This window comes from Protomyctophum bolini, assembly GCF_963924005.1.
Source record: "Protomyctophum bolini genome assembly, chromosome: 10".
NCBI lineage: Eukaryota > Metazoa > Chordata > Actinopteri > Myctophiformes > Myctophidae > Protomyctophum > Protomyctophum bolini.
In genome coordinates, this window is record NC_137871.1 from 28,226,251 (window position 1) to 28,370,429 (window position 144,179).

Consider the following 144,179-nt stretch of genomic DNA (forward strand, 5'->3'; position numbering starts at 1 on the left):
AAAAGGTCCAGCAGACAATCTTCATACACCAAGTACTTCACTGTGTGCTGTGGCTGTGTTGGCTCTCTGTTGACAAATACAAATACTTATTACAAAGTGTATAGTATACTTTTCTAGAATAATGAAGGCACTGGAGCAATAAAGCCTTTAATATTTACAATGTGATGGCAAATAACGTGACAACTTTTCTATGTCAATACATCTTCATCAGGTCAGGATGTATTGACATCGAAGTGTCACATTATTTGCAGAGTTTGTTCCAGTGCCTTCCTTCTACACATACCAGTCCCACTCCTGAGATGCACCGGACTAGCCAGAATTTGGCTTGAGGCGGGGTGGAACCCCTTTGTTCTTGTATAATCTCTCATATTGCTATCGAAATGGCTTTCTCTTGTTAGCATAACTGCATGAAATCAAATAATGAGGAATATATTATCATACATATGTACTATGTTTTACCGTTCATTGATGTCGTCATCTAATTTAGACGTGCTGGGATGGTAGGTGGGGTCCTCTTCTGAACCGAGGGATGGGACCTCAGACTCCTGAGAAGACAGCAGCTCTAAGAGAGGTTGCTTTGCTGCCGGGCTCTGAGCTGGCACTAAAGCTTTCCTCTTTAGCGATGTGCCTAGAGGCAACTGAAACAGAGTGCCCACACCAACAGTCTTAGTGGCCACCGTAGCTTGAGAACCTGGAACATATAAGAATAAGAGTGTTATATACAGTTTAGATGCCTCCAAATACACCCACCACAAAAGTAGCGTCTCTCTGTACCAAGGAGGAGGGACTGTGATGGCTCGCAAAATGTACACAGAGCAATGAAGCAGCTAGCTCAGTTATTGCTGGACTGAGCTTTCTCAGTCACCTTCTGAGGAGGCGTCACATCGTCCAAAAAGAACATTGTGTAAACACCAGTGTTGTGTTTTAAACTGTGGGTCATACAGATTATGTTTGATAACTCCAACTTCACCCCCTCTCAGTCTCTCAAAAGATCAACAACCTCAACAGGGCAAAGTAACTCTGAAAAATTAATTTATTGTTGCAAAGCCAATGTTGGTCAAGGAATGGAATAGTTAGATCGATAGAGATATATATATATATATTTATACATGTCATGGCATGCCATGTATAAATATATTGTAACCCCACAATGAATAATTACTGTCTCTAAGCCAATAAGAAGTGGTAATCAACTAAGTCTGACATAATATTTAGTTTAGTGGATTTTACTAAGCTTTAGTACATTGTGTCCAATGACCGAATAATAGATTATAGGATATTGTGACAGCAGTAATTAGATTAGATTACATTTATTGTCACTGCACATAGTATACAAATACTTTGACAATGAATATCAGTATGCAGCATAATGTACTGTCTGTGTCGAATAACTAATGAATAGGTTCTGTTATATTTTATTCAATAAGTGACAGGAGTGTTGTCCTTAAAAAATTATATTGTTCATCAATAGAATCTGTCAGACAATTACAAACTACCATAATAACTTGACCAACCTTCACTCTTGCTGCTAATGAGGGTTCTTCTGGCAAGTTGCGTTGCAACTGTTCTTCTCCCCACAGAGCGGTCAGTCTGAACCCCAATTTCTCGGGTAGTGACTTTGTCACGCTGACTCTGTGTCTCTCTTGTGGATGGAAGGGCCTGCTTTGTTAACAGATATATTACAGTATAAATTACTTGTTCAGACATAGCCTACTTCTGCTCATGAAAACAATAGTGCAGGCTATGACTTGATCAATAACACCCTTGTAAATCTGTATGTAGAAAATATAATAATGTGAATGTCCACTTGTAATGGCCTATATAACTGTAGCATCAGTCTTGAGACCGCCCCTTATGCCCCTGTACACTTATACACAATACACAATACATGAAATGCACATGGTGTTTTGTGACAGTCAGTGAAGATGCATTGCATTTGCACATGTTCTATTGTGTTCTGTTTATCATCACCAGAAAAATGTTTTGGAGACTTTGACAAATTATTTCATTTCATTTCAACACAACACAGGCATAACTTTATCAAAGAGCAGAGCGTGACATTTCCAAATTACTCATATCCAGGAAACACTGCAACCAGACTTCTACTACCATCACTTTCCGGTACAGTGCAATACTTTCTGTATTTGGTCGATGGTCAAATCATGGACTAAGTATGCACTATGTTACAGTGGATGATACGATACACACTACAAACGCTACGTAACATTGACCATTTTGTTGTTTAGCAGAAAATAGAGCCCAAACTACTACACATAAAAAATAAAAAAGTATAATTATAATAACAAGTACTGCTGGAAACTTACATGGGAAGCAACAGGCCTGTTGACGACGGAAGATAGTGATACAGGTGGGGGAAGAGGAGTTGGAGGGAGTCCGGCCCCAGCGGCGACATATATGTTCGGCTCGGCACCACTAATCAACATCAGTGGGTTGTCTGTAAAACCGAGCTGTCTCCGTTGCCAGTTGGAGAAACATTCGGCGGTGAAATGTTGGCTGCATAGGTAGGCAGTGGAGGTGGTGAATTGCACACCTCTCCCGCCGTGGCGCATCACAAACGCCATCCACCTCTGTCTCATTTCCTCTTTTTTGGGGAACGCAAATAAACAAATGGAACCCCCTTGGCGAGCATGGCAGGCAGGTAAAACGCATTTTCGCCAAGGAGCCATGATAACGAGAAAAAAAGGCCAAAAGCTAGACCAACAAACTGGAAAAAGTGCTGTGGTGGTGGTAGAGGGAGCGTGGGGAGTCTGGACGACAACAACAACAAACAGCAGCAGCACAGCAAGCTAAGCTAGTAGCTAGTATAGGCTCTGGTAGGGTAGTAGCTAGCTAGCCAGGTTGGGGGCGGAGTTTCGTCAGTGGGCTCATTACATATTTAAATATCACCGTGATACGTCACGCGGTGATATGACAATCTCGACCCCCCCGCAGATATGATCAAAAAACGCGAAATGGTCTTATTCCACAGTGCTGTAAAATAAAGTTCCAATTTTTTTTCCAGGGTTTCATAGATGACCGTGTTACATGTGTAATATGTCTATAAGAAAATAGCATAATTTGCTTTACAGCCACTTTAAGTGTTGCAAATTGTGGCTAAATGACTCTTAATCATGAAGGAATTTCCAAACTGATTCCACTATATTTCAAAGGCCCAATTAATTCCGAAATGATTTAAAAAAAAAGAATCAGACCCGTCTGAAGTGAGTGGTACGGTACTGTACTGTACTGTACTGTAAAAGCCATCCTCCCGTTAAACTTTCCGACAAACTCCGGTAAACTCCCGAATTGTACCATCACACCTGTATATTACCATATATTAACTGTATATGCCTGCTAAATACAGTGCCCATAATTGCACGTTAACTCCTCTTTTCATGCAGTGTGACTCAGGGGGGTGTGTTGGCCGCAATTTGCAACTCAAATTGCAATTTGCAACGATTAATCAAATTTTTTTAAATAATGTGATGAATCTAGAGTTGCAATACCCTCCATTGACTCCCCACTCATACAAATTGCTTTTGTGATCTGCTTGTATTAAACGACGTTGAACTCAACATCATTGCAGCTGTAGGTTTTTATTAACAGGTCGTGCTGTAGCCCTGGTCCAGGGCTTACAGCGAGTCTCTCTCTGACACCCTGTGGAAGTCCCTTCCGCAGCCCTCTGGTGATATTCTCACTCCCGTGCGCGGGTTTTCAAATCCCAGCAAATAAACAAAACGACGTAACTACTCACAGAAACAAAGCCTGCTAGACCTTGGTAAAAGTCTATTCTCGTAGCTGGGAAGCGTCTCAGGTCCCCAGTTTCTCTCTAAAATCATGTAAAATGCACTATTTTAATCATTAAATAAAATGAATCCAACCAGATCGGCGCAGGCAAAACCCGGAAATGCCATAGTAGAAGAAATGACTCTGCCCGGTGAATTCAGGGTAGATTGCGTTATTAAAATGTGCATTTTAGAGAGAAACTGGGGACCTGAGACGCTTCCCAGCTACGAGAATAGACTTTTACCAAGGTCTAGCAGGCTTTGTTTCGGTGAGTAGTTATGTGGTTTTGTTAATTTTCTGGGATTTGTAGTCCTCAGTTCTATGTGGTTAATGTATGTTTTGTAATAAATAATAAATAATCTGCAAAGTAACTAGTAACTAATGTTTTCAAATAAATGTAGTGGAGGTAAAAGTATAATATTTGGATCCGAGATGTAGTGGTTAGTACTAGTAGAAGTAAAAGATATTGGGGGAAAAACTCAAGTGCAACTACCTCAAAATTTTAAGGAATGACCGGAAGTACTCAAATTCCCTCGAAAACTGTTTTTAACATTGTAGTAACCTTGCAAAAACATTGTAACGCTAATGACATTGTAACACTGTAATAACATGATTGTAACATTGTAACAACACACTCACCGGTCTGCCGGGTCCACAGGCCGGGGAGAGGCAGGGAGCCAAATCTGTACCTCTCCCCCCCCGCTGTTCTGAGGAGGGTTCCAAGAGCAGCAGGCATCATTCTCCTGTAAAAACAAACAGAAAAAGTAAATATATTATAAAAAGATCAGACCCGTCTGAAGTGAGTGGTACTGTACTGTACTGTACTGTACTGTACTGTACTGTACTGTACTGTACTGTACTGTACTGTACTGTACTGTACTGTACTGTACTGTACTGTACTGTGCAAGCACTCCTCCCTTGCCTGTGTGTCTGTGTATTAGGCTGTGCAACAGTGACACTTTGTGGTGAACAAACGCTATAACACTATTTTCGTGCTCGGACACAGGGACCCAGGAACACAGCCGTCTATAAAATCACACCCGTGTGAAGTGAGGGGCGCTCATCATCATCATCATCATTGTACATCATCAAGACTGGTGGTCCCTTAGTTGATCAAAATAACAATTCTTCTACATTCTCTAATTGTGTGGACTTTAAGTGATGCAGATATTTAACAATAATTTAACTCTTGAGAGCGTAAAATGATATTGGTATCATTTTACGCTCTCAAGAGTTAAAGATCTAATAAGGGTACATTTGGTTACCAACTCATTTAGCTGGGGACCCCCTCAAGGACCACTGGTGGTCCCCGGAACACTGGTTGAGACCTACAGTTTTAGATCATTACTACAAAACAACAACCACATTAAGCCATATATACACTTCGGCCATTTGAAAATTGCTGATCTACAAGCATGCGATGCGACACATTGTGAGTTTGTAGATCTGCCATTTTTCAAAAATATTTGTATACAATTTATACATTTGATAACTTGTGTGAAATGGGACATTCTGCATAGTAATTGCGACCGTAGATTACTATGAAAACCTGCAAAACCCGTGGCTCCATCATGCCTTGTGACACAAGTAGTGAGGACAGAGCGATACGGAGGCTGCCATGACACTCCATATATAGGCATTGCATTGAGACTGGATTACCCAGAAGCCCTGAGAATTAAGCCATTTTAGACCAGAGGACGATTCTACGAATGCCTTCTAAATCCTGACAGTTTTATGAAAAACCTATGTTTCTATGTCAGTGGTGTTCAACCTTTTTCACGTCAAGGACCCCCAGAATTATCTGTATTTGGCCGTGGACGCCCATCAGAAAATATGTTGTTCCAGGGACCAGGGACCAGCAAAGATTTGAGTTAAAAACGTTCGCCCGGAAAGAATATATATTCCAAATGTGCGCCACATTTTCAAGATCTTTCAAAAACAGCAGATCTACAAACTCGTAGCACGGCACCAAGTGCCGTGCTATGTGCTTGTAGATCTGCTATTTTTCAATATTTAGCTAAAGAATAACCTAATGCTTAATAACGAGTGCTTCCAAACTAACACTAAAAAAAAAAGAATCGGACACGTCTGAAGTGAGTCTGGCCTGTGTGTGTCTGTGTGTTAGGCTGTGCAACAGTGACACTTTTCTGTGCTCGGACACAGCCAGGGACACAGGGACAGACAGACCCAGGGAACCAGGGACACAGCTACACACAACTGTCTATAGGAGTGGTTGCGCCACTCAAAAATATCACAGCACAGTTTTTCTTGACAGAAAGTAGCTCATAACATGTTTACGGTGGATTTTTGGGAAACAAAAGCTTTTCAGATTGAAAGAGGATAATTCAAGCTTGCCCTACTACAGCTGCAATGTTGGTGAGTTTAACGTCGTTCAATACAAGCAGATCGTAAATGCAATTTGGACCAATGGGATGTCAATGGAGGGCATTGCAACTCTACAGTCATCGCATGGTATTGTTAAGTGTTGCAAATTGTGGCTAAATGACTCTTAATCATGAAGGAATTTCCAAACTGATTCCACTATATTTCAAAGGCCCAATTAATTCCGAAATGATTTTTTTAAAAAAGAATCAGACCCGTCTGAAGTGAGTGGTACGGTACTGTACTGTACTGTACTGTAAAAGCCATCCTCCCGTTAAACTTTCCGACAAACTCCGGTAAACTCCCGAATTGTACCATCACACCTGTATATTACCATATATTAACTGTATATGCCTGCTAAATACAGTGCCCATAATTGCACGTTAACTCCTCTTTTCATGCAGTGTGACTCAGGGGGGTGTGTTGGCCGCAATTTGCAACTCAAATTGCAATTTGCAACGATTAATCACATTTTTTTAAATAATGTGATGAATCTAGAGTTGCAATACCCTCCATTGACTCCCCACTCATACAAATTGCTTTTGTGATCTGCTTGTATTAAACGACGTTGAACTCAACATCATTGCAGCTGTAGGTTTTTATTAACAGGTCGTGCTGTAGCCCTGGTCCAGGGCTTACAGCGAGTCTCTCTCTGACACCCTGTGGAAGTCCCTTCCGCAGCCCTCTGGTGATATTCTCACTCCCGTGCGCGGGTTTTCAAATCCCAGCAAATAAACAAAGCGTCTCAGGTCCCCAGTTTCTCTCTAAAATCATGTAAAATGCACTATTTTAATCATTAAATAAAATGAATCCAACCAGATCGGCGCAGGCAAAACCCGGAAATGCCATAGTAGAAGAAATGACTCTGCCCGGTGAATTCAGGGTAGATTGCGTTATTAAAATGTGCATTTTAGAGAGAAACTGGGGACCTGAGACGCTTCCCAGCTACGAGAATAGACTTTTACCAAGGTCTAGCAGGCTTTGTTTCGGTGAGTAGTTATGTCGTTTTGTTAATTTTCTGGGATTTGAAAACCTGCGCACGGGAGTGAGAATATCACCAGAGGGCTGCGGAAGGGACTTCCACAGGGCGTCAGAGAGAGACTCGCTGTAAGCCCTGGACCAGGGCTAGTCGTGCTGCTGCCTCCTGTATTATGTGCAAATGCGAAACAGGTGGTATGCAGGGCCGTTCACTGACTTCAACGAGTGCTTCCCAACACCAACACTTAAAAAAAGAATCACCTGCAGAGAATGTCTTGACAGAAAGTAGCTCATAACATGTTCTACGTCGTTTAATACAAGCAGGTTATTGCAACTCTTGATTCATCCCATTATTTAAAATTGCGCGTGTGTTCGTGCCCGTGTGTGGGCGCACGCATGCGCACGTGCGTGCGTCTCCAATCCAAATGTTGCACATTAAGCTATATCAACTGTGGACCCAGGGGGGGCGATTTGTATGAAATGTATACAAATAGCAGATCTACAAGCTCACAACATAGCCAAACAGCCACACACACACACACACAACCAAACACACACAGCCCCACACACACAGCGCCACACACGCACACTAAAGTAACTAATGCAAACTAATGCATGTCAAACTGGGGGGTCCTTGAAATTAGACGGGTTGAGAATCACTATAGAGAGCCGTCAAAATATTCATATGGGGGTCCCTGGCATATCTTTTCAATTGGGGGTCCGCTGGCTAATTAGTGTCAATTTGGGGGTCCTTGGTATGAAAAAGTTTGGGAACCACTGATCTAATTAACTATTTGCGGCTACATCAAAGTGAAATTACACGCAATTCCATCAACTCCTTTAATGGTAGGCCTAAGTAGCTAATTAGCTAAGCCAGTCCACCATGCAGTGGTCCTTGAGGGTGGTTACTTCCAGGTGGTCCCCATGCAGCTATGGCGTTTAACCAAATGGACCCTTATTAGGGGGGACAGCACACTGCAGCTATGACATCTTTTTCACTGAAACAGTGTTTTTGTACATATGACAACTTTTTTTCTATATTTTTTTCTTTAAACTATTTCATGTCAAGGACCCCAAAAATGATATGTAATAGGCCTCCAAACCCAATGTGAAAATATGTTGTTCCAGGGACCCCCCAGAAGCAATTATTTGATTGAAAAATGTAATATATATTCCAAAATTGTGCCACGATTTTTCAAAAATAGCAGACCTACAAGCTCGTAGCGTGGCACCGCGCTATGAGCTTGTAGATCTGCTATTTGTCAATAGCTAAAAGTATAACATAATGCTTTAAACACCAAAAGGGGTTCCCACCCAGAATGGGTTAATCCAATGAATCGATTTAAATTATCGATTATTAATCGATTTAAATTATCTATAATTTATAAAATAATCAATTAGTCCCTATTTTGGTTATGTAATTATCGACAAAAAACTTTAAACTTTGTTAATATAAATGTAAAATAACACTTATGGGGTTACCGGTAATCGATTCATGCATTTAATAAAGTATATATATACGAGTAAGACGCGCAAACGCGGGAAGCGAACGCAGCTCGTACATATTTGGGCTTTGGACGTATAGCTGCTTTGGGGACTCCTTATATGGTGCCCCTTTTTTGCCCATATATGGAGCTGAGTGGACCTGGCCCCTTTTGTGCCCATATATGGAGCTGAGTGGACCTGGCCCCTTTTGTGCCCATATATGGAGCTGAGTGATTGCTGATGCAACACACTCCATATTTGGATAGCGGGACAGACACACAGACAGACAGACACACACACAGACAGACAGACATGATCTGCTAGGTCTCATAGTAAGTGCCCACTGGGTTCGCAATAAACAAAATGCTTCAAATTATTATTATTATTTTTTTTTTTACTTACATTTTTATCCCACGATTTTGTAACCCAGTTTTCTTTTTCACCCAGTGCCAATTATCTAATGTAATCCTGGGCGCTATACTTCCTCTGCCAACCTGGGGGGGGCAGCGGACTGACCTCATGCCTCCTTCTATGCATGAGGAGTCCAAGCTGCTTCTTTTCACCGGACTTAGCGCGTGGAAGGGACACGTTATTCCGACCAGTTCCTGTCCCCTCCATCAGGCGCCCCGGCTGGCCAGGGGGAGGTAGTTTTAGAGACCAGGATTACGGCATGTTTTTGTGAGGGTATCTACCCTAGGGGACACGGGGAGAACATGCAAACTCCACACAGAAAGGCCCTATCGCCAACCCCCGCCTCGGGTATGGGCAATAATTATTATTTTTTTAACAATCAATATAGTAATCGCTAAGATAATAATTGATAGTTGCAACCACCATTACTGAATTGAAGGCTTCCTTTACCTTTCCTCTTTGAATCATATCCAACAGCCTTCCTGGAGTCCCGCACAACACGTTGCATCCCCTGCAGATGTCTCTGATTTGGTGTCCAGTTGCGATTCCACCATACACCACAACAGGACGCACACATGTCCTACACAGGTCAGATGAGAAAAATGTGTTCATTAATATACTACTATGGCATCATTGGTGTTTTAAGCCCACCACACACCGGCTGCGTCCGCCGCGCGGCGCCGCAAGAAGCAAGCTATAGGCTTCAACTGATTTCAATACAGGACTTATTTATGTTGCAATTGTGAATTGAAGTGGCGCAGGTGGGACATCAGAAGCATTTGTCAGTCTGTCTCGAGTCGGTGGTGCAATACACCATGAATAATGTAAGACACTTCAGGACTGTCTTTTTTCCACAGTCAATTTTGACATGTTGGGATTCTACAAGCTTGTTGTGGAATTTTCCAGATAGAGCTGACTTTAACAAACTTTATACCAATATTTACTAACATTACCAGAGAACTTAAGTTGGATTTTTAATAAAAGTATACCTTGACGGAAGCCACCTCTGCCTCCTCTTCCTCCACCTCCAAACCCTGGGAAGAAAAAAAATAATACAATCAGTTCAATAGCAAATAATTTATGGACAATCCAGTGGCCCAGTTCATCTAGTTTAATCCACCTCTCTCCTTAGTTACCTTCTGTAGATCCTCCATCATCTCCATCACTTCGACCTCCTCTGCTGCCTCCTGTCAAGTACAAATATTACCGTCATAAGCTGTAAGAACCCGATACATATTATTTTACTGTGTATACTTAACTTCTTCCTTGCTTTATATTTCCTTTCAATTTTCAATGTCTATTTTTGGTTGTGGCTCTTTTGGAGCGGGACGTTTGAGAGGTGGGAGGGGTGACATAAGAACCACTGATTTCAAGGGCAAAGGTTTAGCTATATTTAAGCTATCAATGTGTTGTGAAAATGTCACCGACACATGTACAGTATGGTAGGGCTTCATGAGACTTGAAAATAGAATTCCAGAATAATGTAATCTTGATTCATTCATACATTACAAGGGTATAAGGGTTTAATGGTTTGAGTAAAACTACCGGTACAATTAGTTAATGTTACTGTATGGTGAAAGCAGAGCTGTTTTGACAGGCTTGCACATTAGATTTATGTTTACTTGATTAATTCTGAAATACACCTTTCTCTTTTGCATTCATGCGTGCATGAAGAGTTTTCTGCCTTTGGCAGTATCAAGTGTAGATGGATAGTAAAGAGGGAGAGAGATGGGGAGACACACGCAGCAAAGGTCGTCATGAACGGGACTCGAACACATGACGCCCTGGCAGGCCAGAGCCCATGTAGCATGAGCCTGGGCCACTTGGCCAGCGGGCATCCCTTGGCAACTGTCTTTACTTATCATGCGCAGTAATATCGATAGTATACCACAGATTTGTATGCAGCCCAAATGTGTTCTTACCCGAGTCGCTCCTAAATCCTCCTCCTCGTCCTCCTCTGCCTCTTCCTCTTCCTCCACAACCTGTATAAAACACAGGCAACCTTTTTAACCTGTTTATTGTTGTGCTTAAGTTATTAACTATGTGTTATTTGACATATCTGCAGTGTGAAACTTTAGTTAACGAAGCCTAACAGAACTGTAATTTTTATTCATGCGCAAGCGTCCAACGCAATTAACTTGCCCCTTGAGACAGTAGTTCAATGGTTTTGAAATGTGGGAACCCCCCCCCCCCCATCTTGCATTTACCATAAAGTCAGAGCAAAGTGTAAGACATTCAACTACCAAAGCAATTGAGCCGATTCAGACATCATGCAATTATTATCAGGCCCAGTACCAGTGGTGGAGAACAAATTTAAGGAATCACATTTCCCATAACATATACCTCTGTCATTGTCATGTCATCCCCCTCCTCCTTTCCAGGAGCTCCCTAAAATACACATACATACATCACAGTCACCCTTATGAACATAATTCAACTGATAACAATATTGTCTGTTGAGCCCAGTTACATACATAAAGGTACACCATCAAGTCACAGAGTCACTGGTAGCAATGTTCTTTTTTATGACTACTTTAAACAGTATATGGCAATATACTGTAAATGAGTGCTATAGCAAAGGGTTCATTTTCAGTCATAGTTAAAAGAACAGATTTTGCTGTGTAGCTATGCATAAACCCACCACTGCTTGAAGCCTAGCTGGGGACTGCACCACCGGTGCTGGTTCCCTGTAAACATGGACACAGATTAAACCAAGAAAGCGTTGGGCTATGGCTTGTTTCCATTGTGGACGTCCTGTGTCATTTTATCGAAATACTATGCAAAAAAGTTGGACGCAGTCACCCTCGAAGCATGTATTTATTGAACATAACCCAAACTAAAGACTTTTTTTTTACTAGGGTAAAAGAAAATGTCGTGTAAAAGTCGTCACACGTGGTGCGTTGTCTCATTCAATCAGCCTCAATGATTACCCTACCGGGGCGGCCTCGACGGTCTACCTAACATGTTCGTCGAAACCACGTTGGTTAGCTCCTCTCGGGACCCTCGCCCTCGGTTATACCTTTTCTGTATTTTGGACGGCGTTACCGAGAGCCCCGAAAGGGGCTACCAGTCCACGTTGGTTTGTGTTTAATATTTAGGCCTAAATCCATCCACATCGTATCATGACGACGGGTTCCGACTTTTAAACTTTGAACGTGCCGTGGTCATGGAACCTCTAAACATCGAAGTGTGCTCCTCCCCTCGCCTTACACATTATTATAATTAACATTGTGTTCTCACTCATGTATACATTCAGGTTTATTTTTTATTAAAAGTCGTGTTGCAGGCCGCAGGCGGCCGACATTCTGCGGCCTGTCTATCATGACATCAAACAACTTTTACATTCACGTCCAAACAGTCAAACTCCGCACTAAAACCCTGCTGTTTTGTATCTACAGTAAGTATTTCGACACCAAGTCACGCATATTATAACACATACATTGACATAAATAAATTGTGCTCTTCGTCTTTTCGCCGACCTTACCTCTTCAAAGTTGAGAAGAAAAAGAAGGATGATTAATGAGCCACGATTGCACGTGTGCGTAGCATAGACTGTACTGCGTACCGAGCAGAAGCGATGATTGACAGGCTGATTGACCTGTGACAGGTAGCACAGAGCCTTTAGACCCGCCCTGCCACGCCCCTAAAATCGCGGCGATAATACTCCCATACCCCGGCCGGTGGGTAGCACCCTGATTGGTTAGAACCATAGAGTTAGAACGTCGCCAGGCAACGGGTGGTCACTTGTTTCGTTTTGTTTGTGAAGGGGGCGGGTGGAGGTTGGGGGTTTGAGGAGTTCGCTACCGACGCCAGGGTAGCGAATGGAGTTATTGGAGTAATGTATAGGTGTAGGTAGGTGTACCAATGCACCATCGTGTTTCTGAACTTTCATCTGTTCTGAAGAATGCACTGGAGCTTCTAGATTATCTTGCTAGGATGAGGATAATGATGATGACACACACGCACGCACGCACGCACACACACACACACACACACACACACACACACACACACACACACACACACACACACTGCCCTGGGCTCTAGCAGCTGAGCTGAACCAAAGTAAGTGCAGATGGTGGTTTTGATTATTCAGAGGAAGATGCCTAATTTAAATGATGTAGTGTTGGGTGGAAAGTTTGTTTCATAGACTGAAATCACTGTGGTTATGGTTAAACATCGGTATCTGTTCAGTGTTTCCCATTGGAAATAATCTAAAATAAAGTTGGAATATTCTTTAGCAGCACTTTACTCCCCCTAGTGTCACAATAGTAGAAGGCATTGTGACCAGCTTGGAGGAGGATGGATGTGTGAAACTGGAGTCATTAAAGTGAGGGGAGGAAAGTTGTAGCATGAGAAATAAATAATGCTCTCATTACATCGCCAAAATACTAGTGTAAAATATAATATAAACCTTCCTTTCAAAATGTAATCTGTTTTTGTGGTAGCTGAAGCAAATGTGAGTGGAAATGGGAAAGGGGTTTGATTGATTGTAGTACTCACTCCAAGAAAGTTTGTTTCATCAACAGTTACGTAGTTTGCATCAAAATCCTAAAGAATGACTCTGATTCTTTTTTCTTTACCTTTACCAGGTTGTCGCCCAAACCGGTGACTCTTATTGGACACTCAAGTCTGAGTCCTGGAACACAAAACCTTGAGCCTTACCAAAGTGGAGCCATCCTGGACCTGTACCATGCTTTCACAGCCATGTCCCCCTCATCTATTCTGAACTCAAGTACCTGGTGTACTGAGAAGTTCTCCTTGAGAGATAAGTCAGACAACAACCTCAATCTTTCAACCCCTGTCAAACGCATGTTTGACAGTTGAGAATCTGATTCCTCTGAAACATTTCCACACTTTAGCCAGCATGGGGTGCTTTGCAAAAGTCTAAAAGCCATGTACAGTATACATTTTATGATATATATATATACATGTAAACATGTAAAATGACGATGAAGACCTCCTATGAGACACAGACTGAGTAGAAAATAATTTAATCATGATTATTAGTGAGAACCAATTGTATGAAGATAGGTTGAAATGTGGTGAAGTGGTCCTTTAAACATTGATGCATAATGACAAATCTCAGAATTTCAACTGCAGTCAATGAACTATAGCTTTCTTGGTCCCATTATAGACAAATAAATAAATAATGCACTTCCGGAAGATTTGTCTGGCCGTCGCCCACTGTTAAAACGTACTGTATGGGTTACAGGGAGGCCTTAACAACTTGATCCAAGTCCCCCAGGGCTCTGTACTACGTGTGCCGCCTTTTTCCCTCTACATATCTTCGCCGAAAACAGCAGATCTTCTTAGAGCGGCTATCTTCAACAGATGTTCGCTAAGATGCAAGGGTCCATATGGTTAATAATATATCCAAATTTAGTTACTGTCTTCATGAGATACAATAAATATATGGAATCACGAATGCATGTCATGTTAGCAAGTTTGGCTGGTGATGCTGAAATCATTACCGAAGAAATTGTAGTATGAGGATCAAAACCTACTGATTAGGGCATCTCATTTACTGTAGACCCTTATAATGTGACATCATAGATCACCACTATAATGTTCCTACCCCCAAAACATGCACGCACGCACACACACACACACACACACACACACACACACACACACACACACACACACACACACACACACACAGAGAGAGAGAGAGAGAGAGAGATGGAGACTTAAAAAGTTTAATTCAAAAAATGATCCACACAAACATGATGTTTTTGCAGAGGTTGACAAACATCTTTGGTCTATGCTTCTCTAGTGTGTTCAGGTACAGCCAAACATAGATGCATTCATCATGTTCATCATTATAAACCTAAAAAACACCACAAGAATAACTACATTTCTGGGGAAATAAGTCTGTATAATTCATCTAAAATCATGCACATTAAAGCAGTAAAAATCCAACATTAATCTGAACAATTAGACTGTGTGCGTAAAGACATTCAGTTTGTTTCTGTGCACTGGCCTCAATAGGGAGGGACAGTCTCTCTCCATGTATTATGTATTATACTCCACCAAACCCCTAGAGTATTAGGAGTAGGACTGCTTCCATCTTCTGTCAATGTTGGGACTGTCAGGCGGCCCCTTTTCCACCCGGCTAGTCCATGAGCCAGAGCTCCAAAATCGTAACATTAATTATGAATTGAGTGAGCATAACCGTACCTATATTCAATTGTTTATATGGTTAATATAACTAAATTAATATGGTACCGGCTGGACCGGTGGGAAAGGGGGCCTCAGTGAGTGGGACTACTACAGCAGTCAAAGTGGGGTCCGGGTACCCCCAGGGGTCTTTGAAGTGGTTCCAGGGGGTCCCCAGCTAAATGCGTAGTCCGGCTATTCGGAAATAGCCGATCTACAAGCTCACAGCTGTAAGCTTTTTTTAAGAGCACAAACCTTCTCTTATGGGTTTCCTCTACGCACAGAATGTATTCAGATGCGGGTTTGTGAAAATGTTCGAGAAACAATGCTGCTCTACCAAACCCATACACCCCCAGTATTAGAAGAGAATCCATCTTCTGAGAATATTTTCAAACTTGAGGGGGTCCAGTAGTGCTTAGTACAGACCACAGCACAGTGTGGGTGGGGTGGGGGGGTTGGGGGGGGGTCTAACTCTGGGAGTAATACTCCAGGACGAGCTGCAGGTGTCCAAGGCGATCTTTGAGGGAGTTGAGGGACAGGATGGTGGTCTGGTAGGCCGGGTCCAGCTGGAGGACAGAGAGAAGCCACCAGCACCAAGCTGGGCCATTGGACGATGCCTGTGGGTTAGGGTTTTGATTGATTCATTTATTAAAAGTTTTGCAGAATTTCAAGTACAACTCAATACAACAACTGATTAGAGTTAGAGTAGGCATGTCACTCACATATCTTGTCACGCCCCGCTCCTCTGCCTTTGACCATTTTGTGTTTAGTTCATGTTCTGTAATGCCTTGAATGTAATGCCTTGAAGGAAGCGCTTGTCATGTGCGTTGCCTTTGAACACTTATGACAGTCCTTACTAGGTTTTGGACTTATTCTGAATGTTCTGTATTTTGCCTTGCAGTGTTTGGTTTTGGTTTACTGTTTACTCTGTTGTGTTTTTGGTTGTCTTATTTTGTAGTATTGTTCTGTGCTTTCCTGCCTCCTCGTGTTGGTGTTTCCTGTTCTGTCTTACCTACCTGATTCTTTTATCCTAGTCACCTGTGTTCTGTTTGCCTGTTAGCCTATCCTGTGTTTGATTGTATTTTGAGTTCACCTGTGTCCTGTTACCCCTGTCTATTTAAGCCCTTTGTTTGCAGTGTGTCCTTGTTGGTCCGTAGACCTATGTCGAGTGAGTTTTGTGTCTGATGTTGCCTATGTTTTGCCTTTTGGAATACCCCTGATTCTTTGTCAAATAAACACCTAGAAGATAATCTACTCTGCATCTGGTTGCCTGCTTTTGAGTCCTACTCCGTAACTCATTCCTGACATATCTATCTAAATGCTAAACTAATCATTTTAGTAGTGGGGATAAAAAGACAAGACAGAAAAGTGAAGACGGATATTGTGATTGGCCGCTGTGATTGGCTGGAAGCAGTGTTTTTGGCAGCAAAATTTAGATTAGAGTTTTAGTCATTTGAATTGTTTTCATATAGTTTTAGTCACATTTTAGTCACCTGGAATGTTTTAGTGTTAGTCTAGTTTTAGTCGACTAAATGTCATGCAATGTTAGTCGACTAAATCTACAGTTGATTTAATCGTCTAAAATTTTGGCTGATCTACAAGCTCACAACGTGTCATGCTGCGACCAAGTGTAAAATGACTTATACTGGATCTCTTTTCCACTAGTCCCTTCCTAAACATTTTGTCTAGTTTTTATTTCGTGACAAAATTGTCGATATATTTAGTCTTAGTTTTAGTCTTCATAGGTTCTTTTCATTTAGTTTCCATTTAGTTTCCGTCAGTGGAAAAAAAGGTAGTCGACGAAATCAACACTGGCTGGAAGATGTGGCATTGTCTTTGTGTGTCATAAAGTGAGGACGCCACTGCGTCAGTATAAGACGGGTCGAAACCTCCAAACGGGTATGATTCCCAAAATGGGTATGGACTAGTTAGTGTATATATAGCCACAGATCCGACCAATATGCCCATACGTATACAGTATGTGCATATAATGGAACCGGACCAACTTCAAACTCGGCCTGTGCAGCGGGCAGGATTCGAGGGAGCGTGGTGCTCCCTACAGACAGACAGACAGAAACAGACATCTCCATATATGGATAAAAAAGCGACACACACAGTACAACAGCTGATTATTTACAATATGTCTGATTGGCTCCCGAGCATCTACATCTACCGTTTTACTGAGGTTAGGATTCTGGTTTAAGGACTTCAGTGTTTTGTAAATTTGTACCATACAATGGTATAAGACAAGTACAGAACAAGAATGTTTGCTTTCGCCATCTTTGTTGAAGGTAGTTTTAGGGTTAGGCATAGTTTTACTGAGGTTAGGTTTGGGCATTGTTGCAAAAACGAGAAGTGTCAATCACAGGCACAGCTACTACTGGCCAATCACAGCAGGGCTTTCATTGAACTGCGGTGGGATCCATAGTGTCCTGTGGTGTCTTAAAAATACCAAAAATATGTACAATGACGTTGTCCCTAAAAGCAAATGCAATACGTTTCATATAAAATCTACAGTATATGCCCCAAAAAGTCTAGTGTTCTGGTGCTGACCTGTATATTCTCCTGGCTGTCGGGCATGGCCCCATACTGCCTGTTGATGTGCTCACGGATGGGGTTGCTGAGGTGCTGGTACCACTCCTGAGCCTGCTGGTACACACTGTCATGGAGACGTTGCAGCAGCTCCAATTCTGCACCGTCAGCCTGGAGACGAGAGGGAGACATTATAACTGACATTATAACTGAGACCAGATTCTACAAAATGTCTTCCAAATCCTGACGGTCTTCTGAAAAATCAGCGGTGCACTGGTGCTCGAACTTTGTCATGTCAAGGACCCACAGAATTATCTGTATTTGGCCGGTGACTCCCATCTGAAAATATGTTGTTCCAGGGACAAGAAATGTAGTTATTCTTGTGGTGTTTTTTAGGTTTATAATGATGAAACTAAATGCATCTGTTTGGCTGTACCTGTACACACTGTAGAAGCACATAGACCAAAGATGTTTGTCAACCTCTGCAACAACATCATGTTGGACCATGCCACAGCACTGGATCAGCTAGTGGCCAAATAATGGTCCTACCGTCCTACCTGACCACAGACAGCAGCTGTGGAGGAGAAACTGCGTTGCTGAATACAAATGGGATTGAATTTTGCTACTGGGTGGTTTACCAGGCTGCTAGGTTTGGATGGAATTGGTGTACCATGAAACCTGAAACTATATATTTTCTGTTTATAAGAGCTGGAGACACAGGGAGACCCCTGTTACAGAACACTCTATAGCGATGATTACGAGCACAAAATTGACACAACATTTGAGTACCTATTCCACCACTGATATACATAGCATGTTAAAATAACTGTAAACTAAAACATTTTGTTTAATAATGGATTGCATTTTATAGCGCTTTTCTATGCACTATACGTGGTTACTCAAAGCGCTTTAAAGTGGTCCATTCATTCATACATTGGGAGGTGAAGCAGCGAACAGTCAAACGCCAGCGTCCCCACATTCACACACCATGGGGCAACCATTGGAGGCAATGTGGGTTCAGTGTCTTGCCCAAAGACACTTCCGGGATTTGAACCGCCGACCCACGGGTCATTGGACGACCTGCTCTACCTCCTGTTTGTGTTACATCATGCTGACCTTGTGGTCTTCCAGGTACTCTATGTCGGCAGTGTGGTAGCCATCTCTGTGTCCTCTCTTCAACACCCTGAAGCGACTACACCCCACCGTGTCCACGTAGGACCTCCCATCGGCCAGCAGCTCCAGGCTGAGGATCTCCAGCAGGCAGCCATAGTCTGCAAATCTGAACAACACAGAACAGAATAAATAATGGTTAAGTAAATAAATACCTAATTAACAAGTAAAAGTACCTAATTACAGCGTGACACACACACACACACACACACACTCACAGACAGACAGACAAGCTAGGCCGGCTTCTATAGTAATTGTGTGTGTGTGTGTGTGTGTGTGTGTGTGTGTGTGTGTGTGTGTGTGTGTGTGTGTGTGTGTGCGTGCGTGCGTGCGTGCGTGCGTGCGTGCGTGCGTGCGTGCGTGCGTGCGTGCGTGCGTGCGTGCGTGCGTGCGTGCGTGCGTGCGTGCGTGCGTGAGTGCGTGCGTGCGTGCGTGCGTGCGTGTGACTGAGTGTGTGTCCATCTCTCTCCTCGTTTCCTGTCAACAACATCTATCAATGAAGGCAAAAAGCCCCAAAAATATATTTGAAAGAAAAAAAGATATAATATGTGGCGAAGGAGAGTGTCCCTGCTCAGTAGATGTTACTGCGTCTCTCGTCAGGCTGAGAGAAAACAGCAAGAACTGAGGTCAGTGATCTAGTAACCTAGCAACGATAGATAAAGCATCTTCAGCACAAGTACCAGCCAGACATAATGATCTCCCCAGACCCAGAGATCGAGATGAAGGAGATGGAACCACAGCTGCTAATGATGCTAGCTCTCTGTCTCTCTTGCTCTACTGGGCTCACACTACATCTTGATGACATCATCAGGATGTCATTCACAATCCTAGTAAAATGTTGAAAATATTGGCACGAAAACAGGCATTTTTAGAATCGCCCTCAGGTCTTAACGGGTTACGGTATGTTCTGCAGTGGTAAAAGTCATCCAATTTGGTGACATGGTGGCCCTCATTCTACACATGAGGACAGAACATTGCTACTGGTGCTCGTGGTAGCCATGCATCTCTACGGAACAGGATCTGAAGGTCCGGAGTGCCTTGTGGTATGGGATGAGGAGAATGTGGACATCTGAGATGGGAGATGACCTCAAGAGGTGCGGCTGTTTGTGGCTCAGTACTACTGTTCAGGGCTGACATGTGAACGCTCACAGTACAGCAAGAAAATGCCCTGGATTGTTATTGACCTTATGCAGACCATGGCCATCTTGCAGTGGCAGAGTGGCAGCCCATACATCCAAACAGAAAAGTCCTATCTGATTGTATTAAACTACGTCAAACTCACCAACATTGCAGCTGTACGAAAAGCTTGAATTATCCTCTTTCTATCCGCAAAGAATCCACCATAGACATGTTATGAGCTACTTTCTGTCAAGAAAGTCAGTGTCAGAGTTTGGAAGCGATCACTTTCAGCAAAGCAACGTCCTGCTGCCTCTTGCATTATGTGTAAATTCAAAACGGGTGGGTCCGTTGAGTGATATCCAACGAGCACTGCAATGTGGGTGAGTTTGACGTTGTTTAATACAATCAGATAGGACTTTTCTGTTTGGATGTATGGGCTGTCAATGGCAAATTGCGGCTAGTTGACACCCTGCCATTAACTTTATTGGCAAGATGGCCGCGGTCTGCATACGGTCAATAGATATATAGACAGTATGGGTCTGGCTCTAATCGACAGTGTCGTACCCTTTGCCAAGCTCATAACTGCACATGCCAAACTTCTTGGTACCCGTCTCCATACAGCGGCGCATCATGAGCCGGTACCGGGGCTCAAAGACGTGCAGTGGGCAGGACACCCCAGGGTAGGCCATCGTGCAGACGAAGATAGGGATGTCCTTGGTAAGACTGCCAAGAGAGACAAAACAACACTAGGGGTCAATATACAGTGTTTCTTATCATGTATTATGTTTGTTTTTTTGTTTGTTTTTTGCTCCCGATCCGATTTAGATCATTTGATTTTGAGTATCTGCCGATACCGATTTTTACAGATCCAATATTTATATTTATATAGAACACTTATGCCATATCACAATAGTACAATATCCAAAATCACAGACAATATCCAGTCTAATATCATGATATGGATATAATATCGATACTAGAGTTGTCCCAATCACTTTTTCTTTGCTCCCGATCCGATTCCGATCATTTGAAAATGTTGCGATACGTGCCGATTTCCAATCACGTGACCGGATCAGGACAACCCTAGTTATCATCATCGTGTTTTTAAGAGTCATTGGAAGAACGTGTTTACATTCTGTATCGCTGATGTCAGCATTCAGACATCAACGATGATCAGTGATTCAGTAGCAGTTGCCATGGATGTGTGTTTTCAGAATACACTTGGTTTAGGATGTTGCTATGCATGCTGCTGTGTGACAGTGTTGATTTTGGCAGCACATTTGGATTTTAGTTTTAGTCATATATAGTCCCTTGAATAGTTTTCATTTACTGTAGTTTCAGTCACATTTTAGTCACCTGGAATGTCTTAGTTTTACTAAAATGTATTTTGGCGGGCCCACAGTTGTGAACTTGTAGATCGGCAATTTTCAGCATACAACCAAGTGTAAAATGACTAGTCCCTTCCTTTAGTCTAGTTACTTGCGCAAGCAGAGTGCGCAAGTACTAGTTTCGCCCGGGACTCGTATGCACCGTCCCAGCCGTCCCGCCAATTTTGATGCGTTTGCACCGTCCCAGCAATACGTAATGACTACCGGTAATTGTGCCTGATACGGCAGTGGTGCCAGATTACATACATGTATACATAGGAGCATTACCTTTAATCCTCCCAACACTAAAACATATCGTCATTACGTCACCATCGCAAACCAATTACACTCTGGCATTGGGTCCTTTAATCCACATCTTTATTACGTAAATATTGAGAGCTAGTTATACATACATATACTATGTGTATATGTATATGTATAAAACCAATGGTTTTCGATGGTGGTGACGTAATGACGATACAGCCGTATCAGGCACAGTTAGTCATTACGTCATTTGCTGGGACGGTGCATAGCATACACATCAAAATTGGCGGGACGGCTGGGACGGTGCATACAGCGCAAAGTAACAAGCAACAAGCAAGTATGCACTCGACAGAGTGCAGTTCTAGTTTTTATTTGTTGTCAATATATTTAGTCTTAGTTTTAGTCATCATGGCTTACTTTTCATTTAGTTTCCATTTAGTCTTCGTCAGTGAAAAAAGCTAGCCATAATATTAGTCCACAAAATCAACACTGCTGTGTGAATGTGTTGATGTTTGACTGCTAGGTGCTTACTCAGATAGCTCAGCCATCTCAGCCTCATGGATGTGTTTCCTCTCTGCCAGCTGGGAGGGGAAGAGTTGCATCATCATGTCCTGGAGCGCCACTGTCGGGTTGTACTTTCTGTTCTTCAGGAACTGAAGACAACGAGGGGAAAGAAATACAAAAACATCATAATAATAATAATAATAATTATTATTATAATAATAATAATAATAATTATTATTATTATTATTATTATTATAATACATTTTACATAATACATAATACATGTTACATCGTCACACACCCTAACATAATATAAGGTCTATACTTCCGGCCTGGATGCTGGCGTGAATTATATCACAGTTTGTTATCAATCAATTCTGGCGTAGTTTGGGTTAAAAACTGTCGATCAAATGACGATCAAATGACCAAAAGTTTTTATGAAAGTGAAATATCGCTTTAAATAAGATCCATGTCAGACTGAGTCCAGTGTGCTTCTCAAGTTAAGACCTTCAATCAGCACAACTCGCCACACCTGCACATTGCTTTACAACACAGATGTGACATAGCTCTCTTTTGAAGAGCATGCAGAAAATGCACTATTTTCGGGACTGTCCCACGACGCACCAGACAGGCACGCACGCACGCACGCACGCACACACGCACGCACGCACGCACGCACGCACGCACAGAAAAGGCTCTTATTGACGTTATTATCTAACCAATATTAAATAACAACATAGTTAGGATGGTGGGTGGTAACATGCAGGGGGATTTCAACTACAACTATCATCATCATCATCATCATCATCATGCGTTGCTGCATGATGATAGCAACTATTCAACACCACAAAATTATGCTAATAACTGGAGATTTTCATTGTGTTAATAAATCAATTACCTCTTGTAGGGGCTGTTTGCAGAGGGGACAGCGAAGGTTGTGGTCCAGGCTCCTTTCGATGCAGTTTTTACAGAAGGTGTGGCCACAGGGAGTGGTAACGGGCTCATAGAACAACCTTCAGAAAGAAGCAGAGGCAATGGATCATTAGTTCTGCTACAAGTTCCATTTATTTGTGATGTAGCATCAGACAGACAGGATGCGTTTTGCAGGGGGACTGCCCATAAGTCTGACCTCCCGTTAGTCTTACCTAATATGTCAGACTAGGGTTAGCAACCTACATGGCCGGTTAAGACTGAGGTTAGGGTTAGCGACCCACGTGGTCGTGGACCCACGTTGTATTGTTTGCTGTATGTTGTTGGACCGCCTCGAAAACGAGATGATACATCTCAAGGGGATATCCTTTTCTCAATAAAGGTTCATATATCATGCAAATTATGCTCAATAAATATATATTCTAAATTCATTCTAAGAGTTGTCTGACTGAACTCTCTTTATACTGACCTGATGCACAGAGGACACTCAAAGTCGGAGCCGGTGAGAACAGCCAGGGAGCTCCCTCTGTGCTGACCTGGAGATGAGGAGAGCAAACCCTTTAACCAATGGTGGAAAAAGTACTCAAATGTTGAGTGTGTGCGTGTGTTAGAGTTCTCTGCCCGAACCCAACCCGACATTTTGAGGCCCGCTGAGAACTCCTGTGTGTGTGTGTGTGTGTGTGTGTGTGTGTGTGTGTACCCCTCTCGTGTATGTCCACCTTCCTCATCATCAGCTCTTCATCTTCCTCAGCAGTGGGGAGGAAAGACACAGCTTGGCAGAGGCTGAGGCAACACTCTGTGCTTGAGGCCTGCTTCACCCTGGAGCCCTGAAGACAGAACATGACTGAAATAAATGCCCCCAAAAAACAGGAAACACACCAAAACAAGAAATGCTTCCAAAGACAGCATGCCATTTGTGATGAATTGTCACTTGTGTGATATAGGACGTACTACAAATACAGTTATTATTTTTCAACAGGTTAAGTGCTAAAGATGGTTAAACGACTGTTCTGTCTCTGTTCTGGGGGGAGAGGGGGCAGAGCAAGGTTTTGACAGAACAGCTCTGCTCCATGGGTCGAAGGAGGGCAGAGCAGAGCCATCAAGCAAGGCGGTGGTGTAATGGTGATTTTTTTGCCATTTGAATTCGGAAAATAGGGGGTAAACCTATACCACTCAGCACTGGGTACTTGGTAAGTCTTGTGACCCGAGGTTAGGTGCGTCTTCTCTTGAATCTACTCACACACATGCACTATTCCGTTCGGTTTACCTGTGCGTGCACGTCACAATGCTTTTGGTACCATGACGTGGTACTGCCTTCTATGAGCATGATCAAACCACTGGTCAAAACCACGTGACTCCCATGAAAATGAATTGCGAGCTGTCCTCTCTCCCCCCCAGAATAGAGACGGAACACGCGTTCTGTTCTGTCTCTGTTTTGAATGTGTGAGGGAGGCCCTCTACCTCTCGGACACCGTCGCCTTCTCTCTCCTCCGCCGGTGGTGGCGCGCTATTGGCCTCCGTGTGCGCTGAACGCTGGTAGCCGCTGAGGCTGGTGATGGCACTGTGGGCCTCTGGGTGCGCTGGACCCTGGGAGCCGCTGAGGCTGGTGATGGCACTGTGGGCCTCTGGGTGCCCTGGACCCTGGGAGCCACTGAGGCTGGTGATGGCGCTGTGGGCCTCTGGGTGCGCTGGACCCTGGGAGCCGCTGAGGCTGGTGATGGGGCACGGCTCTTTCAGATAGTCAGTCACCACGTGCAGGATACGCGGCACTTCCTCGGGCACAGCCATGCCCTCCGTCTCCAGGATCTGCCATGCAATAAATTATATGTTTTCAATATACGTTCATTTTTGACCCCTCTATCACATGGAACTATGTTTTTTTTGTGTCCATACGCCCAAAAAGGGTTCCATGTGATAGAGGGGTCAAAGTTGAACGAAGGTTGAGCTAATATTTTAGAAATAGGTCAACAATACAAATGACGTTAGTTTTGTGGATTCATTTACTTTTACTGCGTGGCCCCAGTGCCCCCCACAAAATGATCGGAACTACTTAATATTGACCAGTACATTTTGATGCCAAATTGCCAATACTTTTGTACTTTTACTCAATTACATTTTGAATTTACTTTTCTCACCACTGTTTATTACTAGAGTTGCTCTATCCTCGGATAACCCTACATTATGGACTTTATCTGTCACTAGTACTATGCTGACGGAAAATAGAGATAAGGGGTTGTGCAAAATGCATTCATTGCCAGGTCTTCTACAATAGGCTACTAACATAATCCCAGATGACATTTGCAGCCAAATTCACCACTAAAGAGACTGACCAAATCCAAGTTCAGAATGAATCATGCACTGTAGTAAATAGTAATCAAATAGAATATGCAGAATATGTCAGCACCACTGCCCTAAACATTTAATGTTGTTGTTAGTAGGAATGAACACAGATGCGCCCGGGAAGCAGTGGACTAAGAAAGGTGAGGGTGCCAAGCCAAGTTCCTGTTTCTACACAAAAAAGCCCATACCGAATGGGTTCCTATATAGACCATGTAGTGCTTATTTTACCTTATTTTTTAATATGTGCTCTGTTTTCAGTTTATTGATCAATGTACACTCACACTGTATCTGTTCCTATCAAATAATTAACCTTAATACTACTACTACTACTACTACTTATAATAATAATAACAAGTAAGACACGCAAACGCGGGAAGCGAACGCAGCTCGTAAATTGCAATAACAACAATTAGACTAAATTGTGTGTGTGGTGTGTGTGTGTGTGTGTGTGTGTGTGTGTGTGTGTGTGTGTGTGTGTGTGTGTGTGTGTGTGTGTGTGTGTGTGTGTGTGTGTGTGTGTGTGCATGTGTGTGTGTGTGTGTGTGATACAGCCTCTGGTGGCGGGCCGGTGGTGTTACAGCGTGACACACAGACACACAGGCCAGCTTCTATAGTTAGTGCTCAATGCATTCGCACTCACTGCATTCGCAATAATATACATTTCTAATAGAAACTGCAAACACAGTATACTATTGTATATCTGGTAGCATATTTTAGTTTCTATGACAATGTATGTGAAATGAGCTTTTGTAGAAGGGTTTTGGTGAGGTGTAGAGTGTGGGGCGGGCCTCAAACCTTTTTAATCTGGCTCTTGGCAGGAACAAAGTCGGCCTGGAGTTTGAGACAGCGGTGGAAGTGGATGAGAGCCTCTGTCTGTCTGCCTATCTCCAGCAGGACATTCCCTTTACGAAACAAGCCCTGCACAGTGACAGAGAAGAGTTATTATGGCTTTGTTGTGAATCCTATTAGTTTTTTTTTTCTTTTTTTATACGATACAGAAGTGTTTCCCAAAGAGTCAAGATGCATTTTCATGGGTTGCTAGTAAATATATATATATAATTTTATTATTAAAAATATATATACTGAAAATGGGAGATCTACTGTGAGCTTATAGATTGTACTCGTTTTTAAATAGGGCTTAAGTGATACATTTTTTAAGTATTTTTTAAGTTTGGGTATCGCAGATTCGCAGCCCATTTCTCTTTTGGGTCTGGAACTGAAAAGGTTTGGGAACCCCTGATCTATAGGACTGACATTCACTAAAACAGCCAGGACAACGCTCCACGCGTCCCAGACTCTTCTGACTCCCTTCTGGCTCCAAAACTATGGAATGAACTTTCAATTGCAATCAGAACTATAGATTCACTCCCAATCCTCTGCCATAGTCTGAAAACCCACGTCTTCAGACTCCATCTTAGCCCGTCGCACTTGCCGTAGCACTTGTACTAGCCTCGCCGACAGGCGTATGCAAAGGCTAGACTTATGTAATTTAGATAGCTAATTTAGATGTTACGTAGACATAGCACTCTATAGTGTATACTCATAGCTTTACTGTACAGATCTTCTACTGTGAGACAGATATAGGTTCTTAGCTTCCTTATGATTCTTTATGACTTTTTTAATGTATTTGATGTGTTGTTTTTGCTTACTGTAAATCGCTCTAGATTAAGCGTCTGCTAAATGCCTAAATTGTAAATTGACTGTCTACACTGTTATTTATTTGCAAGTGATCAGATCAGATTTGCATATTCAGACATTGTCAACCTATCTGAACAGCTTGCTGTGATAAAGACGTAACAACACAGGAGTGAGTAATGCTTAATTTATACTCTTGTCGCCCAACGGTGTTACTTTCCAACAATAGCAGATCTACATGCTCAGAATGCACTGTGTGCGACGCTGTGTGAGCTTGTAGATCTGCTCAATAGGCTACACATCATTATGATCATACGATCAAACTTGATCAAATCAATCAGATTCAAGTCTAGATAGGGCTGCCAGTTGCATAATACGATTACCTGTTGACAGCATGGCAATTCAAAGAGAAGACTTCTAGAACGACAACCTTGAACAATGCACATTGACTGTTTAAGTTGACTAAAAGTAAATCAGTCATAAAACGTTGATGAACATATGGCACTAAACATTACATAATTATGGTCTTCTGCAGTAATGGCAGCCAACCACCCACAGACACGGAACGATTCACTTAGCTAAGTTAGCTTATAAGTAGCTCTTTGCATAACTTCCTGAATGACATAACTTGACATAAATTACATAACGTGACATACATAGGAGGAAAGAAGTATACGTCCTATTTCTGTGGTTGTGTCACAGTTACAAAACTGGAAAATGCAACAGCTAGGAGAACTGCTGAAAAATAATTCCATTCCATGTCGCACACACACGCACGCACGCGCGCGCACACACACACACACACACACACACACACACACACACACACACACACACACACACACACACACACACACACACACACACACACAGTCCTGTCTCTCACCTCAGTCCAATTAGGGCGAAGGCAACAAAGGTGATCTAGGTCAGTCAGCGCATCGGAGTAAAGTCTCAATCCCAAATTGGCTTCTGTTCTAAAGACCTTCAAATTTAAATCATCTGGAACTAAAGAACAGACGTGGAAAAGAGATAATTAGTAGGCGTTCTACAGTACAGAGATAATAGAGTAGCATACAATTAACTTTCATAGTAAGCATATCACATATAGATATCATTTCATAATTATTATAGAACTAGGTAGCATGTATAACACACTAGACATCTACCATACGTTGCTGTTGGGAGGAAACCACCTAACTCCATTTTTAGGTTTTTGATTTATTTATTTATTTATGCATACATCAGTGCTATTGTCTGACTTGAACACCCTTTATGTCTGTGTGTTGTTTAGAAAATATTGAACCAATGAAAAGTATTAAAAAGTGCTTCAGACAAAACCTCTTAACTCCATTGGACCCTAACTCCACCACCTCTCTCCCTCCTATCGGATTGCAATTAAACAACATTGAATTCCTTTTGCCACTCGATTTGGAACTGATTTGGATTTGAAACTGTGTATCTGACTGGTTCAACACCGCGGTTACTACACTCCCTGTGGTGGTGTGGCACGTGTCTGTCAAATTTGAAGTCGGTGGGGTGAACGGTTCTCGAGTTACGTGGATTAGAGACGTACAGTACACACGTACAGGGACGTGGTGCATTTATAGTACGGATACTCTCATAACAAATATAACATACATAACATTTACAACTAAAAAGCATGCATTACTATTAACGACATTAGTACATACTCTAACTTATATTGTATTATAGCAAGCATTACATATACCTAGCCTAGCATACAAATATGATGTAACAGACCTATATAACTACATGGCATACATGTGTGTAGCACCTATAATTATGCAGCAAACATACATAACACATACAACTACATAACACAAACCCTGCTGTGACAGCTTACACTTATGGACTCTAACTGCATTGAAAAACATGATAGATGATGTAACTTATTTGATCTTGTAACAAAATGCTTGTCACTCAACAAGCTGAAGTATAAATAACACTATTGTTCAATTTGTGATGATGTTACATAAAATATGGGCCAACATTCCTGTCCATAACTGTGACTACAACTGATTCTGTGAATATGAAATAGTGCCCATTTATTGTCATTAAAGCAGATCAGATTTGCAGAACATTGAGAGTGTTGGAGATCCATATGACTGCCAAAGCATCCACCATGACACCCCTACGGCCCCCTAGGCCATGGCATGAGTGAGTGAGTATGCATGAGTTTATATTCCCGGATTGTCATAGGAACAAATCATGTATAGGAACAGCCTAGGAATGTATCATAGTCATAGGAAGATATATTTATAACATCCTTTCAGTTTCCAGTTGCTGATGGCAAGAAAGGGATTTCTACAACATTTCTCGGAAGGACGGTATCAATTATTATAGGCCTGAAACCATTCCCCATATCCCTGTCTTGTCAATACTTTCGCTGCATGCAGACATCACTAGAAAGTTTGCTCTCAAAATAACAACCTCACAGCTGGTATGACAGTGTGCTGTGTGTCCCTGCTAGACAGTCTGATGAACACTTTTGTACATTTTAATGTATTTTAAGTTTTTATTCTTGGGTTTTCGATTATTGTTTGAACCTGTTTTATACATGTGTGTCAATAAAGTAACTAACTATCAGAAGCATTGTACATTTTTATCAATACTATATCCATCATAGCTATTAGTGGATATCATTAATATATCAAATTAGGTTATTATGAGTGTCCGGGTGTCCCAACCAAAATCTATAAATAATAATACAGACAGTGTAATGTTATTCAACTACCCAAGACCGAGAGTAGGCTACAAGGCTATCTTATAATAATAACCTAAGTCTTGAAGCATCTTAGCTTCATATATTTGGATCAGCAATTTAGCATAATTTTTTTAAAGCCTAATTCCATTCTGTGCACATTTTGTGCAGTGTCCTGCAAAGCAGAGTAGTGTTTTGGTGCACCCCCAAAGTGGGGGCCCCACTTTTACTGGGCAGCTGCCAAAATGTTGAGCAGTGCGTAGATACTGGGACACAAATGTAGGCTACAGTAGACTACTAAGGCTATCTCGATGTTCACTGCAGTGTGGTTAGGTGAATGCGGGTCTGTTAAAGTAATAACGGTCACCCGAACCCTATTCCAGACGTTTTCTTTCTTTATTGTGTTATCAATGTGTATTATGTGTCCCTAAAATCTCTTTGACGTCGCTTGCGTAATTGTACGCATGCATGATGCATTGCATCATGGATTCCATGTTACACAACTTAACGTAGCCTGCAGCAGACGTTATTATTATGTCATGGGGTTACACAAGGATTTGTCTCTCTCACTCGGAGAAAACGGTATATTGTTCTTTGTTCTTTTGCAGACAAACATCATCATCATTACCTAGGTCTATTCCCTCGTTCGTGATGCGTAAAGCTTCGGCGAACTCGCTGGCTCTCAGCTTCTCTTGGATGCGTCCCTTCATCACAGCCTGGTCCGGGAAACACTTTTCAACGACACGAATCAGCAAGACGTTATTCTTCGCGGCTCTCGTGTCTCTCTGTCTCAATCGTTCCTTGCATGACGGACATTTGGACGGAAGGTAGCAGGTCTCCACGCACCCACGGCAAAAGGAGTGACCGCACGACACGGTCACCGGCTCCCACATCAGGAACAGACAGACGGGGCATTCTAGTAGATCCATGGCCACCCCCGTATTAAAAACAAATGTTCACAATGAGGGCCTGATGGGGGTGTAATTGTGGCTTTCCTCGAGTTAAATAATTACAGACGGGACGGGGTTTCTGTCACTAATCACGGTTATAGTAGCATTGCACTGTTGCCTTATACAACTCAACTCCCTGACTGTATGCAGAATTGCAGATGCAGGCTTGCTTCAGGTTGTTATACCCCCCTTTAAGTCTTGACTCTTTGCTTTGCTGTCAAATGCATTCGCCAACGATTCGCTATGTCAATCGGATTTTAGTCTTTGGTTTGGATCAAATAACGTCTTCCCTTTGCAATAAACCGGAGAAATAGAGCCTCCCCTCAATCCGTGCGCCGCTTTTCTTGTCACTAGTCCGAACTCCATCAACCCCACGCGGATCAGAAGCAGCACGGACGGGCGGACGGGGACCACACAGTGTCCTCTCCTTTCCTTCAGTGTTCAAGTTCGTCCCGTGTGTCTACTAGACCGTACTGTTCCTATACTTCCTACTGAGAGCCAGTCAAAGCCACAATATAGGTTACTATCATGTAACGCCACTGTAAATTACATAAATAAAGACCACGTGATTCAACCGCTGCCAATGCAATTGGGCGAGAGCTCGGCGTACCGCCCTGCTGTTGTGAAACATAATGATGCAGTTTCATAACGCCAGTTCTGCGATCTGAGTTGTATAGCTCGTGGGCTATAATGTTGAGTGAAAACACAATAAAGAATACAAATGTTGTCTGACACATCATCATAAGGTACCGTGGTTGCACAATCGACTGTCGTCAGGAATAGGGTTGAATTTTCTTATCGGTGGTTTTCAACCAGTGGTCCTTGAGGGCATTCCAGGTGGTCCACAGCTAAATGATGGAGAGTTGGTAACCAATTGGACCCTACAGACTCTTGAGAGCGTAAAAGGGAGTAAAACAAATGGACCCGTACGGGTCCATTTCGTTTTAATGTTACTCTCAAGAGTTAAATTAGTGTTAAACATCTACATTACTTAATTTAGTCTACAGTCTCTACACAATTAGAGAATTTAGAACACTTATTTTGACCAACATTAGCCCGTTATCTCTCCTATGGTACCAGATCAATGCAGCATGGAATTGTGAACAAAAACAAAAGATTCCTTAGTTTTGGGTCCGAGAGGCTAAATCTCATCAAATGGTGGTCTGTAAGCTACGTGGCTCAAATGCATGAATAAATAATGGGACTCCCGGCCTTGATATGAAAAGGGTTGAAAACCACTGGTCTATATTATTATTTTACCTACTGAAAGCATTGACACTTAATGATTTGTCTATATAACAAGTATCCAACATTAAAATGTGCACAGCTTTTTTAACAGTCTGTATCTTCTTAAAGTGCCACTGGATGGCGATATAGACTTGTCACTACAGCCTCCTTTGTTTGTACCGGGTGCAGGTCTTTTTTCCACACAAAGCTGCTCAGTTACATAGTACGTTCTAGTTCTGCTTGGGAGCCAGAAGACTAGACATAGACAGACTTGTTTTGGATGGATGCAGCTGTTTTCCACTGAGATATAGGCACTTCCTATTCCTAACAGACAGAGCCTGCCATTTGTTTTGGTACAGTGACAGACAGTCTGCATCAGAATTAAGTATTAATGCAGTAAGTTATACAAATCAAGGCTAGATGCAAGATGGCTGTTATGTAAACAGCCACATAAATTAAGATTATATTTTTGTAACAGCTCAAGTTGTGGGTTGGTGTTGTCATCACAAACATCACTACTAGGGCACATTCACCCATCTAACAAAACAATGGATATGGCCTGGGCTGTGGCTCAGCAGTCCAGGCACCTTGGCTGGTAATGCAGTCTGGGAGTGTGCCGCAGGTTCGACTCCCAATCTAGACGGCCTTTACTGCATGTCACCCCCCCCCCCCCCATCTCTCTCCCCATTTCCTGTCAGCCTACTGTCTGTCCCTCCATAAATAATATAAAATAAATGGCGAAAGTCCAACTCAGTGACATCCCCTTTGACCTGAAATGACCACCATTGCAGATGTGGATAATGCAAATACATTGCAGACGCAAGTAGAACGTGGGAATCGTGCACGTCACATGGTTCTGCTTGCTTATTTATATTAACTTGTGTCTAAGTGCAGATTCAGAACAGCCAAGCACTGCATGTGCTCACACTCGCACTGCTGTGGACAGGATTATACATTTTCATACGTATCGGTATCCCACATAACTTCAGTGTCCTAAATATAAGTACAAGTCGCCTTTTAGTTCCTGTATTTCCAGTTACACACTTTTGGCAGAATATAAAAGAAATGTTGCTTTATTGGATTGTTTTTTGTTTTTGTTTTTACCCAAAGAGATAATGCGAGCAGCATTTCACTTCAATACAATCCAAACTTTGTAAAATATGCAGATATCAAGACAGGAGTCGTTAAGATATGGGTTGTTAAGTAGTGTGTACTGTAAACTAACATAAATCTAACAGCTCCATGTTTAATTTAAGATTACAAATCAAGAATATGCATATGAGGGGTGGGGGGGGGGGACCAACAGAACAAACCCTACATGACGTACACATAAAAAAAATAAACAATTACTCATTAAAAACTTAAGCAATTTCATCAATAATACAACACATGGCAGCGTCTTTGTCAAATGTCTTATCCCTCTGTGACACCTGCACATTCTTGTCCTGCTGGCTTGTCACCATACAACTGGCCCCTGCTTCATCTATGTCCATCGGCTCCGTTTTCAATCTGGGGGCCATACCAGAGGGGCCACTGACACCGCCTACTACAGACACGCTCCTACTCCCTTCCCCGGCTCCGTTGGGGCCCTCCGCCTGGGGCAGGTCGTCAGGCAGCGAGGCCAGGCAACCCTGAATCATCTCCACCACCCTCTCCAGGTGTTTCTGGAACCTCTCAGCCGTCTCCAGCCTCTGCCGCTTCTGCACCTCCATCATGACCCTCAGCGTCTCCCGGGCCTGGTGCGGCCTGTACTCGTTGATCAGGTGATGCATGTGGACAAACAGCAGCTTCAGGTCCTCCAGCTTCTCCTCGCGCTTTATGCTGCCGGGGCTCTTGATCAGGATGTCCAGCAGATCCAAGAAGTTCACCAGGATGGACATGTTGAGTTTCTTCAGCTCCCGCTTGTGGTCAAACTGCATGGGATGGAGCCTCTCGATGCCCTGGCTCTCCAGGGGCCGGATGATGAGGTCGTCGCATTGGAACTGGTTGCCAAACATCATGTAGCTGTCCTTGATGGTCGGAGGTGGCTTCGGGGCCAGACCCTTACGGATGTTGTCATCTGTATACTGATTGATGTACTGCATGGGCGGAGGAGGCAGAGCACTCACCTGCTGTGGTTCACCCATGATGAACCTGAAAGAGTAGTGCAATAAAGTACATTATATTCAGTACATTGTATTAGTTTTTTTTTAAACATTTTTCAGATACATTTCACAAGGGACTGCAATTGAAATAAGCCTTTAGCTTTCTTGTGTTATACGGTTGTGTAACTTGTGTTATCCTTTTGATGAATGTATGTATTTTCTGTATATTGTCAATAAAAACATATCAATCAGTGCGATCTACTGGTGAGTGGTGACAGATATGAAATTTAGCATATATACTATGTAGGCCCTCAAGGCCTACATACTTTGTTAATCCAGTCTCACGAAGAGCAAAATGTCTAGTGTCAGTCTCCAAGTCAGTGTAATTAATTTGTTGTTTTATGTGTTATATGTGGTCAGGTCATATAGCAATGGGTGTTTAGCGAATGCTTATTTATGAAGCAATTATACGTATCACGGTCACCAGATTGTTAAATAACGTGCGCAATGATCCAACTGTATCCTTACTACTGTTCTGCAGCTAAGAGACATTAGGCCAGTGGTTTTCAACCAGTGGTCCAGGGACCACCAGTGGCCCTTGAGGGGGTTCCAGGTGGTCCCCATGGAGAGTTGGTAACCAAATGGACCCTTATATATCTCTTAAGGGGCCAATTTGGTTTCATTTTAATTTAACCCCCTGGGTCAGCCCAATCCGAACCGAACCGGGGTCTCAAAAATGTCAGAAACTTCAGTACCATTGGGTTCTGCTTGTATGGCTAGCTATGGACCAGAGCTAGGAATTGTGTAGCCCCGATACGTTCCATCAGTCCCTAGTTAAGTACTATAACTATACGCTCATTCTGTAGCTCCGAATGAGTGTAGGGACTGAGGGATCGTATCGGGGCTAGGAATTGTGGATAAATCTTATGATCCAACCGTTCAACGACAACAAAAGTATTGGGTCTGAGAGGCAAAATCTCATCAAAAGGTGGCTCAAATGTAGAATAAATAATGGACCTTGATATGAAACAGGTTGAAAACCACTGTAGAGCAAACGTAAGCTAGCAAAGACTCCAGAAAGACAGATCACTAAGTTAGCCTCGCATCATGCTAAGTAAGCTAACCATATATACTGTAACAGGAAGCTAACACAACTAGAGTCAACACAATTTCAACACACCTTTGGAGTGAGTCCTTGTTGTCGGTTGCTTAATAATCACGACGAATAAATTAAAATACCGTTGGTCAATTAATAAGGTTGATTAAATAAATAAATACCGTACGTTTAAAGTTTCAACGCCTTGAGAGTCGTTTCTTTAGAAATGATACAACATTATGCGCTGCTAACTTCAGGAGGAGGGGGCGGACATGAACGTCGCATACAGTCTGCAGCCTCTTCAACGCCATTGGACGAACGTCCTGGCTAGAATGCGCCGATTGGACCAAATTCGCGTCAACCAAGGCCACCAACCAATCCACTGCTGGATTGGACGGTGACTGGTGAACAAAATAGGGGCTGATTGGTTAGCTACCATTAGAGGCGGTTTCTGTCTGTAGTAGACCTGCCAAAAAAGAATAATATACGGTAAGTGTAATGTAATGCTTTATTTATGGTGTCGTCCACTCACAGTTAACAGTTTTTGTATTGAGTTGTACTTGAAATGTACTGTAATTCTGCACACTGTTAATGAATCAATTATCAACACAGACAGTCAGACACACACTTACCAACAACAAAGCAACACATTACGCACAGTTGTAAAAGTGCCCACATATGCCAAGTGCCCAGTTGTTCAAAACATATGGTGCCCAGATGTCCGTGGTGCCTATGCTGGTCACATTTCCCACTATAGCCTAATTATTAATGAATATGACTCTTATATAATAAAAAATAATTATATATATATATATATATATATATATATATATATATATATATATCACACAAAACAGAACACAGGTTCAGGGTTCTGTTTCCTTGATTCAGATGGATAATGTCTGTCTGAATACAAACAAAAAAAAGTTCATTACAAATTTGACATATTATTGCTTATAGCAGCTTTAATTACCGGTAATAATAATTAGGCTTATAATAAGCGGACATGGCCACCCTGGACGGCGAAGTGCCGGGTGTGACGTCACGGCAGCAGCCAGTCAGCTGCTCGCTTGCTTCAGCAAGCAGGCGCAGCACTGAGCACTTAGCCTCGGTCCCAGGCTTACTTATGTGCGAAAAGAAAAGCGCAGCACTAGGCAGCTAACGAATGGCTTGAGGCGAGAGTTGAAGGTAAACACAATTAATTTAATGAATACATAAACACGTTAGATTGGATTTATCTGCGAGAACTGAGCACTTAATATCATATGAGACATCACATAACTGTTTGTGTGGTGTTTCTTTTTTTGGGGGGGACAGAACCAGACTGTCATGTGATTTGGAGTAGAGGGGGAGGCTACTACTGGTTTGGAAATTGAAAGTTTTTGTGAATGTTTCTTTTAGATGGATGCCAGCCGCAAGGATTTCTACATCGGCCTGTCTCTTGCTGTTAGCTCCAGCCTCTTCATAGGAACCAGCTTCATCTTGAAGAAGAAGGGCCTCCTGCGACTGGCTGGGAAAGGTTCTATGAGAGCAGGTATGTACGGTAAACACAAAAATATGTGCATAAATAAACATTTTATTTTCATTAGATTGAGCCCAACAGTAAGAATATATATTACATTATTTTGATAATGTCTTCTTAATGCTTCTGAATTGAATACAGGGGACCACAATGGAAACAAGGTTCTAGAGAGCTTTTTGTGTTATCCTTTTAACAATCTTTGTAAATCGTACCTCTGTGGATTCTGCAAACAGTTTATAAAGTTAATCAATCAATCAATCAATTATTATTACTGTTAATGGCAATGAAGGACCGGGAAGTCTGGCAATGAAGGACTGGGAAGTTTGGCGTTGCATGTGAAATCCATGATCTCGAGTCGAAAAATGATGATGATGATTATTACTGTTATATTATGTGAATAGAACAAATATTAAGGAATGACCTTTGAAAAGAAGCGACTGCACAGTCCTCAAATACAGGATGACTTGCTTTATTTGTCTTATGCTTCCTCACTGCTTTTATAATGTAAATATTACAAAATGTAGCTTTATTTTATTGAGCCACTTACTATTAAAGAAATCAAGAAGTGAGGGGAGCTCTTATCATCATACATCATCACATTCCGGCCAATCACTTTTGGCGTCCTCACTTTTCTGTCCTCACATTCCGTGCTCAGCCAATCAAATCATTGCTATATGGGGTACACACAAAGCTGGCCATAGGAGGGGCTAGCCTAGCACGGTAGCACCCCTAAAAATCTATAAGCTCACAATGTGTCACGTTACAATGCGTTCTTAGGTTGTAGATCGGCTGTTTTCAAAAACATTCCCTATAATGACCAAGGCACGCCAGGTCGAAAGTAATTAAAAATCCGGACACATTGGCTGCATAATTGCAGATTCAGATGTCATCCAAAAAGTTAAATAATGACTGCCAGACTGATATTTGGGTCAGGTCATTTTCAGATATTATAGATATATGTCCTGTGCATGCTTTCTGTTTCACAGGTCAAGGGGGGTATGCTTACCTGAAGGAATGGCTATGGTGGGCAGGACTTATTTCAAGTAAGTGATTAAATCGAACAATAAACCCGTAATTTTTATTTCAACAGATGTGTTGAATCGTGTGTAGTCTGTTCTCTGTTTGATTTTGTCAGCCTTAACCTTCTCTATAAAAGTGTGGCCTTTGTTTTCAAAAAGAGAGGGATGGTTGTTTGTTGTGGGTTTGGTATTTTTGCTGGCGCTCTCAGTAGAACAGCAATACCCACAACATCTGTTTGAAGCACACATTCCTTCAAAGAGCACATTTGCACATGTAGGCTAGACAAGAAGAATTTCTGAAGACTACCCAACTATAACATAACTGTAAGACCCCTTATAGATCCTGAATGCTAGTGGTTGTTTCTGTGTGTTTCAGTGGGAGTTGGTGAGGCTGCTAACTTCGCTGCATATGCATTTGCACCTGCCACACTGGTGACTCCCCTCGGAGCAATGAGTGTACTTGTGAGGTAAATTTCTTGTTTTTTGATCATTGCTTTCACAACTCTGCTCTTCCTCTGTACATACTGCATAGTGCCTACCGTAGTAGGCGACTAGGACACGCAGAAGTGAAATTACTGCCGCAGACGCGAAAACAATGTGAAACTATGTTATACAACAACTTATGGTACTTACGTGGCCGGTTAAGACTGAGGTTAGATTTAGGGTTAGTGTTAATAATTGGGTTAGTAGTCTAACAACGCACCTCCGTCGCTGTCAGAACAGTAGCCGTCATCAACGCACAGAATGCAGCTACTGAGATCTTGGTAGGTCAGTAGACGGCTACTGAGACCATTCAATGCGATAATTCCCATTCAGTGCATTGATAGCATTCAAAGCCGGTGTATGTGTCACTCTGTTGATATGACACCTTAAGGGACATATTATTTCTTTACACCAAACTGCCAATGCTGTAGTGATGATTGCAACTGTTTGCAGTTTCAGTGTTCACACTGTCCACCCGCATTGTTTCCTTAACCCCATCTAATATGATTGGTAGCAGATTAAAAAAACGGCCCATGTCATACTGTATGCGCAATTTGCGCATCTATCTACACTTTTGAAAGCACTCCGCTCGACCCCAAAAAGTACACTGACCATGTGATGTAAATCAGCAGCCAAACAAGGGCACTAAATCACAATCATTGACATAACAGGCATTCACAGAACTGGAGGTCAACACTTTGTTGTACATCAAGTAGTGAAAATAGCAGATGAGTTATTTTTGCAGAACGTTGTGAAATCTTCAGAATGAGGAAGCTAGGGTTCATGTGGGTAAATGCCGTTGCCTTCTGTGCTATGCAAGTCATCTTTGGTCATTTCTCCATAGGTTTTAATGTAAAAGGGGTGTGCCAATTTTTATTCTGCAGGCGACTAGTCGTCTTTAATTTTAAGAGGGTCTGTCTGTGCATCTGTGTGTCTAATCGTGCAAAAAAGTTTGACCGATCAGACAAGGTCACTGGCAAATCAGTTGTACCTCAGAGCTGACCTACAATGTTTTTTGTTGTTTTTTCAGTGCTGTGCTCTCCTCCTACTTCCTGAATGAGCGGTTGAATGTGCATGGAAAAATCGGTTGCTTGCTGTGCATCCTGGGTTCCACGGTGATGGTCATCCATGCTCCCCAGGAGGAAGAGGTGGCCTCCCTCACTGCCATGGCTGAGAAGCTCATAGACCCAGGTATGGACAGAGCAGGACTCTGGTCAAAGAGGCTACGCTCTCCTACAGTTACTGCATGAGACGTTTCAGGGTTTTTATTATGCTGCTTTGCAATATATCTAGTACACATCATGGAAACACAGCCATTGTCTTGTGCTTTTCCTTTAAAATTAATACAATACCATAGACAACTTCCTGTCACCAACTAGCCTGTCCAGTATCCGTGTCAAAGTGTCCCTGAGCAAGACTCTTAACCCGTAACACACCCCAAGCACTCATCTTAGGCACCTGAGCAGTGATCAGCTGGGTGAAGCCAAAACTGAATTTCCCTTGTGGGATTAATAAAGGTCTCTCTCCTCTTTGATGTTTTTTTCTTTCTTCTGCACTGCAACTTCAGTTTTTTATTGTATACTAATCTCCTTTTTGAATGTATTTATTTTGCTTGAGTTTTGTGTAAAGCACATTGCATTTCCTTGTGTTAAATGTGCTATACAAATAAACCTGCCTTGCCTTGACTTGCTTTGCCTTGCCTTCTTGACGATCCCATGAAATCATTTCAGCCCAATGTAACATTCAGAAGATATTTTGTATCACTCTAGTCACAAGGGAACCATTTACCGTGAGGCCAACAACAAATTACCTCTCAGTCTCCACATTGATCCCTGACTATTCAAACATCTCTTGTCTTTTTGTTTTGGCTTAGTTTTTTCTTACAGGGTTTTTCTATGACCATTTACGGGTTTTGTTTTATGGCGGTTTTGCTTTGCTTTGTAATTTATTTGAGCAATTCTCCCCTATAAAGATTTGGTCAAAATGGGGCTGCCAGGTCCTATTTTCATTATTAAGTGGTTAATAAAATACATTTTGATCTTGCCATGCTGAAGAATGACAACCCTGTGCCTATTGTAACATGTTGATGCGTGCCTCATCCCAGGGTTCATTGTGTTCGCTGTGTGCATCGTCATAAGCAGCCTGGCTCTCATCTTCGGCGTGGCCCCGCGGTATGGCCAGAAGAACGTCCTGGTGTACATCCTGATCTGCTCCGTGATTGGCTCCCTCTCTGTGTCCTGCGTCAAGGGCCTGGGCATCGGCATCAAGGAACTGTTTGCTGGAACGGCGGTCCTGGCGGAGCCACTGTTCTGGTCCTTACTTGTCTGCCTGGTGGTTTGTGTCAGCATTCAGATCAGCTACCTGAACAAGGCCCTGGACATCTTCAACACCTCAATCGTCACACCCATCTACTACGTCTTCTTCACCACCTCCGTCATGGCCTGCTCTGCCATCCTCTTCAAGGAGTGGTTGAGGATGAGTACGGACGGTGTGGTGGGGACCATCAGTGGCTTCCTCACCATCATTCTGGGAATCTTCCTCCTGCACGCCTTCAAGGACATTACCTTCACCTGGGATGCCCTGCCGCTGCACCTGAGGAAGGGTCCTCAGGGCATGCCCTGGGGCCACCAGTCTTACGTGGCCCTCCCCAGTCACGAGATTCCAGTGGAGGATGACATGACACTTCCCAGGGAAGGGGGCTCCAAGGCGGGGTACCCACCGGAGAACTCCACGAGGAGGAACAATGGCTTTGTTACAACTTAGCACAAAGCCCGGTGGCGGTCACTGAAAAGCCTTTATGCTCCTCTGCCAAGCTTTACGATGTGCCAACTTAAACAATCTGTTTACTAAATCTGCCTTAAAACAATAAACACTGGATGTCTAGCTGCGATTTTAGCACGATTGAATAAGCTCCAAAGTTTATTTTATTTTATTATTATAGCAAAGATGTATTTGTTTTGTCTCATTAGTCGAGCCAAATCATTATGATGAAACATATAGGACAGATTTATAATGTAGGTGATAACACATTTTTTCCAAATGTCTACTACTATGTCTGTGAAAGCACCCTATTGTAGTTCATGTGAGTAGTATAGACTACTATAGAACGTATGTAGATATATTTATGTACAATCTCTAGAGTCTGATCATGACTGCCTATAGGGCTGAAAAGCTTGTAAAAAACACACTGTGCCTTGGTGTTACTCAGATATACAGTATATGCATTCCTTTGCACTTTTAACATTGTGAACATTGTTGTATTGTATTGTCTCCACCAGGCTGAAGGCATGGGGAGAGAGTATGATTTGCACTCCGTCCGTGTGTATGTGCGTTCGTCCGTCTGTCTATGTACAGCTACCCACACCCCACACCGTTGGCCTGGTCGATGCCAAACCGTGCACACACACTCCCTGGATAGTGGATGCCAAAAGACAAACCTATTTTTCCACGGCCTGTTATAGCTCCACCATGAGGCTGACTCTTGCAAAACACATTTCAGGTACATTACTCGTTCCTTTATGTTTTTGAGACCACCGCTACCGTAGTCAACTTTAAAGAGAAAAAAAGGACGAAGAAAGGCGCAACAGTTTTCTCAGTGCTTCAGGTACATTACTCGTACACATTTTATCCATACCCCATACATCACGCAAATCATTATAAACTATCTTCATAGTCATGTAATAGATTGCCTAAGATTGCCTTCCAAAGTTTGCAGGATTGGTCCATTTTGAACATGTACACCGTGACATTATGCAGTATGCACGCACATTCCCACTAGGCAGAGGAAGAAGTGGCACTTAAAATCTTTCAAATCAGCCTCATGGTGGCGCTACAACAGGCCAATTCATGTTTTCACCTATGACTGCACCGATCTGTGTACAACTTTGTATGCGCACACTTCTAAACATGTATACACTTAACTTTTTCTATTACTCCTACACATTTTGTCCAAACATCACAAACTCTATTATCCTGGTGGAGACCTGTGCCCCGAGGGTCACTTTTTCTAGTTTCCAACTGTTTTCCAAAGTCAAGGCAAAAGCTTTAATTTTCCTGATTATGGGTCACGTTCACTTTTGGCACTGATGATCAAGATTGAATAAGTTACTGTAATACCTTTTTGTATTAGCCTTAATGAACAACTGCATTTCACCATATGTTCAAAGATTAAACTTTCACTGTGCAATAGAGAAGTATTAACAGGGATAATGTCTTGCCATTGCTAACATGTCTTGCTGATCTGGAAGCATTGTGAGCTTGTATTCTTATCTATTTCCACTACTTTTGGTATAATCTTGAAAATATGACAGTTCTTTGTGTATGACATGCCACAAATAGGGAGAGAGAGCATTGTGCCAAAACATTCCGACAGGTTAGGGAGGAACTCTGGGAAGAGTTACTGTGTATGCCTTTTGCACCAGAAAAGTTCACAAATCATGCCCCTCATTTTCGTTTTATCCCACGATTTTGTAACCCATTTTTTCACCCAGTGTCATCTGTAATCCTGGGCTCTACACTCCCTCCGCCAACCTGGGAAGAGCAACAGACTGACCTCATGCTTCCTTCAATGTATGAGTGCCCAAGCCGCTTCTTTTCGTTTCCCCGGTAGGATGTAGCGCTGGAAGGAACACGTTATTCCAACCAGTTCCTTTCCCCTCCATCAGGCTGACCAGGGGGGAAGTTTAGAGACCAGGATTACTGCATGATGTTTGTAAGGGTACCTACCCTAGGGGATACGGGGAGAACATGCAAACTCCACAGAGAAAAAGGCCCTTTCGCCAACCCCACCTAGCGTATGGGCACTGATTACGCGGAGGAGAGAACCTGTCCCCACTCCGCAGCACCCCCAGCGGGAATCAAACCCAGTACCTTCTAGCTGTGCGGTGACAGCGCTACCAACTGTGCCACCATGCTCCGCCCCATCCATTTTCTGATGGAAGTACAGTACTTGTAACAGTAAATGTACGTAGTTACTTTCCACCACTGATAATGGTGTAAAATGCTCTCTCTGGGACCAGATGGTGGTGCAGGGCATGAGGTGGCACGTGACCCCCTCTGGGCAAGTTTTAATCTCCTGTAATGTTTACCATACTTTTGTGTCAAGGACCCCAAAATTTAGATGCATTTGGCTCTGGACCCGTCTGAAAATGTTTTATGCTACCAGAACCCCAGAAGGGAAGATTATTGTTAAAGAAATACATTTTTATTTTCAATACTTTTCAAAAAAATAGATGTACAAGCTCAGAGCGGCACAAAGTGACACGTAGATCTATTTTGAATATACCAACATATAAATGGATAGTGCTTTTGCGTATTGGACATTGTAGTGAAATGAAAGGAACTGCAAATGATTTTTGCTTGGCAACTGGAAGGTTTCCTAGTTTGATCCTGGGTATTGCTCAAGGACACTTCGACACCAACAGGGTTGGTGTCAAAGTGTCCTTGAGCAATACACTGAAGTTGAACCCCTAAGTGCTCCCGATGGGCTGGTTGGTGCCTTGCATGGTTTCCTCCGCTGTAGCCGTGTATGAATATGTGTGAATGTAATAATGCACATTTGAAAGCGCCTTGGATAAAGGCACTATATACATGCACCATTTAACACACGTCTCTCCAGCTGTAGCAAGCATAGAATACATTTCAGGTCAGGATACCAATTTGATCCATTCAGAATGAATGCATTTATCTGCTTGAGTTGTATAGTGGCCTAGTGGGTTTCAGCTCAAATTTGGTCCCCCGACCCTCCTTCCAGTTTTACTATGATTGGATTATTTACTAAAGACTAAGAGACATAACTCTATAGCAATGATTATAAGAATATAGCTATTTGGCCCTTATTTTAACAAGAAATATCACTCGTCACCTTTAATGATAGGACTCATTTCATAGGGTAGTACGTGGCACCAACTGAAATGACATTCTGCAAGGAAATTGCACTGACAAGACAACCATCCTCGCAATTAAAATATTCACATTTTCACTACAATATCTGATGTAGTGCTACAATACAACATGGTTTAAATGGTACTACCGGTATTCTATTTCACCCATGCAACAACACCTTTGACAACATACTGATAGACCAGCCTTATACCCGAGTCATGGCATGTTTCACTTCCATGTTACAAGTGGTTAACTGTAACGTTGCTGTCTTGTGGAAACCACCTAACTACGTTTTATTTTTTGCATAAATCAGTGCTATTGAACACCTTTTACATCTGTGTGTTTCGAAAATATTGAACAAATGGAAAGTAGTAAAAAGACGCTTTGGACAAAACCTTATCTGATTGGACCGACCTTCAAACTGTCTGCTAAAGCAACTGACTCCACCACCTCTCCCTCTCATGCAAGTAATTTACAATATATAAAGTCACAACACCAACTTTGATGAGGCACTGCAGTATTGCTTTGTTTTCAACATATTTGATTTTAGATTTTCTTAATTTCCTGAAAAAAACATTTTGGAGTTGGGTGGTTTCTTCACGACAACAGAGGTATAGTCTGTCATCAAACGTATACGTGTATATGCTAATTATATACTGCTTTTATATGTACCAAAACCAATAGGCAGTGGGTACAGTTGCAATTTATTTATTTATTGCATATGTACAATTCCTTTAGCCATAGATCATGCCTCTTACTGTAAGTCAAGACATTTTATTTTCCCTGGGTAGAAGAGGCACACAATGTCCCACACATTTGTTTTTCGTCCTAGAACCCTTTGCCTAGCTACCGTAGCAGAGAGCAGCCTAGGTTCATCAATGATGGAACATAATTCCTTGTATACAACCCGGCTTAAGAAAGAAAACTAACGTGAAGTGTTTTGCAACTGACCCACAATGAAAATGTCATACAATGTGACCCCAGGTCCCGCTGGAGGGAAATAGTCCAAAACTTGTGTTGGTAACATTGATACATGCCATGGTGTGAACCTGAGGCACTTGTAAAGTAACACTTTGTTGTTGTATCTCTCCAAGTTGTCAGATATTTGAAATAATTACACCACACAGACTGGCAGGCCCGACAGACGCGATCAGTGTGTCTGTGCGCAGGTGTGTGTCTCCCGAGTCCTCTCAGGTCTAATGCAGCGACTAGTCTAACATGCTGTCTGATGAGATTGAGCCTCGACTCCTCTGGGTCTGCTCCAGTCTGTTGAGGATGAACTGGCTGGTGTCGATGAAGCGCTCCACACAGTTGACGAAGCACACTTCTGTCCTGGAGTCCAGCTTTGGGCCAGGTTTGTCCATGCATTTATCCTGGAATAAATATGCATTGATTGAATACTAAATTTACAGTTTGCAAAAGCGAACCCGGGTTCCCCATTCCACAGGCACGTATGTTACCAGTCGACTAAAGAGCCATGGGCAAGTAGCAACGCAGCACCGTATATCCTACAGTCGTAATCACTCCAAATCCACGCTCAACTGACTGGGGGGACCTCCATCCCAGGGAGACTGAGGGAGGTCCCAGGGAGGTCCCGACTCCCGACTACTAGGTTAAGGTCTGTGCCGCCCGGGAACATACATGTAGAGGTAGCCCCTTTCGGAACCCTCCCTAAAGCTTTTCTGAATTTTGGATCTCGCTTTACGTAGGGTCCCTGTGCATTTATTCCACGCTCTATGGTAGGCAGATGTACATACCCTCCGTTCAGGCCGTGCTGCGGCCTGGTAGTGAGATGTTTCAAAAGATGCATAAAGCGGCTATAGGAGACAACGGAAACGTGGGAGAAATTTCATTTGGCGCAGATGCCGTTAAGTATTTTGTTTGACCGTTTTGGCTTCTCTTCCTTATTGACTTCTCATTGTACCGCCTCCCGCACCGAGACTGGCTAGCTGAGACAGAGCAGATCAGAGGCAGGAACGTAGGGACGCGCAGCTAGCCACTCTCGGTGCGGGAGGCAGTACAATAGGAAGTCAAGGACGTGAGGAAGAGAGAAGCCAAAATGGTCAAACAAAATACTCAACGGCATCTGCGCCAAATGAAATTTCTCCCAAGTTTCTGTTGTCTCCTATAGCCGCTTTATGCATCTTTTGAAACATCTCACCACCACCACCACCAGGGCGCAGCACGGCCTGAACGGAGGGTATGTACATCTGCCTACCATAGAGCATGGAATAAATGCACAGGGACCCTACGTAAAGTAAGTGTGTGTGTGTGTGTGTGTGTGTGTGTGTGTGTGTGTGTGTGTGTGTGTGTGTGTGTGTGTGTGTGTGTCTGTCTGTCTTTTGGCAAGCTACTGGGCATTGTCTAGGCCCAGTTGCAAATAATTGCAGACAGGTGCAATTTTAACATGGCGGGAGGAGTCACACTTTTGGATGGCTTTTAACGGCATTCCACATTTTGGTGGCATAACATATTTCAAGAGTTAGCCTAGGCCCTTATATTATAGACGTCAATGAAGATGTACATACATTTGGCTTCTGAATGTTTAATAATAACCATGGCACAATATTGGCAGTTTACAGTATGTATGTTAGTTTACACAACCTGTAACCTGGATATCATCATGACTACCGTTGTGGATTGAAGGTACTATTAAAGTAGTACCTTCAATCCACAAGCTAATCGTGCTAACGCCGGTTAGCTTGTACATAGCAGGCCAAAATGAGTTTAGTTATGCCTGGTGTTGTATAACTTTCCCTTTCTTTTTGTTTACAAATAGCCCAGCCAGTTATACTCAAACATATTAATTTAAACCTACAACTTAAGAACGTTTATTATTGTGCAGGACTAGAAAGTGGTTGTGACTTACCCAGCAGACTTCAGTCATCTGGTGAACCAGCTGCTGAAAGCGTTGTTTCTGAGACTCAATCTCGATGAAATGCTGCAGCTGAGGGTCCGCGGCGGCTCCTTTACCGTCCATCACTCAATACAATAAAACACACTATTTAATTTATGAATGGATGGCTCAGCCTCAGTCAGACCCTGACCTTGTCCTTCACGTGTGTACAGTAGGAACGGCTACTCGCAGTGTACTCTACTGTCTCGCACCGCGGGGGTTACACCGAAACGGGTGACCCATCGAATTACGTAACCCCTCTTCGTTTAGTTTAGGCTTTTTCTAATTTCCTCCCTTTTTGGGTAGCGGGTTACGGGTAAATAATTATAAGAAATTAGACTTCATTATGTAACATTACATCTGATATAATGCATTAAAACTAAAAGGTATTAAAATGTTCTATGCATTCATTTTGCACCATCAGATGTTGAACTCTGACACTTGACACTTCTTATATAGTATTTGTCTTTTTTAATGCATTGGATTGCCTTCAACTTTGTTGTCTTGTACAATGACAATAAAGATATTCTCTCTCTGAACGTAATATAATAAGTTAATATGTTCATGTTGAAGTCGAACATGAACACACAGAGCACAGTATTCTCTAGGTTATTAATGTCGGTGTAACAGGGGAAACAGGAACTAACTCGACCAATCAAGAAGCACGACATCACACCTCACACACACAAACCTATTGTAATATTGCATGTTTTTATCTCTCTCTCTCTCTCTCTCTCTCTCTCTCTCTCTCTCTCTCTCTCTCTCTCTCTCTCTCTCTCTCTCTCCAGTCTCCACTGTTGAAGTAGGCCTAACTTACAGTTGAAACATGATATAGATAAAGATATAATCTACATTACATCATTAGAAACAATTATTTGGTGACCTATAGGCACCTATAGCTGCTTACCCCACACGATTTTAAATTGCTGTTTTTCATTCAATCATTATTTATAATCATCTATTATTCGTATATTATGGCTAATACGGTATGTGAAATGTTTGTATTGTTTTCGGGATGATGATGATAATTAATATAATAACAATAACAACAATAATGATAGTAATTTTACTTTAAAAAAGAATCAGATGTTTTCTACAATTATTCAAGACTCAGCGATAATATTCCTAACATAAACAGAGTAATACATTTCAAACAAATATGTATATTAAACTCAGGCTGAGTGAGACTATTGTAATTAACCAATTAAGATCTGAGGCTGATTCTACAAATGCCTTCTAAACCAGTATTTCTCACACTTTCAAGATTAAAAAAAAAGTTTAAAAATAGTATCTTCTATTTTTGAATAGCCAACTCTAAAATGACACTGATACTTTCCCGTTTTCAATGGGCTGCTAACTCAAGAGTTGGAACAGATAACATTCAATTCATACATTATACATGCATGCAGTCCATATGTTCACATTACAGAGGGTGTGTGTGTGTGTGTATTACAGTGTATATATTGTGTACTGTACAGTACAGTACAGTAATATGTTCAGGCCAGGCCAGCAATGAATCTGATTAAACTGCCCTGATGGGTACGTTTCACACTTCTCCTGGCATAATATGCGTGCAGGGCTGCTGCTTTGTGGGAATGACATCATGACAGGTAGCGGTGTCTCTGTGTGGTGTATAAGATCTACTGGAGCTCATACAGCAAGTCTTGAACAATCACTACCAGCTCCTGAAATGTGGGTCTCTCATCGGGTTTCTGGAAGGAAGAAATAACATATATATATTTTTTAATTAAGCCAAGGCTCTTCATCGGGTCAAATGGAGTCTCGATGAAGAGGGTTTGACCCGATGAAAAGAGCCTCGGCTCCAAAACATTGAGTGTGTGGGTTAATTATCCTTCATGATGATACTTTCCAACCCGCGCATCTCAACCAAGTGATGTGCGTATTAGTTTTTGTACACCTTTGACTCTACAAATTTGTAATTCACATTTGTTCATAATAACAGTGCTCATGCATGTGTGTGTAAACTTATGGACAATAAATGACACTTATGACAGCCTACTACACCCTCTAAAATAAACAATGGACACACACACAGGTCACACTCACATCATGCCAACATCTGTTCATGATGCTGTGGACCCTCTCGTTGGCCAGCTGAGGGCGGTAGAGGCGCAGGCCTCGAGGCACCTGATCCGCTATCTCTGTGTTGTTCAACCGTTGATAGGGAAGGCTCCCCATGGTGTACACTTCCCACATTAGAACTCCTGAGGAAACAGTAGGTAATGCCATATGAATTCAGTATACACTAGTGACTAGTAGGCTATATGTCAAAATTCTAATATGTAGCCTATATAGGCCTACATATCAATCCAGATTTGGTTCAAACAAGGGGTTACATTTGTTCTCCTGCTATGCACAACAATGTGTAGCCCCCTACCAACATGCAAATCGTTTGCCAGCCAAGCCTATGGAATTTAATGTTTGTTTAGGGCACTAAATGACGACATCATGAGATGTCATGTGCATGGCCAATATAAATACCTCTTGTGACTGATTCCGTCTTACAATAACACTTGGCATTCATGTCTCATGGAGGACAATGAGGATGATGATAGTGTTAGTTAGACTGTTAGCCACACCACTAAAGCACGAGAAGGAAATTCACTTTTTAGACAGTACGACGGTGGAAATGATTGGGGGCGATCGATGACGAGTTTGAGTAATGGTATGATGGCAATGGTCTCTTGACTTTAAGCCAAGAAAACACCAGCCAGGTAAATAGAGAAGAACTTGAACATTACAATGTGGGCAAGGATAAAGATGATGATGCTACACCACTAAAGGACGACAAGCAAATTGACTATTTAGAAGAGATGGCCCCTGTGACGTCGTGTGGCAGCCACAGTGGGTGCCCCTCACTTCACTCGAGTGTGACTTTTGAGGGGCGCGGCTAGCCCCTCCAATAATGCATGGCTTTCTGATTTCTGATCATAGGCCAGCCAAGTCTGTGGACATTAATGTGTGTTTAGAGCAGTTATGGTGTAATTCTTTGCTATGGATTTTAACATAACAACGTAAGACATCATCTGGCTGATATAAATACTGCCCTCGGCCCCTCGCTGCACCCTCCCTTCACACGAGTGTAAGGGCGCTCCTCACTTCACACGGGTGTGATTATTTTCTTACTACCGGTATGTTTTTAAGGCAGGCCTACAACGGGCACCGGTATGATTTTGCTGTCTTTTTGTTTTTTTGTGTTTCATTTTCTTGTCCTTTCCAATTTCCCTACTGACAGGAGGGAAATTGGGGGCAACTTTGATAACCTGTGCATTATGCCATTGCTCACCATATGCCCAGACGTCTGACTTGCTGCTGAATCTACAGAAGAGCAGAACCTCTGGAGGTGACCAGCGAATAGGGAATTTAGAACCTGCTGAGCTTGTGTATTCATCATCAAGGACGTACCTGAAACCAAAGTGTTAAAAATAAGATGTTGGATTAGTCTTTTGGATTAGTCAGTTTTACAATGTGTCCTTTTATATTTTTATCTCCCTCCACACACACAAGTAATCTCTTCCTCTTTTTCTGAGATTATCGATTATATGCTGTATGTTATTGCCTTGCTGTCCTCAAATAAATCTGTTGCTGCTGTCGTGGCCAGGTATGCTATATGACCTTGATTGATACTATCGAACATAGTATTTACTTTATATTACATACTTTATTTTACAATATACAGTACAGTACATAAGTACATAAAATAGAATATTTAAGAACAAATAATTTTCCATTTTACCTTGAAAGTCCAAAGTCAGTCACTTTGACGGTACCATTGGCATCTACTAAACAATTTCTGGCAGCCTGAGGATGAAAAAAACCCACCAATGTTCTTGATTTGTATGCCATTTCTGAACATCTTGTCTATATGCACTGTAAAGTCTCGCGTGTTATGTCTACCCGGGATGTCTACTCTGGCAGGGTGGATATCAACATACAGTATTGATTGATTGGTTGATTGTGGTCCTGTGCATTCAATTCATCAAGACACATAAAACACTCACTAGTAGCAGTGTATTATGTACAGCAGGGGTGCCCAAAAGGTAGATCATGATCTATCAGTAGATCACAAAGGCTGTGCAGGTAAACCAAATGACATGGCCCTAAAACATATATAATTAAAAAAGGGGAAAAAAGCATATGCCACTTCATTGAATGACATCAAATTGGGCCTGTCAGCTCAAACCCACAATGCAATATAGTCTCAAGTCAAAAAAGTGCAGGCACCCCTGATGTACAGTGAACAGTTGGAAAACGTTGGAAAATGATCTCCTGTAATGACATGCCCCACATCGGGGCACCAGGTTGAAAGTTAAATGAACCTTCCTGACTCATGCTGTGTCTGGGACTTGTCTTTCCACCTCACCAGGTCTCTGTGGATGTACTGCTCGGACTCCAGGTAGGCCATGCCCTCGGTGACATCCTTGCACATCTCCAGCAGCTGGATGGAGGTGGGGAGTTGCGTCTGACCCTCCCTGAGGTAGGTCAGCAGGCAGCCGTTGCAGAGGAACTCGGTCACAATGTAGATGGGTCTTTGTTTGGTGCAGACACCGTAGAGCTGAACCAGGTTCTCATGACGAAGCTTCCTGATTTGGAACCGAGAAGAGAAGGGGAGAGTAACGATTTACAAGTTCCACAGCAATGTGCTGTGAGCTGTTGTAACCGGTCAAATGTCCTAACAGGAGGATCGGCATCATATGAGATTACAGTGGCCATCCACTGTAATGTAAATGTTTTCTTACATCATTATTTTGGCCTCTTCTATGAAATCATCCTCTGACATGGAGCCTTCTTTAATCATCTTAATCGCCACGTCATGCTGACCCATCCACTTCCCGAACATCACCACCCCAAATTGCCCGTTGCCCAGTTCCTTCATGAAGGTGAGGTGTCGGGGTTCAATCTCCCAAATACCTGGCGTATGGAATAAGGAAGGAGAGGCATGTATGTTTTCAGTACATCCATATCAGAGACATGAGGGAAAGGGAAATGGCTTTGTCTATATTCATATCCTCTGGTGAAAATTTACATTGACCACAAAAAAAGTTTGACAGTGAAAGATAAGCTGCCCTGTTTCATTTCCTAAGATCCTAAGAACATGTGTATATTATATTAACAGAGATTGCCTCTGTCAGGTGGAAACCTCACCTTTCAGGATTCAAAAATAGCTTTTGTGTGATGCTGCCTGTAGTATGATCAAGTAAAGGGCATTAATTTACCACTGGCTGGAGACCCAAGGGGTCTATTAGTCCCCCTCCCCTTTTCCTTATCGAGCCAATCTACAAGCTCACATTGCGTTGCTACAGGTACGTGTCGTGAGCATGTAGATTGGCTATTTCTGCAAAACGTTCGCCAACAGAATAGGGACGCTATACAGTATGGTTCGTGTGGTAATAGAAGTGACAGTTGAATAAAATGTATAGTTATGTAGTCTGAGCTTCATGACCAATGCATATTGTTGAAGTTGAGGAGTGCACATATAAAAAGACAAACTCTTACCATAGCCAAGCCCTGCTGTAGATGGAGGCTGTGCTCGGTTTGACACCATGTATTTCAGCCTGCTGACCATACCTAAAGTAAAGTTATTTATTTATTTAGCGCCATGATGACAAACCACACATCATGTTTGAATAGCAATGGCTGATTTGTGAGAGAGATCTATAAATGATCCACTAATAAACCTGCTGCATTGTGCTGGTGGTAATTTATAAGCTCTGGAATGCTGTTGAAATAATGCTTCTCTGCCAGGTAGAATTGGCCTTGCTGAGTGGTACAGATGTTGTAATGTCTGCTGTTTCCAGAGGTTTCCCTGTGGAAGAAATATAAAAAGCATGATAAGTCGATCTTGCAGAATAATAGACTAAAGTGAAATGTTTTCAACAGTACTGTTTTGTTACTACGTATGAAACAGCCATGCAAAAGACGGGTAGAAGAGTCTTCAATCTTATCTACAATAGCCTACCCTGAACACCCATGCTGTTGAAAGCCACTGTACATAGATTATTCCCAGTTTTGCATGAAGGACATTTACATCTCTCTTCCTCTGCCGGCTACAGTTTCCTCTTTCATTCAACAGTTCTTCTTTTGGTTGCGTCCACGCATGAGCGGAGCTTGTGGACCCGGTGTAAATTAATGGTGGTGAGACATGCAGTGTTTACCATGACTGAAATGACTCACCCGCCACCCTTGGTGAACACGGAGACAGTGTACTTCCCGGCCTTGCTTGAATCCCGCACCAAGAAGCCTCCGTCTTTGTTCTATAAGAATGGGAAACCAACCGTGATCATCAAGCCTAATGTTGTGTATCATTCATGTCTTTCTTTGGAGAATGCACTAAATCGTCTCTGTCGAAACCTCATTATGTCCAAAAATGTTACTTTGCAGGATTCAAATTCAAAAGTAGAAATAGTAGCAGATCTACAAGCTCAAAACACGCTTCGAGCTTGTTTGCTGATTTTGAATACTAGTATGATCTATTAGGGCATTTATGAAAAAACACCAAAAGTAAAAATATGGAGATAAGAGGTCCGACAGCAACAAAGTAGTAGGGGCTCAACACTTTTGTAATCAAATCAATCGATTATATTAATAATACAAAAATAGATTGCTATTAAAAGAATAAGGATTTTTGGGGTGGGACATTTTAAATGACGCTTTTGTTTCTTTCTTTAAAGAAAACTGTAGAGCACCGAGTCGGTAACGATGGAAGTTGAAAGATCAATTCCCCACCCGGCTATGCAATACCCGTTGTACCCGTGTCAGAGTACCTGTTCCACCCATATGACTTTGTCCCTTTTATGCCCATATATGGATATTTCTGTATCTGTCTCTGTGTCCCTGCGAATGGTTCTCGAATTACGTGGATTACAGACGTACACACGTACGTACTACGTACACACATAAACTGGTGCATTTATAGATAGATAGTGGAAATACTCGATCTATAGTACAAGCGCTAGGCCGTATTGTGAGCCTGTAGATCAGCTATTTGACGCTGCTGCAACTAACGGATTTAGTCGGTTATAAAAATATATTATTCTATTTCAATTAATTTCAAAACACATTTCAGGATCATTCGATGTATCGAAAAATTTACCCATAGAATAATCACAAAGAAAATAGTTACAGCCCTACTAAATTGCACTGCTTTGATGTAACATAGACCGTTCACCTCTGTCCTCAGCAGTTTCTCTGCCTGGCTGCGGTTCATGTTCTTACAATACCAGCTGTGAAAAGGAGGGGGGGGATCATTATTTTTCAGAGAGTATCCATACAGGATCCAACAACTTATTGCAAATATCTGTTCTCAGGAAGCTTTACACGGTAATTAAAAGACAAAAAAAAGCCCTAACCACACCAAACGGACGCCATGCAACTCCTTGGGTCCAAACTAGTTTGCAGGAGTTGGGGACCCATTGGTGTGGTTGAATTGAATTCCATGCGTTGAATCACTTGGGACAACTAGGGACGATGTGGGTCTACATGCAACAGGACATATCACACTGCTGGGACAACGCTAAAACCGTCTCGACCCTTTGGTGTGGTTGGCTGTACAACCAATCAAAGAATATTTGAAAACCGAAATATCAAATGTGTTTTGACACAAAATGGAATGGTCATGGTTCACATGAATAACAGAATTTATGGTCATGAGTCACCAGGAGCCTGGATGGCTTAGTTCCAGGCTTAAAATAACTTATATAAATATGTTAAAAAATCTCTTTAAGGGGAATGGGTTTTCTATCTGTGGCACCACAAAATGGTCACCACTGCTATGCCATATTGAGGTTCCTCAATATGCTATTCCAGTTCATTCATGAGGTTCATTTGATGTTGCATTTATGATAGCCATTTATTGTAAGAAATATGCTGCCTCCCAGCTTTCTCGCCTGCCGGAGATAATGAAAGTATAATTTACCTAATGCTACCACTTATCAGTGGATATAATATATACAACAAATAATATAAGACTTATACATGGCATATACTCACTCAAATCTTTCTAGTCCATTTCCAGCATTCACAACAAAATTGCTAGGTATATACCCTTCGTTCCTGTAAGGGAATATGACATATTGGTCATGGAGCTAGGAAACACACACACACACACACACACACACACACACACACACACACACACACACACACACACACACACACACACACACACACATGCACGCACTCACACTCTCACTCACACACACACACACACACACACACACACACACACACACACACACACACACACACACACACACACACACACACACACACTCACACGCATGACTTGTTATTAATATACATCCTAAATTGACATAATATGTTAGAAGTTATGGCAGTGGCCTCAGTGGGGTATAGTTTGTCATCAGCTGTACACAGTGTACAGTAGGTGTGTTGCTCCAAAACAGCAATTAAAGTAGAGTAGACATAGTCCTTTTTCTCAGGGTCACAAATATCATAAAAATATAAACTAATACAAATTTCAAAATTACTATATATATATATATATATATATATATATAGTCCATTTCGGGTGCTGAAAGTGTGAAAACAGCATGAGCATAAGCAATCAATCTCGCTCTTTTTCTTCATAACAGGTGTCAGTGTGAACACCCAACACAGTTGGCCAACAACTATTGTGACCAGTTTTGCTTTCATTTTTGAAGTACAGTGTACAGTTCTATGACATACACAGAATTGAATTTGCTGTGTGGTGTTCTGTTATAGACCATATTCACATGGCGGCCATGTTGACATTTTTGCATTGAAAAAGCAGGGTGGCAACGAGGTGGCATTTCAGTAACCTAATGGCAAGATGGCCACAGTGTAAATATGGTGTATTGGGTTGTAACTTGTGTTCTCTCGCGAGCCAGACTGTTGTCTCTTCCGTCATACAGTCGGGAGCACGGAAGCTCTCAAAACGATCTGGAGTGATCAGTGGCGACTGGAGTTGTGGATGGGCTGTTTGGGGACTGGAAAAGAGTGTTTTATGTTGCACCCAGTGACCCTTAGGCTGGGTTGTAACAATAATTAAAATAGCTGATCTACAAGCTCACAACGCATCACAATGCAACACATTGTGAGCTTTGTCATACGAATAAGTGTGTGTGTATATATAGGGTTTAAGAGGTTAATCAAAATTGTCCCCCCATCCTTTTCCTTACCCATTGTTGTCTCTGGCCCTCCACCAGTTGGCGTCTTTCATCTCCAGGATGGTGTACTCCTCATCCTTCCTCAGCTCCAGGTCCTGGGGGGTTACGGGGGTATATCCATACTCGGCTATGACTGTCATGCCCACCGAGTGCGAAGGCTCCTCAGGAGGCTGCGGCGGTAGAGGCCTGCCAGGCTTCTCCTGAAACGGCATGATGCACATGTTACAATTGGTACTCCTACAGTCTTTATGGTCTTTATGGTCTGTCTGTCGTACGACAGTGTCGGGCAGCCAGAGCAGACCTGTAAGCACACAACGTTTTGCGGATGTGATGTGTTGTGTGCTTGTAGGTCAGTGGTTCCCAAACATGGGGTCGGTCGGTCCCCAAATGATTGTGAGGGATCGCCTTATTGATTAGCTTAATGTGCAACATTGTTTTCTGACTCAACAGTAAACAAACCAACATACTGTATGTATACAGGGTATCTACACATTTCTAAAGTTACAATTTAATGACTTTTAAGACCTTTTTAATAGCAAATAGGCAAATAATATGTAAGAAAGAAGCAAACACAGCGAAAATAGCTAAGGCTTTGTGAGCTTGCAGTCTATTTTCAAAATCCTTTTCTATGGAAACAAGTCAAACCAAATGTAATTAGTAGTTTAGAGAGTAGAGACAAAGTAGAATGCAGGCTCAAGTACCTCCTCTGGGGTGGGAGGAAGCGGTTTCCTGGATATGCGTCGCCGAGATGAGTGTTTGGATGAGAAGCCTACTGATGGGAGAAAGCCACAATGATGCTAGTGTGACTGTGACCATTGTATGAACGTATCTTTAAGGAACAAGGCACCTCTCTCCAATCACTGACCTCCATTCTTATGCTCCCACACCTTGCAGCCCACAGCTTCTTTGACTACCTGTTGACAGCACTGCCACATCCCATCCGCCCAGAAACAAGGATGGTACTTCTGTATTAGATCCTTGTTGAAACGCACCTCTACACACACACACACACACACACACACACACACACACACACACACACACACACACACACACACACACACACACACACACACACACACACACACACACACACACACACACACACACACACATACATTGAAATTTGCATCATATCCCAAAACTCACTGCTACTCAGGATGACCATTGTTGCCACATCAATTCTGTGCCTAGAGTTTGTGCATTGTACGCATTGTGTGTCCATGTAGTCTGGGATTCTTCTGGTATATTACAGAAATTAGCAAGAGGCTAAACGCGATGCCATGGATACACTTGTTACTTACTTTCCTTCAGCTTCTTTATCCACTCGCCTTGTGTGGCGTCATTCTTTGCAAAGACGTACAGTGGTCCTTCATCGTAGATTACCTATGGCCAGACATTGAGGAAACCAACACTTTACTTTTACCAGATACTTATATGTAGTTTCAACACAGTGTTTTGTCATTTATTTTCCACATTTCATTAATCCAATGTGGAAGCATGTCAGTTACTCTTCGCTAAATGTAAACAAATTCTGGTGTTCATCACTCAAACTTGTGTTACTGCAACTTTGGGTATTTTGTGTGGTTTATGGCAGTTGTTCCCAAATGTATGTTCAGGTGTCCAATTATGAAATATCTTTTTCTATTTACTATAGCAGTACTTTGTGAGCACTCATTTCCCAAAACAGTGGCAAATACAGAAGCTAATTTTATAGCCTAAACACTTTCAACCTGGCATCCCTATTTTTTAAACGTCATAGGCCAATAGGAGTTTCAAGTATACCAACCGGTGGCACAAACCAGTCTTTGGTGTACCGCTGTGTGAATATTGTCATGACCTGTTTTAGAGGCACCTGTAGCTGTTATTATGCAGTTTATCTACGTGTGAGGGTAGGTTTCACTTCTTAGTACTAGTTTTTATCATACCAACTATTGAAGCACTTTTGTCTGCCAGGGGACGGAAAAGACCCTTCTCATGTGTCTTGCACTTCCGACAGAATGTAGACAAGTCATACTACCGAAAATAGCAGATCTACAATGTGGGGAGAAGGACATACTCTCAAAGAGGAAGCAGATTTTGAAATGCTTTGAAAAGGTGCAACCATAGTCATTAAAGATGAAACTATTAATGATGATTGTATGACATACGGTTCAAGAGTTACAGCATAGGCCAAAAGGTAAAGTGGGGTGGTCTAGCACAACGATGAGGTCGATTTGAAACTCATTTGGGTTTAAATGACTTCCTTGACCCCAGTACCAGCCTGCATGATACTGCACATTATGACTTCCTTGACCCCGGCCAGTACCCCAGTAGCAGCCTGCATGATACTGTACATTAACAAAATAAATTACGTTATAGATTAACCTTGAGGTAAAACTCTGAACGTTTCAATTGCTTTATCACAAATTGAACACCAAAAAAGTGGGAGAAGTGAAACCAAACTAGACCACAGAGGAGCAGGGAAATACCTGATTTCACTGCAGAGAGACTGACTTTCAGTAAGTGAACTGACATGATGAGGCCCCGTAACTAGCATAATGCATTCTCACTCCCCGGTAGTTGCAGGTGTTGTTTGCAACCATCTTGACCAAGCATCAGATGGTTGATGCGGATATTGATGCTACATTAACTCATGTTTCTGGGAACACCATGGAACTCCCTCAAGGACCCCTGTGGGTCCCCGGACCCCAATTCTTAAAAAAAAAAATATATATCCCACGATTTTGTAACCCATTTTTCACCCCTGTGTCAATTATCTAATGTGATCCTGGGCTCTAACCCGGACCCCACTTTGAGACCCACGGTGATAGCAGTTATTGTTTTTTACCTGGAATGGATAAGAGCGCTCTGGGGGTGAATTGGGTTCTGGCTGGACTGTCTCCACACACTTAATCTTCTCTAGCTCCACAAAGCCCCTCAAGCTTTTCCTTTTCTGGTAGAGAGAGAGAGAGAAAGAGCACGCTCATGAATGCAGGGGCATCTTCATTGATTGATTGATTGATTGATTGATTAATTGATTACATGTAGTAATCAATCAGTGTACGTTGAAGCAAAGCGAGTAGTACTCAAGTATGTGGCGTTCACATACATTCTACTCTACATTATCACATTATTATGCTGAGGCTCAGGCCCGGCCCGCTTACCTCTCGGGACATCCCAACTGTATAGGCGTGTTTATTCAAATCCAAGGTGGCTACAGTATGTCACCGCAGTGCAAGCTGTGATAATATTGTGAACTAGTCACCTCAACTGTCTATGTCATTGATAGGTCTGGGGTCACACCTCCAGATAAGGACGGTAGTAATATTATGTCCAGGACAGGTGAAGTTATAATGCAATGTAAATCAGGGCAGTATTTGTATAGTCCTGCAACAAAAGTTATGGCCTCCGTTTATATTACGAGCACTTATCTGTTTTTGGAGCCAGTGCTGCTGTGCACCCACTGACAGTGATGTATAGTAGGCCTATATTACGTGACACAGTTGTTATAACCGTCTTTGTTGATTTACACATTGTTTTGTCAAAATTGTCATATTACTGAAAGAAATTCTTTCATGGGTAATTTGACCACTGCTTGAGGGTAACCCTCACCAAAAGTACTATACAGTATATAGGACCGTAATAGCAATGTGGCTGTCGTGTCAATGTGGTCTATATACATACCGCTTTATTGAGGTCATAATCATAGTAAGACAGTTTATCCTCCGTCAGGACAAACCATCTCTCCTTGTAGTTCAAAGGGGAAGCCTTCCTCTTCTGCTGCGATCGTTTTACGAAGAGTTCTTCCAATATACTCTCTGACATGGTTCAATCAGATAGTTCTATGTAGAATCAAGGCAAATTAATCCATGGTAAAATAGGAGTGTAACAGCTATTCAAATTAATCAATGTAATCGATTATAGTGCATATGGTGTGTGGGATATGAAATGTACTTACGTACCTACACTTCATAGATTCAGCTACAACAGGAGAGAAAGTAAGATCTGGAAATAGATACAGAAACAGGTGAACAGGTATCAGTGTGTGTGTGTGTGTGTGTGTGTGTGTGTGTGTGTGTGTGTGTGTGTGTGTGTGTGTGTGTGTGTGTGTGTGTGTGTGTGTGTGTGTGTGTGTGTGTGTGTGTGTGTGTGTGTGTGTGTGTGTGTGTGTGTGTGTGTGTGTGTGTGTGTGTGTGATTAACCTGTATTTTTGCATAAACCCTCCTTTTATTGTCAATATCCCCTTTGTTTCCGGGGGTTTCCTCCCTTGGTTTTTGTTTCCTTCAGCCATATCTTGCAGGGCAGTGGCAGGGTTGGAAAGTAACTAAAGTAAGTAATATTATTACTTTTTTCCAGTAACTAGTAATGTAACGAATTACTTTACATTTTGAGTACCTAATAATATTACTAATATGTTACTATTTTCCTAAAGTAACTCGTTACGAGCCTTGGGTGTTTATCAACAGTAGACTGGGTTGGGAGGGAGTTGCTTTGCAGGCTGCTGATCCGCTCTATAGAGCTAGACTCTAGAGCGGATACGGAAACGATGCACACTTGTCTGTACGTGTGAACTTTTCCCACACTGGTCAGTGGTGGAAAAAGTATTCACATATTTTACTTATAAGTAAAAGTATCAATATACTGCAACGTATAGAGCTACTCTGTTACAAACAAAACACAAAAGTCTGGCATTTAAATTTTAATTCAGTAAAAGTACAAATGTATTTGCATTTTAATATACGGTACTTAAGTACTTAGGGCAGCAGTGGCCGAACGGTTTGCGGAGTGGTCCTGATACCGAAAGGTCGCCAGTTCGAATCCCCGGACTGGCATGTTAAAATTACCACCGCTGAAGTGCCCTTGAGCAAGGCATTGAACCCCTACCATGAAATGTTCTATGAGCAGGGTGTGGCTGTAAACAAGCATCTTGAGCTTATAGTCCACTTCCCTGGGTAAACAAAGAACTTTGTTTTGCTTTGCAAGTACTGAAAGTAAAAGTATACTCATTGTGCAGAACGTCCCATTTCACTATAAATCTTTTGAAAATACCGGTAAGTGGTTACTGTAATGCTTTGCAATAATAATCGAAATCTACAAAGTAACTAGTAACTAAAGTTTTCAAATATTTGTAGTGGAGTAAAAGTACAATATTTGTCTCTGAGATGTAGTGCAGTAGTAGCAGAAATGTATATGTTATTACAGTAGACACATGCATGTGCTGTTTTGTGCACAGATGCCATGTTTCTTTTTTAATTGAATCTGTGTTGGATTAGGCAGATGCTAGGTTGGACGTACTGTACCTGCTAGCCTAGTTACTTTGTAGCACTGTTTTCTAATTAGTAGCACACTATTTACAGATACTTGACCGCTTGCTTGAGATTATGCCATTTTCTGCAATCTCGCACTTTGTACAGTAAGTCACTATTCTGCTAAATGGCCAAAATGTAACTTGTATTTGTATATTAATTATTAAAGTATAAATCCTGAGTGTAAAAATGGACCAAGTTCATATTTACACTGTGACTGTAATAGTTATTCCACACTCAGGATCTTACTGTGTAGTCAAATGAAGCAGCTTATATCTATTGACCTCCATCCATGACAGGGTTATTGTACCAACAGCACCTGTAGCTGGCCCTGGCAGCATCTGAGAGTCACATGGGTGCCTATCAGCTCCAGGACAGGTTCAGGCATAGACGGAAGTGGAGCCGGTTGACAGGCAGATATTTATGTCTGTTAATTATTTAGGGATTGGGATAACAAACCTTCTGTGGAATCTACAGATCGCTACCATTCAGTGAAACAAAACAAACTAAAAGATATACCATACGACCACGGGTCTGCAACCTGCATTAAAATTTAACCTAATGGATATAGTCACCATAAATTACATACAACAATACATTTGCACACAGCAATTAATTGCTCAAACTCACCCTTGTCATGAAGCTGAATAGTTATTGTCTCTTTCTTTTGTCAGCTGTGTTTGTGGTTTTGTAGCTCAGCTCAGCCTATTTTCAGCCTGAGAGCACTTCCTTCTACTATTTGAACTGTAACATCACTAGAGATAGAAGTCACTGCCCACTAGCCAGGAGGGTGTCATTTCTTCACACTAGCTGCTTTAGCTAGTGACAACAGATAGGCTACTGCTGTTGTCACATCAAGACAACAGCAGTAGCCTATCTCTTGTCATTAGCTGTGTTGGTCATTTAGCAGAGAATATCTCAACTGTTCTTGACTAATGTGACCCCCGCGAACAACTTAGGACCTGTGAGAAATTCTCTATCCGGGACAAAATACCCCAAAATGACCACGCCCTTTTTAAAATAACCGCTACTTAAAACATGACTCTATCTTCTAAACCAGGCCTGTCAAACTCATTTTGGGGTGAGGGCTGCATTGGTCAAAAGGTGACTTGATGTGGGCCAGAACCAGTTGCGGACCGTTGAAGCTACAGATGTTCTGAGATGCTCAAAATGTTCAGAATACTCATGTTTGAGTCTATAGACCATATGCACATGGCGGTCATCTTTCCATAAGTTAATGGCAGGATGGAAACTAGCCGCAATTTGCCATTGACAGCCCATACAACCAAACAGACAAAGTCATATCTAATTGTATTAAATGAAGTCAAACTCACGAACATTGCAGCTGTACGAAAAGCTTGAATTATCCTCTTTCTATCTGCAAAGTGTTTGTTTTATAAAAATCCACCGTACACATGCTATGAGCTGCTTTATGTCAAGAAATTCCTTGCAGGTGATTTCTTTCTCACCTGCAAGATAGAAAGAAGATAATTCAAGCTTTTCGTACAGCTGCAAATTTGCAATGTTGGTGAATTTGACTTAATTTAATACAAATATAGATAGGACTTTGTCTGTTTGGATGTATGGGCTGTCAATGGCAAATTGCGGCTAGTTTCCACCCTGCCATTAAATGGAAAGATGAATGCCGTGTGCATATGGTCTATTGAGTATTCAAACATGAGTATTCTGAACATTTTGAGCATCTCAGAACATCTGTAGCTCCAACGGTTGCCACTCAACCCACAACTTGGATGGTGAAAATGCCATCAATCAAATATTCCCCCTTGTCCATTCTTCTTTTTATCATGGACAGCTGAAGTGCTGTTTTTTTTATTCAAAGGGTTGTGAGTCATTGGTGCTGACAGACACATGCATAGGGAAGTTGCATCAGTGTTGCGCTGCAGTACAAAGGAAGAAATTTAACCGGCACTGCAGCACTTTAACCTGACAGTGTTACTGTCGACACAATAGTCATGTCAACCAAACAAACAGCAACCGCATGCAAAAACTTGATGAAGAAGGGATAAATGTAAACGTACTCAATAATATTCAAACTTTCTCCTCACCCTATGGTTGGCATCAAATGAATGCATCACAGAGCTGCAGTAGCAACATCATTCAGCAACATTCAAGAAACAGGATCTGTCACTTATCAGAACTACCATCTGCCTTTTAAGATGTCACTTACACAGGGAAGCTTTTTGCGTAACTGTAGCTAATTGAGTAATGATGACTTAACTTAGCGTTGCTGCTTTAATGACATGGAAAGATATTGGGAAAACTTAAGATTATTGATCCTGCAACTTTCTTAGGACCGCCCCCTATCTAGACTGAATAGACAATAGAGTACACTGCCTAGAGTCAACACCCTGTGTGAAGACGACATGTTTTGTGTTTCATTTCAGTGACCAGCTCATGACAGTGCTGACACAGCAAATAACTTTCTGATAAAAGTAGCCTATCAGTTTAACAGGAACCACACAAGATACTCTCTCTTTGGACGTTTCCTGACTGATAAGAGAGAGAGAGAGAGAGAGAGTGTGTGTGTGTGTGTGTGTGTGTGTGTGTGTGTGTGTGTGTGTGTGTGTGTGTGTGTGTGTGTGTGTGTGTGTGTGTGTGCGTGTGTGCGTGTGTGCGTGCGTGCGTGCGTGCGTGCACAGTCCATATTAATAATGATATGATAATGTTTGCAATTTTTACTCAATTCCACAATGCTACACATTTCTCTGGGATCCCAAGCACCCATTGCTTGTTTTGGAGAGAGCAGTATAGGCTACTATAATTTATAGCCCCTCTTTATGTGGTCTAAGTAAGCCGTATCTTCAGATCTTTAATAAACAGAGCATACATTTTCAGGTCACCAATTTTATCTAGTCAGGAGACGGAACTCTACAAAGACAATTTATCAACTTCAATTTTATTGTGTTCCCGTTCCATATTTTTTGGTGTGTTTATTTAACTAATTTCAGTTTCACTTGCTTTTCCTCTGAGTTCTCTCTTCTAAATGGATAAAATTGGTATCCCGACCTGAAAATGTAAAAATGGTATCCTGAGAATTTGTGGTGCATGATTATGAAATTATGACCGATATTCGATCTCCCATTATTTGCAGGGACATATCTGCCGATACAGATTCTGACCGATTCTGCTATTATTCAGAGGGCCACATTGGGAGTGATGCTGCAGTCAGAACTGCAGCATCACTCCCAATCTTCCGCCGTAGTCTGAAAACCCACCTTTTCAGACTCCATCATGGCCCATAGCACTTACCATACCCCTTAGATAGCATTTCTGTAGACTTAGATAGCATTTGATACAGACTTATAGCATGTTATGTAGACAGCACTATAATTGCATTGTATGTAGTCATAGCACGTCATAGTACATATGTATAGCATAGTATAGTATATATGTATAGTTTCATTATATAGATATTCCACTGTTACGTTCTTAGCTTACGCATGTTTCATGATAAATGCTTTTTATGTGATGTATTCCCATGCTTTTTTGTTCTTGCTTAATGTAAATTGCTCTGGATTAAGAGCGTCTGCTAAATGCCTAAATTGTAAATTGTAATGGAAACAAGCCTAGGCCCTATAGGGGCTTGGCCCAAAGCCTGTTAATAAAGTATTAAATCAATCAATAAATAGTCTATACTCTCTAAGTGTCTGTTTTCACAACTGAATGACTACTGAATGAGATTACATTTAGAAAAAGAAAAGTTTGTTTTTACTTAAGATTACTTAAGATTTTACATCATATTTGATTTGGCTTTGACTAGAAGTACATTTTTCCGATATATGGCATTTTCATGGCCGATATGGCCTATTCCGATTATGCTACCGATTAATCGTACATCCCTACTGAAAATGTGATGTATTTTTTCTAAAGAGTTAGAGGGAGACCTCTGCTACTGAACAAACACTATTATTTTCCTTTTTCTTTTTACATTTCTCTGTATCTCAGGTACATTGAAGGCCTGCCCCTAAACTGTACTCTGTATGCTGTTCTATACTATACCAACTATCTAGCCTGCTTTATGTCTAAGAGTATTATAATTGGAATGAGGATTTTGAGAGATATGCCAAAAGCCAAATGCACCAACGCTAGCTCTGTTAAGCACTTTTAAAGTAAAATGTGTTGTTTACAGTACAACAACAACAACTAAAAAGTAGGCCTACTTAACTTGGAAATAAAACGACCACTAACCTACTGCAAGAGGCATACAAAAACAATTAAATATTGTGTTGCACCTCATCAGTGCATAACACGTTCACATGTTCAGTTGTTCACACATGCTGATAATGAAACGGAAAGAAACACAAATATAACAGGATTTTCTCTTGGTAGATTATGTATCAATAAGGCATACCTTATTAACTGACATTTTCTAGGACTAGAGGGGTCCCAAAACATGCTGTAGTGTATTCATTCACAAACTCTCTATGCTGATAGTTTTTCCACTTGGGAATCGCACCAATAACACATAGGCCTATAAGGATACAACCAAAAATGTTTTTTCTTCCAAAGTACTTCCAGTTATGAAATTGCTTATAAAAAGCATACATTAAAGCATACATTGTTAATTGTTAACCCCAAAAGAAAAGGCTATGGACCTTTCTTAGACCCTAGTACTGACCAAAGAGCTACATTACTTACAGTAGTATGTGGACACCAGAGAACGTCAAACATGGATGATGGATCAATGAGTTGGCACTCACTGCAGATGCTGTGCGTTGAGGCAATCATAAATGGCATGGACCTCTGCTTATAGTATCTTTAATTTCCATATAGTGTGCGTTAGCACTGCAAGAACATAAACCCCACCCATAGAGAGGAATTGAGTCCACTTGCTTCCCCTTTTGCTTCCTGCTAATTTTCATATCATCTCTGCAGTTTTGGTGATAAGTAAAAGAAGGCTCGGCATTAACTGTACAGTAGGCTGCTGCGAAACTGGCTGTTGAGTTGACTCACACATTTTCTTGGTGTAAATGCATTTTCATTGAAAATAACAAAACAACGCATCCATAATACATTTTCAATGTATTGATATTAAACACACTTTGTTTCATTGAGATGGCTCATAAATGTTGATCAAATAAATAGAATGTAGACTAACTATTCTTTAAAACCCTAACATTCAATCTACAAAATAGGCTTGTAGTTTTTGTCCGCCTAAAAAAACAACAGTCGCTAGGGGGCAGACTTTAGAAATATGCAGTACATTTCTGGCCACCGTGCTTATTAAAGACTGCTTCCGGTGTCAGCCTTCCTCTTTTCCTCTGCATCGGGTCGCAGACATGGTACGGATTTTGCCTTCAGTTATACTTTGTTCAATCATCTCCAATCCTGTCCATTACAGAAATAATATTGCGTTTAGTTCATCTGCACACGTAAACACGATGTCAATGTACGCACGGTGTTAGTTATTAACGGTGTTCTTTTTCGCCAAACGGTGTTTAATTACAAATTAAACTCGAGTGGCTCCCCTCGTTCATATCAAATGGCCTTACGGATTTCTAATAGCCGAGGTATAAACATAGCTTTTAACAAGTGGTTAACCACCCACAGAGCTTTAAAAACGTCATTCACGTAGTTCTGTATTATACATATATATTTATATGTGGAAATTAATCCAAATACATCTGCTTGCAGCTTGCGAATCCTTGCTAACTTGTCTTCCCCTGATGGGATCAATAACATGGTCTTAGCATTGCTAGTGTTAGCTTAGTTGGTGCTGCAGCCACTGAGCTCGCAACTGTCCTGCTGGTACCTATCGTATTTTTAATTAATTTCTGTCATTTGAATATTTAGTTAGTGTATATTAGCAGACATTGGTTTCGGTTCTTCAATAGTCAAAGGTGTAGCTGCGGCAGTAACATAATTAGAACAACGCAAATAAATACCAGTAGACATAGCATAGCACACATTCTAGCTCTAAAAGGTAGATTCATGTATTCATTATTGCAGTTTATGTATACTAACATATTTGAACATGCCTATGTATGTACATTGTGTGTAAACTTGTGTTTGGTAGTTGCCCCCATGTCACGTGTGACAATACAAATGGGGGGGTGGTGATGTTTTAACCCTCTTGGCAAGCCATTCATAAATGTGGATGCCTCGGAAGTTGATTTAAAATGACTAATTACTGAAGCACATCACCATGAACCATATGTATTGTTAATAGATGATTATGAACCATATGTATTGTCAATAGATTATCATGAACAATGTCTTAACATTAGATGGTATGTCATCATGAACCCTAATGTGTAATGTCAAATAATGACTGTATTATGGACATCATGAATCATGTGTAACCCTGGTTCTCTGCTCTGTTGTCTTCCAGGTCAACGTACCGAAGACCCGCAGGACTTACTGCAAGAAGTGCAAGAAGCACCAGCCTCACAAAGTGACCCAGTACAAGAAGGGCAAGGATTCTGTCTACGCACAGGGTGAGGAACCGTTCTACTACACAGAGCCATGACTGGTTGTGTAAAGAAATGAGACGTGCCCCAGAACTGTGACTAAAATGCAAATGTGTTCCACAGGTAAAAGGAGATACGACAGGAAGCAGTCCGGTTATGGCGGTCAAACAAAGCCTATTTTCCGCAAAAAGGTAAATCTACCTTGAAAATGTATATTGTTGTGGTCTATATTTGTTCATACATTTTGCCACTGGGACACAACGGTAATTATTCATGATAAATATTTGCTTTTGGTTTTAAGTATGTAGCCCTGGTCCAGTGCTTATAGGGCACTGGACTGGACTAACTACTCTCTGTAAGCACTGGACCAGGGCTATCGGGAATGGTGCAGTAATGCAGTACATGTTGTTTTTTTCCCCCCCAAGGCCAAGACCACAAAGAAGATTGTGTTGAGGCTTGAGTGCGTGGAGCCCAACTGCAGATCCAAGAGAATGCTGGCCATCAAAAGATGCAAGCACTTTGAGTTGGGTGGTGACAAGAAGAGAAAGGTATGTGTTCATGTTCTCCCAGGGTGGTGCTTGTGTTTTCGGATTACTTAGATTTTTATTTAAGGGGATCCAAAATTAAACTGGGGAGGGTGTTCCAAGTACTAATTTACTCATACAACAGCAACGTAACTCTAGTCTTTATAGAGCACCGAAGTCCTGACGTAGCTCGCTCATCCCTTTGATTCCCCTGGTTCGTGGAAGTAATTTCTCCATGGAGAATAACATGGGCTCATCTTAATACTGTCTCATATAAGCGTTGTGGTCCAAAAATAAACAAGCTGTTTCTGCGTTATTGTCAGGGAGGTGTCTCTGTATCGTTTTGCAACAGTCAGTCACTCATATATGATAGTCTGTTTCTCCTATGGGGATTATAATACAAATAAAAAGTACACGAACCTGTGGATTTGCGCCCTCTACCGATATTGACGTCAGACTTCGGTGCTCTATAATGGAAGGATACAGGTGTATTAGGGATGCTATCTTTGCGTTTGGTGGGAAATAAAATGCAACAACTTTCAACCTGGCATTGGGAATGTCATTTCATGGGGTGGGGTTGGAAGAACTCGCATGAAACACCACCATTAATCTAGACTGGGTTATTTGACTTAAAATGTGGCTATGGTAGTGGACTACAAACTACCGTAAACACTATTTCAGCATGGATTAACAGCCCATATTATTCTGCATTTGTGTTTTACAGTTCAAAGTAGCCTTTTTTTATTCATTATGCAAAACATTTGAGCAAATATTCCAATAAGCAAGGCATCATGGGGCATATTAGAGTCTGTAGTAACCTCGGCATCATTACTCCCAAGTTAAGTCTTACATCAGGGTACTTTTGGTATGACCATATCACAAGTAGTAATGCAGACGGGCCAATCAAATAATTTTTATCAGGCATCACGTAAAAGTAGCATCTCGTTGTGAGTTAAATAGATCAATTCAGTGCTTTTGTCATACTTCCAATCTAATACTTGACTGCAGCAAAGGTAAAGCGGCTATTGGCACTTTATTTTCATAAAATAATTAAATTGTGTTTGATCATTAAACTCTTCCAGCCCATTCCATAGTCAAGCTTATGATTATGTGTACCTTTTTTTTTTAATGGGCTTGTAGAACTGAATGACAGTGGGTGTAAGGGCCGATTCATACTCCTATTTTAGGGCCGAATAAAAGTCGGTTTGGCTCGGCTCTGTAGAGCCTACAATGTGACGTCATTTGAGGTTCGGGGGGGGCGGGCACTACAGCACCGAAACAGCGGTAAAATAGGAGTATGAATCAGCCCTAACTCTTGTTCCTGACTGTATGCTGTGACTATCTGTGAGCTGCACTAACTCATGTCTTCTTTCTGTTCACTTACAGGGCCAGGTCATCCAGTTCTAAGATGTGGTTCTTCAAGTTTGTTTTCAATAAATGGATCCAATAAAAGTATTCCAAGTCTGGTTCTGCTATTCTTTGAAGATACTGTAAGGTGTGTTCTCCCAACTGCTGATGTATCAGTTCAACACGGTACAATAAACAGAACTTTATTAATTGTTGCATGATCAGTGCATAAATTAACAGTACAGTTTCCCTTTCAAATCCAAGCAATAAAATACAAACTTTATCAGAAATGGTATAAAATCATACCCACACAATAAGTGACCCCTTTTGGTCTTAAGCATTTTGTTATACTTTAGCTATTGAAAAATAGCAGATCTACAAGCTTGTAGCGCAGCACTCAGAGATTTTTGAAAAATGTGTGGTAGAAATCTTTTAATATATATTTCAGCGCAAACCTTTGCTTCTGGGGAGGTCCCTGGAACTACATCGTTTTTGGGGGTCCTTGACATGAAAATGTTTGAAAACGACTGAAATACTGTAGAAACACAGGGTTTTTCTGAATTCAGGATGCAGAAGACATTTGTAGAATTGTCCTCGGGTGTAAATGGGTTAAGACAGCAGAGCTGGAATCAGACGGGCAGCTGAAGTGCATTACCACCTACAGAACAGTGCGCTTGTATGTGTCATGCCAGTCCATATGCTGATGAGCCTCGAAGCTGCTGCTGGGGGTGACTGTGAACAGTGCTGTGCCTGAAGGGTTGACTGTTATCACCAGCTTGCTGTGGAGAGCCTGAATCCCCAGCTCCTTGTATTGAGGCAGGATCAGAGTGACATTGCACTGGGGGTCGCAGATCTTCCAACCAGGCACGGTGCCCACAGGCAATCCTCGTGGGCCACCAATCTCTTGCTTGTTCAACACCGCTACTGCCAGTCTGCTCTTGGACAAAGGCCTCTCCCATACCTCAAAAGTATTAACCTGCAGATGAAGTCAAGCATTACATATTTTATCACTTACCTCTAGCAGATGAGTGACTTTTGCGTCAGGTATCCCAAACACATTAAATGCTGATTAGATCTGTGTGCATCTACTGTTTTACATTGTGGTGCATGCTTTAACCTACCTTTAAAGTACGGTATCCCTGCTTTCCCAGTGGGTCCTGGCTGATGGCTATGATGCGTCTGTTTTGTAGCAGCTCTTTGGAGCGTGGGCAGATGTCCCTTAAGTCATTGGACATTAGCAGAGGGGCAGCCATGATGGCCCACAATGCCATCTGAGATTCCTGTTGGGCATGGCTCAAGCCAAAGTTTCCAATCACCAACTGGAAGACATAATTTAGCCATGTTGCAAAGTTAATTTGGGATTAAAGACAACGGATGCCAAATGTACCAACTCTGTTGCTATTAAAATAAATCCTTATGCAATACATTAATGTTTGTCTAACATGTTTAAGCATAACTTCAATTAAATGTATGCTGTTGTAGCATTGAAGACAAATCACAGATATTTCTAGAAGAATAAGATGTGTAGTACGTAGTATGGCACTGAGAATTTGCCAGCCAGTATCTGTTAAACCTGCCTCCCATAATGTTAATGTTCTCCAAGTTGTCTCATTTTATAACGTTACAATTAGATTTCTGTACAGGTCATAAAAGTGGAGGATGGACTCGAAGTTCAATGTGGTACTGAGGGATTTTTCTGAAGTTTACAGTGAAGAGGTGTGCTTCAGGTCAGTACCATATCGGGGTCGTTCCAGCCCCCGGGCCCAGCTGACGGTGCTATTATGCTCTGGTGAGAGGCAGTCCAATCCAAGATAGACTTGATGCTGCTCCAGGAGTCGTACACATCCGCAAAGTTACGCCAGTAGTTACAAGTCTCACGGATAGCGGTGTAGTTGGGCTGTAGGCATAATGAATCTGATATATATAATAGCTTGGGTGCATATTATAATATTTATCCATTAACTAGATTGAAAGCATACATAATACACAACTGTTTTCTAGTAACATACCTGATGGAAGGGCCACTCATACAAGGGCCACTCACAAGAGTACAGGATATTTCGTCCTGTTTTGTTCAGTGCTTTTGACATGTTCACATAGCCTTGATGAGAAGAAATCAAAAGGTGTTAAAATAAGGCTTAATAAGACTATTATATGTTTGAAGACACTGGGTGTCTATTGTCAAGTTCTGAGAATGAGAAATAGGGTCATAGAATACATTGAGAATACACAGACAGCGTTTTCACATTTTCTGTGTTTCTATTCACAATGAATGCCAATGGCTCTTCACAAACATGTTCTTTCACTTTTGCCAATGTTTCCAAATACTATTTAGTGGCTTAGGACTGGATTGGCCCTCAAATTACTAAATGTTGAAATGAATGCTGATTATTTGGGCCAATAGGAATTCAACTTCAAAAAGCGCAACTTTGACTCCTATTTGTGACTTAGTTAGCTCTTAGCTGCAGTTAAAACTAAAGTGTAAAATAATAGACTGAATTTGGATTTTCAATCAGCACTCATACTCACCTTCTTCCAGTAGGGTCCACTTCATAAAGCATCCATCAAATTTGACCAGGTCTACTCCCCAGTCAGCGAAGGTCTGAGCATCTGTCGCATAGTAGCCCAGACTGCCAGGGTATCCAGCACAAGTATGTGTCCCTACATCTGCATAGATGCCCAGCTTCAGACCTTTAGAATGAACCTAAAATACAGCACAGTCATTCACTTAACATTAATGCATTGTAAAAGCAGTCTTCAGTACACCAAACTAAAGATCTGTAATTGAAACGTCACAAAATACCTGAGCTTATGCATGCAGTAATGCATCACTACCAGTAGATGGTGATGTTACACAGCTCAAAACGCGTTTGTGCTTGGACTATGAACAATGAAAAGGGCGTGTGTTGGATTCCCAAACGGATTTTGGTGAAGTCAAAGAGATGGAAGCATTTTTCTTTCTGAACTCATATTTGCCTAAATCAACCTTTGCAATTTCACGATTATTATTTTTTTAATCCCTCAGACCCAAATCTACACAAACATCCTCAGTGTTCATTTAACTAAGAGTGTACAAATGGAACCGAAACTTCTAAATGTACATAATTTAGCTGGAACCCCCTCAAGGAGCCCTGGACCCCACATTGAGATTGAGAACCAGTTATCTAAATTCTAATAAATTCTAATAACTTCCTTAAGCTAGGGGATTGAGATCTAAGACCTAGGTCAGATGTTTCCCATTTTTACTGAATTATGCAAAAGACATAAATTACACATTCATATTGTGACCATCTAAACGATCTAACCCTGTTTTTCAGTGAGTTAGAGGTCATAGGTAGGCCCACAATGGAAAAAAGTCCCCTATATCTTTTTGTGTTATCCTTTTAGCCCAAATGCACAGTACCTCATGCTACATTTCTGTCTTAATAAAGTATTCAGTCAGTCATTCAATACACAACCAACAAACGCTGATATCTTTCCTGATATCTATGGGGTTAGAATATCAGTACATTTGTGTATGTGGATTGTAGTTATGTACGAACACTCACATAGTCCGCAAGTTGCTTGATGCCCCCTGGGAACCTCTTGGGGTCGGCTTGCAGGTGCCCCTGTGCGTTGCGTTGTTGTGAGGGCCAGCAGTCATCAATGCACACGTACTCGTACCCAGCATCCCTCCAGCCCTCCTTCACCATCACATCTGCCATCTGCATGTACAAACGCTCACTGCCAGCACACAGGGAGGGGGGGCAGACAGGGGTCAGGCATGGTGGTGGGCAGTTGGATGAGAGAGAGAGAGAGAGAGAGAGGGGGGGGGGGGGGGCAGACAGGGGTCAGGCATGGTGGTGGGCAGTTGGATGAGAGAGAGAGAGGGGTGGGGGGGCAGACAGGGGTCAGGCATGGTGGTGGGCAGTTGGATGAGAGAGAGAGAGAGAGAGGGGCAGACAGGGGTCAGGCATGGTGGTGGGCAGTTGGATGAGAGAGAGAGAGAGGGGGGGGGGGCAGACAGGGGTCAGGCATGGTGGTGGGCAGTTGGATGAGAGAGAGAGAGAGGGGCAGACAGTGTCAGGCATGGTGGTGGGCAGTTGGATGAGAGAGAGAGAGAGAGGGGGGGGGCAGACAGTGTCAGGCATGGTGGTGGGCAGTTGGATGAGAGAGAGAGAGAGAGAGAGGGGGGGGGCAGACAGTGTCAGGCATGGTGGTGGGCAGTTGGATGAGAGAGACAGAGAGGGTGGGGGGGGGGGGCAGACAGGTGTCAGGCATGGTGGTGGACAGTTGGATGAGAGGGGGGGGGGGGGGTCATTTACAGTCGACAATGGGAGGAGTGCATGCTCCACAAATAGAAAGTAACACATCACACTTTTATTTATTTTTGAATGGCAAGGTTTATGATTACTATATACTATATATATATATAACCTTGAACAGGCACTTTTCAATGTAGCCTAATAAGCCTATGCATCTTTCTTTGCACACAAAGGGAGACAGTGTCAACCAACCAGTGGCTGATTGATGACTCATGACACCCTGTTCCATCGATCAGCTCCATTGTCATTGGTAATGGTTACCTCTAATAGGCTGACCGCCTACTTATAGCCAACATGGGCAATCTCCATTCAGTGTTGATGGTTTGAGGATCCAAACTGCCACTGCTTGTGTCACTTTTTTCCCCACTGTCACCTTTTCCACTAAAGAACATCAACTTCCTTCTGTCAGCACTGCAGTGACATTGTGCAAGCCTTTGTCTTTTGGTAAAGTGCAAACCTTTCTTTCTACCTTTCTTGAGTAAACATAACGTGTTACCTAGCCCCATAATTTTGTGCCCTCTCCCATACGTGTTACCTAGCTCTTACCTTACCTGATACAATTACTGGGATCCGTGTCACAGTCTGTATTACACATGAATCTCTCCCAGTGCAGCCATCCCATGGTGGGGTTCAACGCCAGACCGTTGTCCAAAGCTTCAGCCACAGGACTCAGTAGTACAATGACAAACAACACAAATACGACTGTACACATTTTAAAGCAAACTGCCCGACGCTCACAGACAGTGTCATGTAGCCTATGTGACAATATAGTCATGTTCTGTTCAGAGAAGAAGGGACGATGTGTATATATATTTTCCTCAAGTCTTCGCCCCTCGGATGATAGACTTCGATTTTGGTCCGATTAGATCGAGATGCGCCCACATTTCGTGCGTGCCGAGCGCGTTTTAAAATGTAAACCGTATTTATATTAAACTATGTAAACAAGGAAGCGCATCCATGATCACGTGACACGTGTATAAAAACAAACAAAGGTATTTTACCCTGCTCTTTTCCCCCCCTTCTTTCTAATTATTTGTTCGGCCCAAAAAAATGTTTGTTGTCACGATTCGAGTTGGCTTTGACCGAGGCTTACAGGTCTTTAAATAAATACTTCATGAAACAACGGAAAAATGAATTGGAAATGGTCTTCCGGGCCACGTCGGGGGCGGGACTGCGACGCTCCATGTATACGTGACTGTTGCCTGTTCATGCACAATTGCACATGGGAAGAGGTGCATAATATTTAGTAACTTCAGTAAGCCTGCCATTAATTCACACAGTGGGATCATATTGCTGACACATTCAGGATCACCACAGTAGTGTTGCCATAGTCACGACTCTGTAAATATTAATTTATATTTCACATTGTAATTTCAGTTGAAGTTAAGTTATTATTTAAAAAAATATATTCTAGTTATTAACATGATCCCTACTACCTGGGGAAACCGTCCAAGACACAGCATGTAACTCCTCCGCCCATCACCTCAGTGACTCACAGATGAAATATTGTGCCATCGGGATCGGGTGGCACGCCGTTAGGCTGGCTCAGCAGCCTATAGGTGCCCAGATGGTTGAGCTAACCGCCTGGAAGCCTGGGCCCAAACAGTTTTTTGACTGTTCAGGATGGCCAGTTGTCTGTATTCGTTTGACTGTATGCTGAATTGACAGACCGGACCAGTGACAGATCAATATAATTTACTATCGACTCAATGGACAATGTTTGGACATCGGTTTGTATGAGCACATGTCTAAACTTGACTCTCGGCTGTCGGCAACCTATATATTTATCGTAATTATAACACAGATTGTCCTTTTGTAGGTAGACTGTTTCTGAATTAAGTCAACTCCCGGCCATATTTGCCATGATCACACTCGTGTGAAGTGAGAGGCGCCAACTGTGGCTGCCACATGACATCATTGCTTAAAACAAACAAAAGTCCATAGACTTGGGTGTGGGGTCCTGTTTTGGCTGCCACAAACGTTGGAGGGGCTAGCAGCACCCATCAACAATTTGTCACTTGCCTGTAGTTCATATTGGTACCAGTGTTCAAAGGTGCCGTCAAGGCCTTAAATGTCAGATTTCAATTTGACTCACATCCTCCTGATGGATGGCCCTACACTACACAGTATACACCGTCTCAGATACAGATCTAGTTTTCTCGCTGTAAAGAGAGGGGGATCGGATCTCGCTTACCACTGTGATAGATACTCCTGTTTTGTTTGGATGGATTACATGAAAGTGGGGTTCTCTCCTGTCTGTGCTGTGGTGGTTAATGGGGATTTCTGACAGATGGGCAGCCCTATCTGGCTGCTTCTATACCCACCCCAGAGCTTTGTCACCAATCCATCATGTTCTTTTCTTCACCAGTGTGCCATATAATTGAAGAGATTGTCATGGCTGACTTATGCCGGCAACTTTTTTTATGAACTGGATAGGTAGGAAATGAAAAAGAACGCTGCTAGGGCTGTGGCTTCATGTCAAGGAGTCACATTGTTGTATTGATCAATGGAGATAGGTGTGGCCATGCCATCAGATGTCACATCTAAACGACCGTTTCAATACATTTAGTTTTTTTTTCATCCGCTTTTTCATCATTATCAACCGCTCGTCACATTTCTACCCTAGAAGTTATGTATATAATTATAATTTCACTAAATTGCCCATGTGAAAATAGGCTCAATAATGGTTTCATGAGGCCCAGGTGGTGGCGTAACTGTCTGGGCACCCGACTGGTAATCCAGTCGCAGTGTGCCGCGGGTTCGACTCCCGAGCCCGACACAGCCTTTACTGCATGTCTTCCCCCATCTCTCCCCCGTTTCCTGTCAGCCTACTGTCTGTCCCTTCAAAAAACCAATAAAAGGCGTAAGCCACAAAAAATAAATAAATAATAATAATGGTTTCATGGTGATTACATCTAAAATATTATTAGTACTGATCTCAGGGCCAGTTACCCCAGCAGAGAAAGACACGGCCTCTGCGATGGAGAGTCCAGTATATTTTGAGAAAATCCATTTTAATAGCATAATCAATACATGGTTCAGCTTGTAGTCCGGCTTAAAGAGTCAGGAAGTACACAATTAATGACCTTGGTTCTGGCTGTTATTACTGTGTGTCGTTCATGACTAATCCTACCTTTGAGGAGCCGATGAGGCCAATCTAATAATGAGATGGAACTGTGTATTGCTTGCTGCGTGGTGTTGCATATCTTGTAAACAAAGTCTATCGCAAAATCAATAACAGACAAAGATGTATGTTTACAGTTGATCTTTTTCCACCAGCTCAGTACTGTACTGCATGTCAGATAGTTGCTGAAGGATATTGTGACTGTCTGTTTTGTGTCTGCTATAGCTTTGTGTGGCAGTTCATATTTGTGTAATTTGCGTTATAACATAAGGTTGGGTGGCAACTTATTATTCCTATTTTCAAAGCCTTCTCTCACATATTTGCTCATACCTCGACAACCTTCCAATGACAGATAAACTGAGGTGCTACTTTTGTTTAGTGGAAGTAATGGGAAGCAACACATTTGGTTTTAAAAATTAATACATCAATTATGTTAACAGATATTATTTCAGAGTGTTTACTCAGATGGAAGTGAATAGTTAGCTGAGGACAGTCTTTCTGCCCAGTGGCAATGACACTCAATGTTTTCAAAAACCCAGATTTGCTGACTAAGGCCCAGGGTGACCTTAATTTACTTGTTTGCTTGCTTATGGCTTCAGTAATGTCTGCAGGTAATTTTACATGTTTCTACTTGGACCATAGGCTGGATAGTGCACAACGCGTGTGTCGAATTTGATTACCGTACGTGGATTACAACCGTACACACGTATGTACAGACAGACGATCAGAAACATGGTGCATTTATAGACAAATAAATAAATAATACATTAGGGTAATTACTATAGGGCAACCACACCCAAAATTTCACTAGGTTCTAAGTTCAAACAAGTTCAAACAATCCCGGTAATGTTGTTTTTAACCAGATACTGACCAGTTGTAAAAGGGCTTGTACTCTGGATAAGGTTAGAAGAAAATAATTCCACTGGCGCAGTAACATATGTTTTATTTATCTTTCTTTGTATGAGGTTTTGTTTGATGAATTAATCATGTTGTCTTGAGATGCTTCGCTGTTACCTGGAGAGTATTGAGTTTAGAAGTGCGCTGAATTTTAGGTTATACTACCAAAACTTCTCTGGGTGGATAATCCAACCCAAATGACTGATAGCCCCAGAAGATTAAGGTTAATATCACCTCACATTGTCCTAACGTAGCATGTAGCTAGTGGTGTAAAGTGCATTTACTACTGTACTAAAGTACAATTTTGAGGTCCTTTACTTATTATATTGGAGTATTTCCCATTTTCAATGCTTGTACTCCAGTACATCTCAGTGGCAAATATTGTACTTTTTACTCCACTACAATTATTTTAAAACTTTAGTTACTAGTTACTTTGTTGATTTTTATTAGTAATACAAAACATACATTAACCGCTATTTTCAAATAGCCGATCTATAAGCTCACAACGTTCAAAAGATATTTATACATTTTAGACTTTTGAAAACTTATGAAATGGAACATTCTGCATAATGAGTACGAAGTATACTTTGATGCCAATACTTTTGTACTTTTACTCAAGTTCATTCTGAATGCCGGACTTCCACTTGTAGAGTATTTCTACATTGCAGTATTGATAACCTTTACCTCTCTCTCTCTCTCTCTCTCTCTCTCCCTATACTCTGGGCTATAGGAGCCATGCACAATTTGCACATGAGTCAAAGAGCCAAGGTGATGACACCAGGAGCTCTAAGCAGGGGAGGACAGTACTGGCAAACTTTATGGAGGATGGAAATAACTGGAGACGCTGCTGGAGGGCTGGTCCTAGGATGAACTAGAGGTGAGTTCCAGAGTTCAACCGTGTCACTTGCACAACTGATGAAATCAACGGCTCATGGTAGGAACGTTTTTCTTTGCTGCTGCCTGCTGCTGCTTGTGTTCAAGTTGTATGCTGTCTGTGTGCATCCGTGCGATGCTTTTTTTGTTTTGTTTTGAGTGGTGCAGCCACTCCAATGCACAGCAATGTGTGTCTGTCTGTTTAGGCTACCAACAGCGGACAAAGTGGGAGGGTGGCGCTGTTGAGCTTCACACTGTGCACAGGTGCATGATGGGGAGCTGAGTTTTTAGCAGCCATTACCACACACACACACACACACACAGTCACACACACAGTCACACACACACACACACACACACACACACACACACACACACACACACACACACACACACACACAGAGCCCAGGGAGGAGGGCTTGTACATTACAGTAGGCTACAGTACAGCACCACTCAGTTCAGACGGGTCTGATTGTTTTTGTTACATACTAATAATGTGATTTCTGTCATTTTGGGACCCAATGACTGGGTGGCAATGAAACGTGTTCAGTGATTGTTTGTGGCTCTGGAATTGAATGCTGATTGGATGAATCTATAGTGTGTACATGCTGCTGTTGAAGGTGGTCAATTTTATTTGGCTCTTTGTCACTTCAATTATGTGTGAGTTTTCCTTTTTTCCTTTTACTTTCAAGCTGTCAGATGTTTTGGGCTTTGACACAACAGCCATTGATTCCAAATTGATGACTGATAAACTACAGTATGTGTTGTGTGACTGTATTGGTTCATGACGTTCATTCAGCATAGGAATTGTTTTTGCTGAGCTGCTGCTGTGTAGTAATGTGATTCAAGCTGGTGCTCTATTTTCATATTGTTTTACTAATGTGATTGTGATTTCAGGCTGTTATATTGTCATATTAAGCCCACAGTGACTGGGTGGCAATATATCATGTTCAGTGACTGTTTCTGGCTCTTGAATGAAGACTGATGTGAATCTATGTCTGTGTTGCATCTGTGTTGCATCTGTTGTTGAAGGTAGTGACTAGTGAGTTGTGACAGGGTACAGTACGTGTATGTGGACATACCATCAATGTCCAATTTCTCTTTCCATAGTCATGTGAAAAAGGACCGGTATTATATTCATTTTGTCCCTTTCTATGCAAGATGCATTGACAATATTAATATTATATTTAGCACTTCTTTCTATTCACCCATTTACTTTTTTTTTTCATCAACGATGCAATTATAATCCATTTCTAATGGATAAAGCCTTGGCCTGGAAGAGAGTTGGCAGGTCAGCAGTGATTGTCCAAGTCACTGCCCCTCCCATCCAGGCTTCCAGCTATAGACTAATCCACAGAGGGTCGCCCTGGGCGCAGCCATCACCGAGGTACAAACAGCCTCAGCCAAACCTGGCCAACAGGGAAGGCAGTGTCCTGCCGGCCAGGTGCAGCCAGCCAGCGCCGGCCACACCACAGCAACCGTCGCACTCTCGACTAAATGTACAGTTGATTGTGTCAACAAAAAATATTTTGGCGGGCATTAATGGCGTCGTATTGGCAGATTTTACAGTTGGTTGCAAGCTGACAATAGCAGATCTACAAGCTCGCAACGTGTCACAGCAGTTGTTGAAGGTAGTGACTAGTGAGTTGTGACAGGGTACAGTACGTGTATGTGGACATACCATCAATGTCCAATTTCTCTTTCCATAGTCATGTGAAAAAGGACCGGTATTATATTCATTTTGTCCCTTTCTATGCAAGATGCATTGACAATATTAATATTATATTTAGCACTTCTTTCTATTCACCCATTTACTTTTTTTTTTCTTCTAGTGCACCAATTTTATGAAAAGCTACTCAATACATTTAAACACTCATGCAAGTTATTGCTTGCTGGAAGTCAATGAAATATTAACTATGTGTTTGCTATGCAAAGACTGATACCTCAGGCCATAGCATGAATTGATTAAATCACAAAAAGTGTTTCTGAGCAACATTGTCTTGTTTTGTTTAAGTCATTGTTTTTGCGAGGGCACTGAAATATAGATGTCTGGTTAAATGAAGCATGAAGAGTGTGAACTACTTTGCCAGAGTTGTGAGTACATCTCTCCAAAAAAGTGCTGTTCTCTATTTAGCCTGACTCCAAAATAAAACAACATATTTAGGTGACGGCGGGAGAAATAAGCCATACATTTCAGCACTCGCAGCAGGGTTGAGTGCTTGACAAATGGCTCTGGGAGGGCACATTTACTGTCTCTGCATCACATTTATTTATTTTTATTTTTATATCCTTCCTGTATATCATGAGAAATGGGGGCCTAAAAAAAACTTTGAGTCTGTGCAGCATTTTTTATGGTGATCTATCTACTGTATGAAGTAAAGTCTAGGAATCTCTGTTTGTCTATAGTCTGTCTGTCCCTCGCATATCTTCAGAACTGTTCATCCGACGACTTTACTGTATTTGGTGAGAGTATTGCTATAGTGAGTGCTATAGTGCTATAGTGCTATAGTGAGTGGTTTTGTCTAGTGTCTAGTTTTGGTACTAGACACCAGACAGACAGACATTTAAAAAATATATATGGTTGTTGGGGGAGTTTTGTGACTGAATGGGGAGAGAGGAGGGCATGTGTCTGGTGCATCTTTGCCGAACTCCGATGTCACTCACGCACGCAGCCACGCACACGCATCACTGTTGATTTTGACAAGATATTTGTATTTAGTTTTAGGCATAGTCTTTAGAATAAAATTCCATTTTATGTTTGTTTTTAGTCTAGTTGACTAAATATGCTAAGACATCAACGATGCAATTATAATCCATTTCTAATGGATAAAGTCTTGGCCTGGAAGAGAGTTGGCAGGTCAGCAGTGATTGTCCAAGTCACTGCCCCTCCCATCCAGGCTTCCAGCTATAGACTAATCCACAGAGGGTCGCCCTGGGCGCAGCCATCACCGAGGTACAAACAGCCTCAGCCAAACCTGGCCAACAGGGAAGGCAGTGTCCTGCCGGCCAGGTGCAGCCAGCCAGCGCCGGCCACACCACAGCAACCGTCGCACTCTCGACTAAATGTACAGTTGATTGTGTCAACAAAAAATATTTTGGCGGGCATTAATGGCGTCGTATTGGCAGATTTTACAGTTGGTTGCAAGCTGACAATAGCAGATCTACAAGCTCGCAACGTGTCACAGCAACACCCAAGCGCAACCAAACACCAATTTACTTTCTCCTGGATCTCTTCTCCACTATAGTCCCTCCATAACATGTCTAGTTTTTATTTGCTGACGAAATGTAGTCTTATAGTTTTGGTCATCATAGTTTTTATATAGTTTTTGTCAGTGGAAAAAACGGCAGTCGACTAACATTTTTCGTCATAGTTTGAAGGCTCATACATAGTCTGGATTTACGGTGGTGGGGTGACCACCGAACTACAACATGACGTCACGAGCCGCGGTGAAGAGCAAACCACCGCCACCGCTCCAGCCCTTCTCTCTGTTTTTACTCACCACCGCTCAACGTTATTTCAGCTCCGGTGGTCAGCTCACCACCGGAGCGGTGGTCACCTCACCACCGAAAATCCAGACTATGAATAGGCCTTTAGTCGACGGAATTAACAGTGACACACACGCGCACACGTGCAACATGCACGTCAGCCCCTCATAGGCTTGGTTGTCTGCCCTGTCTGTCCTATATCTACACTGACTTGCACCAAATGAAACCCCATGGCTTCTCGGCTGGCTGTTTGTTTCCAAGGCAACAAGAGGTGCTTGGCACAGTGGGTTAGTTCTGGTCTAGACAATCACCATCATTATTGTTCCGCAGCCTGATGGCGGAAATGGGGGTTAAAAGGTTTAACCGAGAAAGAGGACATGTTTAGAATTTCAACATGATGACGGAGGCAATTGAAGCGAGGTTGGAATTATTCCCAAGAGCACAGACCAAATCGTTTTAAATTGCCTCTTGTAATTCATGCTCTTTGTCAGTTAATGGCAGTAAAATGTTTTGTACAGGGGAGAGATAACAGGAAAACACGCTGTCGGCTGTCAGTTGCTGCCAGAGCGCCTTCAATTTTCTGTCCTGAGGCATCTCTAAAAAGACACGAAACAAGCCAAAGCATTAATTCTCCTGCAGCAACTATCCTCCCTGCAGTTCAACAAAGTCGACAAATTATTAATTTCAGGACAATGCATTCTGACGTGGCCCGTCTTCAAATACAGCACTTTACCAAACCAAATAGTCTCCCAGCTATTTGTAAATGTAGGACACTCGGATGCTTGCACTGTGCATTGTATGTAGCAGGAGTCTTTCTCTGTAATGCCGTTATTTTCCAATTTATTTTCCTGTATATCACTGGTAGGTGGGTTTCTGAACTGTCCACAGCCCTCTGAGACAGAGTGAATAGACAAAAATTGTACCATATTTTAATGAGCATTAGTGAGGACCAATTGTATAAAGGTTTAGGCTGCTGATTAGGCTTTTCGTAATCAGCAGGTGGAAAATAAGGCAGTTCCTCACATTACTGACTTTAAAATGCCTTCTTTTAATTAAAGAATGTCATCCTCTCTTTTACACACGTATGTAAACTTGTGATGAGACAATACAGCGAATGTGAGTTGATTTAAATTGACAGCCATATTATCCGTATGTCCTTGAATGTCTTTTCATGACAGTTTTTGGAAACTCTGATCCCCCACTCTGATTCCAGCTAAGCTGGAATGCACTTAGCAATTCACATTTGCGAGTCGGAAGAAATATGTTCAGAGCTCCATCAACCCTGGCTGAGACGCTAATACAATGCTACACCACACGAGCCTCCCTTAGCCTTACGCGCTGCCGAGTTATTTTCTCATCAAGATTAGGAGAAACTTTGGGGTGCCTGGTGGCTCAGCCAGATAGAGAGGTAGAGCAGAGACCATATTATGCTCCTTGTGAGCATGAGGGTCTGAAAAGAACAATTGGACTAACTTACTGAGAAAGGTCAAGGTTCAGAGAGATCTATATGTGCTTTGTTCTGTAGGCGATTAAAGTGAGATTTCTCCAATAAAATGTTACTTTTACCATTGATAGAATATGACTGTCTCACATGGTTTGAGAAGAACTTCTGCGGTTTTCATACCGGGCAAATAAGTCTGGAGGATGAATGCACTCAACCTAGTTTCTGCGTACACAAAGTGTGTACTAGCTAAACCTTTTTTGTAGTATGCTGCAGTGTTTAGACTATGAGTGCTGGTATCCAGTGCTGTTGTGCATTACTCCTTGTTCATGTTATTTGGACAGACGTACTAACAGTCCTAGAGTCATGAGTCCGACCCAAAACACAACCTCACAGGAAGCCACAAGTTAGTTGCAAACTACCACGCATGTCAGGAGCCACGAGTTCGTTTTAACCTCCCGCGCAAGTCGGGAGCCACGGGTGAGTTTTAACCCGTAGCATGGGTTAGTTCAGTTGTAACCGACAGTGCATGTCGGGAATGACGGTGTTGTCAAACTAATGCTTGTCGGACTATTAGGATGTCTTTTATATTTTGCTTATTGATAGTATCAAGTGAAGACAGTAAAGAGGGGGAGAGAGAAGGGGAGAGACTTGCAGCAAAGGTCGTCATGAACGGGACTCGAACACACGACGTGCTGTCAGGTATGTGGCATGCACCTGGACCACTTGGCCAGCAGGCACCCCGGGCTGTTAGGAGGTCTAACCAGCATATGCACGGGCCACCCCATTTGGACTCATGCGTGTATGTATGTACAATATTTAATATGTACAATACCTGTAGCATAACCTGTGCAATGTTAGTGGTATAATTATAACAGGTCTGTGCAATGTGACTTGGTGCCGCGGAAGCACACTTTACAATACTTCATAAACACATTGTGAAAACCCTGAGCTCTTCTTGACGTCTGTTGCTGAAAAAGACGGAGCTGGACGTCCTACCAAATGGGACCCAGACTTCAGACACTCCTTAAAAAACATCAAGTGTTGGTTTGACAAGCAGTCAGCGGGAGACCCATTAATGGTTATCACTCTGGAGATGGTTGTGAAGAGGAATGAGAGAACAAACCCTTTGGCCACCGCACACCCTGAGTGCTGAGAATATTTGACTCGCATACGCATGCGCACACACCTTGTGCACCTGCACATGTACACGTATCTGCTCTCCTTCATCCGTGCACACACACCGCCATCTCCCAGGGAAAAATAATTATTTCCCTCCTGGCTGGCCCTCTCCCAGCCTACCTACATCACTGAATCGGTGTCAGCGCGGCAGTGTAAAGCAGCACAGAGCTGTCTCCCTCGCCTGCTCTCCTGGGCTTTAACACCAGTGTGAGCCGTTCCTGACGGACAGCGCCGAGAGGGGAGGCAGAGCAAATCCTCTGTTTACTTAAATAGCAGCGGGAGAGAGAGAGAGGATTGCAGACCTGGAACTGGGGTGGATGAGGGACGGACACGCGGTTGAGCAGTGCATGTGTGAGCAGGTACATTTTGGGAGCTTGGTGGCTGAGAGGAGATGGGGGAGAGAGGAGGACATGCCATGTGGTGCATCTTTGCTGAACTCCATTGTGCGTGTGCACGTGCACGCACACACACATGTAGCAGTAGTGCCTCAGAGCCTCTGCCTGGTCCATTAAAAGTCTCATATCTCCCCCGTCAAATACATTAAGTGGAGTAAAAGTACAATATTTTCCTCTGACATTTATATACTCAAGTAAAGTACAAATACCTCAAAATTGTTCTTGTACTTATTATAGGCCTACTTAAGTAAAGTAAAAGTTACTTTCCAGTTTCCACCACTGGTTTTAACTACTTAAACCCCTTAGTTAACTAATACTTAGTTGACCCGTGTCGGCTCTGTACTGTACGGCCCATTTCCTCTTTTTCTTTCGTTTTTTTTACTTTGTGGAAAATAGTTGATCTACAACCACACCACAACGTGTTTAGGGATGCCAGGGTTCAAGTGGTTACAATTACATCACTTTATTCATGGGCTGCTATTTATGAGCCAAGAGAGGGAAACTGTGGCTGAACAACTGTTTCATTGAGAGGAGTATCTAGGCCTATCTCCTGCTCGTGGCACCTGCCGTCACAACGCCAGAGTAAATGCAATGGCCACACTGCATTTGAAGTGGTGTTGCAACTGAAAGTGACCCATTTTGTGGTTAAACTGTATTTTGAGTAACACAAAAAGTAAATCACTGCCATATAAATATTTAATTCTGTCTAAATCTAATCTGTCTTCAGCAAGTGACTCAGTGTTGAGACTCAGAGGGACTGAACAAGAATAGATGATAATCCCTTGTTTTTCATGTTCACAGACAACTTAGACACTAAAGTTATAGTGTGTTCGCCATGTTGTCTTACCCGTCTTAAAGCTGCGCTATTCCTCTTGGATGATAAACCACAGGGGATTTAAGAAAATTACACAAGTATTCTGAAAAGTAAAGTGCACTTGTAGAGCAATGTTTGCCAACTGAATGGCTCGCTATTCACTTGGAAAAAAGTCGTGCAAAATTGCCATCCTCAATTGCTACTGTAGCCTGGCATCATGCCTCCATCTGAATCATGCAGAGATGGTAGACACAGAGCAACACGTCTACTCTGTGTGGCATCATCGCTTTGTTTACATTCATCGTTCCTAGCTGCTCTTCTGTGAGGGATGTCCGTAGGAAGGTGTGTGTGTGTGTGTGTGTGTGTGTGCGAGTGTGCTTGTGCATGTTTGTATGTGCGTGCGCGTGCGTGTGTGTGTGTGTGTGTGTGTGTGTGTGTGGGACTCTAGCAGAATAATTTAAATCTCAGCTAGTGCAAAAAGAGCAGGTGAGCCACTCTGGCTATACGTTGTGATGTCACAACATATAGCCAGAGTGGCTGCACCCTCCTCTTCTACTGTCTCTCTCAACAAGCTGCGGCGAGCGTCAGGAATCTAGGTACAAATATTGTCTCTTTGTGACCTCCAGGCACCATCAATTATCCAGGCTTTTAAGCCACTATAGCCTTGGGGTTAGGGTTTGACGGATGAGGCAGAAGACACCAGGGAAATGGTTTCCTCTGTTTTCAGAGATTCTGAGAAGAGCCTGCATGTGCATATAGTGCCTCCTGTAATAGGTTTCTGTCTCTGTAATGGTTTCGTGTTGTGGCATTTTAAGATATATCCCTGAGTCCGATAGACTTCAAAAGACATAAATACAGAGGCAGGAATTTGTCATTTTCTTTGTTGTTGTAATTGTCGTTTGTGTTTGTTCGCATCGGTCACTTGGGTCTATTCTTTGTTTAAAACTGTTACAGTAAGTAGGCTCATGGCTTACTCTTTTGAATATCACTCAGATTTAACGAGTTGGAATCGTTTAGTATCTCCTCCATCTCATTGCTCAATCGTAAACTTAGACTGAAAACAGTTGAACAATTCAAAACAAGCATGATTTCAGTTACAGACGGTACCACTACCAATTAAGTATTAAATGTGTCGTGGCCTCTGTCTCTTTCGGTCAATTTCTCTCTGTTGTCTAGGGGTCCACAACGCATAGCCAGGCGAAATAATTCGGTTTTTTGTTGCCAGTGAATTATGGAATGTGTGATATTGATATGTGAGCTTACCATAATCACAGTACTCCTTAATCATATTCCATCATTCAATGGCCTTTGGATAGAAATGAAAGACTCCATGCAGTCACTTTCAGTTAGAGCGCTGTAGAGGCTGAATGTCTTGACTGTGACCAGCTGATGGTCGTTGACGCTTAATTGATGCATCAAGGAAGGCAATTATGTTTCTGCACTGTCAAATAGGTCTACATCTATTCTAAGATAGCATCTTAAATAAATGTTTTGACTTTGATTGAAAAGTTTTAATAAAAATAGTTCCAATGGCATCTAAATGTAACGTTGCAAATATGCTTATCGGTGTTGCGAGGATGAGGGGGTACTTGAATCCCTGTGTTCCTAAAGTTTCATGCCAACCTCTTCTTTATTGCATGTGCACTCAAAGTAAAGCACGTCTGCTTCAATCTCTGTAATTGGGTCAAATATAAGTATATACGGTAGACCATAAACTATAAAGCCCCTTAATGCAGGGAGGAGTTGTACTTTGAACCGTGGTGAGCTGAACTTCTTGTGAGCTGTAGCTCTTGTGAACTGTGAAATTCTCTGAGGTCCCAACGGTTTAACCACTTAAATGACCACTTCACCACCTTTCCACCTATCCTCCTTAAATTGGACCTCACTAATAAATGATCATGATAAAATGCCACAATTTATTTTCTACTCAGTCTGTGTCTCATTTGAGGGCTGTGGGCAGTTCAGAAACCCGTCCACCAGTGACATCATCGATGGGGAATCCAAGCTAGTAGAAACTGCAGGCTTTCTATTCCTGAAAAGTTGCGAAAATGGAAGCCACCGTTCTCACGATAATACAAATCTAAATATTGTTTTAAAATAAATCTGCCTAATGATGATGTCACTGGTGGGTGCGTTTCTGAACTGCCCACAGCCCTCCTATGAGACACAGACTGAGTAGAGTACAATTGTGCAATTTTATCATGAACATTAGTGAGGACCATTTATAATATGAAGATAAGTGGTGAATTGGTCTTTTAAGCCCTATATACATGTGATGAGCTTTGTTTTTGGATGGACAATCTGGAAAAACAATGCCTCGTGGTCACCAGTGGAAAAAAGTTTTGTTAAAAAGTTTAAAGCTATTCCAATTGCTAAAGTGGCCACTGTGAATGGTATATATTTTACCTGGTAGGGTATCTACTGGATATCCTATCTCCCTGGGTGGCATTCCCAAGGTTTACATTCATAAAACAGTGTGGAGCAAGCAGTTCCTTGTGTTTACGCTCGTATATTTAGAGGGTGACATGTAGCATTTCCTCATTCATATATCACTGTCAAAAGCAACGTTTTCTCCTGTCACTTCTCCCTAGCTTTACAGCAGTGGTGGAAAAAGTACTCAATTGTTTTACTTAAGTAAAAGTACCAATACTGCAATTTAGAACTACTTCGTTACAAGTAAAAGTACGGAATTGAAAATGTACTTCAGTAAAAGTACAAAAGTATCTGCATCAAAATGTACTAAAAGTTGTCATTGTGCAGAATGTGCCATTTCACAAGTTCAAAATGTGGACAAAATTGATTGAAAATAGCAGATCTACAAGCTCACAATGTGACGCATATTGTGGCTATTTTTGTCGCCATTTTCAAATGGCCGAAATGTATAGGGTTGAAGTGGTTAATGTATGTTTTCTAATTACAATACCTATTTACACGCACCTCGACAGTGGGTGCAGGGCCAATAAGGCAATTATTGGCCTTTTAATCAAAATTAAAATCTCCAAAGTAACTAGTAACTGAAGTTTTCAAATAATTGTAAAGGAGTAAAAGTACAAATTGTGGCTCTGAGATGTAGTGGAGTAGAAGTACTGGAAATTGGAAAAAGTACTTTCCACGACTGATTATACATGAATAATCTTGGGGGATTATTGGTAGCATATACGTGTGCCGACGCCTTGATGCTGGCTGGCACTGTAAAATGTCTAGCTTGTAACGTTGGCGATCTGTGCATTTACTGTCAATTTCTCTCAGATCATAGAAATACCAGCTTAATGCCTGCAGAATTTTAGTCGTGAAGTGGTATTGGGACAAAAACATGACTATTGCTGTCTGAATCCCTGGTTCTACTATGATACGTTCTACATTGAAGGAAACATCAAAATCAGACTGACAAGATGGTAACTAGTGGGCAGGAAAATAGAAAATGTACTGAGTGAAAGCTCACATTGGCAACGGAACATATAGTGCTTGCTGATCATTGTTTCACAACATGGTGTACTTGTACCATGATCCATGCGCATGAGGCAATGGGGCATTCACACCATTATAATGTTATCTTATTTTGATCTTAATGCTCAATTACTGAATGTCAGTCCCCAGGTTTTCTTCAGAATATGTATGAAATTGAATTACTGTGCGCTACTCCTGTATGGAACATTAGGAGTCCAGTGGGTCCAGTGGTTCTCAAACATTTTATTTACAAGGACCACTATAAAGAGTGTACAAATGGGAACCAAATGGACCCCACAGCTTTGCCTCTTTCATAATGTGAAGCACCAGGAGTTGTGGAGAACAGTATTTTGCTTCCCTGTAAGCCCAGTGTGTATTGTGTAAATGACAATACAACCGATTGTGATTCTGATTCGTACACTCTCAGAGTTACAGAGCTGTTTGTCTATCCATTTTGTATGACAGAAATGTCCACCACAAGGCAAGCCAGCATGGGGATGATGACCCGTGTCCATGGGCTGAACATTCATTTTGTATAAGTTATAACACGTGTGTGTGTGTGTGACAGAGCAGGAGGCTGATGTTCAGAGGGACCGACATATTGATTGTCCTCAGGACCTCACACATCAGTTTTAGCTTTGGCACCATTGACATTCAACTGAGATGAGGAGCAGGGAGCATGTTGATTATTATCCCCCAGGGAGACGGCAAGGCCATGTTGACCAACAACAGCTTCATCAAACACTCTTCATCTCGTATTAATGAACATAAGCATCGATGGACTATCACATGACTTTCAACATATGTATCAAACACATCTTGGTCGATGAATATAATACTGCATAGGATGAAGTGCTGTATGAAAGCGTGCCTGGTGGAATAATGAATAAATAATATTCTCATTTGGTACTCCATTCCAGTGGAAGATTGCTTTATAGATTAGACAGTTTGATATAGCTGTGGTTTCCTCTTCCTTGAGGTACATGGACAAAAAAGAAAAGACTCCGATGTCTTCAACATCCTTGTCTTTGTGAGAGAAGTTCTCACCCTCCTGGGACTTAATGAAAGTTAGCTCATGGATCCAGATGGCTTGTCAAGGAGAAGGTCTGTAGCAGTGCTGTCCTATGCCAGAGAATCTCTGAAGACTGATTCTTTATTGGAATCCGTTAACATTTCCATCTCGTCAGGACTCACCAAGATGTGAGGATCCTTGTGGGAGATGGGGACCGAGTCCCCAGAGGGAGTAAAGTGCCAGAGAAGCATCTAGGCCTATTTTGTGCATGTCAGTCAAGGATTGCAGATTTAGAAAAGCCTATTATGCTTCATTTATGCTTCGTCGTAGGGCCGTGTTGCACGGTGGAAATAGCAGGCGCAAAAGCTGGAATTGCATGCCGCCGCATTGGCGCCCGCGTAGTGAGTTTGTACATATTATGTACATATTACGTTATTTTTGGTGTGCGACACCATCATGTGACAAAGTATAAATCGTCCTTTAGAATGACACAAAAGTGTCAGCGTGCTTTAAACGGCAGTGTTGGATGTACATTGAAAGAGGCTGCTCTGGTTCATTCTTGTTTCAACATTCCCTGTTGTGGCTGCCTGTGAAGGTAATAGCTATAATTAAAGTCAGGATTTGGAAATATTGTGGTATATTAATTACCCCCCTGTAAGTGTATAGATTTCATAGATGGAAGCCATTCATTTGAGGTTTATAGTTTATAGATTCCTGTCAAAGGTGGGTGGTAGACAGTAGATGTATGCAATTTGCAATCTATGCAAAGTCCATGTAATATGCAATTAGCATATTTTGGACACTGCACCAAAAGCAGAAGAACCCCTATCCAGAAGAACCCCTATCCAGAACGTGCCTCTCGAGACTGACGGATGCCAATGATGATATTATTGTTTGTCTTTAAATGCCTCGATGAGTTGAATCCACAGGTCCACAATGAAAATAAGCCCTTTTATCCTTTTTAGCAGCTTTTATATAATTCGTAACACTACCTTTTAACTTAACTGTTAACTGTCAATCAATCAATCAATCCCAACCTCAACATTAATTTGCATAATGTTCAAAATAACACCGATATACTTTTAATCCAGGACAAACTCCCTTGAAATGTCTCAAAGGCCTACATTTGGCTTTCTGAGACAGTTACCCTCCTCTTTGTTTATGGAACTTTAGCCATCAGGGCATTTTTCACCCAGGAGGAGAATACACAATAACTAATCTTTCTGACGTTTCCTTTTTGCCCTCTGATTCCTTTTCACAAATGTACTTAGGCTGTCAACTGCTGCGAGTATGAAAGGACTTAAGTGAATATGTCAAGCACTGGAGGCACTGTGTCGTCTCCTCTAGTTGGCACACATCTATGTCCTGAAGATACAGGCATCATCAAACGTTCTATTGTTCACCAGAAGCATATGCTTCTTTTTTTTGGCATATGCTTTTGGTTTCTCATCCTATACTGAGACTACTGTATATGGATCGCTGAACGGAACGTAAACATTGACGACAATATCGCAGCGCAGATAATGACGATTCAGAATGACATGACAATACAGAGAACGCACGCACGCATGCACACACCACACACACACACACACACACACACACACACACACACACACACACACACACACACACACACACACACACACACACACACAACCATTTATTTATGTCCACACAAAGGAGATGCATACAAGGACACAAATAATTATAGGTGCATTGGAGTTACACTTACAAAATCATGCCATGTGCTTTCAAGGTACAATAGGCATGTCACTCAGTACTATGGATATAAGTAACAACGTCTCTGCTATAATTGGCAGCCGTCATATACTGTATGGCAGAGACACCACAATACTTTGCCAGCCTTTTTGCCTCCTTTTTGCAGCCCAAGTTGTTTGAACCCAACAACCAGTCGTGTATGCCCTAGGGCCTAGGCTGCCAAATATAAAGACAAATAGTCTGCACCTATAGCCCAGCTTTGAGATGGTCATAAAGTCTTCTCTAGGCTGTGGTCAAAGGTGCAAGCCATCTCTAATACAGACACTTCTCTGGACTCTACATCAGCCACAACAATATATTGTGTATTAGCTGTCCGAGATGTAAAGGTGTCTGGGTTATCACACAGTTGGAACATGGATGGAATGACACGGGTATGTTTGTAAAGTCTCACTGAGGATGCGCGCGCACGCACACACACACACACACACACACACACACACACACACACACACACACACACACACACACACACAGTTCTCTCCCCAGGGAACCATAATATGAAGGAGTTGATTAGGAATGCCTGGTCTCCCAAAAAAGGGACAGTGTATGCGGAGGCAGTAGCTAGTCTGAATTCATTGTCATTAGCAGTGGAACACCAACCCCTTTTCAAACTCATTAGCTGATAAAAACAACCCTCTGATTTCCCATTAAAAAAGCCATTCGTCCTCCCTGGCTGGTGATGTCCTCTCCCTCCCTCCGCGTCTCCGCACCGTCACAGCTACTCTGGGGGACTGGAAAACAATTGGGGTCTTTTGTACCATTTTCTCAGGGATGTCGGTGATTCCTCTGAAGAGCCGTCACGTCAATTTGTGTCTCCAAAATGTACAGCTCAGAGAAGAAGCCCAAGAAAAGAGGAGCGAACTGCTGATGTGAGCTGATGATTACCGATTTAGCATTAGCTGGGATTCAAACATTACAAGATTTGAAATGCAGCTTTCATTTAATGTTTTCCTCCGTCCCTAATGGGATCTGGAGATGATGGTGGGGTCTAATGGAGAACGGCAATAGAAATGCAATTGTGCATATGACACTGTAAATCTGTGTGTGGAGAATTTCTTAAGTTCTCTCAGAATCACTCTCCTCGTCTAAGCATGCCCCACTGTAAATCAGACAAATGAGTCTGGCAATACCAGGCTAGCCGACTGTAGTCTTCTCACAAGGGAGGCCATTTATACACATAGATAATATGGAGAAGGGTTTAGGTAAAGATGACCAAAAGTCATTTCCTGGCAGAATAACAATTTATTTAAATAGACAAAAGGTAATACATTTTTGTGCTCTGTGCGATCAATGAACAGCTTTATGTACAGTTTATACACTGTTATATATATATATAATCTCTTGTCATAAGTAGTTAAAATGAATTATCACCACCCATTAAATACCCAATAAATATCAAAGACCCTGTGTCCCCCACCCCCACATCCCCATTTGTTTGGCAATCTAATGGTGTAAAAAAGCCATTATCTTCAATTTTCAAAAACATTCATTCAAAGATGCGCAGTGTCAAAATTCAAGTTACTATGTTTTATCCGGCCAGGGCCAACATTGAGCTCTCTCCACTATTAGGCATCATGTCATAACAAAACGAGCTCAGAATGACCAGACGTGTTTTGTCTTTGTTGTAATCCAGGCATATCAAAACAAGATAGATACACAAAACGCAATTCACAAACTGCGATTCCAGCCTGAATCCACACGGTTTCACTTTAGGCTTAAACACACTCGTTAAGATCCTGAGGACGCACCTGAGTTTATATCATGGACGGCAGGTATGCCTCTGACACACTCCATCTTCATTCACTAATGTAGATCTGACAGGCAGTTTCGGTCCGGAGAAGAAAACGTGAGGGAAACCGAAACGTAGCAATTATCATTAAGGTGGAGGCATGGGGGTATTACAAGTTTGCATGGACGTCCTCATGGCGCAGCACTTTGTACGTAATCCAGTAGAAGATGTTGAATATGAGGAAGCTGAGGGGAAAGAAGGCTCTGGATATGGTGTCAATGCGCTTGGCCTGGTCCACAAAGCGCTTGCGCAGGGCCTCCCCATCGTGGATGGTCACCGGGGGTGGAGCGCTGAAGACGGTACTGGTCGACTCTATGGCCGTGCCATCCTTGGTCTGGAGGCAGTGACCTAGTCCGTAACCCCGGAAGTAGATCCCGCGGCTGTCCCTGACCAGTTCCTCTTCCTGTGGAGCGAAGCACAAGGGAAAACAGATTGGAGTCGATCTCACTGTCATCTGGCATTAGCTCATTGGCTGTTTACCATATGCCCTTTTGGTGTAGAACCAACGGGCCATAACGTCCAACTTGGTGAGAACAAGGTCGTATGACTCGTATCCAACCCAAAAAAGTTAACTAAACTTCAGGGACAGAGCTATTTTTAAACTCAATCATTTAGTGAGTGATGGCATTTAATCTAGCCAGTAGCCTCAGATCTAATTTACTTAATCTCATTGAGGTTTCCAAGACACACAGAGGGCAGCAATGGGGACATCTCCATCACAACAAAATGGGACATTCTAATTATGAAAGCTGGTCAAAAAAATTAACCTTCATTTCTCTTTTGTAGTTTAAGGACACATGCTCTTTTTCCTCTCCATCTTCTGGCATAACAGACCTGTCACTGTGTCTCAACTAAAAAAAACTTGCAGGTGGCATTACCCTTTGATGGATGGCAGGGCAGATTTTTTTCCACTGAGTGAGACCCTATTCTCTCCCTCTGAAGAGAATATTAATAGACATGTAGCTTAAGTCTGACAGTCCACTGACACTTTGAGAGATTCGCTTTGGCAGGGGAAAGATCTAAATTGGGTGATTAGTAGTCAGTGTGAGGTGCCCTGGGTGCATTGACCCTCTCTCTGTACCACACTGACCCTGGCACTTCAGGGTACGCTGCCTAACTTTGCATAAACAGCATTGGGCAGACTTGGGGGAAGATGAATCACTACAGTTTCCGGTCAAAGACACATTGTTTCAACTGTTGTCAGCAGCAGTAGACGTGCATGACAAGTAGGTGCTGACTGTAGGTAGTATTTAGAGTGCAATGGGCCTGAAAATTCAAACGAAACATTCAACTGAACCGAGTGAGTCGAAGCCCAAGATTATCACATACCGGTAGAGAGAGAGATTCCATGTCAAGACACTAGAGTTCTTTTAGCAGCTGAGTTCATCACCTCACGATCATAGTTTTGATCTGAATCCAACCCTACCCCTTCGGTCTCTGGCTTAAACTCTGAGAACTGTAATGCACCTACCTACATGTCGCCACACACACCTACTGCTCACGACAATGTCTTAAACTTTAGTGTGTGTTCACGCCGTGTCTAGAAAAGCATGTGATCTGCTTCCCATCTTCAATTACCAATTCTTCATGTCTCTTTTTCTTGAGGAAGGTCGCCTCTGAGTGGAACTTTGTGGCGACTAATCGCCTATCTGTTGCTCCAATGAAACATTGCACCATACAGTACCACAGGGGTATGAGGACAGCCTAATTATCCCCTACACTCCTACCTAAACGATACAGTACATCATGTGCTAAAGTCTAATGGTGCGTTTCTCTAAAGATAATAGGCACTCATGGTCTCTGGTCCCTTCTCGTGGTTCATGTGAGGTATCAGTGCTACCAGGGTAGTACTTTGGGATTTGTTGGGAGGAAGTTCCGCTTCTGTGATAACTCTGTAATCATCATCACAGTGTGCGCTGGCACATGGAGGAAATGACTTAGCTTTCATTGAGAGATCAGTGGTTATCTGGGGGTTAAGGCAGGATATGACAAACGGCCATATTTAGAAGAGGATAGCAGAAAAGATTAAAAAATATAAGACAGGTGTGATAAAAAGCTTGATGAATGCTGCTTTGTGCTTGGCACAGACCAGCATTCCTGAGTCCTATAGGCAGTGTTGACAAAATATTACTTTAACTAACTACTTATTACTTATTACTTAAAAAAAAAGGAATAAAGTTACACTACTTATTACTCCCTGAGAAAAGTAACTAGTTACTTATTACTTTACTTATTACTTTGTTCTCTCGCCTCCAGTAATTGCATATTTTGTCCCCAAAAGTCTTACTTTGCATTTTCAACATTAGCAGTCCCCCCTCCCCTATTCTGCAGTGTTTATTTAACTCTAAAACGTGTACTGTATAGTGTACACATGATGATGGGTCCATTTGTACACTTATTTAAATTAAATGAACACTAAGACTTTTACTGTGTATGAATTAATTAATTACAGTCTAAATGAAAACCACACCTGGGCAAAAGATAATGAAACTCAATCTTTGAACAACTTCTGTTGTTTATTAAAGCAAACGAATGCTATAGTTGCTTTAAAAAATATATAAATTGGTCACAAAAAATAAACAAAGTGCTATAGGGCAATAAAGGCCCTGCAGTGCATGTCGTGCATTTAAGGCCTGCCCTTCTGCATCCGATACTTCACACATACGTACCGACGAGTGTGCATCGTTTCCGTATCCGCTCTAGAGTCTAGATCTAGACTCAGCAGTCTGCAAAGCAACTCGACCCCAACCCAGTCTACCATTATAAATAAACACTCAAACCCACAGTTCCACCAAGGCTCGTGAAAATAGTAATAATATTACTTTTGGAAAAAAGTAAATGTAATATTATTATTACAAAATGTGAAAGTAACTAGTTAAGTTACATATTACTGGAAAAAACTAATAATATTACTGAAAGTAGTATATTACTTAAGTTACTTGCCAACACTGCCTATAGGGAATTATTTCATATGATTTAATATTTATTTTTGACAAAACCTTTAAAGTGGATTGAAAACACGAGGAAGCAAAGACAACACAGCAAGGAATGCAAGGCCAGAGACTGAGTGCCAGGTTTGTACTGCCAGGAGAGCTGGAGATTTGGTTGCGGGGTCAGAGGTGTTGTGGATAAATTCAAGGTTGAGGGGAGAGGCGCATCTTAACACATTCGTTTTTGGGGGTCAGAAGGCAAGGAAAATTGGGTTTGAAGGTCAGGGTCGACACGGGTTGAGTTTTACCCTGGCACACGCACTGCACTGCTGACTCAGGCTCCCATAGGCTGAGTTGTTAGCGGGGATGTCATTCACTTTCCACAGTGTACCACACTCCCAGGCTGACTGGCAAAGACCTCCATTAGAAAAGAGGGTAGACAAATTTAAAGAGGGTAGACAGCTACTGCTCTTTTTTTTCTCCCCCTTTTGTCGTCCGTTGTACGGCCACAACAAAAGTCTGACGTGATGGTTCCTGTAAGAGAGGCTTGTTAGTGTTCAATTGAATCAGTCTTGGACATCTGCCTCCTGCTTCTTTTTGCAGAGAGCATGAAGTCCCCTCGGCCTCGCTCATTCTAATTCAGCAAACATACCTGGTCCAGGCCAAAGATGAAATTATCAAAGATGCAGACAAATTCAAAAGAAACATGTCTGGGTACAGAATATTCCAGACAAAACAAGTCATGCTACTGAATCATGCTTCTTCAGCGTTAAAGAGACACTCAAGGAAAACATTGTTAGAGTGCGATAATAAAGAGACACTCAAGGAAAACGTTGTGAGAGTGTGATAATACATCATCCATGGCTGCATCTCAGGGAATTGTCTTCAGAGACACAGGAACAGTCTTTGTTAAAGTATTGTGTATATCTGCAAAGTGCAAACGTCGTAAAATGGAAGCATACATCTTGGTTCCTTGTTTCTGAAAGCATTGAGGACAGACTGTTAGTAGTCTGGGATTGTATGCATACGTTCTCTAGTGAAGCTCAGATTGTATGCATATGTTCTCTAGTGAAGCTCAGATTGTATGCATACGTTCTCTAGTGAAGCTCAGATGGTATGCATACGCGTTCTCTAGTGAAGCTCAGATTGTATGCATACCTTCTCTAGTGCAGCTCAGATTGTCTGCTCCTGTTTATCTGTCGTAGACAAGCAGAGGAGCATTGTCTGAAGTGCTGACAGGCATCTAAAGTTATCACCCCCAATAGATATAAAACTAATAAATAATGTATGTGAATTGTTTTTTGCAAAGGCATACGATGAGTAATAATATAATAATATATAAATACTTCCAACTGTACAAGCAATTAAAACCGCACAATTAAAGACAATATAACATGTTAAATTAGATGCTTAATCAAACTGCTTTACTGGCTCTGTTAAAACATGCGAGCGGCGAGCGCATATGTGTGTGGGACAGCAGCGGGAGATGAGACGCCTATAAATAATCCCTGTTATAAAATAACATTTTGATTTTGGCATAAATGGACACACACGCCTATTTTATTTCCAATTGACAAAGACATATAGCCTGCCTATTTGCAATGATATAGGCTAAGTTAGGTGTCACTGTGGAACACCAGCCTTCATCATCCTCATCCATATATGCATCTTAAAATTAATTCATCAATCGGTGATCACGTCACGCCATAAACGTTGATTATGAGTTTCTGGCTGCCTTGTCACTGTTGCCAGCTATCTGTCATACTCAGCAGCCTGACCGACGCTTTAACATGCAGTGCACTGCGCACTTCTAAAGAATGGGTTCAAATTGAAGGATAGGATATTTATTTAACCGTTAATAAATATCCTAATCCTACAAAGTACAAACCTATTCCATTCATGACGATGTAACTGTCATACAGTATGTGATTAATGTAGCCTATACTTGACAAAGGTTGTAGCCTCAAGGAATAATCCTACTGGCGTTTCTTTCCAGTGTGCCAAAATTCACACGTGCGTGCGTACGTGCGTGAGTGCGTGCATGCGTGCACGGACATGACAGATTGACAAGTAAGTGAGGCGAAAGGGGGAAACTTTTATTGGCTTTCCATCATGTAACTATGGTTTCCATACATTGTTTGGTCGTAGTGCAGTTGTTCATGTCCCAGGTTGATTTCAGCTGTCACATTTATCAACGCAACGACAGAAATCGAAAGGATCAGCTGTTTGCGATCACTTCGTAAATGCTGTGCCGATGTGAGCGTACCCCCAAAACCCACGCTCCATTGATAAATGAGGGCCCAAATCTCGAAACCGAAAACAGCCAATGTTGCTCAGTGTTGTGAGCTTGCAGATCAGCTATATTCGCAGAATATAGGGACCTTAGGGTTCCAGTGATTAATCCTGAACTGTGGAAGAGACTCTGTCAGATTCTATCCACATGGTTCTTGTACAACACATCAAGGCATGCGTCAGTACCTCTCAGATGGATTGTTGGCAGGCCAAATTCCTCAGTAGGAGTAAATGTAACAAGGGGAGTCCTTCCCACTCCAGACCATCATTTCCACTCTGCTTATTGATTCGGCCCCAGCAGCACAGACAGTCCAGTAACTGCTGTATTCATCGGCTTGGATGGTGGGCATTTTGCCACGAGTCAGGGAGGAGGAAGCGCAGGGATACTATAATGGCATAGTAACAGTCTCTCCTTGCCTGAGTAAATTCTCCTTCGCAAAAAGTGCAACGTCTATGAATGCTTTTGCACATAAAGGCTATAGGGAAGGCAGTTGACAGTACAAAAATTATATTTTTTCATAAATCAGAAATGACAACAGGAGCTACATTGCCTGATGTTTGATCTTAACAGCTTGGTCCGGAATTGGACCAAATTCAATATGTACTAGCACGGAGATGAGTGCTTTATTTGCTTCTTGAGATGCCCAGCATTGCCCACGTCAATTCTAAACACGACCTTCCGTTCTCTGAATGACAACAAAACCTTTTTCGAGCACCTGTGTATCCTCTAATCTTTTAGGACTGTTTGGCGAGTCTGTTGGACGGCATGACGCAGATGGAGGATCATGCTGTGGGCTCCGCACAGGTCAGCGCTGCTCACCATGGAAACAGCTCAGCCGGAATGAGTCGCTATAGCTCATGTAACGTGACAGCCAGCTGTAGCGTTCTGCTGTTGTCGCTTGTTCCTGAATATACAGCGACCCGCAATAACAAGAGGCATACATCAACATTATAGGGACTGACATTGCCTTGTGTGTGCGAGTGGCGTGCCTTTTGCGTGCGTGTGTGCACTATGCGCTGCTTCGGTACATCTTAGAATGTCTGCTTCAGCGTGTTGCCTCTGTGTGCACCTATGGTTCTGAAATGGTGCACATAATTGTCTCTGTTGGGCGGAAACCTTGTATTTCCCAAGCTGATTCAAATGAAAAAATAGGAAAAGATGCAAATCTACAAGCTTGAAACCTGTCTGTGTCGCTTTGCGGCATTCTTCGAGCTTGCGGATGTGCTACTTTTGATGCTTTTATGTGACACTGTAGTTAGTATGATGATCAAAAAGGTGTGTGTGCAGCACTCACACTCACTATTCTCTGCCGTCGCTGCTTCTTTCTTAGCCGGATGAACTCCTTGTGTTGCCTGGAGACAAAGTTCACAGCGGCGTACTCCAGCAGTGCTGCGAACACGAACAGCAGACACACGGCCATCCAGATGTCGATGGCCTTAACGTAGGACACCTGGGAGAGATGGAGGCAAAGAGACACAGGCAACGAGCTTAACGTAGGACACCTGGGAGAGAGAGAGGCAAAGAGACACAGGCAACGAGCGTTACGCAGGACACCTGGGAGAGAGAGAGGCAAAGAGATTCAGGCAGCGAGGTGACTGTGGTGTTTTCCTCCATAGTCAAGCTATGTAGGCCTACTGTACTGTAGGCCCATGGTGAATATTAATTAAAGCATCTGTCATTTTAGATTTGTAGCTAAAGGGCATTATTTTATACTTTGGCTGTTCAAAAATAGCAGATATACATAGCGCCACTTTGTGCCACGCTACAAGCTTGTAGATCTCCTTTTTAAACGATTTTTTTACTCAAATCTTTGCTTCTGGGGGTCCCTGGAACAAAATATTTTGAGATGGGGGGGTTGGCGACCAAATATATTTATTTTGGAGGTGCTTGACATGAAAAAGATTGAGAACCACTGATAGAAGAAAACCTGTTAGGATTTAGAAGATATTTGCAGAATGGGCCTCTCAGGTCTTAATTCTGGGAGGGAACCCCATTTGGTGTTTTAAGCATTATGTTAAATTTTCGGCGGGGAGGTACATACGAAAATAGGCGTCAAAATGCGCACTTGCTTGCTGAAAGAAATGTGAGTACTTTTACATTAGTAAATATTTTGATGACAATACCTCTTTAGTTTTACTCAAGTAAAATGTATAAAACGAGCAGTATGTTCCATGTATGGTGTGCAACATAACATAATATACAATGCCGGCAAAAGTGCTGTTCTCATTTGTAGAACCAAAGAGGACAAACGCCTTAACTTCCCAGTGTTTAAATTATCTGACAATAATCTTGAGGTCTGGAATAAAATTGCATATCTTGGTCGCTTTGTTACTGATGATTTGTTCATGTGATGTGAACTAAGATTCCCCTATGGGAAACCCAATACAAAAAGTATTAACGCTGTGACCCAGGGAGATAGAGCCCTCTAGCGGCAGTGATGTCAGTCTTCGATGCTCTATTTCCGGTATGTGACACCGACAAACTATATAAATCGAGTTTAAAATGGTTGTTTCATCACAGATCTTTTGGTTTTAAAGCAAATGTGAACATCTATTTGTGTTAACCTTTGATGATGTCTCTGTTGGCAGTAAGCAAAATGTATAATGCATGAAGATATAGGCTGATACTGATAGCATACCTAGAGGAGTTCTTTCATAGGCTAGGACATCATCTTACATTTATTATTCATCAAGTACTAGTATAGATTATGAATACACTAGTATACTACCCTTTTGTGGCTGTCCATTGGAATATTGACCATGTGCTGGTGGGAAGCCATGAGAATGGATTTCACAGGCCAACAAAGCACACTAAATTAATTGGATTTAATTGTGTGGAATAACTACAGTATACATTGTTGCTTACACACTGAAAGTGAAGCAGTAGGTACACTGGTACAGTATACATACATACTGTAATGAAAGTGAAGCAGTAGATACAGTATATACTATATACACACATAATGAAAGTGAAGCAGTAGATACAGTATATACACACATAATGAAAGTGAAGCAGTAGATACAGTATAGACACACATAATGAAAGTGAAGCAGTAGATACAGTATACATATGTAATGACATGCCCAAAGTAGACGTCAGGCAAATTCCCAAAGTTTTTAGAAATTTGCATTTCCTCCTCAGAGGCTCAAAATAATTCCATGCCAAACCAATGGCAAAGTGTGAAGTCCGTTCAGCGATACATTATTGATCACTATTATCATATATATGATATTATAATAGTGATCAATAATGTATCGCTGATCATATTATGACAGCACTAGGGGCTGAACTATGCCCTCAGTAAAATGCATATTAAAACACCCAAAGTAAATTCTGGCTGCTTTGCATGAGGGATGATGATATGCACCACAGTGCCACTGATTCCCAGCACAAATGGCTTAGTAAATCGACCATCCAAATCCAAGCTCACAATGTTGCGACACGTTGTGAGCGTCTCGATCGGCTATTTTCAAAGATATTTGTATCATACGTTTGAAAACTTCATAATGAGTAGTCTACTTCTACGCGCCAGCAGAGCGTAGGTAAGCCTTGCTAAGGATCGGCCACCGTTAGCAGTAGCTCACACTGTTGATCTTTCGCCAGAAACGTTAACATACCGAGAGCGATGCGATACTAAATCACAAATCACATCCGAACCTCGAATGGATCATCATCACCATGGACAGCACTCGTAGTTTCAGAGATGATGGCAAAAGAAGATCCTACTTTTAATGGAGCTCTATGTGGCCGTGCACAAAAGTCCTGGTGCTGAGGGTGTCACCCAGCTTGTAGATAGGCTATTTTCAAATGGCTGAAATGTGTAGGGCTGAAGTGGGTAATTTATGTTATTTGTTAATATTACTCAAAATCTACAAGATTAGTAAGTTTTCAAATAAATTTAGTGGAGTAAAAGTATAACTTGGTACCCACCTTAGGCAGTGAGGCCCTGGAGCCGGAGCTCTGGGTGGTCATGGTGAGCACCGTGGTGATGCCCAGGCCCACCCTGGCTGGGGCAGCGTCCATGTTGATCCAGAAGGACACCCAGGAGAGGATGACGATGAGGAGGGAAGGGATGTACATCTGGATCAGGTAGTATCCCATCTGACGCTCCAGGTGGAACTTCACCTCGATGCACGTGAACTTTCCTGCCAAAACAGCAGTCCCATTAAAACTTCTACTTCAACAGTTTTCAGAAAAACTTATGTTTCTATAGCAGTGGCGCTCAAACCTTTTCATGTCAAGGACCCCCAAAATTACGTAATTTCCGGACTATGAAGCTCACCTGAATATAAGCCGCACCAGCTAAATTTAGGGGGGAAAATCACACCCGTGTGAAGTGAGTGGTGCAACTCCGCGTGGGGGTTCCTGGGTTCCAGAGACACAGGAACGCACCCAGCGTAGGAAATAATCTTCATCATCGTGACTCTACTACTTCTCTGTGCTGGGATGGCTCTGACTGCTGCTACTGCTCCTCCTGCAGGGGTTAGGGTTAGGTGTGTGTGTGTGTGTGTGTGTGTGTGTCCTATCGGCTATGAAAGTGTGTCCTATCGGCTATGAAAGTGTGTGTCCTATTGGCTATGAAAGTGTGTGTCCTATCGGCTATGAAAGTGTGTGTCCTATTGGCTATGAAAGTGTGTGTCCTATATCGGCTATGAAAGTCTTCATATGCACTGTGACTATAGCTTTGCTATCGCTGAAGAGACAAGTGACATTAAAGGTTTTTTGTTTTGGGGATTTCTGACCTCAATTGCACCAAACAATATGAAAATGAGACCCCCACCCACGCTAGCGCTGTTTCCTAAACAATACAACAATTAATAATTATATAAAAACTAAAATTATGATGTTTGACACATTGAGCCCGTACTTCCTGCACGGTGTTGTATTTGTGTTGTTATTTTTGTTATATGTGAAAAAAGGAATAAGAAATGCACACACGCAATGTCAAAACAAATTCTTATGTGTTTTACACAATGGCAAATAAAGGAATCTGAATCTGAAAAACGCTTCTTGAGAGCTTCTAAATAGGCAATTTTTGTTGCGCAACATGCTTCCATAGAAGACATGCCATGGCTTCACAAGTGAAAGTTGCTCAGAAACATTTGCGCTCAGAGTTTAAAGCACTGGGGTATTCACTTTTAAAAAGTATTCACAAGCACATGCTTTTTGGTGGGATTTACCTGTGTTATAGTGTTTGGTGCAGTAGCCCTGGTCCATCTCGTCTTTCAGCACAAACTGGGGGAGGGTGAGGTCGTCTGCCACCTGCACAGGGTTCTCGGACAACCACTCAAAGATCAAGTCATTCATGGTGTATCCAACTGTGTAAGGGGAGAGAGGACAATGGAAATGAGATGGAGGGAGTGACGGGGTTATTATTTATTACATGGCTTAGTTGAATGCTTGATTCTGATTGGTCAATCGCTGAATTCAGCAGTGTGTTATTTCTTGATAACAGACCGCTCCGCTCTATAACAGACTGCTGCCTAATCAAACCCTCTGAGCACCAGCTGCGCCCCACTTGATTTACCACGATTGGAACATGACAGCCATGTAAACACACACACACACACACACACACACACACACTGTGACACACAATGTCATTTACAGCTAAACATTGCTCTAAATTTTTTTTTTTTACATTTTAGCTAGAAATAGACTAGCAGTATCCGAAAATGGATTCTGTTTGGTCAACTCACTAACTTGTTTTTCCGACAGTGCTCCAGCCCTACAGCTGCATGGGCAGACGCAGCCAGCGCGAATACTTGTTTTGTTGTGTTTTGGATCAATTTATTAATTTATGTTAGGTAGCCATGTAATAAGCAGGATAATATCTGGCTAGGTGGTCATTGTCGGGATATAATAAACTCCCTGTCGGTGAATTATCTCTCCACAATGACCACCTAGCCAGATATTATCCCTTACATAACGACAGTAAGTAAAAGTGTGTCAGAGAGAGACGGAGAGAGAGGAGGGGTGTGGATGGCGGAGAGAAGAACCGATGTATACGGAGTGGAACACAGAGATATTGTAGGTGATGTACGGGTTCTAGATCCCATGAACAGTGGCGCAGTCAGAAACCTTGTATCTCCATATTTCATCATTCTATTCCATAAATTAATGTCAAGTTTTATACTACTATTATACTTGTACGTTGAAAATGGTTACAACTTAGGCATTTAGAATGAGCGACTTCACACGTCGGTGTGTTTTAGAAATATTCAACCAATAAAAAAGAGCTTGTGACTCAACTACATTGGATCTATTAGAACACAACCCCCACCCCCCTTTCCTGAAAGGTAATGGTTTCAGACATACAAGTTTTTCACCTGATATACAGACATAAATTCTATGTGTAACTGAAAACATAGACTATTTTAATTTTTAATTTTAATTAAAATAATTAAAATATACTGTATATACATGTACCTAGTACCAAGCATACGCACGTAAAAACGCCAGCAGACCACAGTATAGTACTTTCAACTTACATACATGTACAGTACATACATAGGCTACTGTACGTTACCCGTTACCCAACCAATATTGAAACATACACTGAAACATATCCTAATTACGTCACCATTGACAGCCAGTTATAACCCGACTTCATTTCAATGTTTTACAGAGAGGCTGAGATTTGAAAGTTCGTAGTGGTTGACAGTACTTGCACGTTCTGCTTGCACAAGTAGGCACTCGACAGAGTGCAATTCTAGTTTTCTATTAAGGTTATAGCAACAGATATAGTCTATACTTTATGCTTCCATTTACACATATGTACAGAAACACATATCTAATATTCATAGTTAAGGCTATGCTTTACATCAAATCAAAATTTACCCCTTAAATTGGGGTTCAGGTTCCAGGGCTCTATAGAGCGTCGCAGCAGGAAATTTTCCTCAGACTTTTCAAAAAGTATATATTTAAAGTCCTTTTAAGTGTCGTACAAAGCCAACTCTTGTCGTGACAAATCATGACAACAAACAAAAAAAATTGGGCCAAAAAAATAATTTGAAGAAAAAAACAGCAGGTTACAACACTTTTTTTGTTGTTTTTCTTCTTTGTAATTATTTGTTTGGTCCAAAATATTGTGTTTATTGTCATGATTTGTCACAACTTGGTGTCCGCGGCGTAACCGTCTTTAAATAAATACTTTTTGAAATATCTATGGGAAAAATGCATTGGGAATCATTTCCTGGGCCTGGCGTCGTCATGACAGCGGGCGGGACTGCGACGCTCTATAGGTCTTCTCCTTTTCCTCCTCTACACAAAATATCTCTTCATTGAAAATAGCTGATCTACAAGCTCACAACGCGTTGCACGTTGTGAGCTTGTAGCTCCTGGAATTGACCTATAGCTAAGCCCTCCCGAAACTGCTATGGTCCAATCACAGCTAAGCATAACATGGGTTAGACAAACCAGCTCTCCACCATTAGTTTTCCTATATGATAAAACATTGTTTTAAAAAAGAAATGCCACGCACATATTTTTCCAGTGCATACGGCAGGCCGTGTTGACAGATTTGGAAGAGATTTTGAAGGTCTGGTTCCAAAAATGAACCAGTATTTAATCCATGATATTTACATTGGAATGAATTAGCCCGGCTGGAAAGTGCAAGTGTCTAATTGGGAGAGGCCGGGTCTATAGGTGAATAGAGACTCTACATGGCTCATGTGGTTAAGTGTGTGAGAGGTAAGAGGCGTCAGGCAGGTAATTACGGCCTCCTCCCTGAGCACTCATGACATGTCTGTGTCCACTTGACTGAGCTGTTTACTGTTCGTATACGGCACATTGCCCAGATGACACTGTTTGCACTGTCTTTAGCGGTGCAAAAACGTGTATGGCAGCACGTGCGCAAGGGCAAACTCCTATCCAATAAGTCAGCGGCTCAACAACAAACATCTCCCTGCTGTGGAGTCATATATGGGCATGGATATGCTCCTCACGTGTGCCCTTAATCTCCAACCTTCAAATTACCGCAACGCCACATCTGAAACTCGTGGAGGCGGGTGACCTTTCATTGTGACAAACGGCCAGGGAGGTGGCAGGTGGACAGACGGACGTTACATCACCACTGTTGTTGTCGTTCCACCCCCCTCCATTATTACACAGATTTTATGCTATAAAGACCTTCAAACCAGACACACAAATTGACAGTTCTCTCCAGTTTTTGAGGGGCGCTAGCCCCTCCTATATACAGGTTTAATGGTAGTTTTTGGGAGAAAAATTGGGAGACCTCCCAAAGACCACTCTCCCATCCAGATCGGGGGTGCTGCAGTGGAAAGGGTCAGAGTTCAAATTCTTGGGAGTACACATCACTGAAGACCTCACCTGGGCAGTATAGACAGAGTCAGAGCGGGTGGTGAAGAAAGCACAACAACGCCTCTACTTCCTGAGAAGACTCAAGAAAGCTGGCACGGGCCCCAAAGTCCTAAATAAATTCTACAGAGGCACCACAGAGAGCATTCTGACTGGCTGCTTCACGGCCTGGTATGGCAGCTGCACCGACCTCAACCGCAAAGCACTGCAGAGGGTTGTGCAAACAGCCGAACGCACCAGCGGATGTGATCTCCCCCCATCGACGATTGTTGTGTCAGCAATGCTCGTGGAATTATGAAGGACCCAAGACATCTCAACCGCAGACTGTTTGAGATGCAGCCGCTTGGAAAACGTTTTCGCAGTCTCAAAGCCACTGGAAACAGACTGCAAAAAAGCTTCTTCCCCCGAACAATCAGATACATGAAAGAACTGATAAGAACCAGACGCTAAGCCCCTTCTTGCACTATCAGGCTGTAATTGCACCTTTTAAACTAAAATTGCTGTATATATATGAAACATAACCTCAAATTGCACCTTCTTCAATTAAGTTGTGTTGTATATATGGAACATAACCTACTGTGAAGCTGTTCACAGTAGTTTACCTAACTTTTGCTACATGTACATGTTACTATTTTATTTTATTTCTACTCTTTGAATGCTCTTTCTTGCCTTTGTTTGCTGTGCTTGCTGTGTTTTGTTGTTTGAATGTTATGCTATCTATGCTGCAGCATTGTCTGTAAGGAAGCTAAACAAAAATAAGTTTTACTCTTGTGTACCTGTACACAAGATGTATCAAAGAACCTTGAACCTTGAACAAACGTAATTGGAATGATACAAGTTTGTTTATTCAGTTGACAACCCCACCATCACCTTCCTGCGACCCCACTTGGGGTCCCGACCCATAGTTTGAGAACCTTAAAGGGATAGTTTTTATCTATCGATTACTCACCCCATGGAACCTTGAATTCATGGAGATTTATCACTATCGTTTTTATCGCATTCCTAAGCCAATAGAGATAAGGGGCCCTATCTTGCTCCCTTATCCCTAAACTGTAAACCCAATCTCCCAGTTCATCCGCTGCACCACTCCGAGCCCGCATCTTTCATTCTAACTCGCTTTTCTGTTCTCCTTCTATTCCTATTCCCTTTTACAGCCCGCCTGATTACAGGTGCATTAAAATTGCATCCATATGCAATAACAATGCAGAATTCTCGACACATTTGAATAATGCCGATGTCGGCCGGGCCCCTTGGGGCCAGAATTACAACGTCATCAATTATTCAAGACATTATCCTCTTTCCCCTACTACCGCCCCACCCCCACCCCTGCCTGAAAGATGACACCACTAAAACACTTATCTCGCTCCTGAGGAGAGTTCCGCTGTCGTTCATGCATCCTTCTCTAACAAGTGAGGGGAATACCAATGTTTTTACCAAAGTAATGAAACGGTCCCCCATCGCCTCCCGCCCCGCCACAGCTTGGAGGAGTAAAACCGTAATTCACACAGTGCTCGTGGTACACTATAAAAACCTAATTTGTGAGGCAAATAATTTGGCCAGATAGGATAATGACTTGAAGTGGTGTTGAATGTCTCTTTTATGTGTTCAAATGCTGTTCACAAGATGAACGTTAGCGTCAGAAACCGTACCGTTAGTCTGTGCACTTGCTGTCTTCCTGCTGCTGTATTCACTTACTATAAGTCAAGTTATAAAGCGGATTCGGGTCAAGTGAACACTGATGGCTCAAAGTCAATGTGAAGTGGGATAAACTGCTTTGATGTGTCACAAAGACTCACAATAATGCAAAATCCTATGGTTTGGTCTATTTATATCCATATAAGCCCATGGCATAATAGGCTAGAAAAGAACATTGTCCTTGACTCTTACAGACCCCAAAGACCTCACATTTCTTTCCCCCCCCCCCCCCCCCCCCACCCCCCTATAGCCTTCCTCTCTCTGCTTTTCTTCATGTTGAGTGGACAGTGTTGGCACTGATACAGCATTAGCTGTAAAATCTATAGAGTGCTCTTAATGTTCACAGTACACACAGCCAAGGTGATCCCACCCTTGGGTGGTGTGCTAACCCTCGTCAAAACAGGGTCAGGTAGCTCCACTGGGCCTTTAATCGTAAATGATTGGGTTTACTTTAATAGCGGTGTCAGATGGTAAACCAATTCCTTCCTCTTTGCTACCTTTAAGCACACCTCTGGTTGCCACTATGTCTCCTCTCCTCTCGTAACCCATTAACCACATGAACCCTACCGTCCCTATTCTGGGAATGTCATAATAGGTGAACATTAGGGCAACGTAGCCAATCTACAAGTTCAAAACGTGGCGCTTTGCAATGCGAGTGTGTAGAGATAACAATCGTGGAAAAAGGAGGCGACCGACTCCCGAGGGGCTATACAGTAGGGTGGTAAAAAGGTCAATTTCATTGCAGCCTGTGAGGAAATGCATGAGAAGTGCTAGACCAAAGTGCCATACAGTAGCCCATGTCATATATGTTTCTGTAGTGGCATTAAGTAAACCAATCACCACTGTCCGTCGGAGACCTTGTATCTTCAAAACTATTACTTTTCAAGAAATGGAAAGAATGACCTGTATTCAAATCCATCCAATGTAGTTATGGGCATGTCGTTATAGGTGAACCATTTCAAAGCTATTAAAAACCTTTCAAGATACACTGTGAGATTACACTGTTGTTGTCTCCGCCTGACCGAAAGCGTGGGGTTGAGACTGTTTTCCACCCTGTCCGTCCGTCCATGTGTGTGTGTCTGTCTGTCTGTGGACAGCTAATCTCTGGCACCGTTGGCCCGATCACAGTGAAACTGTGCACACACACTCCCTGGATGCCAGAACAGTACCTCTGCCCAGAATGTTTCTGATCGGCTTGTTATAGCACCACGAGGAGGCCGATTTTTGCTAAACAAATGTTGTACTGCTACAGATTTTGTCCAAACATTCATACAACATACATCATCATCATACCTGGAAGTTATGTGGGTTAACGGGAATGAACAAATTAGGACATGTGGCAAAAAACTAGAACTGGCCTTGGCAGCCCATGCATCCAAATTTGATTGCATTAATTGTGCATACCCTCTATAGCTGTGGTGGAAAGTAACATGTACTCAACTTCTGTATATTCAGTGTTTTCACTTAATTCAAATATATTATTTTTTTTGTTTTGTTGTGATAATCCTCCCTACTGTATTTCGGCCATTTGAAATGGGACATTTTGCACAATGAGTTGCACATTTTGATGCCCGCTCTTTTGGACTTTTACTCAAGGAGATTTTGAATCCCGAACTTGTACTTGTAACAGGCTACAATAAGGGTATTGATATTTGTAGGCTATTTAAGTAAAACATGTGAGTAATGCTTCCATCACTGGTAAATGGAGATACCGGCATGCAACTTGACGTTATGAATTTGCGTCAAACGCTGCTGTTATATGCTCCATCTGGTTCTCCCGTTTGCTAGACTGAAGTTCTTTTGAATCCATGAGGTGAAGTGAAGTCAGGCAACCATGGGGCGGGTCACACAATAAAAGGGACACAAAAGGAAGGTTTTATTATTTATGTCCAGGAAATTGGTTCCACGAGGGCAGATGCTATCCACGCTAAAGGCAAGGGGGTGAATTGACTCCTTAAAATGTTTTTTTTTCACAACATTTTATTGGTGAAATAAGCAAGAGCGTTTTACAAAGGCGTCACAGTGCAGAAACTTTGTGTCGCCATATTTCATCTTTTTATGTGGTTTTTCATACTGTACATGAATGCCCTATTTATTTCATAAGTTGAAATAAGAAAGGGTTGCGCACTTGCACTAAAGTAGGCAAAGTCCTTCGGGATCGGGAGTTGAGCCCGTGGCACGCTGTCAGGCTGGCTCAGCAGCCTATATAGGTGCCCAGACGGTTCTGCTAACCGTCCGGGCCAGCTTATATTGCATTCTGATACCATGAAACCTTGGCTTATTAGCTTGTAGATTGGATATCTTTGGTTACTGCCCAATCAAAGACTAACTGACTTCCATTATGAAGTTAAATATTTCAGAAAGTATAAAACGTAAAAAGTTAAACATTAGTGGAGGTGGGCTACTGGCAGTCTACAACATCAGAATTGTGTTGCTGATCAGTCCAGCGGTTTGCATTAGCTCCATCCACACAGACACAGACTAAGGCACCGTACACACTATTAAAACGCTCTCTCTGTTCCGTGTTATTTTCAAATGGCCGAAATGTATGGCTGAACTGATGTTTCTTTGAAATATTAATCAAAACCTACAAATAATTGTAGTGGATTAAAAGTACAATATTTGCCTCTCAGATGTAGTGGAATAGAAGTAAAAGTACTGAACATTGAAATACTCAAGAATACCTCTTGAGAATACCTCAAGACTTTAAGTACAGTACTTGAGTAAATATACTTAGTTACTTTTACTTAGTTACTTTACACCACTGTATGTTGTTGACTAGTCAGCAGAGCCACAGCGTAAAAATAGAAACCTTTATGATCCTAATTATAAACCCAACCATGTCACAACTTCATGGCAGTTCAACTTTACGTGCCGTAGCTCTAGGAATGAATTATGGCAGAGTTAGCACATTCATAAAATATAAACCCTAGAGAGAAAGGAGGACGGAAGGGATGAAAGGAGAAGATGAAAATAAGATCAAGAGACGGCTGGGAAGGAAAAAGAAGAAAAAGACTCACAGCTTTCAAGCTGCATTGTACAGGTCTGAATGTCCATTGGGAAATTCTTCAAGTCCATAGGGCAGGACAGGATGAGAGTCAGCCTGAGATAGACAGAATGAAAGACAGAAGGGCAGCCATAGGTGAAGGGGGAAAAGGCCACAAGGCAGGTTGAGGTAAGCAACAAAACACAGGGGGAAATGATAATAGAGGCCAACGGACAGATGGAGTTAACAACAGAGGGAATTTGTAGAGAAGAGATGTCCTTTGTGACATGCTTAAAGGGACTGCAAGTAATTTTAGTAAAACAAATAAAATAATTAAGTTCTATATTCTGATAGTAATAATTGCTATGAAGTGTTTGTTTAGTAACAGCGGTCTCCCCATCTCTCCAGCTCTTTTTTTAAGCAGTATATATTTTATCCAGCCAGGAGAGAGAATTCCATAAAGATAATTTATCAGCTTCAATTTTAAACCGTTCCAATTTTGTATACAGTATATTATGTTGGTTCATCACGACCAATTTCAGTTGATTATCCAGTATGAGTTCTTTCACCTGACTGAATAAAATTGGTGTCCTGACCTGAAAACCTGTGTTTAGTAAAGAACTGGAGAGTCGTGAAGACCCCCTTTGTTATCACTTACACCCCTTTTAACAACAATTAATTTTCACATTGTACACATTGCAATAAAGTTGGAAAAACATCCAGCAGATTGAGTTATCCTCTTTTATATGAGAAAAGAAAGAAAAAAGGTAGATTGGGAGGTATACAGTGAGTTACGGTGCCATTTGGTTACACAGCTTCAGTCCACAGTAATAGCAAACTAATTGGTGGAGACACCCCTCCTTTTATTTATTGCAGTGCCAATGCATTAAGCCTTCAAGCGGCCTCAGGGAAGAGAGGCAGCTATTACGGAGTTTGGGTAGGTGAGAGCTATGTAATTACCTGCTGTAATGCATCACCCACAGGCGACGTAAGAGCCACCAGTGCTATACTCACAGGCACCCAGCTTCTACTGTGCTATACCGTCCCTGTTGTTGGCCAGAAACCTTGTATCTCCAAATTTAATCTTTTTAATGTTAAGTCCCTCAGGGCTCTTACTATTGTCTTCTCTGTTATTGTGAGGAAAGCTTTTGCTGAAAGTCGCAAGAGGTGACCAAGGCAGCTCACAACACATTGCAGGGCAGCGTGTTGTGAGCTTGTCGATCTGCTAAGTGGTACATGTCCTATTTTGTTCTTTATTCTTTAACATATGACAGTGTTAAATAGCGACAATTTACCATGCGACCTCTCTTTGAAACATTTTGATAATTTCCGCCTATATGACATGCCCAAAATAGGAATGCCAGGTTGAAATTGGAGGTGATATATAGTTTTGTTAAAATAAGTGTTAAATAGCCCTGCTGTGAAGTCAGTTGGCTCTTTAATTAACAGAAAATGGATTTTCAATTCGGTATACCAAAGGCATAGCAATGATTGATTACTATCACAGTGCTTTTAACAATAACACACACAAAAAATGTTTTAACCAAATAATATCACTTGCCCTAAGACAAGTAGTCTTAAAAAAAAAAAAAATTAACCAATGAAGAGTAACAAGCTTGTGACTAAATAATAAAGCACCAATTCTGGCATCCTTGCATTGGCTTCCAATCTCTTTCAGAATTGATTTAAATTTTGTATTAATTACTTTTAAGGCCATCTCTTGTCTGGCCCCATCCTATATGTCCGACTTACTCGAGACATATCTCCCAAAGCACAATTTGAGGTCCTCAGACAAAGCTCTCCTAGATATCCCATCTTCCCTAAAATACAAAAAAAGGTGATCGGGTCATCGTATTCAGAGCTTCGACTCTCTGGAATGTTCTCCCTCTGGAGATCATGGTCGCAGAATCTGTGCCCCGATTCAAATCCCTCCTGAAAACTCACTTTTATAAAGCAGCCTTTATTTCCCAAATGTTTTAACCTATTGTGTTCCACTGCATTTCCTGCGTAATGTTTTTACGTCTCCTGTTGTATGTTGTGTTTTAGATGATCTGTGAATCACTTTGTTTTGAAAGGTGCTATATAAAGAACTATATAAAACTATTATTATTATCGTAAATCTATTGGAATGCATTCGTTTTTTCCCATCTCCTGAAAATCAATGGTTTTGGACATGAAAGGTATCGACACTATGTTAATGTGCTAATGTTTTCCTGGCCAAATACCCCAGTGAATACATTAGTGCTCCAATGTGTACCGCAGGGCCACATAGACCTAATGTATGTGAGATCATAGTTATATAATATATATATATATATACTTTGCTTTCCAAAAAACAAAGCAGAACTTCAAAACACATGCCCCTAACTCATGCAACCTGGAAGCCCTTGGAGCTGCAACATCTCTTTTGTTTTTATTTTGTCTTGATAAAATAATTCAAAATAGAACACTGTGGGAATGCAATACGCAGCAACATTGTTTATCTTTTGTTTTGTTTATTGAGTGTGGGCCATATTTCTTATTTGATTGTCATACTCTAATAATAAGGGATTGCATTTTTATAGCGCTTTTCTATGTACTTACGTGCCTACTCAAAGCGCTTACATTGGTCCATTCATTCATACATTGGGAGTCGAACAGTCAATGCCAGCGTCCTCACTTCCCACATTCACACACCAATGGTGGTAATGTAGGGTTCAGTGTCTTGGCCAAGGACACTGACATTTAGACAGGAGGAGCCGGGATTCTAACCACCGACTCATGGATCATTGGATGACCTGCTCTACTTTCTGAGCCACAGCCAATCTCCTCTAAACTGTGTGATTGTCACCTTTTTGGTTGTAGGCAACTAGCATGCACGACTTCAGAGATTCAGAGTTCAGAGATGCACTGTGTAGATTAGCAGAACCGATGATGTTCCGTGCTGACAATAGCCGATCTACAAGCTCCCTCTTGTTCAAGGCAGATACTGTAAATCCACTCCCAGCCCCCCTTGGACATGCCCCCCTGCCACAGAGGAGGGTGTTACAGTACAGTGGTACCATGACCCGGATCAGGTTCCCATTGGGGGGAACCAGAGGGAGGTGAATGTAGTGGAGTAGTCCTGCTAGCTCATAAGCTAGAAAAAGGGGGTGATTCCCCTTTGGATGAGCGGAGCATGTTTGGCTTCCTATGCAGGATTAAATCCTTTGCGTTAAGGTCCTTATCCACCAGGGGGCCAGGGCAATCATTTTTTTCCTGCAGTCAATTTGTCTGATTTGTTTCGTTAGCCATAATAACTTGTTGAGTACCGTGTACATCTGCACAGAATGTGAAAATTACAACAACAATGCGATAAAACTATTTTTCATCGCAACAAATGCATCAACCTACAGTATATGAGTAAAGCATCAGCTACTGTATATGAATAGCCTTGAGGTGTAAAGACACTAATGGCACTTGGCTCATCCCTTCCCAACAAGAATCCTTTCATCACTAACTTCATTGTTACTGTACCAATGTGTACCATTCTCGACTTACCTGATGCTGTACAGGACACTGCCATCTTGGAAGATTCGCAGCAGTTTGTTGTCGGTGGTGACCTCGTGGAAGTTGGCCCCTTTCTCGTTGGCGAAGAACAGGTCAGGCTTCCAGATGGAGTCCAACATGGAGGGGTCCAGGTCTAGAGAGTCGTCCGGGTATTCGCTGTACGCCAGACGGGGATCGTTCCATTTTTGCCGTAGAAACACATTGAGCCTGTAGTCCTGTAGAAAGAATGCAATCACTGGTGGTGGAATTGCTGTATACCGTATGCTCCTTTAATCTAAGTGGTATCCGGAATCCCGCGGGGTGCATACTTAGTTTAGACTAGTCATTGTTTAGACATGGGTTAAGGTTAGGTTTAGGTGTGCTGCCCCGTGGGAGGTTAGGTTTAGGGTGAGGGTTTGAGATAGGTTAGGACTAATGACTGGTCTAACTAACCAATAACTAGTCTAAACCAAAAACTGTCTAAACTAAGTATTGCATCCGAATCCCATGGGATCTGGGTGGCTAAGGCTTGTCCACCACATTCATCACAATAAAAAGCATCACAATAAAAAGCAGGGTTCAACAAAGCTCACAAGTGCATCATTAGTGTCACTAGCTGTGTTCGGGCTGATCTGACCCTTAGGTCTGGCCCTGCGGGCCTCGTCACCACAACCTTTAACTGCTCTCTGTAACATAGTGCTGACCCAGCAGCAACAACCCCCCAAAGCGACACTTCCCAGCAGCCATTTTCACCCCACTCCCCCCAAGGCTTCTCCCATCCATTTCTTTCATTTTCTCATATTTCTTAATTTTAATTGCAGAGTGAACAGTTCATTATAAGCACGTCAGTGACCCGTTCGGTCTCCAAAGGTAGTTCTAATACACTCCAGACGACAGACAGAGGAAACAGGGGAAGGAAACTCGCTCCATTACTGGAGGGAATTAATGAGGAAGTGGGTGGGAGAGAGAGGTGGTGCTGGGAACCTTCATTTATAAGTAATGTGAAGAGAAAGAAATATGTATATAATGTACTAGACAAGAAAGTATCATCTCAATGCAAGATTAAAAGCAAGCACGTGTACCAAAGGACAGGCGTTTAACCCATTAATACTAAAAACATGTATTCTAAATCCTAACACTTTTCTGAAAGATCTATGTTCATATATCAGTGATTCTCAAACCCCAAAATGTAGGCTATATGTATTTGGCCACAGACCCCCATTTAAAAAAAAAATCCAGGAACCCACAGAAGCAAAGATTTGAGTAACTATTTTTTGCTTGAAAAAATAAATAAATTATAATAATAATACACGCTATGAGCTTGTATATCTGCTATTTTTGAATAGCCAAAGTATAAAAGAATCGTTAAATCGTTAAAACATTCCACCATTTCTATGGGACAGGCTGTTCTTCAGTTCTTACCATGGTTGTTTCTGTAATAGATCCAAAGCTGTTGATGAAGATGTTGCAAGTGACATTCACAGGTGGACCTATTGGTATGAAGAAACGCCAAGAAACAGGACATTACCCATCTTGAGACATATGGACATAGACGTATTGAGGATATAATATTCTTTTGCTCAGAGGCGGAAGGTTCTTATAACGGCAGTGGGTACATGCAGCCACCCCCCCCCCCCCCCCCCAGCGGTGGAAAAAATAATATTTGTCTCTTAAAACAGCCGTTGTGTTGGCGCTGATAGTGCTGTCAGCCTCGGCAGCTACGTGCAGAGTCGGTGTGGCGGCAGCGGGCACTGGGGCCTTGACAGCGGGCGCCGATGTGGCCGTGGTGGCAGCGGGGAAGGGACATTTCAGTGGACAGTGGGTGCATATACTGCATATTGATATATTTTGCCAAAATGCCAGTGGGTTCATTTGCGCCTCTGAACCCACGGAGTTGACGCCCCTGCTTTTGCTCCAAGTACAGTACTTGTACAAAACAGACAGCACTGAGAGACAGGATGAGAGCGGAGCTATTGGAAACACTTTTAGAAATACGATGGCTTGCATGCATTCATGCATAATAAAATCCTCAGTATGTATGGGTCCATGTATTGGTAGTAGTATTTGGTTACATTTTGTACATTCTGAGTTCAATCATAACAGAGGATTTTTGGGTGTGTGATTTTCTACAGGCCTTCTCTTGATAGATGGCATACCTTTGAAGTTGGGTCTGATTCGGGCATCGTATCCGGACGTTCTTCCCATGAGCTTGTCCAGGAAGTCAGAAGGAGACAGCTGCGGGCCAGCCCTACTGGGGGGCTTTATCTCCTCTTTACAGGAGCTCAGTCTAGAGAGAGAGAGAGAGAGAGAGTTCAGTTTCTGACATACAAACATGTGCGCCAATGGTTCCACAATCTAGATCAGAACCTAACTGAACTGCAGGTAGGGTCCGTTATGTTAGCGATGATTTATTGACTCAGATGCCCTACACGTGAACCTGTATATAACAAATAAGGTTACGTATAGCACAGCAGGTAGGTACCCCGACACTAAAAAACATCTGACTTGCACTGGAGCTTCTTGGAACACTCAGCAGCAGCCTGCCTCACAGTCATTATAGGCCACAGTGACCTCCTTTCCACCGGTTGAGATGAGATTACATTTTTATTCTCAAAGTACAGTACAAGTACAGTAATAATTGTTTGTTCCCAATGGGAACCGGTTCAGTTCTTTTTGGTTCTTAGTCCATGAGCCAGAGCTCCAAAAACTAGACCTATATTAAATTGTTTATATAGGATCAATACAACTAAATTAATACATGATAACCAGTCCACAGTAGTTTTTCATATTTTCAATTATTTTGCAAAACTTCCTACATAATGACTAATTTGCATATTTAAAAATGTAAAAATTGTAATACAATAAATCATTGTCTTCGTGTAAGTACTCAATTAGGGAAGTTTCATGGTGATAAAAATCTAATATAGCTATGGTTTTGCACACTCAATTCATAATTAACGTTCCAAGTTTGGAGCTCTGGCTCATGGACTAAGAACCAAAAAGAACTGAACCGGTTGCCATTGGGAACAAACCGGTGGCAAAGTGGCCTGTGAGTCGTCTGATGCTGCTTTGTCTGTAGCGACATCAAAGGTGCGCAGTATACAGCGGTGTATAGAAGGATTTAATAGCGATAGCTTCACAGGTACTGAGCACATGCTAAATTTGTGACACGTACAGCATGTTCGCTTGGGCATACAGATTCCGCCGCTGTCCATACTGTAGATGCCCTTGTCATCTGAAAGGTCATCAGAGATAATATGGCCCAAATAAGTGATCTCATGAGTCATTACACAGCAGATGAAAGTCAGGAAAGATTGAGTGTCTGTCTTGGGTACAGGCTTTAGTTCCGACACTATTATTGGTCCGACAGTCATTAGACCGACAACCTACCTCAAACTCTAACCTACTTCGGACAATCATGATTTTACTCTTTTTAGCGTTGTATTTTATATTAAAATCAAGCCCATACTCAGCATACTGTAAGCATACGCCCAGATGCTGTTGGAGACCAGCACTATACAGACTAAAAATGACCAAATCACCCGCATACATCAGGTGATTCATTTGTGAGTCACCAACCCCGGCAACCCTACACTCTGTACCACATGCATTTAAAAACAATGATAAATCATTCATATAAAGATTAAAATTAAAATTAGATCAAATTAATCCCTGATGGACACCATTGGTCACATGCAAGGGAGCAGACATTGACTTCCCCCATTTTACACTCATCGTCTGGTGAGCATACCAGAACACCAAGATTCTGACTAAGAACCAGGGGACCCCCTCTTTGTGTCAGTTTTAAAAATAATCCACAGAAATGAAACTACTGTCAACAGCAAAAGAAAATTAAACGCCCTGCGTTGGATGAATGAATGAGCATGAGAAACATTAGGATTGAATGTCTCCTGCCTCAGCTGGCAACCAAAAGCTCATCTATTTCTCATCATGCCTTGAGACATATTGTGCTTGTTAGGGCTCCAGCTTGAAGAGTGGCAGGCAAGGTATATATCTGTCCCGGCTTCCTCTGTCTGTCCCGCCCACTGCTGGCTGCTGGCTTAGAGGGAGAAAAGCTTGACAGATTGATGGCTCAATTGAAATGCTATGAATGTCCACCCCATTCAAATGTCACACCGGGGAGAGGAGAGGAGGGTGTTGTTGAGGCTCTGGCTCATATTGACAGGCATGACCAGCAGGAGAGAGAGAGAGAGAGAGTGGTGTACATGTGTGTGCAAGAGAACCAAGAACACAGGGAGGGGGAGGGAGGGAGAGAGACAGTCCAAAAGAATATGAAAGCAGCAAAGAGAAGGAAAGCGACTGGAGTCCGCTTGGAGAGTCCATGCAGGCAGCCTGGGTTCTGCCTGGTGATTGATCTCCTCTCTGACAGTGTCAAAGGCGGATTGCGCCGCATGCTTTCCATGCAACTGTTAATGGCTCACGATCCGTCATGATCCAGAACTCTGTGAAGTACAGATGCCGGGTCCAATTCCCTCCCCAAGGCAAAGCTCACTATGCTGAGGCCCATGTGTTCTCCTATAAGCCTTGAGACACACAGATATCCAACCATCATCGAGGGTCTCTGAGATTTATTTTAGCCTGAGGCCGCTATTCTACAAAATGCCTTCTAAATCAGAAGTTTGCACACTTTCAAAACTTTTCAAAAATAGCAGATGTACTAGTGTACAAGCTCGCAGGCTGCGAGCTTGTATACTAGTACATCTGCTATTTTCCGAGTCGTAGCGCGGCGCGAAGTGATTCCTGTTCCTCCATGTGGATTGGTTCGGTTGGTTATTTATCCCCTTTAATAATACCAATTGGTATTGTATTGTATAACGTTTTTTATTGTTGATTAGTCACCTTTACAACAAGGTATGCTTGTAAGGATCAGTGATAGGCTCTTTGAATATGTTTTTTCTCATAGCCTGTGTCTGCCAAAGCTTAATCCTGCGACCCTAATTAAAACCCACGCACCTTGTTTATCCGGCTGCCTTTGTCCGCCTTCTCCTACCAAACCACACCGTTTGCCCACATCTCACCATGCACAACACCACCGGCATGCCTGTCCAGACATAACGCACTACTTTGCATCCATGCAACTGTCATAATTACTGTACAGTTTGCATTTGCATGAAAAACCATGTTATAGAGAGTATGCACATGCATGATTTCATCAGGACACACCCCCCTCATCTAGACTGAGTGGCAACACATTGAGCAGCATAGTGTTGGAGTTTGGAAGCGCTCGTTGTAAACCACTCAACCGTCCTGCGTACCACCTGTTTCTAAATGTCACATAATGCAGGAGGCAGAAAAATGTTGTGTTATTGAAAACAAGCACTTCCAAACTCTGACACTTGAAAAAATAATCAAATGCAGAGCATTTCTGGTCATTTTCCAAACAGGTGATGTAATCTGAAATTAGCCTACTGGGTTTTGCCAGATGGAGTCAAACATGAGTAATAGCCACGTTTAGAGCATGTCAAATAAGTTAACATTGAGTGTTTTGGACTTTACAGGTAGCCTACACTACAGTATATGTAATTAAACTGTATATTCTCACATAACTGCATGAGCACATTGTCTGTTGCGGTAATGAAGCTCACTGGAACATCCATTTTTGTCGAGGATTAAAGGACCAGCATGAAGATGAATGAATGTATCATACTGTGGAACCAGTGATTGTCAAATCATTGAATATGGATGAACTTATCACTGCAGTGACTTTGTCAAATTGAGGTCTCATCACTGTGACATCTTGGTAGATTAGTTTGCCTGTGGTTGGAATACTTTTTCAAGTTCATGTCAAGGTAAGGTAGGACCATTTTGTGTCATTGCATAAACTAGTGGGATAGTTGGCATTACAGTATGTTGTAAAACTGCAATAGGACTGCGCTTTATGGTTACGCCTGTTGGATTTTAGATGTTGCGATGCTGTTCTACATATTTTTGTGATGACTTATACAGTCAGTGTTTGTGGCCTTTGATGTGGATGCTATCTTGTACGTACAAGATCATTATTATCTTGTACGGACAAGATAATATCTGACAAGATAAAATAGATTTTGAATGCATGGCCATGGTAGGATGCCAGTCTGACTTGCCACAATTGTTTTGTAGTGAATTGACACCTTCGGGTTAATAAGTGTAAAGTTTGGGTATTACAAATCGTAGTTCTTTAGAGAGTTCCTTGCCCATGTGGTGTCAACTAAGTCCTCTAAACAGCTGTTTAATTAAAGTGAATGATTCAAAGATAAAGAAATTTCTATCCCCACCAATGACCCATTAAAATGGCAGTAGAGACTTGCTTTTTAAAATCCAGAGCAACTGTGCAGGTTAGCAGACAGTGATAGGGATTGTGTTGTAGTGTAGTTCATTGATCAATTAGGGGGAGTTGGCAAAATGACAATTGGGGGAGAAAACAAAAGATGGTAGCATAAAGACCACTTCACTGAAGCCACTGAGCTGCAGCCATATTGAAATGAACAATACAGTACTTTCAAGTCTCATCTGACTGAAGACTGTATAAAGTGGAGAGTTCATAGCTAAACTTTATGCTGTATGAGAAGTTAACCATTTAAGCTCTGTATGCAGTACCTCGTCATTAGACAAACGCAAAAAAATGCCGATCTACAAGCTCACAATGTGTCACATTGTGATGTGCTGTGAGCTTGTAGATCGGCTATTTGAGCTATTCAAAAGTTGCCTAAAATAGGGACACTTGGTTGAAAGTGTAGTTAAGGTTTTCACACGGGAGTGATATGCTTGCATACTCGCTTATACTAGATGAATTATACATGTTGCATAGTCGAACATTGGTCTACTCCATCCAGACCTAAGGTCGGCCAATCAGCTGCTGACTGAGCTCCCGACCAAGAGAAGGACTAGAGGTGACCGAGCCTTTGCTGCGGCTCCCCTGAGGCTCAGTAGCCTGCCTTTTAATATCACAGCCTCCCATGCAGTCCTGTTTAAATCATCGTTGAAGACACATTTATTTTCTCTGGCCGTCGAGCACATCTAAACTTATTACTCGATTGCCATAGATTCTGCTGTATATTAACCTGTTTTTCAATTGCTGCGTAATTTGTTGTGTAATTTGTTGTTTAATTGCTGTGTTCTATAGTACTTTGGTTGGCCTCAGCCATTGGAAATGTGCTCTATAATATCATTTGAGTTGAGTTGAAATTGGGGTCTGGGGGTCCTTGCTTGGAGGGTACGGGGGTGAGGTCTTTCCAGGTGGTCCCCAGCAAAATGAGTTAGTATAGCATCACAATGATTTTAACCACTTTATTAATGTATATGTTGGCTAATGATCAAAAATAGCAGATCTACAAGCTCACACCGGGAGCTTCTTTTGGGCTTGTTTTCATAGACCTGGTTGCTCATCTCTCTGGAAAAATAGGTTATTGGAAAGGAAGGAGAAATCACCCGGAGGCCGGAACAATTTAAAGAGGAGTATAATTTTAGTTTATTATTTAATACCATGTTTTTTTTTTTTGTGCCTTTATTGATAGGTTGAAAATAGACTGACAGGAAATGGGGAGAGAGATGGGGGGAAGACACGTGGCAAAGGCCGTCGGGATCGGGAGCCAGACCGGCGGCACGCCGGCTCAGCAGCCCAGGTGAGTTTTTTCCATTTCTTTCTGCATCTTGTCCACATTTCTTGCAACTGCGATGATGTAGTATGACTATGCGCGACAATGAATATCACTCACTTCTTCACATCTGTAAACCTGTGATGTGACAAAGTAAAGGGCCAGAACAGAACTGTTTCGTTAAATCATTGGTATTGTTGGTAACCACAAACGGCTTTGGATAAATTGGATTATATGGATGACAGCTTAATAGAATTCTACCCACTTTTGTTGGAAATTGGCTGTTTCTTATTGGCGTACTTTACATTTAACCCTTCTGTGGGTGAACTATTCCCTTCAGTGTTTAGCTATGTTTTTTTTCCACTTTTTTTGTAAATAATAATTAGCGTAGCCACAATCCAACGCTAATGGCAGAATTTACTTCATGGGAATGTACATTTAGCTGTCACACTGCGAGCCCTGGGGTTTAATGATTTAGACTAATCCATGCTAACACACAAAGTCAATTGCCGCTTCCAACTCTGCACAGCTGCTCATGCGTTCTAATTTGTAATGCAATCTTTAATCTTGTGGGAGTGAGGCTTGACATCTCTAGAGAGGACCCAGCAGAAATGATGTTACCAAGCTCATGCCACTCTGCTGACGGGAGCACAATGGACTGCCACTCTGATGGCAGATTTACGTTCACGATGGCCCCATTTCCTACCAGCTCCCCTGTCCTATATTGTACCACCGGCAGCTTCAATTTCATGTGAAACATTTAGATCTTCAGCTCTCTACTGTGCTGAAATTCTGGTGACTGACTGATTAACCAAATAAACTGAGGCCAATTCTACAGATGCCTTCTAAATTAGTAGTTAGGACAGTACCCCTAATTGCTCCTGACGTGCTGGTTGGTTTCCTCCGCCGTCGGTGTGTGAATGGGTGAATGTAATGCACAATCTCTATAAAGCGCCTTGGATAAAGGCGCAATATAAATGCACCATTTATTTACCATTTAGGTGATGACATGAAATATTATGAAGAAAAAATTAAGTGGACGTTTGGTGAGAATAGCAGATCTACAAGCTCACAATGTGGTGGTGAAGAGATTTGGAGTATAGAGGGAACAAAGCGGATCCAGTATAGACATCTGTGGCACTAGTACTATCAATAAGTTGTACAGGGTTTAAGTGGTTAATGTGGATCGAATTTCTCGACTCTTTCTCTCGGTTATTTTCTTATACGGTGGATTACTGAATGCTGATCAATTTAATGTGGCGGAAACAATCATACCATTTTGGTTTCTCCATCTGGCAATGGCTCTGGGTGTTGTAGTAATGGTTCTCAAAGTAGGGTCTCTAGGGAGCCTCCGGAGGTTCCTGAGGGGGTTCAGGGGGTCCCCAGCATAATGAAGAACAGTTTAAAGGAACACTTATCAACCTGTCTTCATATAATAGTTCCTCACTAATAATCATGATAAAATGTCACGAAAAAATGTCACTCTCTTTTCTGAACTGCCCACAGCCCTCCTATGAGACGCAGACTGAGTGGAAAATATTGTGCCATTATTAGTGAGGCCCTATTAGTATATGAAGATAGGTTGAAAAGTGGTGAAGTGGTCCTTTAATTTTCGCTATTATTTGAGAGAATGACTATTCAGACTCTACATTTCACTCTCTCCACAATTATCTCCACACTTGAACTTGTACATAGGGCACGTTCGGAAATGCACCCTGAACGCACTGGTGTGATCTCTTGTCGTTTGTTTATTCATTGCACTCGGTACGTTGTTGTTCGAAAATCCAGTGTGCAACGCACCGGGTGTCCCGAGTGCCCGCACTGAGCGACCCTACCCTAAATCTCCATATATCGTCAGTCAGGTGGAAAGCTCATTATGTCCAAAACTGTACATCTCCAGGATTCAAATTCAAAAGTATAGCCGATCGACCAGCATGTCGCTTTGAGACGCGTTTCAAGCTTGTAGATCTGCTACTTCCGTTTGACGCTGTAGTATGATCAAGTTGGGCTTTCTGGGTTTCTGCCCGACAGCAACGATATACAGTGGTATATACAGGACTTCCCTGCCTGCAGTGCTACTGTGGCTGAAGAAGAAGTAGCACCCAGCTACTGATGTATAGTAGCTGGGTGTATGGTGAGGAAAAAGTGACACTTCTTTTGCAAGGACAAACATACAAACTCCTCCCTGAGCACTCCAAGGTAACATATCATCTATGTCGGGTGGAAACCTCATACGTGCAAAACTGAAAAACTTTTCAGGATTTCAAATTCTAAAACGGCAAAAGTACTGTGATGCTTTTGTGCAACGCTCTATGGTGGTCCCTGGCAAAAAGTATATTTTGAAATGGGCACCCGCTGCCTAACATGTATCAATTCATAGGGGTCCGCAAAACAGAGACACATTGTTCTTCTCCTTACTCGTCGTCGCCCCCACTGGGGTATGATGAGGCATCAATAACAGGTAGAGCACAGTGTGCCTGCCTGCCTGTCACCATGAGTTATTTTATTTCGTGACAACCTAGGGATCATCACTATACTGCAGCACCAGGTTGGGTTTTCTGTGTGTAAGAAGCTCAGGCATGTATGGCTTTTTAATTTGATTCCTGAAAAGTAACAGTTTTGGACTACCCGACAGATGTTATGGTAAAGCTCTTGATCTGAAATCATCATTAGATAGAAATCTCTACTTAAGAATTTTATTTTATTTTTTATTATTATTATTATGTTTTGAATTAATTAACCCATTCTGACCTGAGATCAGATTCATACGAGGTTTCCAATAGACACACACTGGTCTGATTAACCCATTCTGACCTGAGATCAGATTCTAAAAATGTCAGTCGTTCTTCGATTTTTTCAAAAATAGCAGACCTACAAGCTCGTAGCGCGCCACTCGGTGGCGCGCTATGAGCTTGTAGATCTGCTATTTTTCAATAGCTAAAGCATGACATGATGCTAAACACCAAAACGGGTTCCCGGTCAGAATGGGTTAAAGAATGCAACTCGTGAGTCAGTAATATTGTCTACTATAGACTCTACCAGAGTGGTGCTCTGAGTTATAAACCAGTGGAATTGTGTCCCCTCTGGAACTCCATGTGGATCACAGTCAGCGTCTACCCATCCTCCCGAGCAGTAGTCTACTGTCTGCTAGCCTCTCTGTATTCAGCGCCCTATCCCATGTGTCGGATCTGATATCAGCACGGATTGCCTCCTGTCAGTCTCCGTGAAACACGGCTATAGGAGGAATTCTGATAGGGAGAGGGATTGCACTGTCAGTGAACTATGGTATTGATGTGTCTGTTAAGGAACTTGACGGACTGCAGTCACCCAGGACAGCCTCACGTAGGCCTCCAGCACAGGGTGTGCGACATACAAACATACTTTATTTAAATCACTGCCTTTTGTTTTCTGATGATGGATCACAGTCATGCGCAAATGCAACACAATCTTGTGGGTACATAAAGCTATCAGGTGCAACAACAGGCATTAGTCCGACATCCTACCCAAAACCCCAACCCTAAACCTAACCTCACAGGAAGCCATGGGTTAGTTTTAACCTGCCACGGGTTAGTTTTAACTTGCCGCGTATGTCGGGAGCCACTTTTTTACCAATAAAATAATATTAAAGAAACTGTTAACTGGTTAATGTGTACCGTCCCTTCTAAAGCGCTCGTTGGCAGCTGTCAATACACTATATGACCGATATGTTTGTGCTAGTGTAGCCGATTAGATTTATTTCTTGTTCGCCTCTTGTCTTGATTGTTTAAACATGACGTCATGGGCCGCTATGCTCGATAACAGGCTTGATAAGCCCAAAGCTTATTGATACTGGGTAGTCAATAAGCTTATCTGTTTTTTTTCGGGTATCTGGTTTCTAGCTCCATCCCTATAGCCACGGGTTAGTTTTAACCTGCCATGCATGTCGGGGGGGCATGTGTGTGTTTTAACTGGCCACGGGTTAGTTGTAACCGGCCAAGCATGTTGGGAGCGACTGTTGTCAGACTAAATGCCTGTCAGATTGTTAGAATGTCTAACCAACGTATGTACCCCGAAGCGGTCGCCTGTCACAGCAGGCATACTGTATATGTACTCCGGTATCATGCGTTCATGCCTGCTCTTCGCTGACCTTGTGGTAAGCTAAAGGATTGTGTTCAGACTTGGGACATAAAACTCCATGATCAAGGCACAGTGTTTTCTTGTCATCTTCTCCTCCAAATCGTCAAGGTAATGAAACGCAACAATTAGGAGATTGGATTTTGGCTGCGACTGAGCTGGGATGGTAATTGTGTGACATAACGACGCCTTCATTGTGAAACTGTGAGTTTATCAGCTGTGGGCTGCTCCACATGGTCAGCTCCACCCTCCCTCTTACCCACATGCTTCCCCTTTTCAAAGCCATAGGGAAATCTCTGCCGCTGTAGTACTGTTGAGAATCGACAGTAAACGCATAATTAGAAGCACCTAAGTCTTATAGTCTGCATGAGAGTGGTGATGAATGCCTGTATGAATATGGAACAAAGTGTCGGCACCAATCTGTCTCAGTATAAATCAAACGGTCTGATGGCATGTGTTTGTTTCTTTTGTGGCTGTGATTTTTTCCCCACCCTAAAACATGATCAAGTGTACAGTATTTGTTAAAATATCATTTTTATGTGGATTAAGTATGCCTGATGGGTGGTGACTGGTGATCCACCTGAACTGAAGCCACACCCACAGCTGTTGTTGTTAGATAAAGGGGGAGGGCCATCTTTAAAGCCTCTTCCCACCTGCTGCATTCCTTTTGACAGATGCTCGTAGCCCTTGGTTAGTCTTCTGTAGCTGAAGCTTTCCTCTTTGATAGTCTCCCTGTTCAGTCACAACATGGCCGTTAGGCCCTGAGGTTGTTGCTTGGAGGCCCGATAGGTCTGATGGCCATCTCGTTTTGCTCCAGGTCTCTATAGCAGAGCTACATTGCAAGAGGGAGAAAGCCAACCGCCAGCGGGTGAGTTAGTCTGTGCTTGGCCCCAATTATGGTCCACCTGTGCCTGAAACTGAGTGTACATCGGTTTGCCGCCACTCTCTGGGGACCAGAGGATTCAATCTGCGCGCACCGAGGTGAACAAGAAAGATGCACACACATGTGCGTGCACACACACACACACACACACACACACACACACACACGCACGCACGCACGCGCGCGCAGACACAGAAATGCACTCCGTTTGACCCATATTTGGACATGGCGGTGAGAATAAAGAAGGCTGTAGGCATGGCCTCAGTCTGTTTCACTAAATCAAAGTGCTGGCTGGAACCAAATGTGAACGTCAAAGCCGCCATATATATAGCACTGATTTTACTGTGGAATTTCTGAATTACAGCCTTGACGGAGAGAGGGCATCCAGATCTGCCTGTTCCTCATTTTGACTGATGCAATTAATAAATACAATTTCATCATCTAAAGAGAAGTTTCCTCCCTCTGTAAACTTGAAACATATGGTCTGAGGTGGAAACACAGTTCATGCAGAGGGCAGACATAATTTTGAAATTTTCATAGGGAAACAAAGTGGTTTCAATAGTTTTTAATCGAAATCATTCTGAATCCTTTCAAATCGCAAGAGCAAATTCACTAGCCCACCTTTAGATGAAGTATAACAGACAAAAAAATGATGTCATCACCATCAGGGTAATGTTTGTTATTTTTCACTATGGGGAATGTTTTCTGTTCCTTGCCGTGAAAGTGCTGAACTGCATTTTTGAAAGATTATTTTTCATTACTAAATAATTCATGCCATGCTATTAATTATTGAGGTCCAGATCTAATAAAGACACAAGTTTGTGCCTAATGCCTATACTTGGCATGTTGACTTAACCAAGGGAAGAATCCACTGACACTAAAATATTTAATATTACATTTTAAGTTTTCTTTGCTATAGCACAAAGATGATGCAACTGATATAATTCACTTGCTGAATATTCAAAATATAATGATGAATTTCAATTGTTTTGATATCCAGCCATTATTTGAAAACCCACAGCTTCTCTGACAAAATGGGCGCTGACTAGAAAGGAAAACTCATTACTGAATGTTAAATAAATTGAGTCCTTACTTAAACAGAATCTTTTCAGACAAGAACCAGGCGCGGAACTACAGGGTGGTTGGTGGTGTGACTTCACCCCGGCCTGTGACTCCCTAGGGGCCTGGCCTGGCCCCACAAATGTCTATGTCTAGCATCAACGTTGTTTGTTTTCATGTAGCTCTGAAAAGTGTAACCAAAATGGATGCGTCCTCCGGCTCCTAAAGATTTAATTGGCTGACTATTTCGCTGGTTATAAAGACTAGATTGTAAAAGTATTTTTTTGACTGACATTCAAGCTCATATAGGCCTATAAAGTTACAAATACATGAAACATTGGATTGCATAGACACTTTAGACATCACTTTAAAAGTAATACGGAAGTCAGAAATTAACATATAGGATAATAGATTATATAGTTATAGTATACACAGAGCTCTTCACAGGTTCAAAAGGATGGACACAACCATAATGGACATAATATGGACCTCTGAAATTGGTTCTGAGATCGGAGTGGAGCCGGCTGCCGACAAAGAATGTACCCGCGCAGGTTTTCACCTCGATGAATCGATGAAGTAATCCATTCCATGACCATGATCGTGATGATCACTCACACCATTGATTTGAGTCCACAGAGGTTTGATGCGTTGCGTGCGTGTGTATAGTCTCGGCTTTCACTTTAACTTACAGAGAAACTTGTTCTCCCATAGCCTATATTTCGCTGCAGTGATCTGATCTGATCCCTGCATGGTCAGCTCACAGCAGCACTTGATCAAATTACCGAGCCTACTGCTGTTTTTTGTGTGACACCTTCAGAGACCAACAGTAGAATGGTCATTGCAGCGAGACAGGCAAGCGCCGTGTAGCCAATATATGACGATTGTTGCGCAATCGTCATATATTGGCTACACGGCGCTTGCCTGTCAACAACAAACAAAATGGGAACAGTGTTAACCATGCAGTTCGGGTTCGAGAACAAAAAATAATAATCATTAGACAAGTCATCTCCCAAAAGTGGGGGGGACGACATTTTGACCCTTTGAACGTTTACAAACGAGCCCAACAACCCGCAACTACCGATAATTCACAAGCAACTTTACAGAAAAACATGCCCAAACTCTCTTATAATGAACAGACATGGCAACGCTGTCTTAGAGCGATATTTCCTGACACACGCACACACATTTCCTCTCACGCCTCACAATCTACAGACAGCTCTTGCAAACCCACCCACTAATTGGGAGTATATCCGCATCAAAACACTAGGGGGGATTTAACTGCAGTCTTAGTGATAAATATGTTATTTCTGTTCTTGTTTTGAGATTGTACTCCACATACTGGAAAGGTTTGAGCAGGCAGATATGTAGTGATGATTAAATGAGGAAAAGAGGTTGCGCATCAGCAATGGTTTTCATGCTCTGATGAAGGCTGCATAGCCGAAACGCGCAAGTGTTTATTTTTGGTGTGTGCCAATAAGGAAATGGAAATGTGAGTACTTTGTCCGCCATTTATTACATTTTTGTATGAGTTACCTTTTTGGATTTTAGTTGTAGAAGTAATTTGGTCTGCTGAAGTGTGGCCTTCCTTTTAGTCTATGTTGAAAACTCAACGAGCCAAGCATGGACTCCACGTCCATGACATTCTCTACAAGAGTGGTTCTCAAAGTGAGGTTCAGGGCCCCCAGCAAAATGAAGAACAGTTTAATGGCACTCTTATTTGACATAATGTGCCATTAAATACTATAGGGATGTTGTCACTCCCTCTACTATTGCGAGTGTCGCTCACCTTCTTTTTTTTGTATTTAACATATTGTTCCGAATATAAGACGGCTCTGATTATAAGACGACCCCCATTTTTTTCTCATTTGTCTCAAATTGAATGTCAGACTAGTCCCCGATTATAGTTTTCTAGGATATTTAGGATATTGTAAAAAAACTTCTTATATTCAGGCAGTGCATTGAGGGCAAGGTCGCAATGACTATTTTGAATACCAATCCCATTTTTATCATTTGTATCAATTTAGAGTTCCTTGAAATGAAAACGTATGAGAATAACTAAAAGCCGACAACTGCCTCATTGGCATTGTGCTAGAGTGATATCTTATTCAGTGTGCTGGACTGGACACACATCAGCACTGAAGTGCAGGGCAAGCGGTTTGTGAAGAGAACAAAGGCATTCAGATAAAGGCTAATCCTTAACCCGTTGAAGAAAACCAACTTCACACAGACTAGGAACTTAATCCTGTTTGACACAAATGGTTTTGCCTTCCCCATGATCTGTTGTCAGGTGGGCATGACGAAAGAGGCCAATTCAAATTCCAGACGCACTGTACTAGCGGCATACATGGACCAGGTCATGAACCAGGTCTAGGAAAACAAGCCCAAAAGAAGCGACTAATAGACCACATGGGCATTTTAAACCTATATGACTAGCTTGTAGGTAGATTGGCTATTTTCTAAAGAATCTTGGGGGGAAATGGGTGACGCATTTTTTATATGTTTTGCAATATTTTAACACACATCACATGGGGGGGGAAGAGTCCCTGGTATCATGACTGAACTATGAAAAGGCAATCGAGCACTGAAAATGTTTGACAATAACAGCATGCCCAAAATACGGACACCCCGTTGAAAGTAGTTAATGGCAAGCATATGCATTAATGCACTTTGGAAATGTGGGTTTCTTGTGAAGGCATGCAAATGGAGGGAGTCTTAAGTGCTTATAGGAATGAAGCAAGGTGAGAGAAGACAAGGACAAGGCATACATATAGACCCAAACATAGCACATCTCTTCATCAGCCTGAACAGAGCTGATAAAGAGATGTCCCCGTACCGTACCAGACATATTATGGATGAGGAGGAAGCTCTGGCTCTAGTGTGTGGGCTCACTGGGCTGAGATAAACATGCACACAGCATGGACAAGCATGCCTAATGGAGTCTGAGGAGGACCCAAAGAACATATAAAAAATATATGCTCTCTCTTGCCGACTTCAGGTCAGCATCTAAGTATACATATCGTATACTGTATGCCTCACTAGTGTTGAAGGGGGTGATATTTCTTTGTTAAAATGAGTGTTATAGCTCCAATCCGATAGCAACCATTTCTATAACAGTTGCTTTCAGACTTTTTGTGCCCAGCCCAAGTCACACCAAAGGACATGTCAAATTCTCAAGGCACGTTCAAGATTTGGCACCTTGCATTCCTCTTGCTTGTTGTTGTTGTGAAAATATGATGGGGCCTTGTGTCACATTAATACGGGTAGCTTGGGTGTCGACAATGTGGCGATTGTGGCTCCCTGAACAATGTCGTTGAATAGCCCTGTCCTAGGGTCGGTGACATTATTCCGATGGCGCATTGGTCCGCCTCGCCTCATTACTAACACTGTCCCTAACCGCACATGAAGCCACATTGTCGGACTAATGCACCGTCGAAAATTGAAAGCGGATCCCATTGTCCTAGGCATATGAATAACACATACTGTATCAAGCTCAAAACCAGCACCATTCTCTGTTAACCAGCCAGGCCTGGTTGTGAGCCGTTGATGTATTTCCTCCAGAATAGGGACACTACAGGGTTAAAGAGAGGAAATATCTTGTTCAATGTTGACATTCTGTAATCAGCGAGTTTTATGGCAATCTAGCCTTCTCCTTAGATTTTGAGATGTAAATAGAAACTCTGACCTAATGATGGCACCAAACGACAAAACGAAAGGCCCTGGTCACTAAAATCGAGCCCGATCTCACCCAAACACAGTGAAATAGCACGGATTGGCAATTCCGTACATACACGCCTAGAAACCCACAATCTGTACGTATTGCACTACTACAGTTTTGACCGCGATGGCTTTCACTAGTATTGTATGTACGGAATTGCCAATCCGTGCTATTTGTTTGGGTGAATTCAGGTTTGACATTATTTTTATTTATTTTTAGATTAGATTCAATTTATTGTCACTGTGCAGAGTATACAAATACTTTGACACTGAAGTGAAGAGTGCTGTCTAGCCAGAAGTGCAATACAGTAGGCTAATGCAGCAATGAGAGAATAAATACAGAAAATGTACATTGTGTACAGTAATATATAGGGAATAATTAATAAATAATGAGTACCGGTATCTTGGTAGAACCAAGTATAATTGCGAATTCAGTGAGCACTAACTATGAGAGCTAGCAGAACATGTCTGTATGTCTATCTGTCTGTCTCGCTGTAACACCACACACACAATGCGTTCGCTTCCCGCGTCTTACTTGTGTAGATAAGGTATATGAGAAGAACAGAGACAGCGCCCCTCCATCACCGTCTATGGGGAGGATTTCAGTGTAATATGTACAGATTTTATTTCTTTTTTTTGCATTTATGTATGGAAATGCCAATCTGTGCTATTTCACCGTGTTTGGGAAAGACCGGGTTATTGCTGAAATCAGTAAGGTTCATCCCTCCTGCTCCATGGAAGTGCACCAAATTCTGCTGGAATCCAGCCAGTGTTTTTTGAGATACTGTAACTTATTTGGGCCCAAAGTGGTGGGTGGATGGACCTACTGACACCACCATTCATTGAGCCCCACCTCTAGCATCCACACACTGACTAAATGATGTACAGGTGAATTATTTTATTGTTATTGCACTGAACTATCATAATTCTGCAGGCATCCTGCCATACCTCAACGACAGTTAGTTAAAATTATCCGACTGATGTTCGGTGAAGACAAGAGTGTCTCCCAGTGAACATGCATCACAGTTCAAGCGGTGCACTTGTCCTTGAGAATCTCTCTTCCCCCATATAAAACATGATCACCTGTAGTTATGTTCTTAATGGCCAGAATCCACGTCCGCCATCACAAAGCCTTGGAGACACCAACAACCAACCAGCCAATCAATATAACCCCCATCGCTATGGAGACCCATTATTGGAGCCTTGATTTGCTCAGCCTTGCCGTTATAGAGGATGGAGCAGAATGTCAATAAGCTAAACCTTTAATAGTGCAGCCTCTACTGCCTTCAGTAGCTGGCCCATGGAGGTCAGTGCACAAGTCAGTGCTCCCCCCCCCCCCCCCTATTTAGTAGTGGTGAATCTAAGTGAATTACTGCTATTGTATTTAATTTACCGCCTCCCGGTGGTGGGTGGGAGTCACAGGGTTGCCCCCCCTGGGCCCTGACACCAGACACTAATTTATTCAACAAGTGGAGGAAGGCGTGGGCCCACACATCGCATCCCGGCATGGCCAACTCTCATTTCACGCTGTCAGAGAGGCAGCGTTGCCATTGTGTTATCTGACGAGCACAGTTGTAATCCCCTCTCAACGATCCACCCGCACCTTTCCTCCTTAAGATTTTTTTCTTCACCGGTCATGCATGACATAGGCTGCAATAGGTGCTGAGAGAGGATGACATGCAAGAGGAGAGAGACAGTGTGTTTGTTGTGTTGGCTGTGTTTACCTACAGTAACGGTATGCGTGCAGCTAGACCCCGGTGCCCTAATGTGAGTGACCTTCACATCGCGCTATGTGTCATCCCTGATAGCACAACATAAACATGAGCCACAGCCAAACACTCTTTCAGTGAACTCGTGTCTCTCAAACGCAGTCAGTATAATTGTCTCCATTAACCATTTAGACCTGATTTATACTTTGTGGCAAAAAAAGAATCGGCTGATCCATTTTAAGCTCACAACATTGCGAGTTTGTAGATCTATTCTGCTATTTCAAACAAATAAATGAGCCTATAAGGACATGACCAAAATAGGGACACCAGGTTGAAAGTGGTGAACTCTGTGTTGAAGCTAAAGTCAATCTCACCACTTCGGTCTTAGTCCGGTACGGTAGTAGCTGCGATTTTAGTTCAATTCAATTCAATTGATCTTTATTGGCATGAGAAAACGTACATTTACATTGCCAAAGAAGAAGTGGAACAGGACAATCAAAATAACACAATGTATTTACAAATAAATATTGGATATAAATAGGACTTAAATAAAGGTGTAAACAGAGCTGTGTTACATTAACACTTTGGGTAATACTATCTTGGGAAACTATATTTGTAAAAGGATACAGCATCGTATGTACTCCCTACGCCGACTTAGATCGCTTGGTGCTAGCAGTCAGATCTTGTCTCTTTTCTATACGTCTGTGGTTCAAACTGTGATGTTGTACTGTAGCATGGCCTGGTTTAACAGCCTATCAATGGTATATAAGAACAAACTATACCGTAGCCAAATTAAGATCTGCGCTAGAATTGTTGGTAGGCCAGTTGAGGTCTTGTTACGTTCCTTTACAGAGGCCCAGACCAAGAGCATGCTTAGGTCACATTCTCACCTAATACTTCGGTAGACTCAATGCGAATGGGCGGAGAAATTGGGATTCTTGCATATTTAATTTGCTGCGGTTTGTCTTCACACTGGCTGTGTCAAGCGCAGCAAGGAAACGCAACAGGGAATTTTATCAATATGTTCAATTCATAAACTATAACCTACACAGTGAAATCTATGGTGTTAAAATTATACTCATAACGTGCATGTTTTGTGCCGTTGGGGGCTGGATGTCTCTCTCTCTCTCCCTCCCTCTCCGCAAGCACTGTTCCTTTGGGCATAGATAGAGGCACAGCACGTCCCCACACAGTGACAGCACTCCATGTTTACGGCACGCACACAGACACAGACTGTCTTGCTTCTAAACGCAAAACTAATTTCAGTGAAAGCTGACAATAAAGTTGTATCGTATCGTAAAAAGATTGTGCATTTTCTCTTTTTCTGTCAGATACTTATACATAGGAGACGTGAGCTTTATACTTTTGAATGTTTTTGCATTCACTTAGTATAAAAACATTTGCGACAAGTAGCAGCAATGTATTCAAATGTAATTGAATTAACATTAGTTGTTCTGTTTATATAACGGAATTTCGTTATATCGGAACCTCAAGAGAGGTAGTTCTCTCTCTCTCTCTGCTTGCAGCCTTGCATCAATATTTGTCATCAAATACTTATGTGATTAATTTTGCTGTGACAAATCAATAACAAGTCATTTGTTACCTAGCAGCAGTGGCACAATTACAAATCGATCTCGAGTTAAATTAACACTCTGGATTTTACCGTTGCAGACAGTAATCAAAACTGTAATCAAAGCTTATGAGGTAGGCTTGGGGGGTGCAGGTTTTCAGTTAATCATGTATAGTATGCTGTATTACTGCCAGAATTGGTGTGCCATATTCTGCTGATTAATTAGTTTAATTTTTCATTAATTAGAGAATAATGATCAGTCTAGAATATGGAGTTCCTTTAATGACATTTTGATTTAGTTTCAAATGAAGACCTGGTTAGACTGTACTGTATATTATGTTTTGGACAGACGATATTAAGATACATATATAAGGTATAAGGCATTATATAAACACATTTATAATGCACAAAGTATATATCACTTGTTACAAATGTATATAGTGATGCATAACAACTTATAACAAGGTTTAAGTATTACAAGTGCTGGTCATATATTACAGCCTGTGGCTGTATGTATTATTATTCTTGTGTTCGATTAGTAGTACGATAAATCTATATGTCAGTAGGCTGCTTATTATTATTATTATTATTATTCCATTGTCGTTTCCTTGGACATGTTACAGTACGTTTTAACAGCGGGCGAGCATCGGCGTGTGACGTAGGCCTGATCACCTGTCACGTGGCTTCGCGGTCTTCCTGTGTATGTACAGGGCTTTTTAAAGACAGTCTGTGGCTAGCAACGCTACGGCAGCTCTCCCTGCAGCCGATGCCATGTTTTGTTATGTTTAGCCACTTTTCATTAGTTTGTGTTTCTGTTCAGTTCTGCTTTGTTTGTGCCTGTTAGAGAGGACATCCGTTTGGTAGCTTTAAGTTGTCGGCTTGTCAGGGTTAGGTTCATTAATTGAACACAAAATGAATTGAAAACAAAACTTTTCTTTTGTTAGTTCGTTGTCTGAACTCCTGTCATTGTGAGTAGCCATTCTGCAGAGACTTTGTAAATATTCTGACATTCAATATTCTGAGCCTTTGTAGATATATATATATATATATATATTTCATCCATTCTGATCCATTGTGTATATATCTATTTATTCTGTCATGTCTCATGAGCAAAGCTTGTAAAAAACAATTTAAGTACTTATAGTATTAAATACTTTGACATAAGTGACATCAGCCTCGTCCTTCCACCTGTTATTTATAATGCATTCAAATGCATTACAAATGGCCTTATATTGCCTTAGAGACCTCTGTCGGGTGGAAACCCCATATGTCCCAAACTTTTACTTTTCAGCATTCAAAATAGCAAAAGTATCAGCTCTACAAACACAAAACATGGCGTGGTGTGGATTTTGATACATTTGTGTGATGCTGTAATATAAAGTAGAGCATTATTAAAAAAAAAAAAGAGAAACACAGTTGGAGGCAATAAGAGGTTTCTGACCGACAGCAACGACAGATACAGGCTTACCGATGATGACCCTAAGTTTGACTCCACTGTAGCCTCACGTGTACTATTGTGAGGCTTGGCTTTCCTTTCTCTGCCAATGTGATAATGGGCATGAACAGTGTGGTCAGAACTAATGACATGAAGCACTTTATAATGGGTCCTGCTTCATGTTTCTAATTGCTGAGAACATAATGACCTCGCATGATGAACCCCCAGAGCCAGAGTGCAGTTCCTGTCAGTCAATAATTGGCCATTTTAATTTGCAGAGAAGAGAGACCGCAGGAAATTCACTCAAGCAGGTTGAACCTGACATTTGGTGGCACATATAGGGTCAGTCAGTCCCCATACTGGACAGCAGAATTCAGTTGTTATACAATACGTACTGTAATCAAAGGGAATGCCTGCCTGTGAAATGAAGAACTATAGGATACTATGCATTTTAGCCAGTTACCCGGCTTAACTCACAGAGGATTGATTTGTCCACTTGAGCCCTATTCTCATTCATTGTAGATAGTAGATCTACAAGCTCACAATGCGGCACATCATTACAAAAAGTTGCCTATAATGACATGCCGTCACATCACAGCGCATTGTGAGCTTGTAGATCCAATTTTATGATCTTTTTTTGGGGCATTTTTGAAAGAATGTTTACCTATAATGATAATAAGTAGGTTGATAGTGTTTTGTTGGCAGTCTCATCACACATGTGCATTTGAAATGGTCTCATTAGTATTACACTCCTCACCTTTCTCTGTGAATATGTATGTCTTTTCATTAGCACAGAATGTTGTCACTCTAGCCCTCTCCTCACCTCGCCTGCTCTGTGGTCTCTAGTTGTGTAGCATCTCATGGACACACAGATCAATATTTTATGGCCATGTGGCGGTAAATATAAATGAGATGACCTTGTTCTATGGGGGATTCCACACACTCACTCTCTACTTAAACACCTAAACCCTATTATACTTTGTTGACCGGGGTCCTCCAGGGGTCTTTCCTTCTTTCCCTCTAGTCTACGCCAAATCTCTTTTCCCAAAAGCTCCTGTTGATAATGTGTTCATCACACATTTTATGGACCCGTGCTGCCCTCTAATCACATGTCTAATCTCTATTCCTTGAGCTTTTGGGCCTGTGGCTCGCCGGCTATGGTGGTGTTATGTCACGCTGAGTTCCTTCCACAGCGAGGTTGCTCGCGGTGACAGTTCGCCTCACACAGTGGCACTTCAGTCAACTAATACTACCGTATTAGCCCTAGAGCTGATATCAGTTATCAACCTCCTGTCAATCCCCTCAAATAAACAGCAAGAGGTTTCACACAAACAGCCTCTGGAGAATGCTTGCTCCCTGCACAGCCTTCCTTGGCCAGTGGACCATGTTTATTGCGAATGAGTTTCAAGCGGTGCACCGCCTGGCTATACTACAACAGGCTGGTTACTACAGCATACAGCACGCTCCTGGCTACAACGTGCTGCCTGGGTGGTTACTATATGGCATGCTGCCTGTTACTATACAACTTGCTTAATGTAAATCGCTCTGGATTAAGAGCGTCTGCTAAATGCCTAAATTGAAAAAAATTGTAACACGATGTGTTGGTTACTATGGCACAATGCCTGGTTAGTACAGCAGGCCGGCACAATTTTATAACTTTACACTGAGCTCAGACGCATCAGTTAGTTACACTTCATGATGCTATTATTCAGTGTTTTAAAAAAGAACAATCTGCTTGCTGCCATGTGTGCAAGCATGCACGCAGTGACGCACGCACACACACACGCACACCGCTCAGGTGCTGTGGCCAGTATTGACCGAGGGGAGTTGAGCATGGATTGTTTTTTGTCCAACATAGGCGTGGTAGTGATTTTGGTCAAGATGATCCATATTAGGCTATTGGACTGAAACAAGCCAATTATAGTCAGTTATAGGCTATAATCCAAGGGCACTGAGGAAAAGCAGTGTACTCAAATATGCATTTTCCTTTAGTTTTAGGTTGTTAGGGACAGATCGAAATTTAAGTAGGGGTACCCCTGGAGGAAATGTATGAGCCCTGATATAAAATACCATGCCCCTCCCTCTGAATGACATCAAATGCGTTTGTGGTACACTCACTACACTGGCAGGTTATTATGGGATTTTGCTAAACCTTCCTCAGCCTGAGGAAGGTTGCAAGACCGAAACGTTGCTTCTTAAATAAATGCTCTGAACCAAGCAAGTGGCGGTGTGCGGGTGTCTCCCTAATAACAACCTAAAACATGAACCTTGGTTGAAAAAAACTAAAGTTGTCCTTTAACCACTCGAACTCTAGCATTCCTATTCTGGGGGAACATTCACAAAAATCGATCTACAAGCACACGCAGCGCATTGTGACTACAGGGCCCATGGGAATACTGTATATGGGTGACTGGTGGCTTATATTGGGTTTAAGTGGTTAGCCCATGGCTGAATTCACACCGTTAAAATATTCTGCTTTACTGGCTTTTAAAGTTGATGACTGGGAAAAAAATCATCATTAGTTCATTAATAATGCATTTGTATCCATTGTCTGTATATATCGTGCCTGTATTGGTCTCCAAGAGTGCACTGTCTGTGTGGAAGGAAAGCCGTCTGTTCCAATCTAGTCTCCAACTTGGCCCTCATTTTTTAGTCATTAAATCACGTGAACATCCCATCTGTCCTCCGTTCACGCTTCCTTATCCATCGGCATAAGCTCTATTCTTCGTATCACAGAACTGTGCAAGGATTTCCTTGGCTTTTGGGAAGCGTGGGGGTCTGGTTTAAGGCCTCTCAAAGTGGTTGTGACAAACTCATTCCGGGTGAAAATCTTGCCTTTGCTCCACTCAATTGAATACATTTATTCCGGATGGTGTGAATAACGCCACCCAGCATATTGAATAATCGACATGGCTTGTGATTCGTTTGAAACGAAGGTGCACGAGGCTGTCTCTTCACTTGTTTACTAGCCTCCAGACAAAATGGTGCAGTTGAGGAGGCTTTTATACGAGCCAGAACTGCCATCAGAATTTAATTAAAAACTATCACGGAAAGATTGTGTTATTTCCCGAGGACTATTTGAAGCATTTGAAGTCTTAGTTGGATCATTGGTGTTTACCGCTTTCCAGAATGTTTCCTGTAAGGAAGGTCTTTTTTTATTTCCTGAAGTAAAACAGAAGTTTACTTTAAGCTTACAAGTAGGCCTAAATCACACCCATTTAGTATCAATAATTAAAACGTGTAGTACAACATATTAGTCTGTGGTTTGTTTGTTTTTAAAGACATTCTTTGCCTTTATCTTTGCTTTACCTGGGAAAACTCAAAACGGAATAATAGTTTCATAGGTGGGACACTGTCCAGCTCCATATATTGAGATCTAGGGTTTGATGAATTCAGATCAACATATGGAATGAATTCTGTACTGGCCATATATGGAGCGTGTCTCGAGTGTACAGGGTTTCCTGAGGTCAGATCAACATATGGAATGTCAGAACAGGTCAGCTCCATATATGGAGATATAAGGGTTTGATGAGGTCAGATCAACATATGGAATGAATTCTGTACTGGCCATAATTATATGGAGCGTGTCTTGAGTGTACAGGGTTTGATTAGGTGACGGGTCAGATCAACATAAGGTGTGACGGACACCAGATGCACGTTTTCATGTTAAACTGCACTGAAATGCACTGAAAGCCCGTGATCGCAGGGAACCATAATCTATCACCTATAGTGGTTCTCAAAGTGGGGTCCTTGAAAGGGTTCCAGAGGGTCACCTCACCAGCTAAATTAGTTAATATAGCATAAAAATCGGTCTAATCACTTGAACCCCATATACATTTTCAAAACATCTTTGAAACATTTTAACACAAATCTTTGACATGAATTCGTTTTGAGAGATCTATATAATCGATAATCTATGCGCTGTCAAAATTGCACAGCGAAAATATGTTCTGTTAAATTTTCACACATCCTGCTCGAAATAGAACGGGAATATTCAGGTTACATGAGAACAACATGATTCCAGTTGAAAATACAAACTGTAGACTTAGATAGCCATAGGGGTTTGTTTATGTATGTCATATTCATGCATGGCATCATTCTGTAATTCAGCCCCTGACCCACTTTGAGATGACGTCCTCTGGACTTGATACTGCGTTGAGTCATCATCACCCACTTGAATCACCCTTGCACCACACTGGGAGTTTAGTACAGCATACATTTAATGATTTTTTAAATAGATGTGCATCCATTGTTTTCACTCAATTAAGCATTTGATCCACATGTTGATTCTGCTCTGAACCATTTGATTATTAGAATCTCTGGTCTATTCATCGTGCACTCATCCTTGAAGCACCTCTGACCTGAGGCATGCCTCTGCCCTTAACCTCAATATAATTTGAAGTGCGTGAGTCACAATTTGCCATAATTGTCATTGTCAATTGTCATACCCGGAAGTTATGCGGGAACGCCTACTGTGTGGCAAAAAAACTTTTCTGGCCTTGAGAGCCCATACATCCAAACAGAAAAGTCCTATCTGATAGCATTAAATGACGTTAAACGACATTAAACTCACTTTGCCAAGTCACATTGCCACTCGATTTGCCACTCACGTGCATACCCTCTATTCTGGGAGGAGCAGTCACCCAAAAATAACCGATCTACAAGCTCACAACACGTCATGTTGAGCTGCATGATTGTGAGCTTGTAGATCGGCTATTGTTGGTGAAGCGATTTGGTGTAGGGGGGGATGGACAGTGTACAGGGGTGGTTGAAGTGCATACACACCTGCACATCAACTGTATACTACGCGCTTGCTGCTGGGAGAAAAGTTGATTTCAATTTAAAACCTTGGAATAATTGAATTTTGACGGCTGCATCAGACACCCTGCTGAGAACACTTGCAAGCCAATGAGCTGTAGGCAAGACTTAAGGCTGTACTGGATTGATTTTTTTGGGGGGGGGATTTCTTTTTTGAGTTAACAACCCAACTAGCATACAGGCCATGATTTGAAATCGTGTCATTTTCTAAACGTCCAGTGATTCTGCCACGCTGTCCCTCCACACATCTTGTCCAGATGCCTGTCATACCTCATTACCCAGTTTCCTCTGTACATCTCATACCACCTACCCACCTCTTCTCTTCTGACAATCAGCTTTGCTATTTCTTTTCATTCCCCTCACTCCCATTTCCACTTGTCAAACCCAGACGGAGCCGTAATATCCAGCCGTCTATAGGCTACAGTGCCTTTACTTTATCGCTATCTTCCTTTTTAAATCTCTTTCACAATCCTTCATCCGACTCACACAGCAGTCGTTGTCCTCTCCATCTGTTCTCTTTTTTCCCTTCTCTATTTCTCGGCATCATTTCTTGTACCCCCCCACCCCCACAACCCAACCTCTTTCTAGTCCTCCTCGCTCCCAGTTTGCTAATCTCTCTGCTCCCTCTGGCTAAATGAATCACCCCCTCAATTTATCTCACACGTACTTCTTTGCCTAAAGCTCATTCTTTCTCTCCCTCCTAATTCCATAAGCACAGCTTTCTCTCCTATATATGTCTCAGGGTTGGGTTCTCCTTTTGCCATCGTTGCTCATTTTGTACCTTTTCTCTGTCCACCTTCTTCTTCTCTCTCCTCCTCTTCCTCCTACTGGTCATATTACTCCCTCTTTTCACCATTCATCAGCGGAGGTGCTGTTATTCGACTAGTCGCCTTACAACCCCTGGGTTCACAGAGTCACAGCTCTGCCTCCGCTCAAGGATTATGCAGATCTTAATCCCCCCCACCTCACCCCACTCCCCACTCACACCTGGGGTTGACAGGCCATGAAATAGGGAAAGTTTTGAGAGAGAGAGAGAGAGAGAGAGAGAGAGAGAGAGAGAGAGAGAGAGAGAGAGAGAGAGAGAGAGAGAGAGAGAGAGAGAGAGAGAGAGAGAGAGAGAGAGAGAGAGACTTCATTGAATAATTAATAATGCACGGTTTTGTTTATTGTTTTGAAGCCATTTTTAGATACAACTCTTCAAAATAACAATAATAAGCAATGCACATAGCCTCCCCCCAGCTTTCTTAAATTAGTAGGCTAAATGGTGCGTCATGGAAAGAACGGTCACAAAATGTATTTT

At 42.1% G+C, this 144,179-nt stretch overlaps 8 protein-coding genes across 14 annotated transcripts in view; 2 read left to right on the forward strand and 6 right to left on the reverse strand.

Annotated features, from left to right (window-relative positions):
* Positions 1-15,670: 15,670 nt before the first annotated feature.
* On the reverse strand, positions 15,671-31,227 carry lonrf4 (LON peptidase N-terminal domain and ring finger 4). The gene is made up of 12 exons (XM_080774073.1): positions 30,416-31,227; positions 27,952-28,070; positions 26,226-26,348; positions 24,552-24,896; positions 23,791-23,917; positions 23,560-23,626; positions 23,059-23,173; positions 22,188-22,309; positions 20,590-20,748; positions 18,853-19,015; positions 17,758-17,907; positions 15,671-15,821 (listed from the first exon to the last, which is right to left on the reverse strand). Exons 1-12 carry the CDS (start codon positions 30,714-30,716, stop codon positions 15,672-15,674), a joined length of 1,941 nt encoding a protein of 646 aa, XP_080630199.1. The 5' UTR covers positions 30,717-31,227; the 3' UTR covers position 15,671.
* A 1,600-nt stretch (positions 31,228-32,827) lies between these two features.
* On the reverse strand, positions 32,828-35,409 carry med7 (mediator complex subunit 7). 2 transcript variants are annotated; one of them, XM_080774015.1, is made up of 2 exons: positions 35,332-35,409; positions 32,828-34,097 (listed from the first exon to the last, which is right to left on the reverse strand). In XM_080774015.1, exon 2 carries the CDS (start codon positions 34,088-34,090, stop codon positions 33,326-33,328), a length of 765 nt encoding a protein of 254 aa, XP_080630141.1. In that variant the 5' UTR covers positions 34,091-34,097; positions 35,332-35,409; the 3' UTR covers positions 32,828-33,325. The 2 variants fall into 2 exon arrangements, with proteins under 2 accessions (XP_080630141.1, XP_080630140.1); XM_080774014.1 differs by having other exon boundaries at positions 35,229-35,402.
* A 795-nt stretch (positions 35,410-36,204) lies between these two features.
* LOC308322354 (magnesium transporter NIPA2) lies at positions 36,205-42,364 on the forward strand. Of its 2 annotated transcripts, XR_013964700.1 has the most exons (7): positions 36,205-36,332; positions 36,546-36,678; positions 37,653-37,709; positions 38,062-38,152; positions 39,199-39,359; positions 40,273-41,667; positions 41,773-42,364. XR_013964700.1 is itself a non-coding variant. In XM_080773557.1 (6 exons), the coding sequence occupies exons 2-6, from the start codon at positions 36,546-36,548 to the stop codon at positions 40,929-40,931; spliced, it is 1,101 nt and encodes a 366-aa protein (XP_080629683.1). In that variant the 5' UTR covers positions 36,205-36,332; the 3' UTR covers positions 40,932-42,364. The 2 variants fall into 2 exon arrangements, 1 of the variants encoding a protein (XP_080629683.1); XM_080773557.1 differs by having other exon boundaries at positions 40,273-42,364.
* Positions 42,365-44,341: 1,977 nt separating this feature from the next.
* On the reverse strand, positions 44,342-47,143 carry timm8a (translocase of inner mitochondrial membrane 8 homolog A (yeast)). Its single transcript, XM_080774152.1, has 2 exons — positions 46,921-47,143; positions 44,342-45,424 (listed from the first exon to the last, which is right to left on the reverse strand). The coding sequence occupies exons 1-2, from the start codon at positions 47,029-47,031 to the stop codon at positions 45,260-45,262; spliced, it is 276 nt and encodes a 91-aa protein (XP_080630278.1). The 5' UTR covers positions 47,032-47,143; the 3' UTR covers positions 44,342-45,259.
* Positions 47,144-47,748: 605 nt separating this feature from the next.
* btk (Bruton agammaglobulinemia tyrosine kinase) lies at positions 47,749-66,185 on the reverse strand. 4 transcript variants are annotated; one of them, XM_080773904.1, is made up of 19 exons: positions 66,065-66,185; positions 60,066-60,104; positions 59,784-59,941; positions 58,948-59,052; positions 57,422-57,503; positions 56,983-57,111; positions 56,819-56,889; positions 56,130-56,317; positions 54,958-55,020; positions 54,137-54,191; positions 53,143-53,222; positions 52,647-52,774; positions 52,465-52,536; positions 51,708-51,879; positions 51,332-51,551; positions 50,705-50,769; positions 50,255-50,373; positions 49,015-49,172; positions 47,749-48,659 (listed from the first exon to the last, which is right to left on the reverse strand). In XM_080773904.1, exons 3-19 carry the CDS (start codon positions 59,922-59,924, stop codon positions 48,588-48,590), a joined length of 1,920 nt encoding a protein of 639 aa, XP_080630030.1. In that variant the 5' UTR covers positions 59,925-59,941; positions 60,066-60,104; positions 66,065-66,185; the 3' UTR covers positions 47,749-48,587. The 4 variants fall into 4 exon arrangements, with proteins under 4 accessions (XP_080630030.1, XP_080630031.1, XP_080630028.1 ...); XM_080773905.1 differs by having other exon boundaries at positions 56,819-56,886; positions 60,062-60,104; XM_080773902.1 differs by having other exon boundaries at positions 60,062-60,104.
* A 483-nt stretch (positions 66,186-66,668) lies between these two features.
* LOC308322567 (large ribosomal subunit protein eL42) lies at positions 66,669-69,826 on the forward strand. Its single transcript, XM_080773922.1, has 5 exons — positions 66,669-66,708; positions 67,758-67,863; positions 67,960-68,027; positions 68,262-68,384; positions 69,747-69,826. Exons 1-5 carry the CDS (start codon positions 66,706-66,708, stop codon positions 69,765-69,767), a joined length of 321 nt encoding a protein of 106 aa, XP_080630048.1. The 5' UTR covers positions 66,669-66,705; the 3' UTR covers positions 69,768-69,826.
* A 137-nt stretch (positions 69,827-69,963) lies between these two features.
* On the reverse strand, positions 69,964-75,119 carry gla (galactosidase, alpha). The gene is made up of 7 exons (XM_080773920.1): positions 74,563-75,119; positions 73,256-73,430; positions 72,237-72,411; positions 71,717-71,808; positions 71,443-71,604; positions 70,829-71,026; positions 69,964-70,683 (listed from the first exon to the last, which is right to left on the reverse strand). Exons 1-7 carry the CDS (start codon positions 74,784-74,786, stop codon positions 70,366-70,368), a joined length of 1,344 nt encoding a protein of 447 aa, XP_080630046.1. The 5' UTR covers positions 74,787-75,119; the 3' UTR covers positions 69,964-70,365.
* An 18,634-nt stretch (positions 75,120-93,753) lies between these two features.
* glra4a (glycine receptor, alpha 4a) overlaps positions 93,754-144,179 on the reverse strand; it is a 51,359-nt gene continuing 933 nt past the window's right edge. The window contains exons 2-9 of one of the 2 annotated variants that reach the window (XM_080774231.1): positions 118,140-118,270; positions 117,406-117,473; positions 115,996-116,219; positions 112,511-112,593; positions 104,657-104,794; positions 103,407-103,621; positions 100,777-100,926; positions 93,754-94,656 (exon numbers count right to left, since the gene is read on the reverse strand). In XM_080774231.1, coding sequence (XP_080630357.1) covers positions 94,363-94,656; positions 100,777-100,926; positions 103,407-103,621; positions 104,657-104,794; positions 112,511-112,593; positions 115,996-116,219; positions 117,406-117,473; positions 118,140-118,270 — 1,303 coding nt within the window. In that variant the 3' untranslated portion in view covers positions 93,754-94,362. Of the gene's footprint in view, positions 94,657-100,770; positions 100,927-103,406; positions 103,622-104,656; positions 104,795-112,510; positions 112,594-115,995; positions 116,220-117,405; positions 117,474-118,139; positions 118,271-144,179 lie in introns of both variants that reach the window. The other variant, XM_080774230.1, reaches the window with a different exon arrangement.

Excerpts from the sequence above, each read along its gene's own strand:
- lonrf4 (XM_080774073.1), bottom strand. The coding sequence starts at position 30,716 with ATGGATCTACTAGAATGCCCCGTCTGTCTGTTCCTGATGTGGGAGCCG. Across the intron at positions 23,627-23,790 it reads GGTGGACATACACGAGAGGG|GTCAGCACAGAGGGAGCTCC; the intron begins GTACACACACAC and ends CCTCATCTCCAG. Across the intron at positions 19,016-20,589 it reads AGTTATGAGCTTGGCAAAGG|ATTTGCAGACTATGGCTGCC; the intron begins GTACGACACTGT and ends TGTGTTGTTCAG.
- med7 (XM_080774015.1), bottom strand. The coding sequence starts at position 34,090 with ATGGGTGAACCACAGCAGGTGAGTGCTCTGCCTCCTCCGCCCATGCAG.
- LOC308322354 (XM_080773557.1), top strand. The coding sequence starts at position 36,546 with ATGGATGCCAGCCGCAAGGATTTCTACATCGGCCTGTCTCTTGCTGTT. Across the intron at positions 36,679-37,652 it reads GAAAGGTTCTATGAGAGCAG|GTCAAGGGGGGTATGCTTAC; the intron begins GTATGTACGGTA and ends TCTGTTTCACAG. Across the intron at positions 38,153-39,198 it reads GCAATGAGTGTACTTGTGAG|TGCTGTGCTCTCCTCCTACT; the intron begins GTAAATTTCTTG and ends TTGTTTTTTCAG.
- timm8a (XM_080774152.1), bottom strand. The coding sequence starts at position 47,031 with ATGGACGGTAAAGGAGCCGCCGCGGACCCTCAGCTGCAGCATTTCATC. Across the intron at positions 45,425-46,920 it reads AGATGACTGAAGTCTGCTGG|GATAAATGCATGGACAAACC; the intron begins GTAAGTCACAAC and ends TATTTATTCCAG.
- btk (XM_080773904.1), bottom strand. The coding sequence starts at position 59,924 with ATGTCAGAGAGTATATTGGAAGAACTCTTCGTAAAACGATCGCAGCAG. Across the intron at positions 52,775-53,142 it reads GTGTTCACCAAGGGTGGCGG|GGAAACCTCTGGAAACAGCA; the intron begins GTGAGTCATTTC and ends TTTCTTCCACAG. Across the intron at positions 50,770-51,331 it reads AGTACATCCACAGAGACCTG|GCTGCCAGAAATTGTTTAGT; the intron begins GTGAGGTGGAAA and ends TTTCATCCTCAG.
- LOC308322567 (XM_080773922.1), top strand. Across the intron at positions 67,864-67,959 it reads GGATTCTGTCTACGCACAGG|GTAAAAGGAGATACGACAGG; the intron begins GTGAGGAACCGT and ends TGTGTTCCACAG. Across the intron at positions 68,028-68,261 it reads AGCCTATTTTCCGCAAAAAG|GCCAAGACCACAAAGAAGAT; the intron begins GTAAATCTACCT and ends TTCCCCCCCAAG.
- gla (XM_080773920.1), bottom strand. The coding sequence starts at position 74,786 with ATGACTATATTGTCACATAGGCTACATGACACTGTCTGTGAGCGTCGG. Across the intron at positions 71,605-71,716 it reads ATGAGTGGCCCTTCCATCAG|CCCAACTACACCGCTATCCG; the intron begins GTATGTTACTAG and ends TTATGCCTACAG. Across the intron at positions 71,027-71,442 it reads GCTGGAACGACCCCGATATG|TTGGTGATTGGAAACTTTGG; the intron begins GTACTGACCTGA and ends TATGTCTTCCAG.